This window comes from Mus caroli, unplaced genomic scaffold, assembly GCF_978045245.1.
Source record: "Mus caroli unplaced genomic scaffold, Mus_caroli_1 scaffold_2, whole genome shotgun sequence".
Taxonomy (NCBI): Eukaryota; Metazoa; Chordata; class Mammalia; order Rodentia; family Muridae; genus Mus; species Mus caroli.
Genome location: NW_028227257.1, coordinates 10,789,641 through 10,902,641, shown reverse-complemented (window position 1 = coordinate 10,902,641; position 113,001 = coordinate 10,789,641). Strand labels below are relative to the sequence as shown.

General features: G+C 50.7%; 1 protein-coding gene across 4 annotated transcripts; it reads right to left on the bottom strand.

Moving 5' to 3' along the window:
* Positions 1 to 2,169: 2,169 nt before the first annotated feature.
* Positions 2,170 to 111,492, bottom strand: Atp9a (ATPase phospholipid transporting 9A). 4 transcript variants are annotated; one of them, XM_021182849.2, is made up of 28 exons: positions 111,439 to 111,492; positions 80,960 to 81,104; positions 75,709 to 75,822; positions 74,824 to 74,932; positions 58,129 to 58,187; positions 56,335 to 56,386; positions 54,346 to 54,440; positions 50,330 to 50,410; positions 48,595 to 48,670; positions 42,947 to 43,023; positions 42,010 to 42,170; positions 41,624 to 41,766; positions 40,314 to 40,426; positions 35,246 to 35,458; positions 28,959 to 29,120; positions 21,565 to 21,657; positions 20,884 to 20,967; positions 19,967 to 20,137; positions 17,182 to 17,280; positions 16,457 to 16,546; positions 16,221 to 16,365; positions 15,376 to 15,440; positions 11,480 to 11,635; positions 8,306 to 8,370; positions 7,580 to 7,688; positions 6,776 to 6,833; positions 5,249 to 5,452; positions 2,170 to 2,633 (listed from the first exon to the last, which is right to left on the bottom strand). In XM_021182849.2, the coding sequence occupies exons 1-28, from the start codon at positions 111,450 to 111,452 to the stop codon at positions 2,497 to 2,499; spliced, it is 3,090 nt and encodes a 1,029-aa protein (XP_021038508.1). In that variant the 5' UTR covers positions 111,453 to 111,492; the 3' UTR covers positions 2,170 to 2,496. The 4 variants fall into 4 exon arrangements, with proteins under 4 accessions (XP_021038508.1, XP_021038492.1, XP_021038499.1 ...); XM_021182833.2 differs by lacking the exon at positions 111,439 to 111,492 and adding an exon at positions 111,029 to 111,300; XM_021182840.2 differs by lacking the exon at positions 111,439 to 111,492 and adding an exon at positions 103,153 to 103,310.
* Positions 111,493 to 113,001: the final 1,509 nt, after the last annotated feature.

Genomic DNA, 113,001 nt, shown 5'->3' with positions numbered 1-113,001 from the left:
AGACAAATAGCAAGGCTCTTCTCAGAGGGATAGCTAGGGCTGTCTGGTGGGGTGTCTGTATTCAAAAGGGAGTTGACTGTACCCTGAGGCCCTCCCACTTCAGGTTAAATGCTGTATTGGGGACATTGGGACCCTAGTGTTCCCAGGCAAAGGTGTCAGTGGAATGTAACAGAAGTTCACTTCAAATGGCTGGACCAAAGAAAAGGCCTAGAGAATCCTACTGTTAAAAGGTTGCAAACTGGACTGGAGAGCTGGCTCAGTGGTTAAGAGTGCTGCTGACTGCTCTTCCAGAGGTCCTGAGTTCCCAGCAACCACATGGTGGCTCACAAACATCTGTAATGGAATCTAACACCCTCTTCTGGTGTGTCTGAAGACAGCAACAGTGTACTCATATACATAAAATAAATAAATCTTTTTTTTTTTTAAAAGGGCTGCAAACCCAAGCTCCATCCCTGCTGGCCTGCCATCTGCTTTCTCGGAGTGCTCACGTGCTCTGAGTTCTTGGCTGAGGTGGCAGTTTGATGTGTGTAGGAAAGCATTGTGATCTCTTGGTCAGCACCTGGCCCCTGCCTTTCATGGAGGAGTACGTATGACACCGCGTTTACACATTACACCTCAGTCACTCAGGGACACCCAGGCGGTGGTGCTACGGTGCTGCTGACCACACAGAAGCCCCACAGGGCCTCATGGAGGATACTGTCCAGTACCTGAGATTTCAGGCATCAAGTGGGGTCTGAAGCGCTGAGCCCATCCAAACGAGCAGCAGCTTTCTCCAGCTGACAGAGACGACTCATTCTCGTGCAGGGCTGGGCTCGGGTTTGCAAACACAGCAGGATTTATCTTAAGGCTTCCAGTTTCCCCGGGGGTGACTTCTGAAAGGATGGCCTTGGGACGCTGAGGAAGACCTCCTCCACCCTGAGACATGGGGTTGGCTCCACCTCTCTCGAACACTGGGGTGATGACCTCATTCCTGACCTGTGTGTCACTCACGGGTCATGACACACCTTTCCCTGGACACCTCTGCTCTCCAGGAGAAATGGCCACAGTGGAACGGAAAACTCTGGCAAAGCACAAGAGCTAAAAGGCGGTCAAGAGGTAACGAAGAGCAAGATAAAAGGCTGTATCTCCAGGGTGACACTGGCCATGCTGGCTGAGGAAGACACCACTCCTGGCTTCCCCTCAGCCTCCTCCTGGGAACTGCTGCCCACGGAGGACAAGCCTAAGACAAGCCTCTGCCTTTCCGCTGAGTCCTCCCTCTATAATTCCCCCTCCTCTCAGGAAACGGGCTGGTGGGGAAGGTCCCTGAGCCCTGACCTCTCCACCCGGTTTCAGAATATCTGAGTCACAGCTGCCATGTTGTCTAAACAATGAACAGAGCTCTTATCTTACTGTCGACACATTAAAGGGCTGTCGGCTGCTACTTCCAGTTACAGCAACTCCGCTCAAAGTGTCCGCTCCGGCCACTGGCTGTCAGCAGTAGGGTCATGCCACTGGGGCTGTTTTATGAGGTGGTAGGAGCAGTCAACTCAAGGGCGACTGCAGGCTGTCAGAGTGGATGAGCCTAGGTGCAGCCACCAGCACCATCTCGCCCTCCTTAGCCCTTCCTCCTCATGATGGGGGTCCCTGCAGCTCCACAGTGGGGCTGTCCAAAGGGACTCAGCTTCTCCCTCCTGAGAGGAGGGCTTCAAGACAAATCTTCAAGTCACACCCTCTTCCTCCTCCTCCATCTACACGGTGCTGTGTTTTTACTTTTCCTGTGTTTTATATGCATGTGTGTGTGCGTGTGTTCGAGTATGTTTGTGTGAATGTACGTGCAAACATTACAGCAGTTTTACTACAAACCCTGACTAGCCTGATTCTAAGTAGACAAGGCAGGCCTCAAACTTGCAGCTATGCCCCTGCCTCAGCCTCCTGAGGATTCCGAGCATGTACTGCACCCAATTTCCAAACTTTGTATTTTTCTGAAACACTTTTTTTTTTTTGAGATAGGGTTTATGAGGCTCTGAATGGTGGATGGAAACTCCCTCCATTTGAACTTGTCTTAAACTCAGTTCTGCCTGCCTCTGCCTCCCGCGTGCTGGGATCAGGGAAGGCGTGTGCCTTAAGGGCAAGAACGAAGTGAAGAACGCACCTGTGGCAAGACTGATTAAAAGTAAAAAGCCTGCAACCTTCGAGACAGAGACTTTTATCACATGACAAGAGGTTCAAACCATAAGGAAGCTTGCACAGTGACCCCACAAACCTCAGACGGGCCATCCGATCCCACATCTTCCCCTCAGCACAGCTTAGCACCCAAGGTTCTGACAGGTACAGCTCTCAGGCCCCTCCCTCCGGTTCCACCAATGTTCCATCCCCGTTAGGTGCCCAGTGTCGCCTCAGTGAAGCCTCATGTGCCAGCCATGACTGCACCGTCCAGCTGAGGTGGCTCGTGTGGAACTTGACCTCCTCCTGGGAGAGTGCCGAGGCCGGAGGCCCTGCCCGAGGCAGCCCTGCAGCTTAGGAAGTGAGCTTCGAGTAGCTGGGGGGGGAGAACCGTCTCCGCAGGTACTTGAGGACATAGAGGGGGAGACAGCTGACCAAGGTGATGACGGACACCTTCCAGAGGAATGACAGGGTGGCAATGAAGTAGACATCTGTAAGTAAGAAGAGGGACATGACAGGAGCATTCTACAAGATGTACCCGAGGCCACCAAAGAAAGCCTTCTGTGTCCCCCGCCCCACATTCTCTTCTGCAGAGGGCCTGCCATGGGCTGCGGCGCACGTGGCCCTCATTCCCTCTCCCTCCCCTACCTGCCCCCCACGTTGGGTGAAACGTTAACTTTCAACAGCTAGGACAAGGCCCTTCCGGAACACATTCCCACGGGTGTTTGTGATTCTAAATGACAATTAGTTTCTTCTAAGCCCCAGAGCACAGAAAGTGACATTCAATGCATGGCTTTGCCATCAGTGGCTGTCTGGGCTCTGTGACACCACAAAAAGTCAGGAGAAGGATCCACAGGGCAAGGTGGGCAGAGACCACTTGGCGAGATCGGGCTTGCTCAGAGCAGAGCGCTCTGTCCTGTGCTGGATGTGGAGAAGTCAGGGGCTTTGGGCAGCTTGGGAGGGGAGGAAGCTGTGGACGCCACACAGGGCATGCAGGCATACGCCCTTCCTAGTCTTGAGCACAGTGTGGAAAGGGAGGATGTCACCAGTGAAGCACCTACTATGTGCTGGGCTCAGGACCCACTTCTGTACCTTTCCATCTACCTGTTCAACTTCCAAAGCCACCTGAGGCTCCCCAGGCAGTCAGGGGCCACACCTCTGCACTCCAGCAGACCCAGACCCTTGGGCACATAGTTAACTGTTTAGGAAACTCTCTGAACAGAGACCAGTGTCTACTAGTGTCACCCTTTGTGTCACCCTTTCCAAGGTGGTGCTCTTTTTATCTTCACTGGTGGCTTCACGTCACGGGAGCTAGAAGGTTGGGAGAAGAGTCTGCAGCGAAGGTGCTCCCGGGATAGTCGAAATGTCCTTGGCATACTGTTCCCTCCCATTTGCCTCCTTCAGTACTAACAGTTAGCTGTGTCTGTTGGTGACACTGTGGCACGGATATGATCACACTGCCCTGGTAGTGGCTGTCTCACGTGACCCTCTCAAAAGCCGCTGGCCTCCTGCAGGCCTCCCCATGCCCCCTGTAACCAAGTACAAAGTCTCCAAAGGGGTGGACCTGCCATCTGGACTGCAGGAGTGAGGGGCAGGGAAGCCGCCTGGGAGCCAAGCTGTGCCCTGATTATCAGACGTGCCCTAGGGGTGTCTGAGCTCATTCTGGTCCTACTCGGACAATCTGGAATACAGACTCTCTCTACTGAACTCCTGGGATTGACACAGCCCCCTGGGACTTCACAGCCCAGAAGTTTAAGTCTGGCTGAGTGGCAAGGATGCCCAGCAGAGAGAATGGTGGGCTGCTGGAACTGGGTCCATTCTAGAATTATATTGGGGGGAGCCAGAGATAGGTCGGAGCTGCAGCTGTTCCCACACTGTCCAAACTGCCCCACAATTCCCTTCCCCACTGTCCCCACTCCCATGCTGTCCCTGCTCCCCAGTACTCCCCTCGATAACCTCTCCTCCCTGTGCCCATCCCCCGCCGTCCCAATGCTGGACTCCTCTTCCCCACACCCCTCCACACCATTTAGTCTACAAACTCCCAGAGTACGGATCACTTGGGGTCTGCCTGGCTCCCTCCCACCTCACCCTGGTCCTCTCTCTGCAGCTTTGATCTCCCACAGGATGTTCCCAGACGTGTCCTGCACCCTCTGACCAGAAGGTCACTTGCCCTGCCACTGTGGCCCAGAACAGGCAGGGTGAGTGTCACACCTCTCAGCCAGCTGTGACAGTAGTAGTTCTCATGGAACCTACGGTGGCCCCTAGAGAGGACTACGGGGACAGGAGAGCTGCCTGGGGCAGCATCAGCCCAGGTTTCCGGGTACTGGAGGGCCACACTGTACTCATGCATTGAGTTTCTGATTGAGGTTTCATGGAACCCAAGGGACTCTTGACCCAAAAAAGTAAAAGAAAGGACTAAAAGCCACGAGGCTAAGGAGGCCGCATTGCTCATGTCCCGGGAAACTTCTTTGTTATTTATCCCTGAAGATGTTCCATATCCCAGGACAGTCACTGGAGAAGCACAGCACACACAGCCATCCCTTCGTACCCGGGAAGGGGGCAGTGAGCTGGCTCTCAGCAGATAGACTCCACAAAGGCTCTGGTCCTTATGAAGAAATGAACCTTGTTTTCACAAGCCTAGGTGTGCACTCTGTACCTGCTGAGCCCCTCCAGTGGTCCAGGAGACAAGAGGTAGCAAGCTCTGTGCTCTCAGTAGCTAGACTTTGCTAGATGAGCGAACCACGAGTCTCTGTGTGTCCGGCACAGACACGTTTTCATTCAAATAGTCTGGATCAGCAGTTAGTTAAGTCTGAAGGTATGGAGCTCACTGACAGAGCAGCCCACTGTGCTTGAGGGGTTCATTAGAGACCCCACCCCACCCCACCCCTTCCTAAGCCACCTGGCTCTGTGGAGTTAGAAGCAGGAGTTTGCCAGATGTGGCAGAGCAGGCATTTGCCAGATGTGGCAGAGCACACCTTCAATCCCAGCGCTAGGGAGACAGAGGCAAGAGGCTCTCTCTGAGCTGGAGGCCAGCCTGGTCTACACAGTAGACGATCTCAAATAAGAGAGGACACTTCTGTCCTGGGGCGAAGGCCCGGGGTCTTACCGATGAACTCGTGGAGGAACACCAGGGAGGCAATGTAGCAGGCCAGGCTGAGTAGCTCGGCCACTGTCATGAGCCAGTGCCATGTCTGGATGGTGAGCGCCACCATCAGTAGCTCAGTGAGGATGAGGGATGTGAAGGAGATTGCCACGATGTGTACAAACTCCGACTCGAACAGCAGCAGCGCCCCGTACATGATGGTGCTCCCTGCAAACACCACAGACAGCAATTGGAGGGGGTCTATCTGCTGCCCAGCTGCCACCCCCGGAGCTTTCGGCCTCGCTAGTCTGAGGTGAGGGTGGGAGGGACAGCACCTAGTGACAGAGCTTCACTGTCACCTGGACAAGGGACTCACAGAAAAAGGAACTGCCATGGAAATTAATCACTGCCTTTATGTTTACGATCTCTGTGTTTCAGAGATGGGTTTCACGTAGCCGTAGCTAGCCCTGACTTTCTAATCCTCCTGCCTCCGCCTCCCTTGTGCTGAGATGTCAGGTGTGTGCTGCCACACCATGCTCATGTGGTGCTGGGGATCAAATCCAGGACACTCTTTGTGCTAGCCATGCACTCTGCAAGGGAACCGCATCCCAGCCTGTGACTGCCTTTACAAACACAGTGAGGATGTAGGAGGCAGGAGAGAGGATGGCTTGTTGTCTTTCGACCGATGCGTGCCTTATGCTCTCACACAGCTTCAAATGCCAAAGAAATGTCTCACCAACCGCCTCATCCCCTTCAAAGTTCTGGGCTCTGAACATTTTGAGTATGTCACCCACAGGGGTTAAAAACACGAAGGACAGAAGCCAGCACTCATGTTCACTAGTAAGTTACATGTGTCCGCCTCAAAACATAGAGACTGGGGCACAAAAACAGGACTGTGCTATGAAACACACAGAATTCGGAGAGGAGAGGGAGAACATGAACACACCTGGGGAGCTTAGCTATTCTTAGAAAAAACAGCTTAAGCAAGCGCTTCTTGTGTGTGTGTGTGTGGGGGGGGTACACTCGCACGTGTGCGCAGCAGCATGGTAGATGTGTGGGGTCAACAATTTGGGGTGTTGGTACTCCTCAGTCATGTGGGTTCCAGGGATGGAACTCAAGTTTGTCCGATTGGCAGCAAGCACCACCACTTACTGACCATCTTGCCAGCCCATGAGCTTTGTTAGTGAGCAGTGTGTGTGTGGTGTGTGTGTGTGTGTGTGTGTGTGTGAGAGAGAGAGAGAGAGAGAGAGAAAGAGAGAGAGAGAGTGTGACTGGTGTTCCTGTGCTCTGTCCCACATGGTCAAAACTCAAACCCTTTTGTGTTTGAATATTTCTGGTGAGGGGAAGTGAGCCTGAACTCTTTAGGTTTCTCTCTGGCTTTGCTAAGCCAAAAAGCAACCATGCTGCACTGCAGACCCCTGCTGTGCTGTGCGCCCTGCCGCACTCCCTGCTCTCTTAGGTCCCAGCTCCTCTCTCCATAACCCCCCCACTTCCCTTGAAGGTCAAGGTTAAAAAGCAGAGGACTAGCTTCGTTCTCCCACTCCGACCTACCTTGATAGATGCTGATTAACACCCAAATTAAGAACGTCTTGTAGGACAGTGGCCGCCCCTACATGAGAAACAGGAAGATCAGAGGTTAGGACGGAGGCTGGAGGCTTGCTGTGGTCAGCCTTGTTGGGACTCTTTCCACTAGCCACTGCCAGCTTTTATCACAGATACCCACAAAGTTCCCCCCTCTCTACCCCCACCCAGTTGATATGGAATAAAAATGGCATCTTTCAAAGAGAACTCGTCGGTATATGCCTGTCTTGTCAGCTACGCTAAGGACACTAAAGCAGGAGGGTGGTGGGTTCGAGACTAGCCTGGGCAACTTAATGAGATCACTGGAGAAGAAAGCTGGGAGACCTTTAATCCCAGCACTCAGGAGACAGAGGCAGGTGGATCTTTGCGAGTTCCAGGCCAGCCTGGTCTACTCAGCCTGTGCCAGGCCAACTGGGAGGGCAGCACAGTGGTAGGTTGCTTACCTAGCACTCTCAAGGTGCTGGACTTGTACAGACAAAACAAAAACAGCAAAAGGAAGCCCTCCACGTGCAGACAGAAGTCCCTGCCTCTTAGGAGGTGCAGTGTCAGAGAGACCTCCAGGAGCACTGCTGGCCACTGGTGGCTGCAGAGCAGGCCTGGTGACTCCTCAGAAACACACGCTGTTGGCAGTCTGCACTGGTCATTCCTGCATAACCCTACACCTTCCACCCCAGAGCAAGCAAGCCCCCATGCCTCTGCCCCTCAGACAGGGGGAGCAAGTGTGCAGGAAGGGGAAGGGAAGGCGGTGGGAAGGGGTGAGGGAGGCTGGGGAACCTTAAGCAGGTCCTTGTAAAGCTCAGGATACAACATGGCGACTTCTGACTTCACGTCTTTGTCCAAAACCAGGGAGAACACGGGAAACATCGTGTAGATGGTAGAATACCTGGAGGAACAGCCACCGTAAGACCCTGCTCACCATTCCCGCCTCTGCAGAGGGTGCCACCTCCCTCCTGCCCGCCTGTCCACTGCTGGCCCATCATGCACCACGCCCAGGTCTTAGCACTAGAGATTCAAGATATAAGACAGAGGTGAGAATTCATCTCTGTTCTATTCTCTATGTTACTAAACAGGAGAGCTGTGTGTATTATAACGGTGCCAAGGAGAGAGGCAGAATGGGAAGAGAGAATAAGGTGTGTGTGTGGCATGTGTATAATGTGTATGTGGTGTGTATGGTGTGCTATCTGTGGTGTAAGTGCTATGTAGTGTGTATGTGGTATGTGATGTGTGGGGTGTATGTGTGTGTTGTGTGTATGTGTGTTGTGTGTATGTGTTGTGTATGTATGTGTGTGGTGTGTATGTGTGTGCCTATCTGCTGTATGCATGTGTGTGTATATAACTATGTGCCCCATCTGGTGAGAGTGCTTAAGTGTTGTTAATGCAAGGAGTCTCAAATCCAGAAGCCAAGCAAGGTGCCACAGAGACTGTGTCTGTGTCTCTCCCTGTGGGATGGTTTCGGGACGTGAGCGACAGTGGAGCGCTCCTTTGCGATGACTTACTTACCCAATGATCAGGAAGCCTTGGTAGAGAGGAACGGATGCAAAGTAGAACACGGACGAGAAGACGGCCTGCGTGAAGGAGGGAGTAGGTGTCACTGAGAGTCACGGCACAGGCCTCATCCACGGAACGTCATGTGTCTATTACAGGGATTCCTGCGGCCCTCAACACCCTAGGGAGTCTGAACTATTCCATCATCTCCATGATGGAGACCCAGAGAGGGTCAGGGGCTGGCCCAAGAGCACATAGCTCAGCTGAGCAGCCACAGCCAGACTCAGCCTCTTGTGTGAACGCAGTGCCCTGTGTGCTGGGGTTGGGAAGGCCTCACACCCAGGTCCTGAAGTCACTGTGGCCCTTTGGGAGTCAAGCCAGGTCCTGCCTAAGGAGCCTACATTCCCAACAGCTCAGAACTACAGCTTGCAAGGCGTGTGCCCTGAAACCAAGCTGGGGGCACTTCTACCGATGTTTCCACATTGGCCATCTCAGAGGTCGAGTGGAAGACCTTACTGTTAACTCCTATCTACTGGGTGAGCTGTGCCCTCGGGCCATACGTAAGAAAAGAAATGTTTTCACAGCACATGACTAACTAGTGTTTCAAATGAGAAAGGCCAGTAAGGACTTCTAAGCGGCTCTCACCTGAGTATGAACTTCTAACTCTGGCAAGCAGTGCATGCTGGGAAGACCTGCTGGAGAGGCCAAGCGCTTGCGGATGCCTCCCAGATCCTGACATCTACACCTTAAGGCAGGCACTGTGGCTTCCAAGAGCTTCCCCCTTAGATAGCAGTTCTCAGCCTGGAGGTCACGACCCCTTTAGAGGTCCCATATCAGATACTTACATTATGACCCCTAACAGTAGCAGAATTACAGTTATGAAGTAGCAACAAAATAATCTTATATTCAGGGGTCACCGCAGCACGAGGAACTCTACTGAAGGGTTGCAGCATTGGGAAAGCTGAGAACCGCTGACCTAGTGTAAGCCCAAGAATGATGGGAGTGCTGAGTTAAAGTTATTTGTAAAAATGCAGCTGGGACAGGTATGGTGGCACATACTGTGATCCCTGCGTTTCTGAAGTGGAGGCAGGGGGATGGACGGTTCAAGATCAGTCTTTGCTACATAAAGAATTTGAGGCCAGCCCAGGATACATAAGACCCAGGATCAAAAACCAAACTAAACCAAACCAAACCAAACAATCCTTAGCGTCAAGAGAAACTGGACCTTTGCGGCGGCTGGGCAGGCCAACGACTCTCCCTGTACTAAGGTGCAGAGCGAAGGCATGGGGAAAGCCCCACTTGCTGTAGCGCTCACTGCTGAACACCACAGCCACAGGAAGCCCGGCTCCTCTGACACTTTCACAACCTCAGCATGGGGAAGTCACCTTGCAGTGCAGAGCCGGGTTATTCTATAAACCAGCCTCAGAGCGCTTTCCCATCCAGCAGCCTTTACAGCAGCCCTAAAGCCTGCATGTGGACAAGGGTGCTCACAGGAAATAATACACTTGTCTTGTTCATCAGAGATCATCCTGGTGAGGTGCAATGTCACAGACAGGGGCTAAAGCACAAGGAACAGGGCCAGCCTCGCTTCAGAACCTTCCAGAACCTTTGGGTGGCTACCAATAAGAATGCCTAGGTGGCACAGATGCTAGCCCATCTGTCTGCTTTTGTGTATACGTTCAAGGACATGATCATTAATCGCCCAATGATTAAAACCACAGTGCGGCCTGGTTCGTTGGTGAATTAGCATAACTGTCTGATGACGGATTAGCATAAATTAAGAGTACAGATGCAGCCTGATGATCCCTGGCAGCTGTGCGGCTTTAGAACATCTCCCCATTTCTGCACGGGCCAGAGGGGGCTCCCATGTGAGGCGGGGCAGGCACCTCTAGCATGGTGAGCTGCCTTCCACATACAGCCACACACTTCTCCTACAAACTGCATGTGTGTGTGTGTGTGTGTGTGTATGTGTGTATGTGTGCGCGTGCTTTTGTGACCGTGAGCTTTCCACAGAACTGGAATGGAGGTCAAAGGGCATCTGTGGGAGTCAGCTTTCCCTCCTACCATCGGGGTTCTGGGACTGAGCTCACATCATCGGGCTTGGCAGTAGGCACCTTCACCCACTCAGCCATCTCGCCAGCCTGCCTTATGTCCAGGAAATGTCCTGCTTGGTTTACTGATGATGGCAAAGATGCCTTCAGCTTGAACTCTTATTTTCCAAGTGCCAAGTTCAAGGGCAAGGCAGACCCTACCAGTTCACTTCATTGGGTGGAAAGGTCAGGCTGGAGTCAGGAATGGCGTGTCCACAGCCTTTACAGGTCCTCGGTGGCAAAGGCAAAAAAGAGACAGGACTCAAATGTTCCTATCACCAAACTCAAGTGTTTCACCATAAGGCCTATAGAGGGGCTGGGGTGGGAAACCCTTTCACTGCAGGGTTAGAGTCTGAAGGACAGGCGCCCTAGTATGCACAGATTTCACACTGATTCAGCCTCAGCCTTTCCACCTGTAAAATGGGCTCGGCTAGCGTGAGGAAGACAGGAGATACTGACTACATTACAAACACTTAGTCAATAGACGGGGTATAGGATACACTCGAGAAAGGTGAGTTAAAAATCAGGGGTGGTGTCATGTGACTATAATCCAGCACTTAGGCTGAGGCAGGAGGATCACATACTTGCACACACACTAGCCTGGGTTACTAAGCAAGACCCCTGTCTCAAACACCACATTTATTCTTCCGATGTGGTTGCCACCCCTTGGCCCTGTGGAGCTGGAGCATTTGTTTGACTGTGACCCCCGCCTCTCCCTCCGAGGAAGCAACAGTGAGGTGGGGGCCTGGTAAATGCTGTCAGCTGGGGTGCAGCCAGGTGGAGGACTGGCCCAGTGGGGCCACAACTCCAAAGCACTGTCCAACTGCTGGGTTTTCCATGATAATGACTGTCATGAGCACCTGGGCACCTGGGCCAACTGCCACCCACCTGGGCAATGTGCCCACATGTACACCCAAAAAATGTACCAGGTGTCTACTCACCTGGGCAGTGTGCCTGTCTGCACCTGTGAGAGATGCCAGCTGCCTGCCTACCTGGGTGCCACGCCCATGTGAAAAGGTACCGCCAGCCGCCCACCTGGGCAGCGTGTCTGTGTGCACGTGTGAAGAGGTGACTCTGGGAGGTACCGGCCGCGGCGCACCTGCATGGTGCTGATGCAGAGGCTCCTGTGGATCACAAACTGACTGAGGGCCGCCGAGCGCTTGTAGCTGTTCCGGCCGTGCACCATGAGCAAGCGGCCGAGATGCTTGAACTGGGTGATGGAGAAGTCCGCTGCCAGCGAGGCCTGCTTCCCTTCCTGCAATCGGCACACAGAGGTCAGGGCGCCGTTCTCATTTTAATTGAAACAACAGGACATGACAAGGAGACCTTTGAAGACATCCAATAACGGAGACTCTCTGGTTTCAGGCTACACACAGTTGGTGGTCCAAGTCAAATTGGATTTAAAAAGAGGAATTTACTTAAATAGAAAACATACTGAATCACGGAGACTTGTAATTTGGGGGTCAGATGAATCTGGTATTAAGTTCGCCCCCACCCCCAGTGTGTATGAGAAGAAGAAGAAAATCGTCCAGTAGATGCTTTATAACATTTAGGGCCCTGATGAGTAAAACCAGGGAAAGCTGGACGCTGGTCACAATGGCAGAACATTCTGGAATATTTCTGAATGCTTGCTCATGTGGAGACAGCGCACAGTGCACTCGCACAGTGCATTTATGCTTTAAAGGGCAGGTGTTTGACAACAGTATGGATAGAGAGGGACAGTGGTGCCTATCCACGTGACCCAGAAAATACGTATTCCCCCCACCCTGCCCTCCGGTAACACTCTTGTCACACGGGCCACTCAGATGGAGCTGACATTCTGAATATCTCAGAAACATCAATGCAGGGCCAGCAAGGTGGCTCAGCAGGTTAAAAAGCGCTCGCTGTTGAGCCTGATGGTCAGAGATGGCGACCCAGGACCCACATGACTGAAGGAGAGAACGGAGTCTCACAAATTGTCCTCTGATTTCCACGTGAGCTCTGGGCCACACACACACACACACACACACACACGCATACACACTCATATACACGTATACTCACATCCAAATAAATTAATTAAGTAAACAAATGAATAAATGCAGTCTGTATTGATGGCATAAATATCAAACACTCCTCAAAAAAAAAGAAGAAGATGAGAGAAGTGTTTTACATTACAGAAGATTAAAGAGACGCGCGCGCACACTAATAAGGGGAACCCGGGCCTTGATTATTTCCTGGAGCTTCTTTTGTTCTTAAGCTACAAAGACATTTTGGGGACAATCGGGCAAAATGCCCATGAATCATTAGGTCAGCATTACATCTGAGGCCCGGGGCCCGGTGGGTGGGGTAGGAGGGTAGAGCACAGCTGCTGTGCTGATGCAGGGGGATGCTACTTCTTAAGGCTCCTGTGAAGTATTTAACGTGAAATGTGTGCAATCTACTTTCAAAGGGTCCAGAGGGAGAGGGGGTGGACAGGAAGGATCCAGAGGGGGAGAGAGTGGACAGGAAGGGTCCAGAGGGGAGAGAGTGGACAGGAAGGGTCCAGAGGGGGAGAGAGTGGACAGGAAGGGTCCAGAGGGGGAGAGAGTGGACAGGAAGGGTCCAGAGGGGGAGAGAGTGGACAGGAAGGGTCCAGAGGGGGAGAGAGTGGATAGGAAGGGTCCAGAGGGGGAGAGAGTGGACAGAAAGGGTCCAGAGGGGGAGAGAGTGGATAGGAAGGGTCCAGAGGGGGAGAGAGTGGACAGGAAGGGTCCAGAGGGGGAGAGAGTGGACAGGAAGGGTCCAGAGGGGGAGAGAGTGGACAGGAAGGGTCCAGAGGGGGAGAGAGTGGACATGGGGCACCAGAAAGGAAGGGAAGGTTGATGGAGTTCACTGCCAGAGTGCAAATTTCCCCAACAAATGACATTTAAAACTATATATAAGCCGGGCGTGGTGGTGCACGTCTTTAATCTCAGCACTTGGGAGGCAGAGGTAGGTGGATTTCTGAGTTCGAGGCCAGCCTGGTCTACAAAGTGAGTTCCAGGACAGCCAGGGCTACACAGAAAAACTCTGTCTCAAAAAACAAACAAACAAACAAAAAAACCTATATATAATTAGAGAGTGTGTGTGTGTGCATGTGTATATATGTACTTGAGTAGACAGCTATGCATGTCCATGCACATGAACGCGTATGTGTGCCTGTGTGCACATGTGTCTGTGTGTATCTGTGTGTACAGCTACGCATGCCCACGCGCATGCACACTCCCTCCAGTGCAGCACACTAAGCAGCCTGCTTTCTCCCTCTCCGTGGCACTGCAGTGACCCAGGGCCTCAGTGAAGCAGACGCCTGTGGCTTAGGCCACGCTGGTGCTCCAGTGAGTGCTTGGGACCCCCCAGTCTCTGCCCCCCAGTGTTCGAGATGTAAGTGCACCTGAACTTGCTCCGTGTTTTTTTTTGTTTTGTTTTGGTTTTGGTTTTGGTTTTTTCAGACAGGGTTTCTCTGATAGCCCTGGCTGTCCTGGAACTCACTTTGTAGACCAGGCTGGCCTCAAACTCAGAAATCCACCTGCCTCTGCCTCCCGAGTGCTGGGATTAAAGGCGTGTGCCACCAAGCCCGGCTTGCTCCATGTTTTATGTGGGTGCAGGGGATGGGACCCCAGGTCCCCACGCTTGCAGCACAAGCTCTCTCACCCACGAGCCACACTCCCAGGTCAAAAAAGAAAGCTACAGCACTGAGTTTTGCTGAACTGGGACTAAAGCCTTTAAGTCAGGCCCAAGCACCAATCCGCATCGCCCAAGGATGAGTGCTGATGCGGTAAGAAGGATGCTGCCACGGACGGTTCAGAGACGACAGCCTTGATAACAAGCCTGCTCCCGAGCAGAGAGCTGGTGAGGTAAAAGCACCAGGTGAGAGATTTCTGAAACAATAATAATAAATTAGACTGAGGATTAGAAGCGAGAGCTGTCCTGTCTCTGCTGGAGAGAGGAATCTTACATGTAGCAGACAGAAGCGAGCTGCAGGATGGAGGGCGTGGTGTGTCGTTAATTTAAAAGTATACATGAAGATAATATATATGCATGCGTCAAGTATGTGTAGACAGCATCTATGACAAACGCACACGCACCCACAACCAGCACTGCGCGGAAAGTCCTTCTGGGAGGAAGACCACCCAGTGTTACTAGCTGGGTGCGACTAAGAGGCAGGGTGGGCCTACACCTTCAGTTATTTACTTCCACTGAGCTGAGAACTCGCCGCTCTTACACAGTGGAACCCAAAGGAATCATGATGTAAATTTTGACAGAAGGGGAAAAGTTCTATTTGTATCTAGCAATCAATAAAAGGATTCAGAGATTTGTTTTATCTTTAATTGTGTGCCTGTGTGCGTGTGTGTGTGTGTATGTGTGTGTGTGTGTGTGTGTGTGCTTTCGTGGGAGTAGGTATGTGCACAAGACCACATTGCCCTTGAGGGCAGAAGAGGGCTCCGGGTTCCCTGGAGCTAGAATTATGGCGGCTGTGAGTATGAACTGCTAGATCTGGGAACCAAAATGCAGTCCTCTGCTACAGCGGCAGCACACGCTTTAACCATGCCTGAGCTCCTCTCAGGCCCACGCCCCACGCCCCCACGCCTTCCCTGGCCCCCACCTCCTTTTGGGCTTTCTGAGATAGAGTCTTGCTCTGTGAGCTATGGCTGGCTGGAACTGGCCACAACTTTCTCGCCTCTATATCATAAGCACTGGAATTAGAGGCGTGAACCACCGCAGCTCGCTCAATCATGCTTCTTAAACCTACACTTAAGAAATCTGTACAGATTCTAGATATGGGGTCCCCCCCCCCGCCTCCCTCCACCCTAGAACCACAAGCAGACAGCGTGGCAGGACGAGCCTCGGAGAAGCAGGAGGAACTGCAGTTCATGGTCGCCCTCAGCAGCCTGGGATACATGAGACCCCGCTTCAAATAAAAGAATGAAGGAAAACAAGAAGAAAACTGACTAGAAACTTGCGCTATGGAGGCAGAGTGGATGCCCCCACACTCACCTTGCCCTCCACGCCCACGCCGCAGTCAGATTCCTGGATCATGCTGACGTCATTGCCTCCGTCCCCTGTGCAGAACACAGAGGAGAGGTAGAAAATGTGGAGACGTGAGAGGGACAGCTCACACTTGGCATTCTCACAGTGACGATCCAAGACCTGCCTTCCACTGAGTGTGGACTATGTCCCGCACAACGCATCCAGCCACTCTCAAAAGAGATTGTGTGTCGGAGACCAGGTGGCTTGCCAGGGTGAAACGCTAAGCAGTGGCAGTGGCCAGCATCTACAACCACCGCAGGCCCTCATCCCAAGATGATGGCTACTGCCAGTGGTAACCGGCCCACAGGTATCCCCAGGAAGCACTCCCCATATTTTCGTCTTTGCACACTTGGATGAGAAGGCTGCCACTGCCGTTCCCCATCGTGCTGAGGTGCGAATGAAGGCGCAAGCAGGTAAAGGAAGCCACAGGGGATCAGTCAGTGACCATGGGGTTGAGAGGGTTGAACCGGATCTGAACTTCAGCATGGGGCCCGCACCCCCCCTGGAATGCCACGGTCATCTGCTGCATGCAAAGACCCTTCCCTTTTGGCACGTTTGGTCTCCTCTCTCTCGAAGGACGCACTAACAGGAGCAGCAGTGTCTGCAACCAAGTGTCTGCCACCTAAGCCAAGAGGCCCAGGAGTCTGTCTCACAGCAGCAGAACTCAGGCTCCTTGTGAAAAGGAAAGCTCAGAGCATCTACAGGACAGGATGTCACAGGGCAGGGCCTCAGGCAACTGAGTGCCACCACCCAGGCAAGCCTGAAATCTTCCCCGGGCGGGAGGGCTCCTCCTCCCACCCAGGCAAGCTTACCCACTGCACAGGTGAGCTTCCCGGTGCGTTCCTGGAGCAGCCGGACAATCTGGGCCTTCTGGGTCGGGGCACAGCGGCAGCACACCACAGCCGGGCACTGGCAGGCCAGCTCCATGAACTCGTACTCATAGTATTTGAGACAAACCTGGGCAAGAGGTGAGGGTGGGAGCAGGGGGCAGGGTCAGGTGATGGCGCCAACCTCCCTGCAGCCCATAGCCTAAGTGCCCAGCGCTCACCTCCAGGGAGTCTCCAGAGATGACCAGGGCACAGTCATGCTTCCTGCGGAAGGCATTCAGCTCCAGGTGGGCCTCCCCGCGGTTGGTCACCTGAAAGGGGACAGAGGTGGAGAAGGTTCGGCTCTCTGGAAATGGCCAGACAAGATGGGCACTGGCCTCTAAGAGCTGTGTAGACAACACCCTTCCTTCCTGTCACCAGCAATAACTAAAGGATGCTGTGGGCCCTGAAGCCTGTTCATATGATGCCTCTCATCCTTTGCCACTTTCCAAGGACTAAAACCTGCACATAGTCTGATGGGGACAGGAGCCATGAGGACCCCCTGAATTTACTCTCAACCTTGCACCTCGGGGAGACGGAAGCCAGGACATGTCTGTCAGTAAGGAGTTGTGCAACAGAGCCCTGGGGAGTGGCCCTGTATCACCTTTTACCAAGGCTGCTGCTATGGGCTCTGGCCAGCACGCTTGGCTACTGGCAATGCCCAAAGCAGCTCCGGGACCTAACTTTCCTCTGCTCCCCAGAGCACAAAAGGGTCGGAGTTCAAGAGTGCAAGGCTTTGCGTGGTGGAGTCCCACGGCACAAGCTGAAGAGATGCTCACCTGGGTCCCCCAGCCATTCAGTAACCTACACTGCCACCCGAGGCCACCAGTGGCTGCTCCTCATCCCAGGTTACAGGTTACAGGACAAACACAACTTCACCCCACAGGGCCCCAGCACGATGCTTTACCAGTCGGAAAACATGGATGTCTTGGTTTCTGGTCACCAGATGTGCGTTCTTGGCTGTGCACGTGGCTGTCTCCAGCTTGTCCCCTGTTAGCATCCAAACCTGAAATCACAACAGGCAGACAGTCCTGAGGGTTGGCGCTCTGAAGCCAGCCTGTCCCTTGGGGCAGTGAGGCTCACAAGAACACCAAACCTCCTGAGACTCAGTCCCTGTGATCCCCACAGACAGCCTTTGGGGCTGCTGCTAGTAAAACAAAGGCTGACTGTTTGCTGGAGAAAGAGCCAGTTGGAATGCGATGTGGTGGGGCACAACTATAATCCTAGCACTCAGGAGGCTGAGGCAGGAGGACTGCTATGAATTTGGGGCTAGCCTAGGCTACATATTAAGAACACCCACAACCTCAAAACAAACAAAAAACCAATAAAATAAAAGTGAACTATTGGCAGTAGATATATATTGGTAAATGTCTGTAGTCCCAGCAGTCAGGACAGAGGCAGGAGGGTTGTGAATTCGAGACCAACCTGGGCTGCATCTCAAGAGCAAAAAACCTGAAGCGACCGGCTGCCCAGTGGCTGGCTGCCGGAAAGAGAGTGAGCAATAAGGAATGAGCAGAGGGATTAAGTTCTGGCGGACACAGATGGAATTAGCTGTGCCCCACAGAGCCTGTCTCTCACAGGGTGACAGGAGGGATCCAGACAGAGGTAGGTTCCTAAGACCCTGAGGGTCCAGTGCCAGCTGCTTCACCTCATAGACACACTCATGCACACACAGAGACACACACAGAGATACTCACACACACAGACACACACACACAGAGAGACACACACACAGATACACACACAGACACAGACACTCACACACACACAGATACACACTGTGTGAGGCTGGCCTGCCACCCAGTGTCCACTGTTACTGTGGGACCACCGGCTCCTCACCCATCCCTGATCTTTTGAAGATTTAGCTTTATTTATGTGTATGAGTATTTTGCATGTGTGTAGGCCTATGAACTATGAGTGTTTGGTGCCCTTGGAGGCCAGAGGAGGGCACAGAGTCCCCGCGATTGAAGGTAAACTGCCCTATGGTTGCTAGGAGTGGTCAGTGAAGGCTGCAACCCCACATGACAGTGAGCCTATAAGACTACAATGGAGCTGACACTCTCCTGGTACTGAGTGGCACAGGAGCCAGTGTGACGTCAGGACCCAGCACACTCTAATGGGTAGCCAGTGCTACTGAGGTCACACTATTGCCATCAGTCACGTGTGGCACTTACTAACTGACCATGTAAGAGCACAGCGTATGTGCTGCGCTATGCCCCTGCTAGAGCACACTCCTCAACTTCACAGAGAGCTGACTGTGTGGCCAGATGTGGTAGCCTCATCCGTCTGTGCTGTGCCTGCCTGCTGACAGGCTGGGGAGGCAGCTCGGCAGAGCGGTTGCTGTGTTGGCACCACGGAGGAAGCTGAAGATAGCCCTGCATGCCTATAACCACAGTGCTGGGGTCAGGGGAGCAACAGACACAGGAGGGTTACTGGGCCTGCCAGCAGGCAGTCCACCTCCAGGGTCAGCAAGAGAGCCTGTCTCGAGAGAGTACCAAGGGAAGGGGCAGAGGAAAATGCTTCATGCCCTCCTCTGTGTGTACACACCACGGATGCATACACCCACAGCCACACCCAGTCATACACAGACACACACACCACACATACATACCACACACACACATGTGCACCCACAGCCACACCCAGTCATACACAGACACACACACCACACATACATACCATGCACACACATGTGCACCCACACCCACACAGTCATACACAGACACACCCACCACACATACATACCACACACACATGTGCACACAGGCACATATGCATACACATGTGCGAGCACATGCGCACACATACCCCACACTCACATATACACATACCACACACACATGCATATGTACACACATGCGTACACAGACACACATACCACACTCGCGTGAACACATACACACCACACTCACATGTGCATATACACCACACACACACACACACGTGCGAGTACATGCGCACACAAACACACCACACTCATGTGCATATATACACACACAGCACACATGTGCATATACACATACCATGCACACACACTAAAAAGAATGAGAAGGCTACCCTGAGGGCTGGGCTGTGGCTCACTGAGTAGAGAGCTCCCCTAGAGAGACCCCCGAGGTCCATCCCAGGACCACATAAAAAGAGACACACAAGTACAATCCTGGCACACAGGACAAAGTGGGAGGGTCAGGAGTTCGAGGACAGCCTGTGCCAATGTCCTCTGAGCAATGGCCTGGACCTGCAGAATCAAAGTGTGCCTGCTCTCAGGCACTCCCTCAAGAGCTCACTGGTCCTCAGACGCCCTCTACTGGCCCTGCAGGATAGCTGTCTGGATTGTTTCCACCCCAACAGCAGCTGAATACAGAAGTTTGCTCTTATGGGGTGGGCGCCCCTTTCACACTGGGCCAGAGCAACAGTCAGCCACTAGCCAGCCAAGAGAAGCAGTCATGTAAGATGTTCTCCCAAGCCAGGCCATCAGGGGTGGGGTGCTCTGGTCTCCCCGCCCACCTCCCATCTCTTCTTCATTTCTTCGCTTTATCCCAGGCTGGCCCTGAACTTGAGATTCTACCACTGACTTCCATGTGCTGAGAAGCAGGCGTGCAGTACCATGACTGGCCTTCAACCCTCAACGTCTTGCTGAAGATCTTCCCCCTGCTGCCAGCTCTGGCCGAGCTCTGGGTCACTGGCAGCCCTACCTTGATGCCGGCATTACGCAGCGTCTCCAGCGTGGGCCTGACATCAGCCTGCAGCTGGTCCTCCACGCCAGTCAGGCACAGCAGCTCCATCTCCATCTCCAGGCTCTCGATCACCGTGGCCACCTTCAGTGAGCGGTCATGCACACTCAGCTTGGCCTGGACGTAGCGGGCCTGGGGAGTGGAGAGGTGAGGCTGCAGCACACCATGCTGTGCCACCCTGGTCAGCAGGGCCTCTAAGAGGTGACCACTGGTCTCCTGGAGATGACTGACTTCAACCTGACCCACTTACTCCCTTTATCTGGCACTCATTCCTGTCACCTTGTGCCAGGTACCAGAGACACAGGCATTAGCCAGACAAGTTCCTTTCACTGGGGAAATAATCTATAGATGCAGAGAACAGCCAGCAGAGTAGAGGCAGAACGGAGCTCTAACCTGCTTATTTTATAGAAAAGGCTGGCTCCTGGCTCAAATCAGTTACCTCAGCTCTCAGGAAGCTGAGGTGGGAGGAGACCAGGCCAGCCTGGGCTACAAGCAAAATCCTGTCTCAAAAGAGTAATGAGACTGAGACAGACAGACAGAGGCAGGACAGGAGGTAAAGAACAGGTAGGTGATCTACTTCAAACCTTCCTAAAGTAGGTGATGATGAAGGTTATCACCGGAGAGATGAGCGGAAAGTGACAGGGAGTTTGGGAAGGCTTCTTGAAGAGGCAACGTGTGAACATAAAGTGAAGAGGCGGGCCACGAGTGAGCCCCAGGCTGCGCAAATGGCATGCGCAAAGTCCCCGCTCTAACAGGGAAGCTGGTGTGCTCAAAAAGACCAGGAGGCCACCGTGGAAGAGCAAGAAGGTGTGTCCCTGGGAGAGGTGACTAAGGAGGTGGGTCAGGGATGCAAGGCAAAGGTCTCACGAGTCACTTACTTCAAAGTCTTGGTACTGCTCCTCTGTGAGGGACTTCTTGGCTACCACCAGCACACGTAGTCCCTCCCGGGCCATGTTGCCACACTGCAAAGCAGACAGCAACCAGATCAGCGGGGAGCTGTGCTGAGACTCAGGTCTGAGACTGCCCCAGGGAAGCCGAACACTGCTTTCCCCTAGAGCTACAGTCCCCAGAGCCAAGCATCTAGCTGGAACAGCAGAGGGGCAAGCGGGAGGCTGAGCCTCGCACCCGCATGGGCTTCTGTGGCCAGCACAGCATGTTCCAATGCCCAGATCCACGCTGTAAGGTTATATACAAGGACGGACGGCTTGGCGGACAAAACCATGGCTATGCTGCCACTGCTCCTGTGTGCACCCCAAACATGGGAGCCACAGAACAAGCTAAAGCATGGCCCCATGGTTAAGACACCCAGGCCTGCCTGCCGTCCATCTGTGTGCCCCTACTAGCCTTGTGAGCACCTTGTCTGCAGTCCCCCAGAGGAAACTTCATTGCTGAATGGTGGGTGTGAGCCTGCAGCTGAGGGCTCCTCCCTCCAAGGTAGATAGTGCCGTAGCCACAGCTAATAAGCAACCACACAGACCCACCCACTGGCTCCTGCGAGGCTCTGCCTCTGCAGTACAGGGCTCCCGAGACCCTTCTTCAACTCACTGCCCCAGGCTCACCTCCTCCTCCAGCCAGTCGTTGTACTGGACGATGCCAGCCATGACGACGTCTGCTCCCTTCATGTAGAACGTGATTTCCCCCGTGGACTCATCCTGGAAAGAGGCACGGGAAGTGAGGCGCTTGCGGGCAAACACCAGTCCCCAGGCCTCACTTGCTTCCTGTGACAGGCGGTGTGCAGAGCACTTTAAAGAGCCCAGGCCTTTTAAACAGTTTTTGCTTGTTTTTTTTTAATATATATTTTTGATGTATTTATTTTGTATGCACGGTGTTCTGCCTCCATGGATGTCTGAGTACTACATCTATACCTGGTGTCCTTGGAGACCAGAAGAGTGCACCTGGGTCCCCTAGGCCTGGAATCACAGAGGTTTCTGATCTACGTGTGGGTGCTGGGAATTGAACTGGTGTCCTCTGAAAGAGAAGCCGATGTTCTTATTGCTCCAGCATATCTCCAGCCTCCCAGAGCTCTTACACTTGGCCAAAGTTAAACACCATGGGGAGGGTTGGCTCACTCGGGCAAAGGCCACGGAAGGCAGAGGCAAGCTCAGCTGGGAGTACTGGGAATACTGTTAAGTGATAAAGCCAGATCAAAGAGAGCCAAGACTTTGTTTGGGAAGTTGTTGCCATTCCCACCAGAACTACCCACACTCAGAGGCTTGTTTCAATTGTACCCATGCACTGTAAGGCAGTGGCTGACTGTGCTCCATAAACAACAGGGAGACAGTTCAGGGCCCTGCGCACCTCAGCACTGTTTGCATTTGGGGCCACCCTGGGCCTAGCAGGATGGCAGGCAGTGATGGGGCCTCCACCAGCAGCCAGGAGTGACACCCCCCCCCCCGTGATAACCCATATTCTCTCCAAATACTAGGAAGTGTCCTCTGAGGACACACCTGCTTTCCATCCTGAGACTGTCATCCCAGGATGTGTCAGGTCCCATGCCTAGTCATCCTGGGACTCATGTGCCCACAGGCCACAGGCTGGACACCCGCATCACCACAGAGCCCTGCAGGAGGAGCACACCCACAGATAATGGCCTCTCATATTTTGGTTCTCCTGACTCTGAGACCTGAGAGGCATCGAATACTTGGCCTGGTGCCAGCTCTCAAATCAGGAACACTGGGTGAACCATATCTCCTCTCTCTGCCTCAGTTCCTTCGTCTGTCAAGCAGGAAGTGCTGTATGCACAGGAAGTGCTATGTACTGACCACCATGGACGGAGCAAGATCGCATGGAACATGGCATCCACTCCACTGTGGGGGGGAAAAGGCTCAGCTCCCGATTTACAACAGGCAACATGTGACAGACACCACCTCCTGCCACAGCTCTGTGGGTAGGCTGCAGAGAGGCCACAGCTGCTGCCACATATCCCAGAATGCCCAAGGTGGCCACACAATCAAGAACTCGTCTTCGGGTGCCACACCTCAGCAACTGAAGCAGAGACACTGCCTCTGAGGGATGCTGGGGGACCGAAGGCGGGGACACTGGGCATGAAGAGCAGAGTGAGCCAATACTTTGGGCATACATCTTACTACACTGGGAAGCCACAGAGAGATACCTACAAAGCTGCCTCTGACTACAAATTACAGGAGCTCAGGAGATGGCCCCATGGGTAAAGGGCTTGTCACAACCACAAAGACCTGAGAACCGAGTTTGGATCCCCATATATCTCTATCTCTCTATGTTTAGAAAGAGGGAGAGCAGAGGGAGGGGGGAGGAGGAGGGAGAAGCTGGCCATGACATACAGCTGCAGTCCCACACTGGGAAGGCAGGCAGAGATAGCCCTGCCACCTGTCGGCCAGTCCTTCTAAGTGAGTGGATGAGGAGGAGGAGGTCCAAGGTCACTGAGAGAACCTGTCTCAAAAAGCCAGGTAGAGGGCAAGTGAGGCTGATGCTGGACATCAGTCCATGGCCTCCACACAATAGTGCGCGCGCGCGCGCACACACACACACACACACACACACACACAAAGATGTGCTGCCCGAAGTTAACTAAGGGTACAGCTCCTCCTTTAAAAAAAAAATCTTGAGGGCTGGAGAGATGGCTCAGCGGTTAAGAGCACTGACTGCTTTTCCAGAGGTCCCAAGTTCAATTCCCAGCAACCACATGGTAATGGGATTTGATGTCTTCTTCTGGTGTGTCTGAAGACAGCTACAGTGTACTTATAATAAATAAACGGAGGAGGAGGAGGAGGAGGAGGAGGAGGAGGAGGAGAAGGAGAAGGAGAAGAAGAAGAAGAAGAAGAAGAAGAAGAAGAAGAAGAAGAAGAAGAAGAAGAAGAAGAAGAAGAAGAAGAAGAAGATGATGATGATGATGATCTTGGAATGCCTTTAAGCACAGCCCAGCTATCAGGGAGACATGGATTCAATCTTCCCCCGGCCAAGCAGAGGCATCTACATTTTGAGTATGGCCAATTGCATGCTCTGCCCAGGAAGACTAGCCTGCAGGCCAAGAGAACATGAAAGGGGGGTTTTATCCCTTCCCCTTCCTGAGAGTGGTGCTAAATACCACGGCTGCAGGAAAGGTCACCCCCACCCAGCTTCCTTTACCAGAGGGGCTCCGGCCAGCTCCATCTTTCCGTCCAATATAAACATGCTAGCCATTATCTCCTCTGTGAGTCATTCCCTCCCACCCAGTTCATGCCCGGTTTACCGTGTTCCCATACTAGGGTGAGATGATACCATAAACAGACAGAGATGGGCTGGTTGAGTCCTGTTGCCCTGTCCCCTTGTAGTCTATCTGACACCTGACTACAGGGAGCTGAATAGGATGCATTGTACAATGTGGGACACACAGTTCCTTCTGAGAGATGTGCAGAGAAGTCCTGGCTTCCTTGATCTTACATGACCCCTCAGGAGGCATGCTCTCAGACAGACAAGGAGGAAAGGGGGACTGTGGGAACAGGCTGTGAGCACGCGGTGAGCTTACTCAAATGTCACTAGAGCGAGACACACTGAGCTGGGCAAGCAAGCGTGGTGTGGTCGGTACAAAGAAGCCACCCCAGAGCTGGAAATGGAGGAACAGACAGGCAGGGGCGGGAAATACCAAAGCTGATGAGTCTGACCCCTAGAACCCACACGGTGGGAAGAGCGAACCAATGCCCTCAAACTATCCTCTCACCTTCACACGTGCACCGTGCAGTTTTAAAGGGATCAGCATTCACAGTTAATAATCTAAAACACACAGGCTGAAGAGACGGCGCCAAGGCAAAGAGCACTGGCTGCTCTTACAGAGGTCCCTGGTTCAGTTCCCACACAGTGGCTCACAACCCTCTGTAACTCCAGTCCCAGGGAATCCAACGCCCTCTTATAAGCTCCAAGGGAGCCAGGCATGTTGTGTCCGTTACATCCTTACAAGCAACACACTCTTACGTATAGAATAAAATAAGTAAAATCTTTTTTAAAAATGGAAAAGACCTAGAACAGACATGCATGCATGCAATTAAAAAAAAAAAATCAAAAGAAGTAAATGAAAAAATCTTCCTCCATCAGAATTCCATGTAGACATTAAAATCAGCAAAAGGTGCCTTAATGGCATAATAAAACTTCGACTGTGTGTGTACACACACATAGACACACACACACACACACGTAAGGAGTAGGCAAGCTAGCCTGAGATAAAGTTAGAGGCTACGTTTATTAAATGCATACGAATAGTTATACTCATAGGCTTAGGAAAAAGACTGACATGAAGGCCCTTGGTATGGTGAATTGCTGGCCCCCAGCTCATGGCAATCCTCCTGCCCTCGTCTCTGAAGTGCGAGGACTGCTGGTGTGAATCATACCTGTCTTGATTTCCCTTCCTATAAGACCCTTAACTGTTGTTGAAGAAGCTCTTCTTCTTCATCATCATCACCACCACCACCACCACCATCATCATCTAGGCAGGGGGAGGGGCGTTCTATCCTGAAGTAAAAGCAGACCTGGGAAGCCAAGTGGACTCTGTACCTTGCGTGGGAAGACATAGCCACCGCTCACAAAGTATGATACATGTCTGGAAACAAGATTCCGTCACAGCTAAAGGAAGGGCGGTATGTGCGGCTCCGTTTATTCTCAGAGTGGGACACTGGGGACTATCTGATGATTCAACACTCAAATGACCTCAGCAGAGTCCGTGGCCCTTAGAACTTGAAAAATACTGTCTGGAACCAAGTGAGAGTGACTGTGGACGGCGATGACTAACTCCGGGAAACACCCACCCGGGGGACTCAGTCACTGATAGCTTTGAGCCCAGCTGTGTCCTGGGGACCCAAGGGTCAGCCCCTAGGAAGAGCTGCAGCTGTGTGGGAGGGAGCTGCCCTGCCTGACATTTACCAACGACATGTGTCCCGCAGGGTCATAAAGTCCCAACTGGCATCTGGGATCTAAGTCAGCTCAGACAGGATGTTTTGGAGCACACCACAGCCTGTCATTGGGTCTGCAGAGAAGTGGTTCACAGAACCACTGCCATCGTCCCTGGATGGAGGAGGCAGCCCTGTCCCCAGCCCCCTGGAGATGTGCTGGACCCACAACTCACTCTTGTCAAGAGAGGAAGGCTAACGGGATGGCCTGTCTCCTCTGAGGCTGGTTAATGATTGCGGCTTCCAGCTTCTTCACACTCCCACTAAGGTGAAGCCCGCTGACAGGATGCTAACCCAGGGAGAGACCCACGGAGCAGTAGCTGAGGGTGGCCTCCGTGTAACTGTCTGCCCCGTCATGCAGCCCACTGAAGCTGTGGGGTAAGTGAGCCTTGTCCCAAGAGGCCAGCCTTTGAGACACTGAACCAAGCTGTACCCAGATTCCTGGTCCACAGACGCTGTTAGACAACACAAGCCTTGTGCTTTTAATTCACCTGTGGGGCAATCTAGTAGCATGCATAGTTATACAGCGCCCCAGCACAGACCTAGGGCCATGCCTTCCCATCCACGTCTTCTAAGCCCCAGCAGCCTGGGGCTGCACTCTGACCCATGACCTCCCTGTGTGAACTCAGGGGCTCTTCTTCAGGCTTTCCATACCTCGGTTTCCTCCTCTGTTGCACAAATCACACAACTAACTTGTAAGCTTACGGTAAACAGACTCCAGCCAGTTTATGCCAATCCCAGAGGCCAGCCCCACCACCACACCGCACCAGACCTGCCTGGCTGCTACCGATGACTGTTGCTGGTGGTCCCCTCGCCATGGCCACCTCACTGTTAGAACCACCCTGATGGCCACCACTCCTGCTGGATGCTGATGGATGCACCTGCCCCTGCCTTCCTTGCACAGGGTCTGCAAGCGCACACCACCACACCCAGCCTTTTCACATGAGTTCTGGGGATCAAACGCAGGTCTTGCACAGCAAGCACTTCACCTACTGAGGCAGCCCCCAGCCCCCGAGCTTCAGAATTCTTTGTGCATCAACAAAACACCATGAGCAGAAGATTCCACACTTGACTCAGCATGTAGTTAAAATGACCCTAAAAAGCGGTGTCTAAAATCACCTGAAGGCTGCTGCGTGTAGTAAGTGTAGGTGGATTTCGTGTTAATATTTGAGGATCGTCCCTAAGCTGGCGCAATATCAAACGCAAATGTTCCATGCTGGTCATGGATATTCTGAAGAAAGGATAGTTAACCCATACAGACAAACAATGAAATGCTACACAGCCACAAAAGGAAAGAGTGGGGTACACGATAAAATAAACGCGCCATGAAACCTGTTGCGAAGGAGGAAGCGAAAGGCCACATACTACACAATTCCTTTTATGGAAGTGTCCAAAACGGGGAAACCCCCAGGGGCAGGACGCAGACCGGTGGGAGCAAGGGGGTAGGAGGAGTGAGGTGGCTTGACAGTTGCAGGGTTTAATTATTTTTTAAAGATTTATTTATTTTTATCTGTGTGGCTGTTTTGCCAACATGTTTGTCTGTACAACATATGCATGCAGTGTGCTCAGAGGCCAGAAGAGGGCGCTGGATCCCTGGAACTGAAATTACTGATGTAGAGAGCCACCAAGTGGGTGCTGGGAGCTGAACTTAGGGACTCTGGAAGAGCAGACAGTGCTCTCAAACTGAGCAAGCCCTCCAATCTTTTCTTCTCTTTCTTTCCTTCTTTCTTTCCTTCTTGCTTTCTTCCTTTCTTTCAAAAAGATTTATTTTTATTTATATGAGTACACTGTAGCTGTCTTCAGACACACCAGAAGAGAACATTGGACCCCATTATAAATGGTTTTGAACCACCATGTGGTTGCTGGGAATTAAACTCAGGACCTCTGGAAAAGCAGTCAGTGCTCTTAACCATTTCTTAAACTTTTTTCTGTTTTGTTTTGTTTTGTTTTTTCAGACAGAGTTTCTCTGTGTAGCCCTGGCTGTCCTGGAACTCAGAAATCCGCCTGCCTCTGCCTCCCAAGTGCTGGGATTAAAGACATGTGCCACCACTGCCCCAGCTATAATCATATTTTCATTGAATATTCTGTGTGTGTACAGACTCAGGAGCCTGTGGAACACTATATATTCAAACTATAGCAAATGGTTATGGTTAAATGGTTATGGTTTTAATGGTTATTTTATGTTTGTGATTTTTTTTTCTCGCACCTGTTATTTGGAGGCAGGGTCTCACCCTGAATGACACAGGCTGGCCTTGAACTTACAGTGACCTCCTGCTTCAGCCTTACAAGCACTGAGCCGCAGATGTGAGCCTGACTCTGAGTTCTATCTATGAAATACAGGAGGCAGGCTGGAGGGACAGCTCCCGCTCTTTCCAGAGAACCTGAGTTCAGAGAGGAGAGGGGGAGAGGGAGGGGGAGGGAAGAGGGGAAAGAGAGGAGAGATAGGGACTGGGAGTTTGGCTTGTTTAGTATGTGCAAGACGCTAAACTTCCCACATAGCAAAATACAGAGAGAGAGAAAGGAAAGGAAAATGGTGAGGACCAGCAAGCTGGCCCAACAGGTTAAGGGGCTTGCTGCTAAGTCTGACAGTGTGACCCTGAGTCCTGGGATCCTCACGGGAGGAAAGACAACTCCTGCAAGTTGTCCTCTGACTGTTACACACACACACACACACACACACACACAGTATGTTCTTCCCTGACTCCTGCTCATATCCGCTGAATAAGTTTACAATGCAGTTTTTTTTCTGACTGGGAATGAGAAATCTCTCACTGAGAGCCCCTGATGATAGCATGCTTAATGCTTCAAAGCCAGGCGCGCCCCGGGGTGCGGGCTGAGCTGCCGTGTCCACCGGAAGAGCTCATTTTCCTCCTGCGCAGGGACTCAAACTCCCTCACCCATCTGGGTGTTAGTAATGAAGCCCCAGAAGGACCTACGGCCCGCTGACACCCACTTGCACACTCAGTGGAAGAGGCCCCAGCAGGACCTACGGCCCGCTGACACCCACTCGCACACTCAGTGGAAGAGGCCGCTGTGGGGCGGGAGAGGGCCGGACTCACCCGCACGATGATGCCCATCCGCTTGCTCTCATAGGTGAACGGGAAGACTTGCAGGATGGTGAGATTCAGGACCTGGTCACCAGGGGTCCTCAGCTGCATGGAGGACTGGTCTCGACCCACCAGCGTCAGTCCCACACTTTCTGTCCACTGGACCAGAGCCACCTGGAAACAACAGCATGGAAGGTCAGACACCCCGCACGTGAACACGGAAGAAGGAGGGAAGATGGGGACAGAAGGGACTCATCTGGTCTGGCAGATACTGCCCTGTACCCCGTCACCACACAGTTATCTCTGGAAGGCTTTGCATCAAGCCTGCTACCCATGTGGCGAGAAAGGGCAGGGCGCAAGGGGCTCTTCACCCTGGCTGTCTTTGGCTGGGTACACTGTCCATTAGGCATGCTCTAGTCTCTAGTGGGTGATTCTGCACCACTCCCCGAGTGGAAAGGAGGGAAGATTTTTGAAAGGAGCTTACAACAGCTTTCGGAGCATTTGTGGCTGTCCCGACTTGGAAGGAGATACTACTGGCAGCCTGGAGGTACAGCCCAGGGACCCCTATGGTGATTCCATGCATAGCACAGCCCCCCAAGGACAGAGCCAGGGAGACTGGCCCACCAGCCAGGAACAGAGACTCCCAAAATTTCATGGGACTGCCCACAAGTGATGGAGAAGCTCCAAGGACCAGGCCAGGAGGCAACCTGTATCCTGTCTGGGTCAAAGATCCAGGGGGGGGGGGGGGCTGGTGAGATGGCTCAGTGGGTAAGAGCACCTGACTGCTCTTCCAAAGGTTCAAAGTTCAAATCCCAGCAACCACATGGTGGCTCACAACCACCCGTAATGAGATCTGATGCCCTCTTCTGGTACTTCTGAAGACAGCTACAGTGTATTACATTAAATAAATAAATGAATAAATAAATCTTTAAAAAAACAAATAATACTGTCCACATTTAAGTTAGAGCATTTATATTATAAAAAGAAAAAAAAAAAAAAAAAGATCCAGGGGATGTGACTCCTGGAGGATCATTTGGTCTCCCCGGCCTCAGGCAGGCCAGACCCACCTTCACAGACTCATAGGAGGCCTACGGGACAATGCCAAGCCCAAGCCCCTCCTGAATCACCCAAGTCTGCGTCACTGGGACCACTGCATGATTAGAAAGCTGATGGTCTCTGTGGCTGGGAAATGTCCCTTCCCGGGGATGTGGACGGCACAGGCGGGGTGAAGGTGAGAATGAGGACTTTCTAGGCAACCCACAAGGTAGCGGCAGCCTGGGTCTGAGCTCTGCTGACACTGGAGGCTTTAGAGTGAGGGGAGGAACCAGCTACCAAGGAAGGTATACCATATGGCTATTCTCAGCTGTCAACATCTGGAATTAGCTAAAGCCCAAGCGGCGGGGCACAACTGTGAGGAATTCATTCATTCATTCATTCATTCATTCATTCAGGTTTTTGAAACAAGGCCTATGTAGCCCTGGCTGTCCTAGAACTCACTCTGTAGACCAGGCTGGCTTCAAACTCATGGAGATCCACCTGTCTCTGTCTCCTAAATGCTGTGGTTAAAGGTGTGTGCTACCACCGCCTGGCTTTGAGATTTTTTTTTTCTTAATTAAGTCATTTGAAATGGGAAGACTCACTTCTAATCTGGGCCTTCTGAGGTGGGAAGATCCACCTTTAATCTAGGCCACACCTTCTGCTGGCAGCCAATATAAAGCACATGGAAGAAATAAGCTCTTTGCCTGCTTGCCTTTGCTCTTGATGGCAAAGTCCATTCCTTCCTGCGTTAAAGCCTACAACTTCAGGATTCCAGTATCTACTGAAGGCCAGCTGAGATCTGCAGCCTTGTGGGCGGAACGATCACTGCGTTCCTGGACCTTCAGCGGGTAGACAGCCAGTTGGGCTAAATGGACAGAAGGGAGCCTGCAAGCCGTTCTAATTAATCCCCCTCATATATAAATGTCTCCAGTTCTGCTCCTGGAGAACCCTGACTCTATGTACAGCCTGAAGGAAGCACACTGGTGACGGGATCCGACGGGAGCCCTGCGGCTGCGCTACAGTCTCATCTGATGTCTGAGACCTGTCAGACACCTGTCTGACCTGCAGAACCAGGCTGACACACTTCCACAATAAAACTTCTCACAACCACTTACCTGCTGGCAAGACACATGCAACAAGGCAAAGGGCTTTCCAGGGCTGGAGGTGGCTCGGTTGACAGAGTGTGGGCCCCCGAGTGCACAAAGCCTTGGCCCAGCATGATCGGGGGCGGGGGCCGTCAGAGATGACACAAGGCCAACCTCAGGGGGCTCCCAGTTCTGCTTCAGCCAGGCCTGCTCCACACTGCCTGGGTGTCACCCTGGCTGACCCTGTTAGCCCCGAGGTGGATCATGCTGAACACATCAAGTCTGAGGTCCACTTCTACCTCCTCAGAGCCTCTACAAACAAGGAATTTCAAGCAAGTGGGTTCTCAATTTGCAAGACCCTATCTTCAGGGATGGTGAGGAACGCCTCAGTGGTTAAGAGAACTTGGTCCAGGTTCGAATCCCGGCACTGACATTGCAGCTCAGGCCCATCTGTAACTCCAGCTCCAGGAGGATAATGAAGCCCTCTTCCAGCCTTCTTGGGCATCAGACACACGTGTGCATGATGCGGACATACACGCAGACAAACACCCACACACATTAAGCTTTTATTAAGAGAATTTAATCCTATCTTTAGACACCTTGATTTGGGTGTCTAATCCAAATCAGATGTCAGATCTTTAACTGACTTGAAATCAGCAAGAAGTCACTCTTATGAGCCGACCCTGTTTTGTTTTCAGTCAGCCAGGATTATAAAGCTTTCAACTTGGAACAGTGAAGATACAGATACACTTTCACTATTTTATTTTATTTTGTTATTTTATTTTATTTTATTTTATTTTGAGACAGGGTCTTATGTAGTTCAGGCTAGCTTCAAACAGCCGACGATAGCCTTGGACTCCTGATCCCATTGCTTCCAGCTCCCAACTGCCGGGATTATAGGCTTGCACCATTATATTTGGTTTATGTAGTACTGGGGGCAGAACCCAGGGCCTTGTGCATGCAAGGCAGACACCCTACCTATTGGACCACACTGCCAGCCCTCATTCTCAGCTTTCAAAGGTGAGTCTTTGAAAATCCCTCACTGAGCGTTATCACCTGGGTACAGAGATCCATCAGTGCTGAAACCTGAACCCCAGTGCAGTGGGCTCTGGAGGTGAGGTGGGGACTGAGAGAGGGAGAATGGCTCTCTGCTATGGGAGACAGTGAAAACAGTCTGGTAGAAACCAGAAAGGGAAGCCCTCCAGGCACCAAAGCTGCCAGCACCCTGACCTCCAATCACAGCCTCTAGAACCCTGAGAAGTGAGTTTCTGTTGTTCACAAGGTGACCGGTCTGTGATACTGTGCTACAGGCTAAGACACTGACACTCGATCATTTTCTCTAACTTTTTTTTTTAATTTAAAAGTGACAAATCAGTAAAGAGCCATACAAAATGACCCTGCCCTGTGTGTGTGTGCATGCATGCGTGTCTGTGTGCGTGTGTGCATGTGCATGTGAGTGCATGTGCATGTTACACTTGGGTGCTTATGGAGGGATGGGGTGTGGCTCCTTTGATAGTGTTGAAACACTGCACATAAAGCCCTGGGCTCCATCTCCAGCAGCGGATAAAACAGACCATGCTGACGCACACCGATCCCAGGACTTGGAGGTAGAGACAGGAGGATCAGAAATTCAAGACCTTCCTCAGCTACACAGCAAGTCTGTGTCTAGCCTGGGCTACATGAGACCCTGTCTCAGGAAAAGAAAAAAATTCTCCACAGTGGCAGTTCTCAATCCTGTGGGCCAAGACCCTCATAAGACCACTGGAAAGCTGAGTTGCTTACATTGTGATTTTATAACAGTGACAAAATTATAGTTATGGGGGGTGAAGTAACTGTTTAGGAGGCCCCACAGCCTGAGGAACTGGATTGAAGGGTCGCAGGGTGAGGCAGGCAGGCAGAGAGCCAGGGCTCTGGAGTGCCAGCTGGAAGGGCCTCTGGGGCGCACTTGCTGCCCTCCGGGCTGATGACCTGGTGGGAGGTGCATAGACCTACTTTAAGATTTATTTACTTTATGTGTGAGTACAACTGTCGCTGCCTTCAGACACACTAGGTCCCATCACAGGTGTTTGTGAGCCACCATGCCGTTGCTGGGAATTAAACTCAGGACCTCGGGAGGAACAGTCAGTGCCCTTAACCGCTGAGCCATCTCACCATCTCATCATCCCACCCCCACCCCCAAACACACTTTTAATTACATAAGTGCAAATCCCGACACCCTGGTGGGCGGGAACGAGAGATTTGAGACTTACTTCCTCCCCTGGAAGGGTGTCTCAATCAAACCCAGAGCTAGCTGATGAGGCCCCATCCATCCCTAGGATAGTAGCACAGCTCCAGCATCTCCTGACTCTGCCCTCCTAGGCCGGATTATCGGTGAGCCTGCAGGGCTGCCTTGCCCACCCTGTATTTACATGGGCTCTGGGAATCTGAACTCTGGACTTCTTGCTTGTGTGGCAAGCCCTTGACCCAGTGAGCCACCTCCCAAGGGATACCCTCATTTTCTCTCTCTCCTTCCCCTCCCTTTCCTTCTCGCCACCCCTACCCCACCCCCACCCCCCAGTGAGTTTGAGGCCACCCTGATCTATAAAATGAGTTTCCGGACAGCCAGGGCCACACAGTGCTTGCTCCTTCCCCGCACCCCCAGGGTTGCCACAGATGCCGAAATAAAGAAGAAAAAAAAAACCTGCAGAGCTGGGAGGTAAACGTGAAAGATGGACTATTTCCTTTTCCTAGTTATGGGATTTCCAGCAGAGGGCAGGGAGAGGCCCTGAACTCTGAGGCTGTGATCCACAGCTGACCATGAGTGGACAACAAATTTAGGAATCCCTGCTTCTGCAACAGGGAGAATCCCCTGTGCCGAGCAGAGATTGCTCCAGCCTGCTCCCCTGTGCCCTACAAGCTGACCTTGGGATGCTACGAGGCTTCCTTGATAGCCTTCCTCCTGTCTCGTGGCATGTTTATATAAACACTCGGATCATCTGTGTAGAAGCCTCTAGAGCCGTTTAGAAGGCAGATCTACATAACATTAACAGTGGCTACAGCCTTTGTGAACTATGGCTTATTCTCCTAGCTATATTATGCTAATGATACGAGCTGCATTTAAAAATTAAGTTATTTTTTTAAAAGAGGGTTTAAGGGGGCCGGTGAGGTAGCCCTAAGTGCTCCAGCCTGGTGATCTGAGTCCAATCTCTAGAATCCACTGAGGAGAAGAACTGTTCCCAGAAGTTGTCTTTTGAGCTCCACATGTAACACCACAGTCAATGCTCTCACATGTATACACACAAAATATTATATACATATATATGTGTGTGTGTGTGTGTACACACACACACACACACACACACACATATGAATGAAGCTGACAAGACAGTTTGGCAGATAAAGGTGCGTGCTGCCGATGCCAACAACCCGAGTCTCGGTCCCAGAACCCATGCGGTAGAAGAAAGGAATTAACCCTTGGAAGCCGTCCTCTAAAGCCACGCAGGCTCTGTGGCACACGTAATAACAAACACATATAAGTAAGTAAATGCAATAAAGATTTCTCTTAGTATTAGATTCTCCCAGACTGCGGAGGACAAGAAAAAGAAATCCCTTTTGTTGTTTTTAGTCAAAGATCAGAAACTTGGAGAAACAAGACGATGGGAATCCCGCTCAGAAGAACAGATGACGGACGAGATCGCCTCAGAACACCCTCCCATGGCCCTAAAACAGACACAGTGACCCTGCATAGAGGAAGCTGGCAGGTTGGACCCGACGCTTCCACAGCTGGCAGAGCAGGCACACCGTGCCGAGCATCAGTATCTCAAAGTCCAACGTCATCACACGCTCACACATGGTCCTGATCCCCAGTCACAAACTACCAAGAACAAACTACCATCCTGAAAGGGAGATATCCCGGTTTCCCTTGACCTATGGCTTAGAAAAGGCGTTCACGGTGCTATATCCTAGCCGTGTGGGTCACCGAGCCCTGGTACCTTGAGGCCACACCAACCTCATGCTATATGAGACACTGTCCACAAAACCAAAAACCGTTGCTGTGATCAGAAGTCAAGTCTTGTGGGCATGAGGGGAGGGAATTGAGAAGGCCAGGCCCAGAGCAAACGTGGACAGTCAGGGTCCCACAGAGCAGTGGTGGAGGAAGTGGTGTGGCTAAGACCCTTCCTTCCCAGCCAGGGTTACCTCATCTGGGCTGGATGCCTGGTACACTCGGCAGGAGTCCTCAAACTGCTTCTCAGCCTCAGCCTGGTCCGTCACACCATTGGACTCGTACACGGGTGTCACGTTGTGGCAGAGTGCAATGGCCTTCACAGCCTCGTGGACACGACTGCTCATGGTCCTCCGTACCTTGGTGGTGACCGTGGGGCCCTTCTGAGCTGGTGGATCCTGGGATTGCTATGGAGAGGAGCAGAGACACAAGGGGTCTGGACATGTTACGGTAACGGTGGTGAGTGTCTCCCTCCTGCTGTTCAGCACGTACGACTCTGGGCTTATCCCCGCTTGGGACCATGGGTTCAATCCCCAATACAAAACAACAGAGCAACCAAGGAAGGTGGGAATCAATTGAGGGAGATGCTGACATCACCACACACCCATCCCATGGCTCAGCAGTCAGTCCTCTCTCTCAGTGCTGGGCCCATCAGACCAGCCAAGGCCGATCTCCTCAGGCCGATCTTCCCTCTCTGCTCCACTCACTGCCTCGGAGCCTTTGCCCTTCCCATACCCTCTGTCTGCAATCCTGCTCCCTCCGGAATTCTGCAAGAGTGGCTTGCCCGGTCTCACCACACACATCTCCATTTTCAGGTAAACTCAGAGAATCCCTTTAAGCCCCTAACGCTCTCAGCCCCCTTCTCTCCTCACAGCAGGTAAGGCTTGCCATTCCCCTGTGCCTTGATGCCTTCGTCACCTAAACCTGGCTGTTCTCCTGGCAACCTTCCTTCTCCCCACTGGCCCCAAGGACAAAGGCTGTCAGTGTGGGTGAATCATCACGCCATCCTGTTGCCAGCAGCCAGGGCTGGCAGGAGAGGAGTTCCCGAAGGAGTGAGAAAATCAACTATCTCCCTGTGCTCGGAGCTAAGGCACAATTCACGGAGTCTGCCCAGCACGCACAGAGCCCTCAGCTCCATCCCCACCGTCCCATAAAGTACGGCAGGACACACCTGTCTTCCCATCACTGGAGGAGAGGTAGGAGGATCGGAAGTTCAAGGAGGCTAGCCTGGGCTACCCTAGACCCAATCTCAGTTAATAACAAGCATACAAGCAATCCCTGAAGTAGGGGCTGGGGCAGTTCTCAGCATGGTGTTTTTCTCCATTTCTAAGAAAACTAACTACCAAGGCCCAGCAAGATGGCTCAGTGGGTCAAGGTGCTTGATCCCCAGGACCTACGGAGAGCAGAGAACTGACTCCTGAAGGCTGTCCTCTGACCTCCACACGTGCACCCTGGCACATGTACACACACGCATGTACACCACACACAAATAGATATTAACTCAGTGGAGTCAAGCAGCTCAGAGTCGCCATTCTGGACAAAGGGTTGCCTGTAACAGCTAAACGGGAATCCCTTGATTCCTTGCTCCACTGAGAGCATGTGCACCCAGCAGGACAAAAGCCATGTGAGACTTTACCTCGCATGGTGCTTAACACACATGACACACGGTTGGCCCAAACCAAGAACAGATGGCCTGGGAAACAAGAAGGTGATATTTACTTAAATGTTAATACTATTTTTAGTAGGGGCTATTAGAGTCCTTGGATAATTAAGACAATTACTAAATTACTCTGGTCACTGTGTGCACAAGCTGGGCTCTGGCTTCCTGCTCTGTTAACCTCTAGTGTCAAGAGCACACCAGTTGCACTTCCAGGTCAAAGGGCAAAACATGGTAGCAATAATTAGAGCAAGGGATCAGGACTCCAGCTTCTACGGCTCATTAGCCGAGTGCTTTTAATTATGAAGATTTTTAACTTTAAAACTATGCAGAGGACCGAAGGCTTACAGAGACACTCCCCCTGCTGGAGATGGCACTCTACCAATCTGTAATTTACCTTCTAGTAAATGCCTGTCACTATGCCACCAAGCCATGCTTTCCTTCTTACCCACACCCCTCGGAACCTGGACTGGTGCGTGACTGCAGATCGGAGTCAACAACAAAGCCTCCCGAGAGGCAACTGCCAGGGCTGGAGAGTGTGAACGGCTGAGGCCGGCGAGAGCTCCAGGGACAACTTCTGGAGCATCAGATTTCAAGGTGCCAGGCTAACTCAGGCCAGCTCAGGCGGGGCAGCAATGGAACACTCAAGCCAGAGCTTCTGCTACTGTCTGGGACAGGGGCTGCCCACCGGCTGTGGGGGCTGCGCTCTGGGAGAAACTCTCAAGCCAGGCCAAGAGAACCAGGATAGCCAGATCCCACAAAGGTCACCATCCCAACCAGAAGCACTCCTCGGGCACTCAGAAGGTGTGGGCGGCGACGGCTCACACAGGCCACCTCCATGTCCTACTCTGCTTCCTGGTAAGATGTCTCAGAACAGAAAGGAAATGGCCGTGAGGGCAGAAGCTACCGCTTCCGATTGCTCAGCCAATGGCTCCCTGACAGGAACTGAGCAGAGCTCGGTGGGTGGAGCATCTACCTTGCTTGCTCGAATCAGTCCTGGGATCGATCCCCGGTACTCCACTGACCAGGTGTGGGAGCACACATCTGCAAGCCCAGCACTCGGGGGTTCAGGCCAGCCTACACTACATCAGACTTTATTATCATTTTTATTTCTGTCTATTTCAGGGGAAGGGAGGCATGAGTGCGCATGCCACAATAAGTGTGTGGAGGTCAGAGAACAGCTTGTGGGCGGTGATCCTCTCCTTCTACCACACAGACCCCAGGGATGCAACTCAGGTCATCAGGCTTGGTGGCAGGCACCTTCACCAGCCTTTATAGGTGTGTGTATATGTGTGTGTATATGTGTGTGCGTGTGTATATGTATGTGAATGAATATACATGTGTGTCTATATGAGTTTGTGTATTTACTTGTGTGTATGTGTGTGTATAGGTAGGTGTGTGTATTATGTGTGTGCATATGTGTGTATATGTATTATGTGTGTATATGTGTGCGTATGTGTGTGTATATATGTGTGTATGTGTGTGTATTATCTGTGTGTATATTTGTGTATATGTGTGTATATGTGTGTATTATGTGTGTGCATGTGTGTGTATATGTGTGTATTATGTGTGTGTGTATGTGTGTATGGTGTTTAAGTGTGTGTGTTTATGATTTATGTTTCGGTGGGGAATGGGGAGGAGTATCTGTGTGTGTATCTGTGTGTGTGTGTGTGTGTGTGTGTGTGCATGTCAGAGCCTCTGAGGACGAGCATCCTGCCAGCCTTTGACAGCTGCACACCTGCACATGGAAGACTTTCGCTCATCTGACCATATTCATTGGACACCTCTGCCTCACAGACCCCTTAGCTGCCACACATTTCTTCTTGCTTTAAAAATACCAAGGGAAAAACAAAAACAGACACAGCACCCACAGGGATAGGCGAAGAATCTTTTTGCCCTGGAGAAAACTCTCTGGTCCTGGGAGAAAGGCAAAAAATGCCAGTGTGCGTGCGCACGCACGTGCATGTGTGTATGTGTGTGTGTACTCGTGTATGTATGCATGTATTTAAAATCTGTGTATCTTAGAACAGTGGAGGAGCTGGTAAGATGGCTCAGCAGGTAAAGGCAGTGGCCGCCAAGGCTGCCAACCTGAGTTCCATGCCCGGACCTCAAGGGGTAGACAGAACTGAGCTGATGCCTCCAAAGCATCCGTGACTTCTATGAGCACGCCCCAACTAAAAAAAAGTAAGATATATAAATATCTTTTAAAAGTTTAGAGCACGGGACATGTAGGCTTTAGATTATATTTCAATTTTTATAATGGTAGTAATAATCAAGCCAGGGGGCTTCCTGCTGTCTCCCTAGCCTGGCAGGACCTGGCCATTTTCTTCTGTTTGTTTGGCCTTGTAGTGAGAATCTAGAGTTTCCCTTCCAGAATGTTTGAGACCACCCCTCTCTTTATGAGGTCCATTTAGTTACAATCACACTCTTGACACTGGTCACCTGGGCGCTTGTAAACCTCCGCCGGCAGTCAGACACGCAGAGGATAAATAAAGGTAGGATTCCAGCTCCTTCTGTAGGACGGATGTGACGAGGACCACACCTGACCAACTCCCACCTGATAAATTCCACGGAGGTCCTGGGGTCAAGCTCACAAGTCTTAGGAAGAGGGCGGCGCTGTGTGAATTCGCAGGTGGAAGGAACGTCATGCAAACACACAGTGGCCCCCTCTCCCTGTGCCCCATGTGTCTCGGGGCCTGCAGATCACACACCACAGGTCTCGAGATTAAGGTGAGCCGAACCTCACCCAGCTGTGCTCACAGTGGCTGCTCTGCCGGCCCTGTGTGGTCACTGGGTTCATCTGCTGAAATGGGTGTGCGGGCAACAACCAGGGCTTCCAGCTCTGACCCACACTATCTGGATTGGGGCTGCAAATGCTACCCTTAAAGACTAAGGAGGTCCAGGCAGCTCAGTGTATGTGGCCTGCTCCCCAGAAACAAAACCAAAAACAACATGAGAGGGAGGTGGTGTCAGAGGGATCACAGCAAGCTTAAGACTAGCCTGGTCTACGCGCAAAGTTCCTGGCATCCAGGGGTACAGCAAGACCCTTTCTAAACAAACACACAAACACACACACAAAACAAGCAATACAAAACCCGAGGAACAATGGACATGCCACAACTGGCCATTTCTGGTGACTCACAAGCTTACTAAAACTTACTGAATTTGTACCATTACCATGGCTCAATGTTTTGGTGTAAAAAGTGTAGCTCAGCAATTATTCCAATACACAGAGCGGCTGGGCATAGTAGCACACGCCTTTACTCGGAAGAGGCAGGCAGAGCTCTCTGAGCTCAAGGCCAGCCTGGTTTACATAGTAAGACCCTATCTCAAAAACATACATACATACATGAAGTCATCTGAGCCTGTAGTTCAGTTGATAGAGGCCTGGCCTAGCACACACAAAGTCCCGGGTTCGATTCCCCAGCACCACATGAGCCAGATGTGGAAGGGACAGACGTGTAATCCCAGCACTTGGGCAGTATGGGCAGACGAAGCAGCCAAGGGCATCCATGTTTATGTCATGAGTTTGCAGCTAGTCTGGGCTAAAAATAAGTAATTAAAATGTGTGGCCATTGGCTCCAGTGCTGAGAGCAAGGCTTTACCTGGGTGTAAATGCTGAAGATGTGACTCTGCACTTCGTCCATGGAGTCCAGGCCGTAGGCCACCGTACCCAGGTGCAGCCTCTTGAACACCATCTCATTCTGGGTCAGGGTTCCTAGGACACAAGAGACACACGGGTTCCTTCCGGTCTCTGAGAGTCAACGTCACGGGCCAGCCTTGGTGCTTCCCCCATGGAGGAGACAAGAGCGGGACCTACTCTTCTTTTGGAAAGACCATCCAACAGTCATGGGGACAGGACTGTACCGATTCCCTGAGGCTGTCACTCCGAGCGCCTGCCTTGTTCCCTGCGTTAAGAGGGTGGCATAGGGCACACACTGGGCCCATCAACCTGGATTTACACACTGACAAACAAGCAGACCCACATGACCCCCACACCGGCCCCACAGACACCACGCTGGGGGCCCGGTGCTCACAAGTCTGGAACCCGGTCCTCTCCTTGCAGTTCTGCTAACTTGGTGAGTGTTATGGGTCAGAAACAAAATGAATCCAAAGGCTCAACTGTGAAGGGGTGATGGCTCAGGAGGGCTCTGACTTCATCTTAGCCACACTGCACTGCGTTAGCACTGAATTGGAATGGGGGGAGGGGGAGGGTGCTCCTCCTCCTGGTATACTTTGTCAACCCGATAGAATCTAGAATCACATTGGAAGAGAGTCTTTTTTTGTTTGTTTGTTTTTGGTTTTTTGAGACAGGGTTTCTCTGTGTAGCCCTGGCTGTCCTGAAACTCATTCTGTAGACCAGGCTGGCCTCGAACTCAGAAATCCACCTGCCTCTGCCTCCCAAGTGCTGGGATTAAAGGTGTGCGCCACCACCGCCCGCTGGAAGAGAGTCTTGATAAGGAGTTATCTTGACCGGGCTGGCCCACGAGAATGCCTAAGGGGACTGTATTGATTACTAAGTGGTGCAGGAGGAACCAACCCACTGTGGGAGGCATCATTCCCTAGGCAAGGAGACCACCAGCTATGCAGTGAACAGTCACATGGGCCTGTGTTCTCTCCGCTCTTGACTGTGATGTGCTAGGATCAGCTGCTTAAAGCTCCTGCCTTGCTTTTCCCTGCCTGAGGCTGGGGCCTGGGACTGATCAGACCCTTTCTCCCCTAAGTCGCTTTTTATCAGTCTCTGTCGTAGAAACACAAAGTGTCTGTCGACATCACCACTGACACCAAATGCCTCCTCTTGGTCCAATAGGAAGGGAGGAAGACAGCTGTCACACCTCCCCCTCCTCTAGAGGGAGGACAGGAGCTGACTGGAATCCTACCCACGCAGCCCCTCTGCCCCTGCAAAGGTATTCACCTGTCTTGTCTGTGAGCAAGTAAGAAATCCTGCCCAGCTGCTCAGGAATTGTGCTGGAACGAACCACGGTCCCGGGGATTTTGGAATCCCTGCGGATCACCCAGCTGTACACGATCTTGCCCATGTCCAAGTTCACACGCAAGCTAGGCAAGAAACAGAGCAAAGGGTTAGCAGGGCCGCACGGACCGCTGCACTTGCGTGCTGGGCACATGCAGCCAGAACCTCACCCAGAAGCAGGAGACGCCACAGTCCGCCGCACAGCCCACTGCGCAGCCGTGCGGAAGCTTTTCCTTACTCATGACTGGTCCTTGGACAGGTGAGGTGGCTGAGGGGTGACAGTCCCCAGCCCATGCTCGGCATGCTGACGCCGGCCCGCCCCAGCTCACCTGATAGGAATGATGTTGGAGAACAGGAGCAGGAAGCGGATGATCTGCAGGTACCAGCGGCCGGCGAAGTGCTGCAGGGCCACCATGACCAGAGACACCACCACCAGCGCACCAAACAGGATCTTGGTGAGGCAGTTCACCTCCAGGTCGAACAGGCCAATCTGGGGACAAAGCACAGGGCACAGAGGATCACGGTGCAGCCCACAGGCTGCATGGAGAGAGGACGCCTGGCTTCCCTGAGCCAGCTTAGAGAACGCCATCACTGTAACTGCCTGCCTGCATGCTTGGGGCTGGGATAGAACTCGGGTACAAAGCTCACATGGGCAAAGCCCAGGGTTCTAGCCAAACAAAAGGGAACGCCTGTGTTTGTATTCAAGTGTCTCAAAACGCAACAAGTGTGCCAAATTGGTAATGTCATAAAAATATGGCTCAGAAAAGGGCTCAGACTTCACGTCAGCCACAGGCGTAAGGATGACCTTGACTGGAGTCTGGGAACACAATCCACTGTGCAGACCAACATGGCGAGCCTTTTCACAGCATGCTGGTTTATTTTATTACAAAGTCTTGCCTCTTATAACACAGGTCGGCCTTGAAAGCTCTCTAGCCAATGATAGCCCTGAACTCCCAACTGCCCATCCCCACCTTGGGAATGCCAGGGTGAAGGGCTTGCAACACTCTGAGATGGGAAGGGGACTGGAAGGGTCACGTGTGCAAGAGGAGAAGGAGATAAAATGTTGAGGGGACATCGACCTGCTGTGTGCTGACACGCGTGCACTCAGAGGTGTACATGCACGCACGCACACGGATACACACAAGTGTGCACACACACAGGATCACAGCTGACAATCAGCTAGTGAAAGGCAGATTTTGAACCCAATCCTTCCCCACCAGTGCCCACCAACAGCGTGAATCAGCCTGTGCTTGGAGCCTCACATACCTTACTTCGGGGGTCGGAAGTATTCATGACACTCCGCAGTTCTCTGCCAGTGTAGAGAACAACGCCTACAACAGTACCTGGAAAGAGAAATCGTGCCCAAGTGAGCATGGAAAGAGGGTGGGAGGGAGAGAGAGGGAAGGAGGGTGGGAGGGGGAGGGAGGGAGGGAGGGAGGAAAGGAAGGAGGGGGAAGAGGAAGGGGGGAGGGAGGGAGGGAGGGAGGGAGGGAGGGAAGGAGAGGGAGGGAGGGAGGGAGGGGAAAGAGAGAAAGAGGGGAAGGTGAGGAAGGGGGAAGAAAAAGGGAGGGAGAGAGGAAGAGAGGGAGGGAGGGAGGGAGGAAGGAAAAGGGAAGGAGGGAAGGAGAGAGGGAGGAAGGGAGATGGAGAGAGGGAGGGAAGGAGGGGGCAGGAAGAGAAGAGAGGGAGGGAGGGAGGGAAGGAGGGAGGCAAGGAGAGAGGCAAGGAGGGAACAGGGAGGGAAGGAGAGAGAGGCAGGAAGGCAGGTTAACAAGCCTATTCCACCAGCTTGAAGATACTTCACATCCACTAACAGTGAAGATGCAGTGTTTCTATGGTTACCTACAGCTCTGGACAAGGCTGGCCTATGGAAGCAGCATCCTCTAATGGCAGGTGGGTCATGGGACAGGAGCTTATCTCTTGTGCCACTAGCCTTAGAAGCATCCAGAAGTTCCTAGAACATTCCTGTCTGTGTGGAAAACCTAAAGCACCTCCCTCAGTCCCTGGCCCATTTCTTACCCAGTCCATCTGCACATCTACCTAACTTGGCCCCTTGAAGGAAACTCCTCCCCAGGACTTTCCTCCTCCTCCTCCTCTTCCTCCTCTTCCTCCTCTTCCTCCCCCCTCGCCCCCCTCCATCTTCCAGGTACACAAAGCAAAGCCCTCACTCCCTCTAAGAGGAAGCATACTATAGAAGAAACACAAGCAGCATGGTGTATACAAAAACACTCAACCCAGCAAAGCAAGCATTTTCCCCACACCGCCAACACTCTCAAAGGCCGATGTCATCTGGTGTGGGCCAGAAAGGGGAGAAATGGACGGACAGCTGCACACACTGGTGGCTAGCGTGTAGAGTGGTATCTATTTTGATGGAAATTTAGCAGTACTGTGGAAGGGTAACAAAAATGCTCAGAGTCAGATGATAAGGAAGCCAAGAACTGTGTCTGTCAAGGCAAGAGGAAGATGCTACACCACCACCCAGCGGAGGAAGGGTGTGGAGAGAGGATGGTGGTGTGCGCCTTGTCAGAGCTGAGGGCATCCAGTGAAAGCTTAAGGTAAGGAGGGGCAGGCCTGTTGAGAAAACCTAAAAATGAGCATCGAGTTCTCCACTGGCGAAGGCAAATGCCCGCCTCCCCCCTCCCCTTCCCCTCCTCCTCAGGACCACTGTGGCAAAGAGGTTTAAAGACATCTGTGAGGAGGGCCCCTCCCAACAAGGCAGGGTTGCAAGGGGACAAAGACCAGAGTCTAAAGTGCTTGGGCACGCCTGCAGTGAGCCACAATGAGGCTCCTCTCAGAGGCTGGGCAGGCAGATGGCCGAGCAGGAGGGCCCTGCGCATGGTACTCAGCAGGGGCACCCCACCCTCAGCCTGTGGCTGGAGCAGGCCATAAAACAGCAGGAGCTCAGCCTGGGCCAAGCTGAGGTAGCCGTGTGGCCACTCCTCCTCACCTACACAATGTGGCCCTGACTGGATGCCCACGCGTGTGCGAGGGAAAGGGTGGTGAAAGGAGCAGCACAGAGGGGTGCACGCCCTGCTCCAGCCCAGCCACGTGGGGTGTCACCAACATGGCTCCAGTCACCCAATAAATAGTTCCATGAGCTCAGCACCAAAGCTCTGTTCTCTGAGAGATTGGCACCCCTGCTCTGTGTGGCTGTGACCCAAGGAAGAGGGACAGTCAGGAGGCCACTGCTCTGCCCGTATCTGGTCCACAGCCTTCTTCCCAGAGTGTGAGTTATCCATCATCTTTTAATGAGTTGCTCATGTAGCTCAGGCTACCCTCAAACTCACTACATAGCCAAGGATGGCCCTGAACCCCTAGCCTTCCTTCCTCTACATCCTGAGTGCTCAGATGACAAGTGTAATCCCCACACATCTGTTTTACGTGGTGCTAGGAATCAAACCCAGATCTTCATGTTTGCTACGCAAGCGCTCTGCTGACGAGTAACACACGCACCACTTAAGACCACAGTTCTGGTGGCACAGCTGTTCAGTGCAACCCTCACACGCGACACACATTCTGGCCTCTTTCTGTGCCCTCTCTTTCTCTTCCCGCTTCTCGCTCTCCCTGCGGCCTGCAGTGAGCAGTCCTGCTGATCCCCTCAGACTACCCTTTGCTTCACCGAGCTCCCAGAAGGCAGTGATCCTGACTGGTTCCTGGGTTATTTTGTGAGCCATTTATTTCACATGACCAGACAGATACGTGTCAAGCTTCTAAAAGGGAGGTCTGGAATAGTCACAGTAGTTCAGCACTGCTGTGATACCCCAGCATTGATCTGGGGTCAGAGCACGTGAGTCAGACTGTAGACCAGATGGGCATTACCAGACACAGGGCACAGAGCTCAGGAGTGACTGTGTTCTGGTCATGTGCCAGGACAAGATCACACCATAGACTCGGGAGACAACCCACAAACTAGCCCTTTGTTAGCCAGTCTGTGAAGAAACAAGCTAGAACTCAGGGCTCTGAAACACACAAGCTGCCCAGCCCCAAGACTCGCCAGTACCTTCCACTTCCATCTCCTGGCAGCAAATACTGGGTTGCCATGGCAACTGCATCCTCTGCAGAAGGATGGCAGCTAAGGCAGCTGGACCTTTGGTGCAACCTGGCAAGCTTTCCTGTTCTTTAAACTGGCACTGGGTAACAGTGGGCTGAGCAGCATTGGGAGGGGGTTCCACAAGGAACACAGTAAGGGAGTCCCTGCAGGCTGAGTCCAGTATCCCAGGGCAACAGCTGTGTTCACGCCACAATCTGAATACAGTTAGCTGTCGAGCGGGTGACACACAGGGAAAGGAACCTGAGGTTGACAAGGAACACGGGAAATGCCCAGTTCATATTCACTCTAAACATTCACCTGCTGAAGGCGCGGCAGGCGGGGACTCTAGAGCACAGAATGCCCGCCTGCTCTCTCGTACCCATCAACAAGAAGAGCACAGAAGTCCCATGAACTGCTTGAACTCTGTCCCTTTTAAAAGATCCCAGTTTGCCCACACTCTTCCCAGGAGATGGCGCTCCAAGGCTGTGTGACCCTGAGCAAGAGGCTTGCCCACTCTGGTATTCAGTTCTATGGTCCATTAGACGTCTTTACCTCATTTTGTTAAATCCAGAACAAGGGAATGGTAGCAGAGCTCTGTAAAGTGCCTGTTGTGTAAATGCTTTGACACTGACTGTCTCCAGGCAACAGACAGGCAGCAAAGGCCTGCGGGGAGGGAGAAATGGCGAGGAAGGGTAAGACACTGGACCGTCAGCTCTGCCGACCTGCATCCGGTCCAGGAACCACACAGTCAGAGGAGAATGCGAGTCCTGAGCTGCCTATAACCTCCATACAATCACCAGTGTGGTGCAGGCTGCTCCTAATTCAATTCCCAGCACCAATATGGTGGCTCACAATCATCTGCAATTCCCAGACCCAGGGAATCAGGCGCCCTCTTCTGGCATCACCTAGTAAGTGAAGAAAGAAAGAAAGAAAGAAAGAAAGAAAGAAAGAAAGAAAGAAAGAAAGAAAGAAAGAAAGAAAGAAAGAAAGAAAGAAAGAAAGAGAGAAAGAGAGAAGGAGGAAGAAGGAGGAAGAAGAAAGAGGAGGAGGAGGAGGAAGAAGAAGAAGAAGAAGAAGAAGAAGAAGAAGAAAGAAAGAAAGAAAGAGAGAAAGAGAACGAGAGAACGAGGGAGAAAGAAAGAGAGAAAGAAAGAAAGAAAGAGAGAAAGAGAACGAGAGAAAGAGAGAGAGAAAGAGAGAGAGAAAGAGAGAAAGAGAGAGAGAAAGAGAGAGAGAAAGAGAGAGAGAAAGAGAGAGAAAGAAAACTTGAAGAGAAAGAAAAATATAAGGACTATGACAGAAAAAAATTGACCGTGGAAACAAAGATGGCTAAACCCCCAGGCAGTTGTAAAAATGGTAACCCTGTTTCAGGTTTTGTTGTTGTTGTTGTTGTTGTTTTGGTGTTTTGTTTTGTTTTCACTGGCTATCCTAGAATGTAGATCAGGCTGGCCTCCAACTGACAAGAGATCCTTGCCTCTGACTCCCGAGTGCTGGAATTGATAGTATGGCCATCAAGCCTGGCCTTGTTTTTTGTTTATTGTTAAAGACTGGGGGTGGGGGGGGATAGAGAGATGACTCAGAGGTTGAGAGCACTGACTGCTCCTCTAGAAGTCCTGAGTTCAAATCCCAGCAACCACATAGTGGCTCACAACCATCTGTAATGGCATCTGATGCCTTCTTCTGTCATGTAGGCATACATGCAGGCAGAACACTGCATACATAATAAGTGTTTGTTTGTTTTTTTTTAAAGGCAGGGGGAGGGGTCTCACAGTAGCCCAAGCTAGGCTTGAACTGGTACACTCTTGCTACAGTTGTTAAGGATGAAGAGAAACTCAGGCTGCAGAGATGCTCAGTGGTGAAGACTGCTGCTCCTGCAAAGGACCAGCGTTCTGTTCCCAACGCCCACTCAGGTGGCTCTAAACTGCTTGTCACTCAGCTCCAGGGGGCTGACACCCTCTTTGCTCACACATCCACATACACATAAATAAAAATTGCAAAGGAGCCAGGTGTGGTGGCGCACGCCTTTAATCCCAGCACTTGAGAGGCAGAGGCAGGAGGATCTCTGAGTTCAAGGCCAGCCTGGTCTACAGAGTGAGTTCCAGGACAGCCAAGGCTACACAGAGAGACCCTGTCTCGAAAAAACAAAAACCAAAAAAACCAAAAAACCAAACAAACAAAAATTGCAAAGGAAAGAGAATCTTAAACCTTTCAGTGCAATCGTCAAAGCATTAGAAAAATCTCAGGATCACAAGTATCTGCCAATGGCCAAAAAACAGAGACCTCAGGATCAAGGGAGCAAAACAAGAGTCTCAGGGCAGGGCGAGGGCGGGGCGGGGCAGGGTGGGCATGGGCTGCTGCACGTCCTGTGAACCCTAGGACACTTCAGGCCCCAACACTGAGGCCAGGCCTAGGAGGCCCCAGGAGGACAGACTCTCCAGGACCAATCTCGCACCCACTTCAGGAAAACTGGGGGCCTTGCCCACTACATTACAAATACAAACTCCCTCTGGTGTTTTCAACACACACCTAGCCTTCACGCACACTCCTGCCTCTGCCCCAGCGGGGATGGTCCTTGCAAAGAGAACCTCCGTGGACACGGCTTCCAACCAAGACGCCCACACCACTTCAATTTCTGGTACTGTGATGTCAACCTCAGTGACGATCATGGGCCTTTCCTAACTGGATGCTTTAGAAGACTCACGGGCCACGTGTGTCTGTGTCTAAGACACAATCAGATGTCACTTTAGGACCCTGGAAATGCTGCACCAAGAGGGAAACTCCATTGGACTGACAGTTCATTTTCCCAGCTGATAGGTGACGATTCTAATTCCAGGGGGACTCTTCCCTGTTCAAACAGCTCCCAAATTCCTTGGCCAGGTCTCACCTGATGCTATGACGGTGCCGGCCCACAGCGTGTTCTCAATGCTCAGACTCTCACTGATCGGAGGGTCACTGTCTTCCTGAAAAGATCAAACACACACGTTTGCTGACAGTCATCTCTCCCTTTCCATGGATATTTCCCAAGAACCCCCAAAGTCACCACCTTCGACGGCACGTAAATCCTTTCTACTAAATGACAGATTTGGTTTGGGGGCTGTCAGGAGTGACAGAGGCTTGTCCAGAATACGCAAAGCTCTGGGTTCCATCTTTAGCATCACACAAACACACATCACACACACACACTCTCACAAGTACATGGGTGCACACACATACCACACACACATATTTAGGTGTCAGTCTTGCCTTACACGATACCACACATCTTCTAATTTCCACACTTGAGAGGCTGAGGCAGGGGGATCCTAAGTTCAAAGTCACCCTAGATACCTAGAGAGGGACCTTGACTCCAAAAAGAAAGAGAGAGAGGGAGAGAGAGGGAGAGAGAGAGAGAGAGAGAGAGAGAGAGAGAGAGAGAGGAGAGAGAGAACATGAGCAAGCGCGAGCAAGTGCAGGTCTTGTGGCTGGGGTGTGGCTGCATGCTACAGTGTTTACTGACCATTCAGGAAAAACTGGGTTTGACTCCCAGGACCAGAAATGGCCATTTTATACATGGAACTAACACAAATTAGCTCATATACTTTACTTTTTTTTTAAAGATTTATTTATTTTATGTATGAGTACACTGTTGCTATCTTCAGACACACCAGAAGAGGGCATCAGACCCCATTACAGATGGTTGTGAGCCACCATGTGGGTGCTGGGAATTGAACTCAGGTCCTCTGAAAGAGCAGTCAGTGCTCTTCACTGCTGAGCCAGCTCTCCAGCCCCCTACTTTTTTTTTTTTTTAAGATTTATTTTTGCAACCAAGTGGAGGTGGTACACGCCTTTTATCCCAGCACTTAGGAGGAAGAGGCAGCCTGGTCTACAGAGTGAGATCCAAGAAATCCAGGACTACACAGAGAAACCCTGTCTCAAATCCTGCCCACCTCCCTACACACACACACACACACACACACACACACACACACACACAGACTTATTTTTGCTAAGAGTGTTGGTACAACTCTGAAGACAGAGGCAAACTCTGTGAGTTTCAGGGCAGCCTGGTCTTTAGAGCGAGTACCAGGGCTATCCAGTGAAACCCTGCCTCAAAAAAAGAGAACACAGGCCGTTTAACTTTTGTTTCAAATGTGGATTTTAATATTATATTCTAAAAGTAGCAAATTCAGATTCACTTTCTGTTGTGAAAGACTTGGAAACAGCTTAAATTCAAAGCTAGCTCACAGGGCTTGATTTCTTTGTGGTCTGTTTTGACAGGCTGGCTATGAACTCACAGCAGTCCCCCTGCCTCAGCATCCTGAGTACTGGGATTATAGGGACATGCTGATACACCCTGCCGGCACAGGGGATCTGCGAGCCAGAAGAGGACCTGCCAGTCTGGAGAAGACAGGGATTGTATTCAGACTTCAGCGCTACAGCAGATGAAGACACCACCTGCTGCTCTAGAACTCAAGCTCAGAGCCAGGAGAACATTCCAGCTGTGCTGTCCCCACAGAGAAGCCACTGTCAGCCTTCAAGGCTGGCCGGGCTTTGGTAAGGAACCTCAGATAGACACAGCAGTGTGCAGCCTCGGGCACCGTCTGGGCTGCACACCCAAGACTGGATTCAGCTCCACTCACCCTGGTGAAAGTCCCCAGGAAGTTGTGAATGTCGATGTTGGGCTCTTCAGCGTACACATAGGACCGAATCTGCAGGAGGTCCTGTTGCAGAGGAAACACGTGGTTAAAAACAGCAGGCAGGGACCGAGGTTTCAAAAGCAAACATGGTGTTTCCCAAACAGACCCTCAAACAAGAGCAACACAAGTGAGAAGATCCTCTTGGCTGTGCGTGAGGTGCCAGGGACAAACCCCACACTCCTGTGCAGACACCAGCTGAGCCCATCGACCCAGCCCCGGTTACCCTGCAGAGAGCAGCCAGAGGGCCTGGGCGACTCAGCCCTGACCTGCCACCTGCCACCTGCCACCTGCCACCTGCCACCTGCCACCTGGGACCTGGGACCTGAGCAGTGTCTCATCATAGTGGAACTGCTTCTCCCATTTAACAAGAGGACAGTAAACAGCTCCTGCGTGTGAGGCCCTGAGAAGGACTTGGGAGCCTCACATCTGTTATGATGGTGATCAAAACCAGACAGACAGGGCTGGAGAGATGGCTTAGCAGTTAAGAGCTCAAACTGCTCTTCCAAAGGTCATGAGTTCAAATCCCAGCAACCACATGGTAGCTCACAACCATTGGTAATGAGATCATTTAGAATAATAAATAATCCTTGGGCCGGAGCGAGCAGGGACTAAGTGAGCAGAGCTGACCATAGCAGAGGGGTTGACCAGAGCGAGCAGAGGTCCTAAATTCAATTCCCAGCAACCACATGAAGGCTCACAACCATCTGTACAGCTACAGTGTACTCATTTAAAAAACCAAACAAACAAACAGAAGAAAAAAAACAAAAACAAAAACAGGCAGACAGAAAATACAGCAGGACACAGAAAAACAGCATGGCCTGTGTGGGCAACAGCCTGGGCTTCCTAAGGTATTCCACAGGAAGTTACCACAGGCTCCTGGAACTCCGTTTCTGGGTGTACGACCCAAAGAACCAAAGGTGGGCGCTCAGAGAGATGGGCTTCCATCCCTGTGAGTTTACTTGTGAGAGCTGAGAGGGACAGAGCAACCCAAATGTCCATCACGGAGGAGTGGATAAACAAAGCGTTAGGCATCCTCTCTGTATGCATTACTGAGCTCCAAAGAAGAAAGCGATCCTGCAGCACACTGCACACACGGTGAACAAGCCAGTGCCACACACACAAGACAGACAGCACACGATTCCAGTCGCATGCGGTCCCTAGAGTAGTCAGGGCAGAAAGCAGTGATGGCCAAAGTCTGCGAAGGGAAGATATCACGAGTCTCGGAGACGGACGACGCTGGTGACATTTCCTCCATAAAGAAATGTGTCTAATGTCCTTATATACAGGTTAAGATGGTAAATTTTAAAGAGAGAGGGGGAGTGAGTGTGTGTGTGTGTGTGTGTGTGTGTGTGTGCCCACAGTGGCCAGAAGAGGCCTTCTGGGAACTGAACTCAAGTCCTCTGGGAAAGCAGTTGGAACGGCCGAGCCATCTCTCCAGCCCCCAAGGTAAATTTTATATTATGTGTATTTTATTTTATTTTATTTTATTTTTCAGATAAACAAGAACTCAACCTCCTGTAAGAAACAGGATGAGAAAGGTGAGTGGCGGCAGAGCTTTGTGGAGAAGACAGCTTTGTGAGACCTCAAGGACAGGGAGGGTGGCCTCGCCCTCACAAACAACAAATATGGGGATCTGGGGTGGGGGGAGGCAGACAGAGAGAGGTGATAGGGAAGCCCGGAAGCGACTCTCTCGGTGGGGAAGAGGGAATTCATTACATTTATTCTCCTTATTTTGTGTGTGCATCTCCAGATAAGAGCTATCTGTCTCTGTCTGTCTGTCTGTCTGTCTGTCTCTGCTTGAGTTGCCAGATATTTGAGCACACTGTGATTGTGTTGTGTTATTTATTTGTGTTATTTACTGAAAAAGATCTGTTTGTAGCTGTGGTGTTGGGTGTTTTGTTTTGTTGTGTTGTTTTGTGGTGCGGTGTGGCTCTCAGCCTTAGCACACACCTTTAATCCCTCTGAATGAAGGTAAAGCTAGCTTGTAGAAGGAAGCACCCATGTTTGAAAGTGATGTCAAACTGAGTGGCAGACAAAGTGAAGTATTATTTTATCTGCTTATGGATTGAGAGAGAGGACCTCACGTAGCCCAGGCTGACCCTCAACTCACTATTTAGACCAAGGATGACCTTGAACTCCTAATCTCCCCACCTCTACCGTGCTGAGATTTGAGGAATGGGCCACTCTGCCTAGTTTTTGTGGTGCTGCGGATCAAACCCGGGTGCCAGATGAGCAATCCACTCAGCAATGACAATCCCAGCCCAAGACACATTATGTTAAGCAACACTCGTGGAATACAGCCCAGGGCAGAGTGGTCACCTAGCACACACACACGTGAGGCCCTGGATTCAGCTGAGATACAGAGAACTAAGCAAACAGAGATGCCTAGTTAGTTATAAGAGCAGCTCAGGGACAGAGCACCAGGCTAAAATCTTCAGGGCCCTGAACACAATCCCTAATACTTCAAGGACCTGCCCAGTGCACACACACGTTAGCACAATCCCTAATACTGCACGGGCCTTCCCAGTGCGCACACGTGTAAAGGAAACCTCATGACAGTCTTGCAAGGTTATACAAAAGTAAAATAATAATAATAATTTTTTTAATGGTCTCTGTGACATTTTGAATGAGTTAAGACTGGGCATGCAGGTACTTAGGAAGCAGAGGCAAAGGCAGAAGGGTCAGGAGTTTGAGGCTAGCCTGAGCTACAAATTATAATCCTGACTTAAAACAGTAAAAAAATAGTAAGTAAGTAAATAATTCCAGTGGCTGCTGGCAGGATCCTGCCTGGAAGTGGGTCAGGAGGGAATGGCAGGCAAGGGCGATCAGGAAATGTGACATGTGGCTCTGTGGTAACAAAATCACCTGGCACATATATGTGCAAGGTTCTGCCTTCAATCCCTAGAGCAAACAAAGGAAAAAAAAGGGGAGGGGGGAAATACTAGGTAAAACCAAAATCAATACAGGCACCCACAGACTAGAGAGACACTTGCGCACAGGGCCTGTGTGATGGACCTGCCGCCAATCCGAGGCAACCACAAGGGGGCCAGCGGTCAGGAGGGCTGCCACTGAGGTCAGAGTAGAGACAGGGCGTGGGGCTGAGGGCAAGGGCAAGGCCTGCTGCTGTCTTGGTCAGTGTCCTGTTGCTGTGAAGAGACACCATGACCACGGCAGTGCTTCTAAAATGAAAGCATTTACAGTTTCAAAGGGCGAGTCCGTTATCATCATGCTAAGGACACGGTGGCACACGGGGTGACTGAGAGGCAGCTGAGAGTTACACCCCAGTCCACAAAGGCTGGGAGAGAGACTGGGCTTCTCCAACAAGGCCACACCTCCTCCTAATCCTTCTCAAGTAGTGACACCCCCATCCCTGTGACTAAACACGGGAGCTTATAGGGGCCGTTCTTACTCAAACCACTACCCCTGCAGGACGCACTCTGCAGGCTTAGCAGCCTCAAGATAAGCAGTTCTCAACCTGTGGCTCATGGCCTTTGGGGGGCTGGGTATCAGATATCCTGAATCTCAGATATTTAAATTATGACTCACAACAGCAGCAAAATTACAGTTATGAAATAGCAACGAAATCATCTTATGGCTGGGGGGGTGGTGTCACCACAACATGAGGAACTGTGTTAAAGGTCGAAACATTAGGAAGGCTGAGAACCGCCGATATAGACACTCAGCAAGAGGAAAGAAGACCTTTCCTTACTACCAGCACACTGGCAAGGTCACTCTCAGAAGCGTTCGGTTCGCCCCTCGTGTGGCCTGGGGCTGCTTTAGGCTCTGCCAGGTAAGTGCAATCAACACAGGCTCCAGGGTCTCCAGTTCCCCACCAGCCCCACTTCACATGCTCCCCCCGCCCCTGCTACCCCCTGCCTGACCTCCCGAGTACATCTGGGTGTGAGAACCAGTCTGTGATCTGGTGGCCAGCATACGGTTCTTTGAGAAAAGCGACTCACAGCAGCTGTGGGGAGCCTCTGTGTGCAGGCCACCGGGAGTCGAAGCTTCCAGTCTGTCTCTCCATCCAGCTGATCCGTGCGCAAGAAGCAAGAGCCTGCGGAGAGATGGGGCACTGTCTGATGTCTGCAGTTCAAGCATGAAGCTTGGCTTCCCTCAGTGGCTCTGGGCAGTGCCCGCTGTTGTCCTTGAAGAGACGGCCCACCAATGGCCAGCGACTCGCAGAGAAAATAAATCTCTACTTCCCACCCCTTCTACGAGGTCTGGGTTCAAATCCTTCCAACCACTCACTCACTGTAGGATAGGGTTAGGCCCTTGACTTTGCTGAGCTATCATCAGCCTTTCTACGTTACAAAAAGGAGACGTGCAGCCTGTTGTAACTGTCCAGCAGGGTGATGGGACAGTGGCTAACACAGGATGGTCACTCTGTGACCATTCCCAGGCAGGGGTACAGGAGCTTCCAGACCCCTTCTCAGGACCATTTGGATTTCGATGCAATGTTTGTCTGACTGGCTTTGAATCTCAGAGCCCTGGGGTTCGGGGGTGGAGGACTGGAGCCTATAAGAACCTCCAGGACTCTTACAGGGGCTAAAAAGCTGAGCTATGGGCTCAGGACATGGCTTCTAAAAAAACCATGCCAGGGCCTACTCTTGCTGCAGAGTGACCCTAATAACACAGAACCCCCAAACCCACAATGCTTCAAAATCCAACGTGATTGGCTGATGACTGATTTAGACAGCCTCTAATATCCCAGAACGGCCTTGAACTTCTGACCCTCCCGCCTCTGCTTCCTAAGTGCTGGGATGGCAGGTCTGTCACATGCCTGGTTTTATGCACAGCTGGGGATGGGATCCAGGGCCTGGGGCCTGCTGGGCAAGCACTCCGCAAACCCCGAAACTCTACAAACTTCCTAAGAAGAACTCTATACCATAAAGCTTTGCTCCAGCAATAAAATCTCAAGCCTACAGCACTTGTGGTCCCATGAGGGACACTAAAGAAGACAGGCTGGCACATTCTAGAGACATCCACCTCGGGCTCTGTCAGCAGGTCACACAAGAAGTGAGTCCAGCTCCCTGACAAGTCTGAAGAGCCTTCTGGGTCACTTCCAAGCCTGAAGTCTGGGGAGAGGGTTCAGTGGGCAAAGGGCTTGCTGTGCAGAGGTGAAGACCCAAGTTCAGATCTCCAGCGCCCACATAAAATGGGATGTGGCAGGTCGTGTATTCCCGGCCTTCTTGCTTCAAGAATGGAAGCTGAGACAGGAGAATCCCTGAGAGTTCCAAAAACTTCCAAGCGCTGAGGCAGAAAAGATAACCATGTGGGGTTTATGTGGGATTTTTGGCTTTTTTTTTTTTTTTAAATAGGGCCTTCCTATGGAGCCCAGGCTGGCCCCCAACTTCATGCAATCCTCCTGCCTCAGTCTCTGGGATTACAGGCATAAATCAGCCTGCCTGGCTTTGCTGTGCTGTTATTTCTTATGTCGACTACATCCCTTCGCTGTTTGTCCTGTGGGGGAGGGTGTCATTCACACAGTGCAGACATGTATATAGCCTGAAGGACAACCTGGAGGGATTGGGTCTCTCCTACTATGAGGGTCCCAGAGATTGCAATCAGCCACCAGACTTGGAAACACAAGTCCTACATGCTCAACTGTGTCACCAGCCAAAATTTTTGTTTTGTTATTTTATTATAAGCTTAAGGTTTTGGCTTGAGACACGGTCTCACTAGGTAGGCCCTCAATGACCTGGACTTGTTATGTAGAGTCTGGTCTCGAACTCCCAGGCCTGACTCTGCCTCCCTAAGTGTGGGATTATGACACCAAGCCTGGTCAAATTTTCTGGTTCTACTGACCAAAGCTCATGGGCCTACAAGTACCCAAACACTTTGAGATGCTCTGGTTTGCCTCGTAGGACCCATAATGACATCCACCCTGTGACATTTCCAAATATGCTGCTGTCAGATATGGTCACTGTCCCCGCCCGTTGTGCACTTACCGTTTTTCTCTGACGTCCTCAGGAAGATCATGTCAGCAGGGACCCGCTGGTTCTGGGAAACGGAAGGAAACGGGTAAGCGTGAGAGCCACAGGGCGGGGTCTCGCCCCGTCCACTGCTCTTTTAGGCCTCAGTTGTGGCTAAGCACAGGACTGCTTTGTCTGCAATCCACAGGGCCTTGCACGCTCTTAGCATTTTACTAACCACTACCACCCAGTCACCTGTTAAAAGGAATGTCCCTTCCTGGGATTCCTAAACCTTGCTTTTAGAGCCACCCCGCCCCACACCCCCAGCTACAGACACAGAAGGCAGACCTGCAAGCATTCTCTACTGCCTCTGCCCCCGCCTTCTCCTCGTGTGTGTGTGTGTGTGTGTGTGTGTGTGTGTGTGTGTGTGCGCGCGTGCACATGCAAGTATACCTATACATGTATTCATCTGTGGATGTGCACGCAAATGCTTGCATGAAGGAGAGACATTCTTGGGTTTCTATTGTTGTTTGTCTTTTGTTTTGTTTTGGGTTTTTGGAGATGTGATGTCACTGGCCTAAAACCTGTCATGGAGCCCTCCCGGGGATCTACCTGCTTCTGCCTGTCCCCTGCCCCGTGCTGGGATCACAGATGCCACCACACCCAGCTCTTCTCACACAAACTTGAGTCCCCGTTCAGTTCATTCTCGGGTGGTGAGCACTTTAGGGACTAACCCATCGCCCTGTCCTCTTGTTTGGCTTGCAGCAGGATGCCAGAAAGGAAAGTTGTGAACGGTAACTAAGGCCAGGTGTGATGTGTAGGCTTTTGATCCCTGCAGGGGCTGGTGGATCTCATTTCAGAAACAAATAGTAAAGAAATAGGAATGAATACAGCAGTAGCCTGGGAAGGGATATGACCACAGGGGCTCTGACCCCAAGTACTCCAGGTTCTCTCAAGTTAACTTCACCATCGCAGCACCATTCAATCCCCACAGAAACATGGTAAGACAGGTTCTTTTTTCTGACCAATTATAATCCCCAGACTCTCCAGACACCCCCAAACCTCTCACCTTCCAAATACAGACAGTAAACAGATGTGCCAGTATCTGTTCAAGTGACAAGCATTAACCCAGACATTTAACAACTCTCCACAGTGTCCGCCTGTGCTCCCCATAAAATGGCTGGCAGACCCCGAGAGTCAGGGCGCTAAGGTCAAAGGTTTGACAAAGGTGAGTTCAATAAATATTTTTAAGTGTCCATGTGGCAAGCTGTCTTGTAGAAAAGGCATTATCGGGGCTGGTGAGATGGCTCAGTAGGTAAGAGCACCCGACTGCTCTTCCGAAGGTCCAGAGTTCAAATCCCAGCAACCACATGGTGGCTCACAACCACCCGTAATGAGATCTGATGCCCTCTTCTGGAGTGTCTGAAGACAGCTACAGTGTACTTATAAATAATAAAGAATAAATAAATAAATCTTAAAAAAAAAAAGGCATTATCATTAAGTGGGGGAGAGGGGTGACCCTCTCCAAAGAAACACACCAAGAAGAAAATCAAATGTATACTCCGTTTATAATTATAAGCAGGGCTACTGGCTCCCCAGCTTATGGGTGCCCTAGGGAAATCTTTTTGTGTTTGTCTCATGGGGATGGAAGTTTTTCTTCCCACGGCAGAGATATCTGCTAGCATCCTGAAGAGTTCCTTCCCGGCAGTCCGGTCCACCAGATGCACAGAGCAAGGCAGGGCTCTACCCAGCATGGACCGCATCCCGTGCTCCCGCTCCCCGTGCTCCCGCGGACGCCCAGCCCCTGAGAAGTCTCCAGACTCAGCTCACCTTTTCCACAAGGATGAGGTCTCCCACCTGGATGTTTGAACTCTTCACCTTCACGGTCCCTGCAAAGCAACAGACCAACAAACGCATCACTGTCTCCGACCATTTAGATTCTACCAGGCAGCAAGGCGCACGATCGATCGCCCACATTCCGCCTCTGTCTCACTAGGAGGAAGCCTCCCTGCGGCTGCAGTGGCCTTGGGAGCCCAGTCTCCGCTTTAACAGCGCATCAGGAGAACTAAGGCTCTTCAGGAGATGTGGGCTGCCCCTGCTGTAAGTTAGCATTTCTAAATCAACCAGTAATGGAGCTCAATGATCACTCACCAATAAGTTAAATTAATCATCACAATAAAATGCACAGGACTGGGGAGACAGCTCAGTGGGTAGAGTCCTTGCCACACAGACATGAGGACCTGAACTGCATCCCCAGAACCTACAGAAAAGTCTAAGAGAAAAGCCAGAGAGACATCTGCCACCTTTGAGGGAACAGATGCTGATCCTCAAAGGTCAAGTTCACTCCCTGCACTCTTTTTGTTTTGTTTTGGTTTGGTTTGGTTTTGGTTTTTGGTTTTTTGGGTTTTTTTGGGGGAGAGGGTTTTTTGAGACAGGGTTTCTCTTTGTAGCCCTGGCTGTCCTGGAACTCACTTTGTAGACCAGGCTGGCCTCAAACTCAGAAATCTGCCTGCCTCAGCCTCCTGAGTGCTGGGATTAAAGTCGAGTGCCACCATGCCCAGCACGCCCTAGCACTCTTAAGTGCTGGTCATTCCCGCTCCAGGGGCATTGGGTATCCTCTGTTGGACTCTTCCAGCACCTGCAAACCTACCTCTCTCTCTCTCCCTCTCTCTCTCTCTCTCTCGCCCCCCCCCCCTCTCTCACACACACACACAAACACAAACTGCTTTTTCTTTTCTTAAAGGCCAAGAATGGTGGTGTACAGCTTTAATAGCAGCCCTTGGGAGGCAGAGGCAGAGGATCTCAATGAGTTCACGACCAGCCTGGGCTACACTGTGAGACCTATCTCAAAATAAACAAAAAAGCCCTTTGATCAAGGGTAGACAATTCCAGAGATGGAGAAATTACTCCTGTCATTTCCTTGGTGCCCAGTGGAACTTGAAATGGAGAAATTAGCCTGACTTGCTTTCCTTCTCCACCAGGGGGCACCAACAACACCAGGCAGGAAGGGTTAGAGCTCTGGTGGACTCCAGGCTCAGGGCCGGCTCCAGCATCAAAGCCTCGATATATCTGAAGCCCTGCCCACCCTCCGGTCCAGTGATTATTAGCCAAGGGCCTAAAGTTAATGACCACACCCGGGTTCAGCTCTTCGCCACCAATAGTTAAGCCTAACTTACTGCTGAAGCCGGCACCCCTGGACCTGTGTGTCTGTGAGCTTGACAGAGAACAGGCTTTCAGGGGCTCGACAGGGATTCATTCTATCAACACTGAGATTTCTCTCTAAATCCTTCACACTTTTTCTTTTTACAATAAGCATGAGGTAGGTTGCTTTTCCAACTAGAGACAAATATATTAAAAAATATATGTATATAGACACACATACACACATATATGTATATGTGTGTGTGTATATATATATATATATATATATATATATATAAAATAAACTAACTCAAAAACTTGAACTGCTAGGCCCACAGTCTTTTCCTTCCACGTGCAGCCCTGAGTTATGATCAGTTAGACTCCCTCAGGCCATCCACTCTACCTCAGCACACCCTTTAACCCAGCATGTCTGCAGTCACTAGGTCTCCCAGCAGGTTAATCCTCCACTGCAAGCAAGCCTGCTAGACCTGGCCCAGCCAGCAAGGTCTCCAGCGGACCAGAGGACCCCTACATGACCGGACACTTGTGTTGCTTAACCAGGGACTGTCACCGGGGGTGGTAGGGAGGATGAGCCATAGGTCAGCAGCTTCAAGAGAGACCAAGATAGGAGAGATGGCTCCTCAGTTAAGAAACCTGGCTGCTGCGGATTCCTGAGTTCAAGGCCAGCCTGGTCTACAGAGTGAGTTCCAGGACAGCCAGAGCTACAAAGAGAAACCCTGTCTCAAAAACACCAAAAAAAAAAAAAAAAAAAAAACCCAAGAAACCTGGCTTCTCTTCCAGAGGACTAAGGGTTTATTTCCAGTACTCACATGGTAGCTCACAACCACCTGTTAACTCCAGTTTGAGGGGATCTGACACTGTTCTCTGGCATCCATGGCCACTGTGTACACATGGCGCACAGACACACATGCATGCAAAAACACGTAAATAAAAACATAAAAACTAAAGAAAGAGATCAAGAGAGCCCTAACCCCACACCTGTTACAGTAGTGATGGTGCCAAGCATTAAGCGTGTATGGCTCACCCCATACATGGTGGGTGGTGGTGACGATGGGGTGGGGTGTGTGTGCGCATGTGCGAGGGTGTGCATGCACACGTCTGTGGAGGCTGATGACAACTTTCATGAGTTAGTTTCCTCCTTCCACTCTGAGTCCTGTGGAGAGAGAACTTAACCGGTCGAGTTTGCCGACAAGAGCCTGTATCCACTGAGGTGCCTCACCAGCCCTATTTCCTGAGGCACTGGAGGACAGAGAAGCAGTCTTCAGTGGCTGGGACCAACTCCCAAAGTGAAAGGCAATTTAGAACCCACAACTCCTAAGCGAGAATTAACCTCTGTCTTCCAGAAAGGAGGAAGAGAAGGGGAAAGAGCAGGAGGAGGAACAGAGAAGGGGGAGGGTGGGGACGGGGCACAGAAACAGGAGCAGAAAGCATGGGTGCAGCCAGGGCGAGAGCTGAAAATCCTTACTGGAGGGCCAGCAAGGTGGCTCAGTGAGTAAAGGGGTCTGCTGCCAAGCCTCACGATCTGAGTTTGATCCCAGGGACCCACAGGGTAGGAGAGAGGCAACTCCTGAAAGTTGTCCTCTTACCTCAATACACACACAAACACATACACAAACACACACACAAACACACACACAAACACATACACAAACACACACACACACATTAGACACACAAACATGTGCATACACACACACACAAACACACACATAACACACACACACACACATACATACAAACACACACACAGTTTTTAAATCTTAAATTTTAACATGGGATCTGTACTTGGTTGTGTACTGAGCCCTGACTACTCTACAGCCACCTCAAGAGGGGACACAGTACCAAAGCTTCCTCAGAAAGCACCCTGAGAAGTGAGACCCAGAACCCATCCTTTCCCCTTCTGGGGTGCTCTACTCAGAATCCACCACTAGGCCCTAAGACTCCTCCACACATGCTTTTTATGTATTTATTTATTGTGCATACGTGTAGTACATGTGTGCCACCGCACGCATGCAGATGTCAGAGGGCAACCTTTCCACCACGTGGACTCTTGGGGTTGACCTCGGGTCCTTAGGCTCGGCAGCAAGCACCCTTACCACTGAGCCACCCTGCCGGCCCCAAGGCTCTTTGGGTTTTGGTGGGGGGTTGTTATGTTATGTTTTGTTTTGTTTTGTTTTTCTTCAGTGCACTGCTGGAGACTCCAACAGAAGCTGGAGTGAGATTCTTACGAAAGTGACATGGAAAAATTCCAGACACTGCCCCTGATCATTAACCGGCCACTTTCCCCGCCTCACCCCAGCAGGCTCGCAGGCCTCGTATACCGAGGACAAACAGCCAATGAGCACAGCTGTTTATTTCTATAGCGCTGGCCCCCAAGCCTTTCATAAGCACACCAGCACGGCCGCAGCGGCCTTTCATGGGTGACAGCCCTAGAATAAGAGCAGCCTGTCTCTGTGGCAGGGAGACACCAGATGTCTCCTCGGACTGGAGCGCCTAAGTGACAACTCAGAAGGATCTGCACGTGCTCCTCCCCCACCCACCCCCAAGGAGAGAAACCAGCCTTAAACAAATTCCAGGGCACCGGCCGGCGGGGGCCTGGTTTTGACCCCGAACACTTGAGTTACATTTCTAGTTTTCACAGTGAACGCAGGGCAATGGCTAATGGATCACTCTCTAATCGAACTGTGCAGCGGACGGACGAGCTGTAAATTCCACTCGTGTGTACATTTCCTGGGGCTGACATCGAAATACCTCCTCCCGGCTTAAAGGTGAAGCTTTCATATTCAAATGGAGGCGGTGGCAGTACCAAACCCAGGAGAAGACTCACTAGAAATACAAGCCAAGGCTACCAAGTGCGGTCTCGAAGCACCTCTGCTTAAGTCAGTTAAGAACCAGAGGGAGGCGGGAGGGATTGCTTTTAAATATTGTAAGTTTATATTCAAGTTGTAAGTTATAGACACTTTTCAATAAATATATCAATGGCTAAAACCGGTTGGCAATGTCCCAAAAAGACAAATCATCTAACAGCCTAGGAGCAGGAAGTGGCTTCTGAGAGAAGCTACAGTGCTGGGGGGGGGGGGGGAGAGAGGGACTCCCAGGACCCACCCACATGGAAAGATGAGAACTCACCCAAGTGATCCTTTGCCTTCCACCGGTGCCAGCACACCCACAACCACACCCACAAGAAATAAGAAAAGCCAGGCACTCAGGAGGCAGAGGCAGGAGGATTTCTGATTTTGAGGTCAGTCTGGTCTACAAAGTGAGTTCCAGGATAGCCTGGGCTATACAGAGAAACCCTGTCTCGAAAAAAACAAAAAAAAAAAAAAAAAGAAAAGAAAAGAAAGAAATAATGTGTATATCTGAAATGATTAACCGTACAATTTTAATGTGAGATATTCAGGGTTTTTTGTTTTTGTTTTGTTTTATTTTCCACTAAACATTTACCAATGAATAACCATAAGTACCGAATATTAGCAAAGAAAAATTTCAAGTATTGCTTTTTATCTGTCTGACCTCACAAATCCGTAATAAATCCCTCTTAATAAGACTCAACTGAGCTCTGGCCTCGACCTTACTGGGGTGGGTGTGATGGTTTGTATATCCTTGGACCAGGGAGTGACACCATCTGAAGGTGTGGCCTTGTTGGAATAGGTGTGACCTGTTTGGAATGGGTGTGTCACTGTGGGTGTGGGTATAAGATCCTCACCCTAGTTGCCTGGAAGTCAGTCTTCCACTAGCAGCCTTTGGATGAAGACATAGAACTCTCAGCTCCTGCTGTGCCATGCCTGCCTGGATACTGCCATGCTCCCACCTTGATGATAATGGACTGAACCTCTGAACCTGTAAGCCAGCCCCAATTAAATGTTGTTTTTTTTATAAGACTTGCCTTGGTCATGGTGTCTGTTCACAGCAGTAAAACCCTAACTAATACAGAAGCTGGTACCAGGAGTGGGGTATTGCTGTGATAGGCCTGACCATGTTTTCATTTGAAAGAATGTGGATTTTGGGACTTTGTATTTGGAAAGCAATGGAATGCTTTAAATGGGGCTTAATGGGTCATCCTAGTAGGAATATGAAAGACTTAGCAGCTGGGAGTAATTTGAACTGTGTTGACCTGGCCCAAGAGATTTCAAAGGAGAAGAATTTCAGAATGTGGCATAAAGACTGTTTTTATTTTATTTTGGTGAAGAACGTGGCTACTTTTTGCCCTTGTCTGAAAAGTTTGTCTGAGGCTAAGGTGAAGAGACTTGAATTAATTGCATTGACAAAAGAAATTTCAAAAAAGCCCAGCAGAGACTTTGTTCTCTGGTTAAGTCTTATGAAGAGAAGTTTGAACAAGCATAGCAAGCATAGAAAGGAAAAATATAAAACATATGGTTCAAGTATTAAAGGAGTACCAGGAAGTGAAATGGAGCAAAATCTTGTGTTCTAGGAGATAAAGATTAAGGGAGTGGGACCTTGGGGCAAGATCCTACCCAGCTAAATTAGATCCAGGCATGGTGGTACACACCTTTAATCCCATGAGACAAGCATGCTGATGTCTACATTCAAGGTCAATCTACAGAGCAAGAACCAGGATAGCCAAACTTAGGCAGTGAAGGATTTAGAAAACATAAAGCTAGTGGTAATGTAATAATACAAGGGGATCATGTTCTAGTTCCTGTAAGCAGCAGAACTCGGCAGCTTCAGCCATTGTGCCTCTGGCTCTAGAGTTAAGAATGGAAGGAACTACTGGGAAAATTGATGCTGGTTAGCTGGAGCTAAGGAATTAGCAGTGATTAAGAAGAGACCAGCATCACTGAGGTGAAATCTTCTGGAAATTGTTTTCTGGGAGCACAAAGAAGCTGTGTTCCAGAGATACCCAAGGTTGTACCTCATGCTGCGGCTGGACTTGGTAATATGTAAGAGTCACTCAGGTGATACTGCTTGTGAAGGAATGAAGGGATAATGGAGAGAAGCTGAGGCTTAGCACTGTGAGAGGCCAAGGAAGGCCATTGGAGAAGGTGAAACCTCAGCTGTAGTTGATGGCCCAGGACTGAAGGGGTCATGCAAAGGATTTGAGGCTTGGCACCCTGAAGAGAGCCTATGAGAAGCTATTGGTGAAGCCTAGTTGGAGTGGAATATCCCAGTGTATTGGAGATGTCAGTATCATGGAGTGATCACCAAGAACTGCAGCCGTAGTGGAGTGGATCAACCTGAGCTTAGAGTGCTACAGAGGGCAGAGCTGGAAAAGTGATGCCAGCCCTTAGGAGGAGTCCAAAAGATCAAGTGGAATCCCAGACACTGAAAGAAGAAGCTGTAACATTGAAATTGCCTTGGAGACTCAAAGATGTTAAAGATGCCAGAGCCATGGGATACATGCTGAGGAAAGCTGCTAACAGGGAGTGGAACCAGCCCAGGAGGAAGCAGTTTGTTGCAGTCAACAAAGATGAAAAAGGAGTGGAGATCTGAAGACCGCTTTGATATCAGCCATGGAGATGCAGAGTTTGGAGTTTGCCCAGCTGGTTTCCTGCCTTGCTTTGGAGATTACAGTTAATTAAGTTGGATGAATCTCAGAAGAGACCTTGAACTTTGGACTTTTAACATTGTTGTGACTGCTATAGACTATGAGGACTTTGAAAGTTGGACTAAATGCATTTTGCATTATGCTATGTTTAAGTGTGGCCCCCATAGACTCATGTTTTTGAACAAGTCTATGGGGACCAGGGAGTGGAATGTGATGGTTTGTATATCCTTGGACCAGGGAGTGACACCATCTGAAGGTGTGGCCTTGTTGGAATAGGTGTGACCTGTTTGGAATGGGTGTGTCACTGTGGGTGTGGGTATAAGATCCTCACCCTAGTTGCCTGGAAGTCAGTCTTCCACTAGCAGCCTTTGGATGAAGACATAGAACTCTCAGCTCCTGCTGTGCCATGCCTGCCTGGATACTGCCATGCTCCCACCTTGATGATAATGGACTGAACCTCTGAACCTGTAAGCCAGCCCCAATTAAATGTTGTTTTTTTATAAGACTTGCCTTGGTCATGGTGTCTGTTCACAGCAGTAAAACCCTAACTAATACAGTGGGGGTGGGGCAGATTGGGGGGGGGGGGGGCGGGTTTGGCTCAGGAACCAGCCTTGAGCCCAGTCCTGAAGGGTCTTTGCAGGACTTTAACACTTTAACATCAAGAGGTCCATCACTGGGACCAGCAACATGGCTCAACTGGTTAAGCACTCACCATGAAAGCCTGATATCCTGAGTCTGTCTGTCTGTCTGTCTGTCTGTCTCTCTCTCACTCACACACACACACACACACACACACACACACCAGACATTAGTAAATAAAAGTAGGGGAAAGAACTCTGCAGTGGTTTGAGTAGTTTTGGCCCCCACAGACTCGTGTGTGTGAACGCTTTGGCCCACAGGGAGGCGACTCGTGTGTGTGTGTGAACGCTTTGGCCCACAGGGAGGCGTCCTATTAACTGATACTACTCAGACCTTGTCAGAATAGGTGTGGCCTCGTTGGAGGAAGTATGACACTTTCGCATGGGCTTGGCCAATCTTCTGTCTGCCTTCAGAAAAGATGTAGAACTCGCAGCTCCTCCTGTGCCATGCCTGCCTGGATGCTGCCATGCTCCTGCCTAAATAAAAACACTGTAACCCAGCCACAATTAAATGTTGTCCTTATAAGAGTTGCCTTGGTCATGGTGTCTGCTCACAGCAGTAACACCCTAACTAAGACAAAGTTTTAAAGTCTAGCACTACAATTCACTCCTTATAAAAATAGACACTGGGCAGAAGAGATGGCTCAGTGGTTAAGAGCACTGGCCACTCTTGGAGAGGGCCCTATTTGAGTCCCAGCACCCACATGGGGACTCATGACCACCTGTAACAGGGTCCACGCAGTTCCAGGTCATCTGTGACCTCTTCAGGCACCACAGGCTCTGCATGTACATGGTCCACACACATACATGCAAGCAAAACGGCATCCATAAACAACAATGAAAACTACATAGCTGGGCTGGTGAGATGGCTCAGTGGGTAAGAGCACCCGACTGCTCCTCCAAAGGTCCAGAGTTCAAATCCCAGCAACCACATGGTGGCTCACAACCATCCGCAACGAGACCTGGCGCCCTCTTCTGGAGTGTCTGAAGACAGCTACAGTGTACTTACATATAATAAATAAATAAATCTTTAAAAAAAGAAAAAAGAAAACTACGTAGCCCACTGAGGTAGCACTTGGGAAGCAGACATGGGTAGAGCTATGTGATGAGTTCAATTCATATCAGTCATTAAACACAGTCTATTCTATGAAGTCAGAAAAGCAGTGCCTCGGTAACAACTAACTGAACCAATTCCCATTAAGGACTGCATCCTTTTGTGCTGATTTCCTAAAGGAAATGCAGGGATGCTCAGGTCAGAAGGGAACACCACTCACCACAACCCCAGGAAAGCATCCACAAGAGACTCTCTAAAGATGAGTGCTCTGGCCCTGAGCACTCTACAGCTGAGCTAACACAGGACTCCACAGAGTAGGAGACCTGAGAGAGGTGAACGACACATTTAGTATCCAGCAAGACCCTGAGAAAAGGCTGCTGTCTGTGTAGCGGGCAGCTGTGGGCCTATGGCTCTGTGCTGATGGCTAGCTGTCTGCCCAGATGTCCCCAGCAGGAGGAGGCTCCTGCACTCATTATGTTTCTGCGTGCACTTTCTCCCAAGGCTAATTACCTCATCTTCATTCAGCCCTGCATGGCGGGAAGGCAGGCCCTATGAAGAATCAGGTATCATCTGTGTAAATGCAAGTCCCAGCCCATGTCTCTCACGCCCCTCACAGGCACACACCCTTCTCTAGCCCTTGCCGCTCACCCACTCACAGGCAACCCTCCCCTAAGCATCAAACTTATTGTTAAAAAAAAAAAAAAAAAGAGAGTCTGAGAAGTCCATTTGCGTGGTCTCCCCTGACCCAGCCTGCGTCTCCCATCGCTGTTCTGCTCTCCCACTGTCCAAGGTGAGCTAAGATCTTTCTGAGGAACAGGTTTCTGCTTGGCCATCCCCTTCACATCTCTTTCTGGCCTCATTTCCTGGAACTTCAGCCCCCTTGAACACTGTTGGCTAGAGAAGACAGCTGTTTGTCTGGTTTGGTTTTTTTTTTTTTTTTTTTTTTGAGACAGGGTTTCTCTGTGTCGCCCTGGCTGTCCTGGAACTCACTCTGTAGACCAGGCTGGCCTCAAATCCAGAGATTCCCCCTGCCTCTGCCTCAGGAACAAGCTCAGGGCTCTCCTTGAGGCCAACCCAGGCTGATGCCAGACAGATAGGTAGACAAGACAGACAGGCAAAACAGACAGACAGTGTCTGTGTGTATAAGAGAGAGAGAAATGAAAGAGACACTTGTCCCAAATGAAGATGACACCTGGTTTTATTCTCTGACCTACATTCTGTGGATACACACATGCGCACACACACACACACATGCACAGTCACACTCATACACATACATGCACGCGCACACATTTCAAAGCTGGTGGTCAAGAGCCCGCTGTAGCTCTAGCACTAGGGCTGCACACACTGGAGCAGCTGACCTCATCAGCACACGCACGAAGCGCTCCCCTGCCTCCTGCACAGTGGCTCCTGCCTCTAGAGCTCCTTGTCTTCAGGCAGGCCTGGGTTGCTCTGCCTTTACCTCATTCTTCTCTCTCAGACAAATGTTTCCCTGTTATCCTAGAGCCTCCGCTGGAGCCTGAGCAATAGGTACAAAGAGAAAACTCTCCCTCTCTCCCCATCCCAGCTGACAAGGCCTATACCTGGTGCCTGGCTGGCTGTGGCTGTGTGGGGACAGCAGTGTGCCAATTCCCAATCTGCACAACATCTTTCCCAAAACGTCACTGTCCCTCTCCCAGTGCCACGCTCAGGCGACCACAGAAGCAACCCTTCCCAGAGGCGCTGGGCCTCACTGGGTCTGCCCTGTATTCAGCCAGCCCACTGCTATTTTTGTAAACTCTTTTTGTTTCTGAGACAGAGTCTTACTCTGTAGCCCTGTCTGGCCTGGAGCTCGCTAGGTAGATCAGGCTAGCCTCAAACTCACAGAGCTGGAGACAAAGCTATGTGCCACCACATCTGGCTTTGGTAGAATTCTTTATCAGGGCTAGCTGAGCATACATGTGGCACAGGCATGAAACTCACGCCCAGAAGGCCCCATCCTGGTTCAATGCCCCACAAGAACCAGGCAGAAATTCCTTGTTTTTCCAGGGCAGTGAGGGGGTGAGACGGGGTCTCCCATGGCTCAGCCTGGCTTTAAACTGGCCTTGAACTTCTGATCCTCCTGCTTCCGACTCCTGAGTGCTGGGGTTTCAAGCACACCACCATACCCAGTTTTGTTTTGCTTTTTTTTTTTTTTTTTTCGAGACAGGGTTTCTCTGTATAGCCCTGGCTGTCCTGGAACTCACTCTGTGGACCAGGCTGGCCTCGAACTCAGAAATCCGCCTGCCTCTGCCTCCCGAGTGCTGGGATTAAAGGCATGCGCCACCACGCCCGGCCTTTGTTTTGCTTTTAAAGTCAAGGTCTCCATACGTTACTCTGACTGGTCTTGAACACGGAATCCTGTCTGCCTCGGCCTCCCAAGTAGTTTAGTGTTGTGGCTTGGATCTAACATTATTTGTGTTGACTCCCAAATCCCCTGGGAATCTGTACATCCAGACACTGAGGGTCCCTACCCCCAGTTGGCTTTAATTGGTAAATACAAGTAGCCAGTGGCTGCACAGAGAGACAGAGGTGGACTTTAGATTTCCCAGGCAAGGGACCATGAGAGGAGAAGGTTTTAGAACTGCCATGAGGGAGAAGCAGGAAGTTCGGGCTTGAGAGATGGAGTAGGGACAGCAGACAGCCAACAGCCATGTGAAGGAGCCAGGAGGGCATGGCCTGAGGGCTGCCCAACTGGGTCCAGGCCACCAAGTTAGAATACAGATTTTAGTACGTAACAATTCAGGAATATTGGAGGGGAGAGTGAATTAGCCTCGAGGAGATTTGGAAGCACCTAGCCATTATGCTGTTCAAGGTATATTAAAAACAAGGCTCTGTGTGTGTGTATGTGTGTGTGTGTCTGTCTGTCTGTCTGTCAGTCATCTGTCTGTCTTTCATTTGTGAATCCAGAGCACTCTGGTGAGTGAGCAGAAGCACATCCGCAGCTGCCAGCGGGGAGCTCAGCGCAGATTAACTAACTCACCGCCACGACAGTTCCGGCTGGAGGTGTAGCAGCAGCATCTGCCCATGGATTTGCTTCAGGTCTGGGCACCACACCTGTCTATGTGACTTGACTCTGAGCCCTCCTCCACAGGCTTCTGTTCTGGGGTGCTGAAAGCCTCACGGACATCTGACCACGGGTCTTGTTTCATTTCACCAGGCCCTCTTCTGTCCTGTGAGACTCGGGGTGGGAGCATCCTCCAGCCCTGGCCTTCGGGCTCGTGTCCCTTCCTCATTTCCTCACTAACACTTAGGACGCTCACTCACCACCACAGCACAGCCTTTGCTCCGCTCACACCAAGACTCCACACAAGAGAAACATCGCAGCAATGCACCAGGTGGCGTCAGTGTGACCCCTGGTGTACCCACAGATGGCAGGGCCTGTCTAAGAGGCAGGGGCAGGGCACAGCTCGGGCCTTGGAGTCACTACAGTTGATGGTAAGAATCCTGCTAAGAAGCAGGAATATGGTGTAAAGAGGGGAAACTGATCGGGGCACTGTGGCACTTGCCTCTAATTGTCACACTTGGAAGGATGTGGCAGGAGAACTCTGAGCTCCAGGACAACTTGGGCTACAAAGTGATACCTATTCTCAAAGGACAAAACAAGCCAAGTATGGCAGTTTGAATGAGAATGGACTCATGTTTGAGAGCTTGGTCCCAGTAAATGGAACTGTTTGGGAAGGATCAGGAGGCGTGGCCTTATTGGAGGAGGTGTGGCCTTGTTGGAGGAGGTGTGGCCTTGTTGGAGGAGGTGTGTCACTGGGGGGGTGAGCTTTGAGGTTTCAAAAGCCCACACCAGGTCCAGCCTTGCTCTCTCTGTCTCTCTGCCTACAACTTACAGATCGCCTGAATTCTAAGTGGCATGTCTGCCTACCAGCTGCCCCATCCCGACCACAGCAATCAAGGATTAACCTTCCAAAACTGTGAGCAAACCCCCATATAAACGCTTTCTCCTCTAACCTGCCTGCTCCCTGCAACAGAACAGTACCTAAGACATCAGGGAAGACACCAGGAAAACAGCATATGCTTCAGTCTCAGTACCTGTGGGGCAGAGGCAGGGGGATGTCTGTGAGCTGTAGGTCATCCTGGTACACACACAGCGAGTTCCAGGCTAACTAAAACCATGTGAGAGCTGACTCAAAAAATAAAATAGATAAGAATAAGAAAGCAAGGAATACACACACTCAAAGGGATCACAAGGGTGAGAGACGACTGAGAGAGCAATGGAGATCAGTAAGAACAAAACGCATCACACAGAGGTGCGGGCATGTAATAAACCCTGTCACGTTGAATAAATACATCCTAATAAAACGGTAATTAATACTTGTATAAAACTGACCAGGAAACGACATCCAATGCAGGTCGGCAGCATGGCCTGGAATCTACTGACCAAAGTAGTGAGCAGATGCTGCACGTGGTGACGCACGCCTTTAATCCCAGGCCTTTTGGGGCAGAGGCAGGTGGATCTCTGAGTTCGAGGCCAGCCTGGTTTATAGAGAGAGTCTCATTCAGGTCAGCCAGGGTTACACAGAGAAACCCTGTCTCCAAAAACAAAAAACAAAGTTCATCATGAGGACTCCACAATGGACCGGATGGACACAGCTTTCATGAGGTTGCCACCTACAACGGGTGGGACTTCGTGGTGATACAACTGTCTGGGGTCAGGGGTCACCCAGGCTCCTGTAAGTAACCATCACTTGTACTCGGGGAGCAAGCCCAAATAAACTCACTGGGATTTCCCGTGATAAGGGGCCACTGAGGTGACCCAGCAGATGAAGGCACCAGCTGTAGCTAAGACTGAAAACTATTGTAAATCCAATCCCTAGAAGGCACTGTGGAAGAAGACAGGCTGCCTGCCAAGCCCACCATGATAAAGATCTCAAAGTCTCTCAGAATCTCTGACACTGTCCTCTGGGCCTGACTGTGCACACGCCCACACCTATGAATAAAGCCTTAATAGAAAGGAGAAGATCTGAGGAGGGACTTGGGTACTTTTGCCCCCTCAGTGTCAGTGCTGCCTTGGAGGGAACATTCATTCAGCTCTGGGGAGGACTGGCTTCCTGGTTTTCCCCTCCAGCGTCTATCCGCTGGCTAACCCTGCCTGGCTCTCTTTCCAGGCTCACAGTTTCTTGGGGTTTTGACAAGACAAACTACAGAGCCAGGGCCTGGGCTAACATTCAAACATGCATATTTTCCCTCTACTGGTGCACTGGTGTGGCAATGGCAGCTGGGGACAACAAAAGAAGACATGTTGTCATGCTAGAACCATCTGCCAAGTCTTCTTAGCATCTTTTCAACAACTGGGCGGAATCAAAGCAGGAGCCTGAGACGGGGAGCTCGGGGGAGGGCTGAAGAATTATTCACCGGAAATGGAAGCACTGAAACACAGAAGGCAGAGCCTGGCTGGCTGGACGGACTCCCGGGGCCTCGCTCTGGAGTGAGCCACGGGCTATCTCGGATGCTTTTGTATCAGCAAGAGGGGACTAATATACATAACTCCAGAAAGCCCTGTGGAGGGCTCTTCTGACCAGCCACACGGAAAGCCTCAAGCTCCAGTCTCTGTAAAGACCTTTGTCCAAAATACAGTAGCCATGCCATTTGAAGGCGTTTCCAATCTAACTCAAACCTCTCCTTATTCCAGGGACCCAAGCTTTTCAGACCACCTACCTTGAAAACAACTTCAAACAAAACAGGACATTTCCTAAGCCTGTCACCCCCACGTGTTTCCCAGGAGGAAATTCCCCTGGGGTCTCTGACTTGGGGACAGGCTACCTGCCAAGCCCACCATCCTAAGCATCTCAAAGTCTCTCAGGCATACAGATGATCTCTTTCACAACTCCTAGTTTCCTGAAAACAAGACCCTTTGATGTAGGTAGGGTCTTTCCTAAAATAATGCTCCTTAGCCAGGCAGTTGTTCATGGCTGGACTTTACTCCCAGCACCCAGGAGGCAGAGGCAAGCAGATCTCCCAGTTTTGAGACTAGCCTGGTCCACAGAGTGAGTTCCAGGACAGCCAGGGCTACATAGAGAAAACCCTGTCAAAAAACTAAAAATTGTGCCGGGTGTGGTGGCGCACGCCTTTAACCCCAGCATTCGGGAGGCAGTTCGAGGCCAGCCTGGTCTACAAAGTGAGTTCCAGGACCGCCAGGGCTACATAGAGATACCCTGTCTCGAAAAACAAAAAAACAATAACAACAACAACAAAAAACCTAAAAATTGATTAGTTCATCAATTAATTAATTAGTGTTCCTTGCTGCTGAGTGAGATCAGTAATCATCTCAGAGCACTTAACTGTCCCTGCCGTCAGCCAGGTCCAGCCAGGTCCGCCGACCTCTCCAACATCCTCTCATTCCAAAGCATGCTTGAACCGGCTGTGGTCGGAACCACTGGCTGGGATCAAGTCTGGGCTTCTCTAAAGGTGGATATGGGTGGGGTTTTGAAGTCCTGCCATTTAAGGATGGGTGAAACAGCTCAGTGGAAACCTTGGGTACCTTGAGTACCCACTAAGTGGATACAACTTCCATCCTGGAACCAACACAGCAGGAAAAGAGCCCTGGCTCCTGTAACCCGTCTTCAGAACACCCTCCCCCACCCCCCCCCACACACAAATATATATGAAACACACTATTTACATATAATAAAGTTGAGACTGGCGAGGTGGCTCAGAGCTTAAGGTACTGGCTGCTCCTGCAGGGGTTCTGGTTCAGTCCTTGGCTCCCACACAGCAGCCCAAAGGCTTGGAGGTTAATAAGTGTCAGGTGCGGCACATGTGCAGGCAATATACATACCCAAACACAGGATATAAAAAGTTTTAATTTAAACAAAATTTTAAATATACAGTGACATTAAGGTTCCTGCATTTGAAATGTGTCCAGCAAGGTGTCAGTCACAGGGGCTATTTAGCCACTTCTCCTTGGACAGAGACTTACAACTGGCCACACTCCCAGATCACGGGTGTACAATGCCTGTAAAGATGTTGCTACAGAGGCAGCTGCTGCCTCTGTAAAACCCTTAGGCTGCAATGCTCAACTGTAAGCAGTTTCCATCGAAATGCTACCTTTGAAAGTGGTTGTATATTAATTTCTCTGTGTGTTTGTGTGAGCGCAGGCCAGAGAACCAGCATTGAGTGTTGATCCACAGAAGCTGTCCTTGTTTGTTTGTTTGTTATTAATTTATTTATTCTTGTGTGCGTGTGTATGTGAGTGTTTGCCTGCATGTATATGTGTGTACCATGTACCGTGTACAGTAGCATGTACAGTGCCCATGGAAGACAAAGCCAGGAGGGGGTTAGATTTCCCAGAACCGAAGGGACAGGTGGTTCCGAGATACCACCCAGGTGCTGGGAACGGAATCTCTGTAAAGGCAGTGTTTTCCAGTGCTGAGCCATGTCTGAACTCCTACAATGTATTTTGAGATGATTGCTCACTGGCCTATGTCTCATCTATTCCGAAAAGTCAGGAGGCCAATAAGCCCCATGGACACACCTGATACTGGGGTCACAAGCACACATATATAATATAACATAATATACTATAATATAATAATATAATATAATATAAAATCACTCCTGGAGTTTTACATAGGCTCTAGGGCTCCAACTCAGGTCCCCCTGCTTGCACAGCAAGCACTTTATCGACTTTCCTATTCCCCCTAAAAGATGCTTCCAAAAGCTGTTCTGGGGCCAGCAAGATGGCTCAGCAGGAAAAAGGTACCTGCCACCAAGCCTAACAACCTGAGATTGATCCCAGGGACCAACATTGTAGAAGGACAGAAATGGCTCTGCAAGCTGCCCTCTGACCCCCATATGCATGACATGAGACACTCATGGTCTCCCCCATACTCCAATACACACATATACAATAAATACATATAAAAATAAAATAAAATGAAGGTGTTCAGGGACTACACGACCAGGAGGCGCCTTCCCTCCCTCTCAGCCAACAGAGGGAATGGAAGTGTGAGCCAGCAAGCCAGATGTAGCCCAGGGTAACTGACAGGAGCCCGGGGTAACTGACAGGCGCACAGTAGAGGCGGCCTGAGCCTGCCCTCCTCTTGTCTGTGCAACTGTCCCAAGGCTGGACCCACAACACTGCTCCCCCAACCATCTGCAGCAAGTGACAAAGTTACAATCACGCCCCAGAAGCTCACCTCGTGACGTGAGCCGGCTGTAGACCTGGGAGTTCATCTCCTTGTCACGCACATAGCATCGGATCTCCTCCACTGCCTCACGGATGATGGTGACAGCCAGCACGAAGCCCTGCAGAGAGAAGGGGCAGGGGTGAGTCCTGCTGAGACCAACTGTGTTCTCCTCATACTTGAGACAAAGTAAGATAACTGTGGTGGTTTGTAAATGCTCGGCCCAGGGAGTGGCACTATTAGAAGGTATGGCCTTGTTGGAGTAGGTGTGGTCTTGCTAGAGTGGGTGTGGCCCTGATGGAGTGGGTGTGTCACTGTGGGTGTGGGCTTTAAGACCCTCATATCCTAGCTGCCTGGAAGTCAGTCGTCTGATGAAGACTTCAGAAGCAGCCTTCAGATGAAGACGTAGAACTCTCAGCTCCTCCAGCCCCATGCCTGCCTGGATAATGCCGTGTTCCCACCTTGATGATAGTAGACTGAACCTCTGAACCTGTAAGCCAGCCCCAATTAAATGTTGTCCTTTATAAGAGTTGCCTTGGTCATGGTGTCTGTTTACAGCAGTAAAACCCTAACTAAGACACATCTTCATCTGTGAGAACCGAGAGTCGGTCTTCACCATGTAACTCAAATCTACAACCACACCACAGAAGGCAGGTGGGAAGGCCCTGCTGAAATGGCGGGCGATACAGCTGACAGCTGAATGTACGCCCGGCAGACCTGACTGCCACAGTGTGATCCTGATGATACCTGGACTGCAGCCTGAAGATTAAGAGCAGAACGCCCAGTGTGTTGGCTTATGAGCAACATGTCCCTTAAAAGGCCACCGCTCAGGCCCAGAAGCCCAGGGAATGGGAAAAAAGAACCTTCTGTCCACAAACCTGAGACCAACCTACTCACCAGAGGAACCCAGTAGGTGTACAGGGCACCAAGCCTCATCTCGGGGACGAACTGGGAGCAGGCGAGAAGCAGGAAGTAGAAGTTGAAGAAGTATCTGAACTGGCTGAACAACACCTGGAACGGAGAACCAACGGGGACATGAGCATCTCCCGAGGCTGGTGGGGCTAGGTGGGATCAGGGGGGGGAGCGGGGAGCACTCCTGCAGAGAGTGCAGCTGACGGTGGCGCTCCTCACAGACTCTAAACGGTTCTGTGTGGTCTGGGAAGTCGACGTGGGCAACAGAAGTAACAGCTGCACGGGCTGGGAGTGTGTCCCAGTAGGCTGTGTCCATGGCTGCCATTCCAGTCCCCATCCCGTGTGTTCCCCTCGTCCCCAGTATAAACTCAGTATAAATTCAGGTGACAATAATGTCAGCACTTAGGTGGCAGAGGCAGGAGGATTATTAGTTGATTGTCATCCTTAGCTACACAGAAGTTCAAGATCACCCTGGAGTACATGAGACCCTGTCTCAAAAAGCAAACTGACAACGTAAGGACGGCTGACATGGGAGAATCACATGGGGGACACTACCTTGTCAGTCAGGTACGGCAGGAACACTTGTCCCATGGGACAGCTTACAGGAATCAGTTCTCTCCTTCCACCTCGTGGGTCTCTGGGACGGAACTAAGGTTATCAGGCTTGGCAGTCAATGTCTTGATGGCTGAGCTGTCTCCCTGGTCCGCATCTTAACCCTCTTAGAGTTTTGTTTCTGGACACAGGGTCTTTCTATGTAGCCCTGGATAGCCTGGAACTCACTATGTAGACCAGGCCGGCCTTGAACTCACAGAGCTCTGCCTGCTCCATGTTTAATTTCTTAAACTGTGTATTTTAGAAATACAACTGGTAACTCCCAACTCTGTTTGGGAATGGATTCTAATGAGAGACCATTACGTTGTAATTTGAAGCCAAAGATTATGTCCACCATGGGATTTTAAAATTACATTTATTTATCTATCTAGAGGGGGCAGCGCACACTGTGGTGCGTGTGTTGAGGTCAGGAGGCAACACGGAGGAGCCAGCTCCCCTCTATGTGAGTCAAACTTGAGTTGTCAGAACTCAGGCAGCAAGTGCCTCCACCCACTGTGCCATCCTGCCTGGCTGGTTTTTATGTTTGTTTGTGTTCCTTGAAATAAGAAAGAGTCCTGGCTGCACTCTGACTCACAGAGATCCCCTGCCTCGGCTTCCGAGTGCTGTAATTAAAGTTGGGCTCTACTACACCTGACCCACCATAGAAATTTTTCTAACTTTTCTTTTTTAGATTTATTTGTTTTTATTTTGTGTTTTGCCTGCATGCATATCTGAGTGCTACATGTGTGTTTAGTGCCCAAGAAGGCCAGAAAGAGATGGTAGATCCCCTGGAACTGGGGTTATACATGGTTGTAAGCTGCTGAGTGGGCACTGGGAATTGAACCCAGGTCCTCTGCATGAGTGACAAGTGCTCTAAGGGCTGAGCCACCTCTCCAGGCACCGCCCCTCTCCCCATAACTGCATTTGAACAGCATAATGGAAGGCAGGGGAGAGAGGAGCTGTCAGCATTCTATCATAGGTTGGGGAGGAGCTCGATGAGCCAGCCCCGCCCTGAAGAGCTCTCAGGAAACTAACAGTTGCTGGGAGTGGGAGAGCTTTCTTCAGTGGCGTGGCCACTGGTCAGGCGCCCATGCTCCTTCCTGTAAATAACCCTAACAAAGTTAGCATGTCACTAAAAGGAAAAGAGGCCCGGGAGGAGAGGGGGATTCTATCTGGGAACAGGAAGAACCGGTGAGAACAAGGGGCGGGGGAGGTGAACATGACCAAGATACATTATACAAATGCATGAGGCCCATCATTATGTGTAATATATGCTAATTTAAAAATAACGCATGGCCAGGTGTGGTGATGCACAGAGTAGGCCTTTAACGCCAGCACTTGGAACCTCTGTGAGTTTGAGGCCAGCCTGGTCTACATAGAGAGTTTCAGGTCAATCAGAGCTACGTAGCAAGTCTCTGACTCAAAAAAGAAGAAGAAAGAGGAGGAGGAGGAAGAGAAAGAGAGAGAGAGAGAAAGAGTGAGAGAGAGCGGAAGAAAGAAAGAAAGAAAGAAAGAAAGAAAGAAAGAAAGAAAGAAAGAAAGAAAGAAAGAAAGAAAGAGGGGCTGGTGAGATGGCTCAACAGGTAAGAGCACCCGACTGCTCTTCCAAAGGTCCTTAGTTCAAATCCCAGCAACCACATGGTGGCTCACAACCATCCTTAACAAGATCTGACTCCCTCTTCTGGTGTGTCTGAAGACAGCTACAGTGTACTTACATGTAATAAATAAATAAATCTTTAAAAAAAAAAAGAAAGAAAGAAAGAAAGAAAGAAAGAAAGGGAGAGAGAGAGAGAGAGAGAAAGAAAGAAAGAAAGAAAGAAAGAAAGAAAGAAAGAAAGAAAGAAAGAAAGAAAGAAAGAAAGAAAGAAGAGAAAAAGGAAAAGGAAAGCCCGGTCACACTGGCCTCGAGTTTCCAGAGCTATGGTGCACACCTCCTAAGCTCACACGCAGCACCAGTAACCGCCCCTTCTCCTCCTTCCTGACCTGAGTTGGCTTCTGCCTGCCCCAAAGCAACCACAAATGCTTGACGTGAAAACTTTAGGGTTCTTTGGAAAAGTCAGTTGTGTTGGATGGTATTGTGCTGGGGTAAACACATCATGAAAAACTGTTTTCCTAAAGTAGAAACAGATAAAAAAGTAAGGTAAGGCAGACTCATGAAGGAAGGTTTAGCTGAAGCAGACGCAGGTGAGAGGATGTTCTGCTAAAGCAAGCGTGCGAAAGGACACGCGTGTACTGGTCCGCCTTACACTGTGTAGCTGAGCTGCGTTTGCTGGGCCTCCATAGAAAGAAATCCAACAAAACAAAAAAAACAACTTCTGGCGGTGTGCTGTGGTTTCTTGCCAGACTGACACCAGGATGTCCACCGAGGACACCAGGATGTCCACTGAGTCAGATACAGGTGCTGAGTGAGCCAAGACCCGAGGACATGTGATGTTTAGAGGGTGTAAACAGGACTTGACGGACAATGATGGAGGCTGAGCTTGGCTTGCGAACAGAGCTAGCTGTGCAATGCTTGTGGCTCTGGCCGACGCTGAGGCCTGGCTGTCTCTGCTGGGTAATGCCACCACTGCTTATTCGTGTTTGCTGTCCCAACTCTACTGAACTAGACTACTGGTATATCCGTGAAGTGTTTTTTTTTTTTTGGTAGATCGACCTGCATCTACTGACCTGTGAACTAAACTAGACCTGTAAACTAAGCTACTGATTTCCAGACACCACCAGTGGGGGTTGCTCCAAAGAACCTTTCCAAACAGGTCCACTTCCCATGTATCCTTCCTTTCCCACTACCTCTGCTGGGGGGTGGGTACAAGGAAGGTTAAAGCGTTTAAAACCCATCGTTAAAAAGAGGTTTAAGGGCTGGCGAGATGGCTCAGTGGTTAAGAGCGCCGACTGCTCTTCCAAAGGTCCAGAGTTCAAATCCCAGTAACCACATGGTGGCTCACAGCACAGCCATCCTTAACGAAATCTGATGCCCTCTTCTGGAGTATCTGAGGATAGCTACAGTGTACTCACAAATAAATAAATAAATAAAAGAAACTCACAGTATTAAAAAAAAAAAAAAAGAGGTTTAAAAAAGTCAAAGTCACTGCCATATCCAGGGGTCCATCCCATAATCAGCCTCCAAATGCTGACACCATTGCATACACTAGCAAGATTTTGCTGAAAGGACCCTGATATAGCTGTCTTTGTGAGACTATGCCGGGGCCTAGCAAACACAGAAATGGATGCTCACAGTCAGCTATTGGATGGATCACAGGGCCCCCAATGGAGGAGCTATAGAAAGTACCCAAGGAGCTAAAGGGATCTGCAACCCTATAGGTGAAACAACATTATGAACTAATCAGTACCCCGGAGCTCTTGACTCTAGCTGCATATGTATCGAAAGATGACCTAGTTGGTCATCACTGGAAAGAGAGGCCCATTGAACATGCAAACTTTATATGCCCCAGTACAGGGGAACGCCAGGGCCAAAAAATGGGAGTAGGTGGGTAGGGGAGTAGGGGGAGGGTATGGGGGACTTTGGGGATAGCATTGGAAATGTAAATGAGGAAAATACTTAATAAAAAATAAAAAATAATAATAAAAAAAAAGTTAAAAGTCAGGCTAGAGAGATGGCTCAGCGATTAAGCGCACTGATTGCTCTTCCTGAGTTCAATTCCCAGCAACCACATGGTGGCTCACAACCATCTATAATGGGATCCGATGCCCTCTTCTGGTGTGTCTAAAGACAGCTACAGTATATTCATATACATACATACATAAATAAAATCTTTAAGAAAAAAAGTCAAAGTCACAAAGTCACAGATGTTTATCAATGGCAGTGAGTGTGTCCACAGCTTCAGGTTCATGCCAGATCAAGGGCTTAGGGCTCTAAAATCCCTTGTGGGCATGTATTTACATATTGCAGTGTGTGTGCACACATGTGCAGGGAGTCCAGCGGTCAACACTGGTGTCTTCTGCTGCAATCATTCTCTGCCTTTTTTTTTTTTTTTTTTTTTTTTTGAGGAGGGTTTCTCACCAACCTCATAGCTCTCTGACCAGAGAGACAAGCTGCCCAGTGAGCGAGTCCCAGGAATTCCATCTCCTCCCTGAATGCTGGCATTACAGCTGTGTGTCACCATGCCCTGGTTTACATGAGTGCTACAGATCCAAACTCAGGTCCGTATGTCTGTACCAAGTACAGTCCCAAATGAGCCATCTCCCCAGCCCTCCTGAAACACTTATCAAATATATATATATATATATATATATATATATATATATATATAACTTCTCTAGATGGTAGGATTAATCTTTCCCCTCTGCATCTTTAGTCCCCAGCCCTGCTGAGCCTCGTCCCCGACGTTTCAGCGACAGGAGAAACACCATGAGCATCACTGATGATCTGTTCTGGCATCCTGACTTTACACTGTCTCCAAAATGCCCAATTAACATGAAGTTGTTCTGTCACACAGGTGGACTGGCACAGTCCTGAAGACAGGGACATCCCCTGCTGGTGCAGTCCCTCCCAGTCAAGGAAGATGAAGGGTCACTGGTAGACAGAGCAGAGAGGACCCTCAGGAACTCTAACTGGGACTAGAGTCTGCTGAGACTGGAACCATGGCATAAAGTCACGGTGGATAAAGAAAAACATGGCTGCACATACCCCAGGAAGAAACGTGAAGAAATTGTACTTCTGGTTGTTGATGACATTTCGAGGGTACCGCTGGTCCCTCTTCTCGGGGTGTCCCAACCAGACAGTACGGGGCCTGGGCTCCCCTCCACCGCAACATCTCAGCCACTCACAGCACCTGTGAGAAAGACAAACCCACAAGATCAAGACCACGCCCATGTTATCAAAGACCACACCCCTGTTATCAAGGCCACACCCACATCTAAGTCACACCCACATCATCAAGACCATGACTGAACATCTAAGTCATGCCCACACCATCAAGGCCATGCCCACAGTGCCCATGCCAGAGATTCAGAGCAAGGCCAAACCTACACCCTCAAGGCCACACCCACACTATCAAGGCCACACCCACACCATCAAGGCCACGCCCACAACTGTCCACTCTCCTCCTCACAATGCTTTTCTCTAATGGGTCCTGGCCAGGGCAGGGCCACAACCATCTGGTCTGGGGTAACAACCAATCTTCACGGACGCAAGATGCAGTGGTTCCAGGGGCTGTGCCCCTGTGATGGCTACCTGAGAAGATTCACTGTGAAAACAGGCCCCTGGGTGTGTCCAGGAGGAAGGCTCTAGATGGTTCGGAAGAACCACCCTACCTGTGGGCAGCCCCAGGAGCGTGTGGACAGCGTTGTGGGCTCCCAGACTGAACACGGAGGAGAACTCCACCTGTGGGCCAGTGTTTCCTGGTCTCTGCTACCTGACTGTGGACACAGTGTGACTAGCTGCCTCCCTCTCCTCTGCGATGGCTTCCCCACCAAGAGGGACAGTGAGTTGAATGTAAACCCTTCCTCTCTAGGCTGCTTCTGTTAGATATTTAATCAAGAGGTAACATGCGCCGGGCGTGGTGGCGCACGCCTTTAATCCCAGCACTTGGGAGGCAGAGGCAGGCGGATTTCTGAGTTCAAGGCCAGCCTGGTCTACAAAGTGAGTTCCTGGACAGCCAGGGCTACACAGAGAAACCCTGTCTTGAAAAACAAAAACAAACAAACAAACAAAGCAAAACAAAGTAACTAATGCAATGCTGAAACCCAAAATTATTTCAAAAAAAGCATTCATTGAAAAAAAAAAAAAAGGTGGGGGGGGAGGACTTGCAGAGAAGAAACTAGGAAAGGGGTAACTGAAGAAAATATCTAAGAAAAAAAGAAAATAAAAAGAAACATTTGAGCTAAGAAACCTTATATACCTCAGAGAGAATTGTGGGTTTTGTATATTCTACAGACAAGAGCAGCGGGTGCAGAATGAAGCCCACGAGGCACGATATGAGCGACAGCCAGATCCCACCTTGACCTGTGTGGATCCCCTCCCTGCTCAACCACGACTACTCCGTAAAGGATAGTGGGGGATCTTCTCTCCACCCCGACCATTTTCTTTTTAGTAAATGTTAAAGGCGCAAAGCAGAGAAGGCCACGTCTCTGTGCCTAGAGAACCTGGAGATGGGCCAAGAGCCAGCCACAGGAGCAGGACCTTCGTGCCACTCCCAGTCCAGCCCTCCTGAAAGCATTGGTCACTGGCACCAACCCTGATCCTTGGGTCTCACACAAGCCAAGGAAACACAGCAGGCTCTACCACCAACACAGTAAAGCCCCGGTGAGAACCTGTTTCAGGAGAGCTTGCATTCGGGGACTTGTCGATCACAGCCCCCTAAGGCTACAGTGAAACCTTCACACACACATGTGCACATACACACACACAAACACACACACAAGCCTGATGCTCACCCCATGCTCCTGCACAGGCCAGGAGGAGGAAATTCCCAGATTGCCACCCCCTGCGCTATCACCAAGCAAAGTAAAACCAGCCAGATATAGCTGCTGTGACTCACATAGTGACTGGTCTGCTGCGGGCCCTCCTTCACCCCTTCCTCCTGCAGGTCGGGTCTGGGTGGGATGCTGGGGAGCAAGAGCTAAGCCCACGGGGTCCATGTGTAGCAGGACCCCGAAGTGGAGCCAGCCGGCGAGCTGCCTGCTCAGACGCTCAAAATTTCCATGATGAAACACAATGCTCTTTCTTAAAAATAGCATCCTCATTCCAGTAAACCCAGCTGGGTGGGGCATGCTGGGATACGGACAGGTGCTCCAGCCAGTAACTGCTGCCAGCCGGCCACTAAGCTGTTCTAAGGCCAGAAGCCGTACAAGAAGCTCCCAAGGACTCCACATTCACCACACCACACGCCTGTTCGCAGGCAGTCACCACACTGGCATGAGGGGACACTAGCTGAAACCTTGTCACCTGACCTGGAGGTTAGGAAGCTAAGACAAGAAGAGAGGGGAAGACGGAGGGAGGTGCAGAGGGAGGAAGGAGATTGGACTCACAGGCGGCAGACCACTCCACGTGCAGAACACCCAGGCACTTCTCAGGCTCTGACAATCCTTCACACTGTGTCTACGGGCTGACGAGACGGCTAAGCAGCAAAAGCACTGGCCACACAAGCCTGATGACTGAGTTCAATTCCCAGAAGCCTCAGCGAACTTCCCGAGAGTCCTCCTGACCGCCACGCTCATGCCACACTCCCACAAACGTGTAACAAAAGAAAAACAGCCGAGTCCCAGAAAACACTGTACACCACATAGCTAATGGGACATGAAAACAAGTAAGAGAATCTCCGCTTACTGTTCCTGCAAGTTTTTGTTTTGTTTTGATGAAAAGTTCAGAGTATCAAGTAAGCAGGTTGTTCTTTCTTTTTTTTTTTTTTTAAAGATTTATTTATTTATTATGTGTAAGTACACTGTAGCTGTCCTCAGACACTCCAGAAGAGGGCGCCAGATCTCGTTACAGATGGTTGTGAGCCACCATGTGGTTGTTGGGATTTGAACTCCAGACCTCCGGAAGAGCAGTCGGGTGCTCTTAACCACTGAGCCATCTCACCAGCCCAGGTTGTTATTTCTTAGTAACCTATAGATGTGTGTGTCTGTCTGTATATGCGTCTGTGTGCATGTCTTTGTGTATATGTCTATGTGTGTGTGTCTGTGTGCATATGTCTATGTGTGTGTGTCTGTGTGCATATGTCTATGTGTGTGTGTCTGTGTGCATGTCTATGTGTGTGTGTGTCTCTGTCTGTGTGTCTTTGTGTATATGTCTGTGTTTGTGTGTCTGTCTGTGTGTCTGTGTATGTGTCTGTGTGTCTGTGTATGTGTGTGTCTGTGTATGTGTGTGTGTCTCTGTGTGTTTGTGTGTACACAAAGAACCAAGATGTTCACCCCACCCTTCACAGAGTAAGTCAAGCACCAGGAGTAAAGCCAACCACTCCTCAGCAGGAGACTGGCTGAAAGCTTCCAGAGATCATACATAAAATGGACTTCCCATTGGCCTTGAGAGCTTCAAGCACGCATCAACGTACTCTATAAAACAAAAGACTGGGGCTGGTGAAATGACTCAGTGGGTAAGAGCACCCGACTGCTCTTCCAAAGGTCCGGAGTTCAAATCCCAGCAACCACATGGTGGCTCACAACCATCCGTAACGAGATCTGACTCCCTCTTCTGGTGTGTCTGAAGACAGCTACAGTGTACTCACATATAATAAATAAATAAATCTAAAAAAAAAAAAAAAGAAAAAGAAAGTAGTAAAAAACAAAAGACTGGAGCTGGGCAGAGAGGCAGTGCCTGCCTCATAAGCACGAGGCCCTGAGTTCAAGCCCAGGACTCATGCAAAGGGCCAGAGCCAGGCATCCTCCCTCTCTGCTTCCCGAGGATGCGATGTGATGTGATGAGCTACCTCATATTCATCAGGCCTCAGGACGTCACACCTTCCTCACCATGACAGACAGACCCTGGAACCAAAAGCAGAAAAAAAAAACACCTCCTTCCCTCCTGAGAAAAAACAGCCAAGCATGATGGAATGAATGCATCATCCTAGGATTGGGGCAACTGAGGCAGGCTCGCCAAGTTCCAGGTTCCTGAGAGACTTAGACGATTCAACGTTTGTGTTTTTAACACTGCTTAGGTAACTGGCTAGGAGACTGTTTTTGGTTTTCCAGTCAATTTCATTATGGCAAGGATGCACACACTGAGGAAGCCCATTGGATACAAAGCACCAACACAGAGGAGCACCGCATTCCTGTAACACACACACACACACACACACACACGAGACCCAGGAGAGCAAAGCGCGTTCACGACCAGTCTGGGCTTGGGCAAGACACTGTCTTTATCAAAACAAAACAAAAGCAGTCATACTCCAAGTCCTGAGAGAATCAAACATTAGGATGAGGTCCTTCCTTGGCTTTTCCGTCACAGCTCACTACTCAACTTGTCCCTAGGAGGATGCAACGTCTACCCCTCCTCCCAGAGTCCCAGCCACAAAGCAAAGCATGACTCCATTAACCAGAGTTAATGAGGGTGGTCCCAGAGCAGTCCCGTGGAACAGTCTGTGCCCAGCATGGCTGATATATCCCCCACGGGAACCAATCTTCCCCAGCCTGGAGATGCTCCAGTCCCTCCCCAAGAGGCCCTGTGCAACTGGAACAACATTCTATACAAATGGCAACACACCCCTCCTGGTCCTTCCTATGAGGTGGTCTAACTGCCAGACAGTGATGGCAGACGAGGCTGATCTGATGGAGGAACCTTGCTCTACCTCATTCAGGGCATGGTAAAAAGAGCCCTGCATTAACTGAGTGTAGGACAATGGAGGCCCAGTCCAATCCCAGTTAACCACCTTGCTTGTCCTGTCGCTAGAAACAAAGTTGCGTATTTATTCTCAAGGCAAATCAGTTTGCCTTTCAGCTGGACGGTCTTTACTAAGGGCGTGCTGATCATCAAAGTTCCCTGTCAGGGTTCGAGCACAGGCTGTCCTGAGTACCCACAAGCCCCGTCCTCTGCTGGACTATGAGTACTTGCAGTGAACGTGACCAAGTTCTGTGGCCTAGTTGGGGGAAACAGTGAACCCTCCCGCAAGCTGAGTGCTTCCAGAAGGTTCTACTCTCCTTACAGGCTGCCAATGACGGACCAACAAACCTTTGCACCAAAGCCCAACTTGGGGAACATGGGAATTCACTGGGCTTAACTACTGACATAGACGAGGGTTACTTCCAGGAGTCAGGGTGACCCTGACTTCCCCGTAGCTGCCTGGATTGAGCACCTCTCAAGATACCCATCTGTAGTCGAACACTGTAACACCTCTCTAGGTTTATGAGGCTACATATGGTGGAGACAAATGACAATCAAACTGGCCAAGGAGGTACAACCCATGAAACAATCAGAGAAGACTGGTCCACATGGAATATCATGGGGGCGGGGGGGTGGATGAGGTCAGAGGAGGAGGAGAGGATAGGAGGGGATGAAGACGGAGGATGGAGGAGGAGAGGGGAGAACAGGAGGCAATGAGGAGAGAGGAGGACATAGGGAGGAGGGGGAGGAGGAGGGATGGAAGGAGATGAGGAGTTGGAGGGAGGGAAGGAGAGGGAGCAGGAAGAGGAGATAAAAAAGATGGGGGAGAGGAACAGTGGGTGGAAATGGCAGGGTCTCATCATCAAGGCAGGAGCTGGGTCTTAAACCGCTTGCAGTAGAGCTCCGGGAAGCTACAGCAGCAGATTGGATGGGTCTTATTTATATTTTAAATTTCATTTTACATGTATGTGCATGTGTACCACGTCCATGTAGTGCCCAAGGAGGCCAGAAGAAGTCACTGGCTCTCCTGGAACTGGAGTGACAGACAAACATGAGCTGCCACGTGGGTGCTCAGAACTGAGCCCAGCAGTCTCCCAATTTACATTGTAAAAAATCACCCTGGGGCCATGGGGATGGGTGAAGAAGCTTGCCACCAAGCCTGACAACTTGACTTCAATCTCCCGGATGTCCACTGTTGTGGATTTGGTTTATTGCTTCTGTATGTTAATTGGGGTTCCCCAAAAAAATCACACAAGAATCCCAAAAGGAAGACACTACCGGTCCCTACCCCTAATTGGAAAAAAAAAAAAAAAATTGCCGGCGACCAATGGCTAAGCAGAGAGACGGAGCCCAACTTTAGATTTCCCTGGGGAAGGATTTAGTACCACTATTCTGGGGAAACAAGGATCAGGCTTGAGACCGTACAATCATGTAAGAGCCTGGGAAGAGCAGCCCCACGGGGCCCTCCATTGGGTCTAAGGTAATGTCTTAGTCAGAGTTTCTATTCCTGCACAAAATGTCAAGATCAAGAAGCAAGTTAGGGGGGGCTGGTGAGATGGCTCAGTGGGTAAGAGCACCCGACTGCTCTTTCGAAGGTCCAAAGTTCAAATCCCAGCAACCACATGGTGGCTCACAACCATCTGTAATGAGATCTGATGCCCTCTTCTGGTATGTCTGAAGACAGCTACAGTGTACTTACATATAATAAACAAATAAATAAATCTTTTAAAAAAAATTCATTTAAAAAAAAAAAAAAGAAGCAAGTTGGGGAGGAAAGGGTTTATTCAGCTTACACTTCCCACACTGCTGTTCATCGCCAAGGAAGTCAGGACTGGAACTCAAGCAGGTCAGGAAGCAGGAGCTGATGCAGAGGCCATGGAGGGATGTTCATTACTGGCTTGCTTCCCCTGGCTTGCTCAGCCTGCTCTCTTATAGAACCAAGACTACCAGCCCAGGGATGGTCCCACCCACAAGGGGCCTTTCCCCACTTGATCACTAATTGAGACAGTGCCTTACAGCTGGATCTCATGGAGGCATTTCCTCACCTGAAACTCCTTTCTCTGTGATAACTCCAGTTGTGTCAACTTGACACACAAAACCAGCCAGGACAGGTAGCAAAAATGGAATATAAATTTTAGTAAGTAATAACACAGGAGTATCAGAGGGGAGGCGTTACCAACGTGGAAATTTGGGAGTGGCCCAGCTATTGAGCTAGGCATATTAAATATAAGGCTCTGTGTGTGTGTGTGTGTGTGTGTGTGTGTCTGTCTGTCTGTCTTTCATTCGAGACTCTACAACACTGGGGTGGTAGCAAGGAACTCACCCAGCAGCTGCCAGGAGATTAGAGAGGATTAATCAACTACTACTATAGACTATCATAGAAGAAAACAGACTTCTAGGATGTCCTCTGGCCTCCACACATGCACTGTGTATGCACAAGCCCTACACACAAAATAAATAAATGTAAACCCACACGTCCTAATTTTAAACAGTCATCCTGTTGCTAGGCAGAAAAGATGCTGCAGTGGACAAGAATGGGAGGGAGGAAAGGAAAGGGAGGGAGGGAGGGAGGGAGTGTGAATCAAACCTTTGGGAAGCAGGTGACACTGTCCAACCACACAAAGACATCAGCCCAGGTGAGGGTGGTCCCAGGGGGGCCAGGAGGGAAGTACACAGGCCCTCACTCTGCTGTGGAGTAGACACACGCACTCCCCACAAAGCCCAACACGGTCATGTTTTCACTTACTGCTCACGACTGCACAAGCCAGGTGTTAGCACATCTGCTGGTCAGGGCAGACAGAGCCCATGAGAACTCAGGGACCCGCCCACTGGCCAGCATCCCCTGCCTCCTCTGTGTCTCCCATCTCTGAGCAGCAGAAGCAGGCACAGAGCCTATGTCTGGCTGACCTGGACCCAAGCCAGGCACTTCCAGGACCTGGGGCTCCATTTCTCTGTGAATTTTTTTCTTTTGCTTGTGTGAGTGTTTGATTCACCATCTATTCTGTAGGCCGGGCTTGACCTGAACTCCATCCTCCCGCCTAAGCCCACCCCTGGCTTTTGCTCGTGTGACAAGGTATCATGAGTTCAGATTCACTACTTACCTGAGTATGGCTTTGAGCTGCTGATCCTCCTGCCTCCCCTTCCAAGCACTGGGGCTGTTAAATGTGTTGCACCACCCACCCACCCACCCACCCACAGTTTATGTTGTACTACAGATCCAATCTGGGGTCTCACAGCTAGCTCACAGGGACTCCCTGGACTAAGAGAACTGTCACACACCACAACAAAGTCTATGCCACATTCTAGATTGACTGCAGGATGGGCTGTAAGACAGAGACCTTTAAGGAGGAGACAATGAGGGATGAGCACAGTCCCACAGCGCCTAGGCTTTATGGGTGGGGTTAGGTGTCAAGCCACACCCACACAGACACACACCACACACACACACACACACACACACACACACCCCAAGTGCCAACTCCAGCCCAGGTTAAGATTAACAGTGGGGCTTTGGGCACTCATCTCTGATTCCTAGCTGGCCTTTGTGAAAGATACGGCCTGTCTTGCTTAACTACTTTGGGAATATGAAATTATATCCAGGGTGAGGAGAGTATTTAGTGCATAAGAGGAATTCAATTAATTACAGGTTTTCCTTCTTGTGTGCAGTGTTTGCTGGAGACAGGATCACCATGAAACCCTGGCTGGCCTTGACTTACTATGTAGACCAGGCTGGCCTGGAACTCACAGAGATCCATCTGCTGGCTTACAGATGTGCACCACCACCTCTGACTATAAGAAGATTTACTTTATGTGCGCGAGTGTTTTGTTTGTCTGCATGTATGTAAGAACACTGTGTGTACCCGGTGCCAGCAGAAGCCAGAAGGGGGCGCTGGATACCCTAGAAGTTGAGTTACAGGTGTGATCTGCCACATGGGGGCAGGAAACCAAACCCAGGCCCTCCTTGAGAGCAGCCATGATCTTACCCTCTGAGCCTTCCCACCAGGCCTAATTTCTCACATGCTAAGTTTAAATTTTTTTTTTTAAGAATTTTTTCACAACTCTTGTCACCTGCTGATAGCAACAGCTTTTCAGCCAGATTAAGACATAAAGGGAGCAGCGAGACAGTGCAACGGGGGAGCATTGAAAGCTTAAGCTGAAGAGCTAGGAACCAACTGTGGGAGGAGGAACTGACTCCCGAAGGCGGTGTTCTGACAACCACATGCTCACCATGGCACATGCATCAAAATCACCACCACCACCATCATCACCATCCTAACTATAAAATTGAAGGGGTTAGAGAGATGGCCCAAGTGTTGAGAGCACAGGAGACCCACGTTCAGTTCCCAGTACAAATAAATATTGGGTGGCTCTTGGACTGTACCTCAAGTTCCAGGGGATCCAACACCTTTTTTCAATCCCAGCACTCTGGAGACAAGAGGCAAGAGGATCTTTGTGAGTTCAAGGCCAGCCTAGTCTACATAGCAGGTTCCAGGACAGCCAGGGCCACATAGAGACCCTGTCATAAAACAAAACTAAAAGAAAGCTGCTGTGGGGCTGGGGTGCAGCCCACGGGCAAAGCACCTGCCCAAAATATGCAAGGCCTTGGTCCAGCAAGAAAACTGTGTGTGCACCTATAGATTTCTCCTTTTTATTTATTTATATGTGTGCCCTGCAGCTGTCTTCAGACACACACTAGAAGAGGGCATGAGATCCCATTACAGATGGTAGTGCTGGGATTTGAACTCAGGACCTCTGGAAGAGCAGTCAGTGCTCTTAACCGCTGAGCCATCTCTCCAGCCCTATAGATTTCTATAGATACAAAAAATAGGTGTGGATTTTAGCAAATGATTAAAAGTGTATCCCAGAATGGTCCAGAAGCTGGTGGGGCCAATGGAAGAGGAACACAGAGTGAGGATGCAGCAGGGGCTGATGGGAACATTCCCACGATGCACATACGCCTCTGTACCTAATTCGTACGTGAATTAATTTTACAGTGAATACATTTATTTAATAACTAAATAAAAACCACTTGGGTGGTATATCAGGCAGAGTTCTTATACAGCATGTGTGGGGTTCTAGGTTTTGTCCTTAATGCTGCAAAATAAACAAGGCCCACCGCCCTGGCTCGCAGCAGGCTCACAGGTCACTGGCTTCCACGTGGCCGGCCAGCTGCCAGCTGTGTCTGACCTGTCTGAGGTGATGATTAACCCGCAGGCCTTTCACATGCCCAGGGTGCCCGCCGGGTACTCTTCCTTCCTGCCTGCCCGCACTTCCTCCTTGATCTGAGCCCATTTCGTCACAGGTTGTAAAACAGGTGTAGCGTGCAGCCCGCAGCCAGCGCTAGGCACAGTGGAAACCTAGAGAATGCCAGCAGCAGAGTGTCGTGGAGCAGGACGGTGACCCCAGCACATAGGCAACAGACGCAGGGGGAGTTCGAGGCTAGCCTAGGCTACACAAGACCATGCCTCAAAAAATAACATAAAATAAAATTTTCCATTTCCCCCTGGATACCAAAGCAGTCAATTATGTAACAGTCTGTACACTTACTAAGTGCAAGCCCCACGCATACCAGTGAGTCCTTCAATGAGAAACAATTTCTCAGACAATCCGAAGGGGGAAGGACAGGTGGCTGTGATCCAGAGTTCTTCTGCCACGCCACCCCACTGTGCAGAGCTGCCTCTGAGCTCCCAGACTGACAACCTTGGAAGGAGCCTAGGGACAGAGGCAGGACCATACCAGGTACTCCCCAGCAGCAGCTCTGTCCCACTAGCTCCCACCTTCCCACGGTAGTTAACACCTACTCGGTATATTGTGGCACCAAGTTTTAAGGTCCAGGGATGGACACTCCACACTCCACCCATTCCTTCTTGAGACAATGAGCAGCTGCTTGTAATACCAGCACTGGAAGGCGGAGGCAGGGGGATCACTTTAAGTTCAAGGTGAGGCTGACAACACAGTGAAATCATGTCTTAGCTAGGGTTCCATCGCTGTGAAGACACACCATAGCCAAGGCAACTCTTACAAGGACAACATTTTTTTTTTTTTTTTTTTTTTTTGGATTTTTCGAGACAGGGTTTCTCTGTGTAGCCCTGGCTGTCCTGGAACTCACTCTGTAGACCAGGCTGGCCTCGAACTCAGAAATCCGCCTGCCTCTGCCTCCCGAGTGCTGGGATTAAAGGCGTGCGCCACCACCTGGCCAAGGACAACATTTAACTGGGGCTGGCTTACAGGTTCAGAGGTTCAGTCCATTATCATCAAGGCAGGAGCATGGCAGCATCCAGGCAGGCATGGTGCAGGAGGAGCTGAGAGTTCTACATCTTCATCTGAAGGCCGCTAAGACTGGCTTCCAAGCAATTAGGACAAGGGTTTTAAAGCCCACACCCACAATAACACAGTTCCTCCAACTAGACCACACCTACTCCAACAAGGTCATACCTCCAAATAGTGCTACCTCCTGGCATATACAGACCATAACTTTCCACTCCCTGGCCCCCATAGACTTGTTCAAACATGAGTCAGCGGGGGCCATACCTAGCCATAGCATAATGCAAAATACATTTAATCCAACTTCCAAAGTCCCCATAGTCTATAGCAGTCTCCCCAATGTTAAAAGTCTAAAGTTCAAAGTTTCTTCTGAGATCCATCCAATCACTTAACTGTAATTCCCAAAGCAAGACAGGAAAACCAGCTGGGCAAACTCCAAACTCTGCATCTCTATGGCTGATGTCAAGGCGGTCTTCAGATCTTCACTCCTTTTTCATCTTTGTTGACTGCAACAAACAATCTCCTCGGCTGATTCCACTTCCTGTTATCAGCTTTTCTTGGCAGGTATCCCACAGCTCTGGCATCTTTAACATCTTGGCGTCTCCAAGTCAACTTCAGCTTTACAGCTTCTTGTTCCAATGTCTGGGATCCACTCATGATCTTCTGGGCTCCTCCAAAGGGCTTGGGTCACATTTCAAGCTCTGCCCTCTGCAGCACTCTAGGCTCAGGTGGATCTACTCCACTGCTGCTGCTGCTGGTGGTGATCATCCCATGGTACTGGCATCTCCAATACCCTGGGGCCTTCTGCTGCAACTAGGCTTCACCAATAGCCCCCTATAGGCTCTCTCCATGGTGCCAAATCTCAACTCCTTTCCATGACCCCTTCAGTCCTGAACCACCAACTGCAACTGAGGCTGCACCTTCTCCAATGGCCTTCCGTGGCCCCTCACAGTGCCAAGCCTCAGCTGTTCTTCATGACCCCTTCATGCCTTCAAAACCAGTACCACCTGGGTGACTCTTACACATTACCAAGTCCATTGGCAGCACGAGGTACAACCTTGGCTATCTCTGGAACACAGCTTCTTCGTGATCTCAGAATACACTTCCCAGAAGATGTCACCTCAGTGATGCTGATCTCTTCTTAATCACCGCTAATTTCTTAGCTCCAGCTAACCAGCATCAATTGTCCCAGTAGTCCCTTCTATTTTTCACTCTAAAGCCAGAGCCACGTGGCTGAAGCTGCCGAGTTCTGCTGCTTGCTGGGGTTGGAACATGCCCCCCCCCCCTCGTTCTTCACCAGCTTTTCTTTTCTTTCTTTTTTTTTTTTTTTTTTGTTTTGTTTTGTTTTTGGTTTTGGTTTTTCGAGACAGGGTTTCTCTGATAGCCCTGGCTGTCCTGGAACTCACTTTGTAGACCAGGCTGGCCTCGAACTCAGAAATCCGCCTGCCTCTGCCTCCCGAGTGCTGGGATTAAAGGCGTGAGCCACCACGCCCGGCTTCACCAGCTTTTCTATTTCCAATTCCCTCACTACCTAAACTTGGCTGTCCTGAAACCTGCTAGGTAGACTGACCTTGAACTCAAGAGATCTGCATGGCTCTGTCTCCTGAGTGCTGAGATTAAAGGCTGGACTTAAGCTTCTCGCCTTAGAACCTGCACTGTACCAGGCTGGGTTTGAACCCGGAGCTCTGCTTGCCTCTGTCTCCTGGATTTAAGGTATGTACTACCCTGCCTGGGCCTAACCATTTCGTTGCCACTATGCCTCGAGATCCAGGTTCCAAAGCCTGTGCCCTCCATTTCTAGACTGTAGTTCATTCCAGATTAAAAGTCCATTTCTAGACTGTAGTTCATTCCAGATTAAAAGTCCATTTCTAGACTGTAGTTCATTCCAGATTAAAAGTCCATTTCTAGACTGTAGTTCATTCCAGATTAAAAGTCCAAGTGAAAACCATAGCCAATAATAACACCTAATGTAACAATTCCTTGTTTAATGGCAAATGCACAGACAATAAGCTCAGCAGGGTGGGATCTTGCCACAAAGTCACCACCCCCGTAATCTTTATCTCCTCACAGGATTCAGTTCCCCTTCACTTCCTGGTGCCCTTCTATTACTTGAATCATACATTTTATATTTTTCCTTTCTCAGCTTGCTATGCTTGCTCAAAATGTTCTTCATGAGACCAAACCAGAGAATGAAGTCTCTGTTGGGCTCTTTTGAGACTTCCTTTGTCTTTCCTTTATTTTAATCAATATTCATCTCTTTACCTTAGCCTCAGGCAGACTTTTCAGACAAGGACAGAAAGCATGCACATTCTTCACCAAAATCCCACACAAACCGTCGCCAGGCCACGTACGGGACACCACAGGCCTGGTCTGCACAGTTCAAACCGCCTGCAGTACAGTCGTCCATAGGCTACAGCCCATTAAGCCCCACTTAAAGCATTCCACAGCTTTCCAAATCCGAAGTCCCCAAATCCACATTCTTCCAAACAAAAGCACGGTCAGGCCTAGCACAGCAACACCCCAGTCGCTGGCACCAACTTCTGTCTTGGTTAAGGTTTCCATTGCTGTGAACAGACACCGCGACCAAGGCAACTCTTATAAAGGACAACATTTAATTGGGGCTGGCTTACAGGTTCAGAGGTTCAGTCCATTATCATCAAGGCAGGAACATGGCAGCATCCATGGTGCAAGAGGAGCTGAGAGCTCTACATCTTCATCTGGAGGCCACTAGGAGAAGACTGGCTTCCAGGCAGCTAGGGACAAAGGTCTTAAAGCCCAGGCCCACAGTGACACACCTACTCCAACAAGGCCACACCGCCAAACAGTCCCACTCCCTGGGCCAAGCATGTTCAAACCACCATGTCACGTCTCAAACAAAATACAGAAAAGCCGGGTCTGATGACACAAGGCTTAATTCTAACACCCAGGGGGCAGATGCAGGGGGATCTCTGTGAGTTCCACACTAGCTAGAGCTACATATTGAGACCAAGTCTCAAAAACCCCAAACTGGGTCTGGAGAGATGGCTCAGCAACTCAAGAGTCCTTCCTGCTGTTGTAGGAACCAGAGCTCAATGGCTAGCGCCCCTCTCAGGCTGCTCTGTGGTTCCAGCTCCCAGGAATCCCCAATACCACAGACCCCCGATACCCGGTACATCATGGTGCTCATACATACATGAAGGCAAAACACTCAGAAGAGAAATAACCAAGATCTCCTTTTTGGGAAGGTCAAGACAGGGTTTCTTTTTATAGCTGTTCTAGAAGTCGCTCTGTAGGCCAGGGTAGCCTTGAACTCACAGATCCCACCTGCCTCTGCCTCCTGAGTGCTGAGATCAAAGGCATGCACCACAGCTGCCCGGCCGTTTTTTTGTTTTTTTTTTTTTTAAATAAAAATCCCAAACAACAAAGCACTGGTTGGTATTAACCTTGGCATTTTTCAAAAAGGAACTCAGTTGCTCCAGGTCATGGGTAAAAGCAGCTGAGCCCAACTTGAACCACACAGTCTGTTTGCATCCCAGTCTCTGAAGCCAGCCAGGCCTTGGGGAACCTCCACCTCGCTGCAACTTTCCTCTCCCTTCCCCTGTTCCCATGGAGACCAGCAGCAAGCCACTGCTACAGACAGCTCAGCTGTGATGTGGGAGGGGCCTTGTCACGGAGAAGCCTAAGCAAGGCCACAGGAAAGGCTGCCCGGACCCTGTATAGTCCAGTCCTGCAGTGAGTGACCATTACCCCAGCACTTGGGAGGATGAAGGAGAGTCAGGAGTTCAAGGTCAGCCTTGACGGCACGTTCCATTCCTCCACAGAAATGTTGTGCCTGTCCAAGGAGGGAGGCTGCAGCCAGGAGTCAGGCCAGGAGTGTGAGGCCAGCTTAGTGACCAGGCACTGTCAACAGGCAGACACAGGACCCTGGGCCCTCCCATGCTACAACCCTCCCCCCCCCCCCCCCGCTTTTAACGGAAGCCAGACATGACTGCATCCAGCCCTCTCACCCACAGCAGCTTGAGATGACAAACTGTGACCCACACCGTCATCCCAGCCCTGATGGAGACTGTGGGACCAGCCTGGGCTACATAGTAAGACCCTACCTCAGAAAGACCAGAATAACGTACTTAGTCTTGCTTTTGTAGAACCTTCCAGAAACCCACATAATAAAATGTGATCAGACCCTTTGAGCATCTACTCACTTGAGAATGTGGCCAATAAAAATTCCTCCAGAGACAAGGTTCCCCATGATGACTTAGCAAGTGAAGGAGTTTGCCACCAAGCCTTGTGGCTTGCCCAGTCCCCAGGCCCATGTGGATGGAAGGAGAGAACAGTTCTACAACTATCTGACCTCCGCATGAGGACCATGGTATACACCCACCCCCAACCCAACAAGACAATAATAAAATTTTTGTTTATTTATTTAGACAAGAGCTCACTATGTAGCCCAGGCTGGCCTCCTAAACACCAGGATTGACGGTGTGTGCCACGCCTAGCAAAAAATATATATACATATTTTATTTTTTAAACTATATAAAGTTTATCAAAACTATCTTCAATACAAAAATTATATATTTTTTAAAATTTATTTATTTTATTATATGTAAGTACACTGTAGCTGTCTTCAGACACTCCAGAAGAGGGCATCAGATTTCGTTATGGATGGTTGTGAGCCACCATGTGGTTGCTGGGATTTGAACTCAGGACCTTTGGGAGAGCAGTCGGTGCTCTTAACCGCTGAGCCATCTCACCAGCCCCCAAAAATTATACTTTACAATAGTAAAAACAAGCTGGAAAATCCTGACTGACTAGCCTCAGAGGGAAACCAACTGCAATGTTAGTGGAGGCTGAGGCACTCGAATCCTCAGTTCATGGCTGCCACAGTCCCGCTCCAGGGATGGAGCCAACGCCCCCTTCACCCTTCGTTGTCACACATACGCACGTACACACGGATTCTTAGAGGTTGGGCTTTATGTAACTCCAGTGAGCCGTGGCACTTGTGTCGTGTATGCAAAGGCCCTGCATCCCAACCCAGCACCAAGACTTGGGGACAATAATCACTAGGAGCTGCACCGTTAACTTTCTATACCGGGAGCTATCACTCTAATTTCCAGATGGAAGGGCTGTGATTTAAAAACGCCACTGGGAGCCGGGCGTGGTGGCGCACGCCTTTAATCCCAGCACTGGAGGCAGAGGCAGGCGGATTTCTGAGTTTGAGGCCAGCCTGGTCTACAAAGTGAGCTCCAGGACAGCCAGAGCTATAAAGAGAAACCCTGTCTCGAAAAACCAAAAAAAAAAAAAAAAAAAAAAAACGCCACTGGGAAGCTCATCAGATGACCTACAGCTGTTATCTAAGTCCTCTGAGGTACGGACAGGGTGAGGCCAGCCTGGGCTACATGAGGCCCTGCCTCAAAGCAATCATCCCACTGGGGACCCAGAGCCGGGGTTTCTCGCTGTAGTTCTGGGCTGGTCCCATAGGCCCTCTCATTCTCATACCCACTGACTCAGGAGGGACACTCGTGACTATGACCCCAAGGCTCAGCCCGCGGGTTAGCGACTGCTGGGATGTCTCAGTGATACCACAGCTGTGACGCACCGGCTGGGACAGGAACGAGCGACCTTCAAGCACCAGGCCAGCGTGGGTTCAGTCTGCAAGCTGAGACCCAGGGTCTGAGAAGTGTCTGGAGACCTCACTAAGGCCTAGAAACAGGGGCTATGGAAGGAGGGAGAGAAAGAAAGAGTGGGAGGGAAGGAAGGGGGAGGAGAAAGCAAGCAGAAAGGATTGGGGGCCCGGCCAGGTGGGGGGGAGGCCCGCAGGGCAGGGGCATGCAGAGTTCTTTAAGCTCTGCAGACCGCACTTTCCTGGAGCATCTAGCTGCAGGAGCACGCACAATTCCCCAGACAAGCTTTACACACGTAGGGCAGAGCGCTGGCTGACACCTAAGACTCCAAGTTCACCCAAGCCTTCCCAGGACACACGACGTGTCTTGGTGCATGCAAGCTGCCACCACCAGGAGTGTGCCTCTGGTGTCCCCAGCACTAAAGTTGCCAGCCGCAGCGCCGGTACACAGTAAATATTTACGGAGTGCATGAATCCGTGAGTCATGGGGGGAGGGCTGGGGGGGGGGCTATTTTTAGTCTGCGTGCTATGCTATAAATTTCAGTTGGCTTTTGGGTGACTGTGCGGAGCGAACAGATAGGAATGCCTTGGCTGGCCTTCTATGAGGTGGTGGACAGAACCAGGAGAGTCACTGGGCTGGGCTGGCTTACCCAGACATGAGAGGCCTCTCTCCCCAACTCTTTCCCTCTCATCTCCGGTGTCACTGTGCTCTGGACCACAGAGTTCAGAATCAAACTCGGAACCAATTTGGGAAAACGCAACATTCATCTCCCTTTTTTCTTCCCAGTCCGAGGGCTGAACTAGGCCTGGACCTGGTTGAGCACTCGCCCACTGAGGCAGGCCCACGGCCTCTACAGTGCCAATTTGATGTTATTTGTGCAAGGCACGATGTGCACACTTGTAATCCCAGCCCTCTGAGACAGAGGCAGAGGACTGCTTTAAGTCTGAGGCCAGCCAGGGCTATAATGCAAGACCTTGTCTTAGAAGGGGGAAAAAAAAAAAAAGAAAAAGAAAAAGAAGGCAATTTGCGGCAGGATGTGGTGGCTCACATCCATAACCCTAATACCTCGGAGGATGAGGCAGGAGGATTACTGTACTTCCAAGGCTCACCTAGAATAGCGAGTGAGACCTGTCTCATAAGCAAAGCTGAAATGCTGGCTTGTCATCAGCTTCCATGGGATGCCATTCTCTGCTTCTACCTTCCTGTTCGGGGCAGGCTGTGGTCCTGAGGATGGAATCCCGCATCTCCCACACCCTATGCAAGTGCGACTTCTATACTTCTGTGTGTGTGGAGAGGCATAGATGCAGCAAGTACTCACACCGAAGGCTGGGGTTTTATAGTTTTGTGTCTTCTTACTATGTGGACTTGGCTGCCCTGGAACTCACTCTATAGGACGGGGAGGGAATTCATACCCTTGGATTCATGATGGTTGCCTGCTTCTGCCTTCCGAATGCTAGGACTAAAGGAGGGGAGGGGACCACTGCAACTGATGACAAAGAAAGCTTTGTTTAGGTTTTTGTGTGTTGTGTGTGTTTTGTTTGGGTTTTTTGTTTGATTGGTTGGTTGGTTGGTTGTTTTCGTTTTGGGTTGGCTGGTCGGTTGGTTTTCGAGACAGGGTTTCTCTGTGTAGCCCTGGCTGTCCTGGAACTCACTCTGTAGACCAGGCTGTGTTCTGTCTTTTAAGTCAAAGACTGACTGTATAAAAGCTAAAATGTGACCAGGTGGCGCCCACCTTTACTCCCGGCACTCGGGAGGCAGAGTCAGGTCTATGTCTGAGTTCAAGGCCAGCCTGGTCTACAGAGTGAGCTCCAGGACAGCCAGGGATAAAGTGCGTTTCAAGTCAATGATCACATTTTAAAGTGTGAGAATAGGGGCTGGAGAGACGGCTCAGAGACTAAGAGCACTGACTGCTCTTGCCAGGGTCATGGTTCAGATCCTAGTGCCCACAGGATGGCTCGCAAGCGCCTGTAACTCCATCTCCCTCTTCTGGCTTCCGTGGGTACCGCACATATGTGGTGCACAGATATACACGCGGTCGGAACATACGGTAGCCTCGTCGATTTAAAAATGAAATAAGTAAATGAATCTGAGAGTAGACATTTAAATATGTCCTACTTTCTCTCTCAGTATCATAAACATTACTCATGGGATGCAGATCAATACTAGCTCTGAAAACAGACACCACTTCTGAGAATGTGGAGTGGCTACTGTAACCAGCTCAGCCTGGGTAGCACTGAGAGCCACCAGCTTGAGCAGGGGGTATGGCTCAGGCAGAAGAATGTTCCAGGCAGAGTGGTGGTGCACGTCTGTGAGCCCAGGACTCAGGAGTTTAATACGTTTTCACTGATTTATTTTATATGAGGGGGAGAGAGGAAGGAGAGGGGGGAGGGGAAGAGGAAGGGACAAGGCGGGGAAGGGGACAGGAAGGGGAAGGGGAGGCCGCACAAGTGCTCTCTGAGAGAACAACTGGAGGATGTCTCTCCTATAACCATAGGGGTCCTAAGGATTGAACTCAAACCTTCAGGCTTGGCAGCAAGCGCCTTCGCCCATCTCGCTAGCCTCTGCAGCATACTTATTAAATGCAGCTCTAGAGCTGGACTGAACTCATCGGCATCCATTTAAAATTAGGAACAGTGAGGTAGAACTCCTGCCAACATTGCAGGCAATGGTCACTCTAGGATGTTTCTGTGGTGTTGCAAAAGATCAAAAGTTTAGACATTAAACAATAAAGACGTATCCCGCTCAGTTATGAATCTAAGATCAAGGCAGCTGCTCTCGGAGGCTGGCGGTGACTGGGTCCCTGGATTGTACGTCCCCATGCACCGCCGGGGTCTCAAGGCTGGATCTGGGCCCCCCTGACCACCTTGTTCCGTCTTATTACATTTTTATGTCGTTATTTGGGAGAGGGGGTTGTATGGGGCCACCTGCTTTGTCACAGCATACCCGTGGAGGTCAGGAGACAGCTCTCGAGGCCCCATTCTCAGCTTGGGTCATCGGACTCCCCTTTACCCCCTGAGCCATCTCCACAGCCCATGTCTTGTCTTACTTTTATTCTATGTGTACAATCACGTTTTATCTTAATGTCGTCTTTAATTGGCCTTTCAAAAAAGAAAGAAAACAGTCACATTCAAAGCTAGGGTTTCTATATAGGAATCTGGCGGTAGGGAATACAACACAGCCCACACCACTTCCCAAGCGAGCCCAGAGAATGTGGGGAGACCCTGTGGGGGCACGGCTCAGAGGGGCAGACCCGGAATAAACAACAAAGGACCATAAGAAGCTTCCTCCCATTCGCGATTAAAACGCTGAGCTCACTACGGGGAGCAATGTCCAGATAGGAGTTCAGGGTGCACAGGGCTTGCTTTGAAGACAGAGGAGACACTTTAGAAGTACAATGGGCCACTCAAAGGGAGCGGGGGCTGCATGGGCCCAGGCTAACTCTGTCCCATTAAGAGCCATTCACCAACGCCTGGGAACAGTGCTGACTGTCACAGTGCAGGGATGGGGTAGTGCTGGCACCCAGTGGGTGGAGCTGGGGATGCTACCACACCCTCCATGATGAAAGAACAGTCCAACGAATGCTGACCATCAGTCCTCCTGAGGATGAGCAGGAGAGCAGCCCACCCTGGCCAAGCCTGGCTTCATTGATCGTCATTGATCGATCGTCGCCACAGACTGCCCAGAGGCCATCCACTGCCAGACTCTGTTACCACTCCAGCTGTTACCACTGCCTCTCCTCAGGGAGAGCAGCCAAGGGCTAATCTCTGAGAGGCACCGGAGAAGCTCTGCGTCCAGGGAGTCCACAAATTTACAAATTATAAAGTAAATAAAAGATTACCCGGTCTGGGATATAGTTCAAATGGGAGACTGCCTACCATGCATGAAGCAAGCCCTGAAATCCATCCCTAGAGCCAAATAAAGCAGCTATGGTGGTGCAGGCCTGGAATCACAACACGCAGGACCCATGTGGAAGCAGAAGGGTCAGAGGTTCAAGACTATCCCAGGCTACATACCAAACTGGAGGCCAAAGATACCTGAGACGGTGTCACACGCATGCACACTCGAGAGCACACACACACACACACATACACATACACGCATGCACACAAGCATAGATACAAGCATAAAGCTGAGATTCTCTCGTTTCCTCCAGGACCTCCTGGCTTGAACGCTGCACGTCTGGTCAGGACCAGTTATCACAGGCCACTGTCCCTTGAACATCAGCCATGGCTCCCAGCATTAGAACAGCCTCCTGGCTTTTTCTCAAATGACCCTTGTTTTCATTTACGCTGTAAAGAGACTCCCTCTCAGTGGGCAGTGGTGGCGCACGCCTTTAATCCCAGCACTTGGGTGACAGAGGCAGGCAGATTTCTGAGTTCGAGGCTAGTCTGGTCTACAGAGTGAGTTCCAGGACAGTCAGAACTACACAGAGAAACCCTGTCTCAAAAGAGAGAGAGAGAGAGAGAGAGAGAGAGAGAGAGAGAAAGATTCCATCTCACCACTACAAAGAGAAAGCGACTGTCACTAGGCACTGCAGAGCCACCAAATAACTCCATGTTTCCCATGGCCTGTCCGTGCACACATGCTTGTCAACTCACACTGATCACAGAAGAGAAACCTGAAGTTAAAACTAGCTCCCAGCCTCAATGAGAGGGGAAATGATTAATCTTATTGCAACTTGATAGGCCATGTTTGGATGCTGCCTCTGAGTGGCTTGCTTGCCCTGTTCCAAAGAAAAACAGAGGAGAATGGGAGGAGGGAAGGAGGATGGGGAGGAGGGGCAACTGAGGTCAGGATATAATATATGAGAGAATAAATTAATAAAGAGAGAGAGAGTGAGTGCAGGAGGAAGGGGGGTGGGATAGGGGGTTTCTGATGGGAAGACCTGGAAAGGGAAAACATATGAAATGTAAATTAAGAAAATATCCAAGAAAAATAAAATGAAAGAAAAGAAAGATTATGGAAGAGAGAGAGAGAGAGAGACTAGCTGTATTCTATGAAGACAATGCTACCAATCCTTGTTTAAGACCAAGTCTCATATAGCCAAGGCTAACCAGGCTAATCAAACTTACTATGTAGCCAAGGCTGGCCTAGGATTTCTGGTTCTCCTGCCTCTACCTCTCCAGTGCTGGGATTATAGGTGTGCATCACATATAATAAGATTATAATATAAAAATTTTATAATCATATAAAGAGATTAAAATTAATCTTTTTCTTTAAAAATTAAACTAAAGCTGGATGCTGAATGAAATACCTTTAGCCCTAGCACTCGGGAGGCAGAAGCAGGCAGATCTCTGAGTTTAAGGCCAGCCTGGTCTACAGTAAGAGTTCTAGGACAGCCAGGGATACACAGAGAAACCCTGCCTTGAAAAACCAAATAATAACAATGGAACCAACCCCCCAGGGGTGGGAATAGCTCACTAGAACAGCACCTGTCCTGCATGCACAAGGCCCCAAGAATGGAATCCAGAACCAAGAAACACGCTGAGGAGACCCTGTTTCAAAACAGCAAATAAACACAAGAGTCCATTTCACCTGAAGCAGAAGGCACTTCATGTCCATGAGGAAACCTGAGTGGCTACAGAGAAGCAGCAGAAGGTCCACGCACAGGCTGCTCCACAGCTGATCAACCGTGGCTCCTCTCTGCGGGGACTGGCACCAATGGCTTCCCCTCCCCCTCCCCCGGGGCCCTACCTGGGCTGACATTCACACATCCTCTGGTCTCCACAAGGACAGGCACATCCGGTCTCTCTGAGTAGCAGAGGGAGGGACTCTGTGGCTGGCAGCGGATGGCACAAACGGAGCTGGCAGAGGGCAGGGAGATCACTTCCTGATGGGCCCCGGCCAAGACTTCTTCCCACTGTTTGTATCCCAGAATGCAGAGCCCTTCTAGAGACACCTCAACCCGGAACGGGAGAAGGCAGCCAGCCAGGGAGAGCAGCTCTAGACTTCACCCAGCGCGGAGTCTCCTCCCCAAACACACCCCGGAACGCTAGGCATGATGGCCACCCCTCTCCACACTGAACAAAGGAGCTCATTGAATGCATTCTGGGTGTGATAGCTCACAGCTGGAATCCCAACGGAGCACTGCAGTCTGAGGCTAGCCTGGGCTACAAGAAGCCCTGTCTCAAAAATGGCCAAAACTGGGCTGGAGAGCTTGTCCACAGTTAGAATGGTTAAAGCGCATGTGCCACCTGGCTCTTTTAGTTGGCTTTGTTTATTTGAATACAGCAATTTTTAAAATGAATTATGTCTTTAAAAACGTGTCATGCTCAACTGGGCAGTGGTGGCATCCTCCTTTAACCCCAGCACATGGGAGGGAAGCAGAGGCAGGTGGATCTCTGAGTTCTAAGCCAGCCTGGTCTATAGAGCCAGTCCAGGACAGCCAGGGCTTAGTTATACTGAAAAACCCTGTCTTGAACCTTCCCCCCAAAAAAGGAAAAACAAACAAACAAACAAACAAACAAACCAGAAACAGAGCTGTGTGGGCTGGGCAGGCGTCCTCCCCTGGTCAGCTTGTCCAAGTCCTCACTTCTACCCTAACTATAAATGCTCAGTCCTTCAATAAACACTAAAGGCGCCGGGCGTGGTGGCACACTCCTTTAATCCCAGCACTCGGGAGACAGAGGCAGGCGGATTTCTGAGTTCAGTTAGAGGCCAGCCTGGTCTACAAAGTGAGTTCCAGGACAGCCAGAGCTACACAGAGAAACCCTGTCTTGAAAAAACAAACAAACAAACCAAAAATAATAAATAAATAAATAAATAAACCCCAAAGGCCACTGTGCTGATGAACAACCTGGGAAGGTTGAGGAATCAGACAGCTCTTGGGTCTTAAATAAACATTTGCCATTCCTACATCTACTCCCAAGCACACCCCCCACCTCCACCTGTCACATGTCACACCACACACACACACACACACAGCAGGGAACTGACAACAGGAGGTTCCAATCTCTTCTCTCAAGTAGCAGGCAGACGCCATGAGACACCCAGCCCCCTCAGAGTCTCCATCTAGACCCCAGCAGCACCCACCATAGGAGTGAGTGCCCCAGAAACATTGCCCCTCTAGGCTTCCCTACGGCGGCAATCAACTTCTGAGGTGTGAGCGGCACACAGGCGACAAACCCTTTCAGTCCTGAAGGTCAGAAGCCCAGGAAGGGTTTAAAAAAAAAAATGTTCTTTAAATGACAAAACACCATGGCCAAGCAACTTACAAAAGACAGAGTTGAAATGTGTGCCGAGGTTCACGAGAGACAGTGAACAGCTTTCAGGAGTCAGTTCTTTCCTCCTGTCACCCGGCCACAGGACCCTCAGACTCAGGTGGTCAGACTTGGCAGCAAGGTGCCTGAGCCATCTCTCAGGCCCTCTGTCTTAGGGCTGCTATGGCTGTGAAGAGACCCCATGACTAAAAGCAAGTCAGGAGGAAAGGGTTTGCTGGGCTTACACTTCCAGTCCAACACTGGAGGAAGTCGGGACAGGAACTCAGACAGGGCAGGAGAAGCCTGATGCAGGACCCACGGAGAGGCTCTACTTACTGGCTTGCTTCCCAGAGCTTGGGCAGGCTGCTTTCTTATAGAGCCCAGGGGTGCTGCACCCCACAATAACTGGGCCCTCCCCATCAATCATTAAGAAGTGACTCACAGTGGATCTTACGGAGGCAACCTCTTAACCTCTCAGGTGAGAGGTTCCCTCCTCTCAGGCAACTCTAGCTTGTGTCAAGTTAACATAAAAATTAACCAGCACAGCCTATTTTACGTTTTAGATCTTTACTTGTTTTTAACTATGAGTGACTATTGGGGGATATGTGCACATGAGTACAGGTGCCTGTAGAAGCCAGAAACTGGAATCACAGACCGCTGTGAGCCATTTGGGGAGGGGCCAGGGGACACCAAACTCTGGCCCTCTGGAAGGAGAGCAAATATTCTCAACTTTGTGTGTGTGTGTTTTGTTTTGTTTTTCGAGACAGGGTTTCTCTGTGTAGCCCTGACTGTCCTGGAACTCACTCTGTAGATCAAGCTGGCCTCGAACTCAGAAATCTGCCTGCCTCTGCCTCCCAAGTGCTAGGACTAAAGGCGTGCACCGCCACCACCCGGCTATTCGAAACTTCTGAGCCATCCTCCCAGCCATTTTTTTTTTCTCTCGGAGACCGGGTCTCCTGTAGCCCACACTACAAAGTAGATGAGATGACAATCTCCTGATCCTCCTGCCTCAGCGTGCTGGGATGACAGCCATGTCCCTCTACATCTCACGTTACACAGTGCTGGGGATGGACCCCAGGCCTTAGTGTGTGCCCTTAGTACTCTGCCAAGTGAGCTTACTTATCCACAGGGCCCCTCCACCCATCTCCTGAGATAAGAGATCTTATTCTATAGCCTGGTGTACTGGCTGGTTGTGTGTGTCAGCTGGACACAAGCTGGAGTTATCACAGAGAAAGGAGCCTTCCTTGAGGAAATGCCTCCATGAGATCCAGCTGTAAGGCATTTTCTCAATTGGTGATCGAGGTGGGAGGGCCCCTTGTGGGTGGTGCCATCCCTGGGCTGGGAGTCCTGGGTTCTATAAGAGAGCAGGCTGATCAAGCCAGTGGAAGCAAGCCAGTAAGGAACATCCCTCCATGGCTTCTGCATCAGCTCCTGCCTCCAATTCCTGCCCTGTTGTGAGTTTCTGTCCTGATTTCCTTTGGTGATGAACAACAGTATGGAAGCATAAGTTGAATAAACCCTTTCCTCCCCAACTTGCTTCTTGGTCATGTTTTGTGGAGGAATAGAAGCCCTGGCTAAGATACTTGACCTAATGTAAAACTCATTAAATGGCTGAAGCTAACCTTGAATTTATCCTCTGTCCCCCAGAGAGCTATGATTATTGGTTTTTCTCCATCACCTCTGGTTTCGTGTGGTGCTGGGGTTGAGCCCAAGGCCTCCCATATGCTAAGCAAGCACTCTACCCACTGGGCCACATCCTTAGCTCCAGTAAAGCTCTATTCCTTGTTTCAGATACAGACACACTGTGTATGGACATCTACATCATATGATACATACTTATTTCCACCGTGAGCTCTTCCTTCTCAATCCACTTCATACACAGAACATAGCGGTAAGTCTTCGGTCGGCTGGAACTCAAGCTCCTGAGCTTCCTGCAGCCTCACACATGGTCTCACTCTGATGGAATGCTTTTACACGCTAACAAACAACAAAGTCACACATCTCTAAATCTCCACCATCAAAGACCCTCTCCTCTCAAAAGAACACCCACGGAATAGGCTGGGGATAGAACTCAGTGTGTGGGTGCCTGCTTAGCACGAAGGAAGCCCTGGACTCCATGCCTAGCACAGCATAAACTGGGCGTGGTGCATGCCTTTATTCCTAGCACTCAGGGTGCAAAAGACACAGTGTGAGTTCAAGACCAGTCTGATCTACAGAGCAAGTTCCAGGGCAGCCAGGGTTCTACAGCAAAACCCTGTCTCAAAATAACAATCAATCAATAATCAATCAATAATCAGAAGAGTGGCCTGGACACCCCACACCCTCAGACCCAGGCAGTACCTGAGGTGTCTCAGTGCTGACTGCTGTAAACGTCATGTGGGTCAAGTCTCAAACCAACAAAATATATTTAACTTTAATTATTTCCACTTTAAAGATGAAAAGAACCTATGGGGCTGGGGTGATAACTCATAAGAGCCCTGGAGGCTGTGCAGAAGACAAGAGTGTATGTATAGCCAGCAGCCATGAAAGTCTCTTAACGCCAGTCCCAGGCCATCCAACACACTCCTGTGCCTCCATAGTCACTGCACACACATGAAACATACAGGCAAATACCCATACACATAAAATAAACATAAGAAAGACAGGCAAACAGACCCAGATGTGGAGAATTTAAAGCAGCTTTTCCAAGCTCTCCCGGATGGGAAACTGCAGTCGCCTTGAACCCAGCTCCTAGACTCAAGAGTCCAGGCAGCCAAAGACCTTTGACATGGAACGGAATGCCGCTCAACCACAAGTTAAGGTCATGATGCCACCAAATGGCTTCCAGCCATGTGGTGCAAATGCCTTGCTTCCTGACTGGACCGTTCCAATGTCTTCCGTTCCTCAGATTGATGGCTCTGGGGGCAGCACAAGCCTCAGCACTGGAGGGGAACCTCTACGATGTGTTACCTTGTTTCTGCTTGAAACAAGGTTTCATGTAGCCCAGGCTGGCTTCCAACTCAAAGGCACTGAGCCATCTCTCTCACCCTTCTGTGGGGATTGCCATGAGGCCTGGCAGAGACTCCAGTGCCCAGTTATGATTCAGGAAGACCTCTGTCTCTGTTCCCCAAACATCGAACTTCTCACCTTAGGCTGGAGAGGCGGCTCAGTGGGTACGAGCACTGGCTGCTCTTGCAGAGGACCAGGGTTCAAATCCCAGCACCCACATGGTGACTCACAACTGTCTGTACCAACAGTTCCAAGCCGATCTGATGCCCTCTTCTGGCCTCCACAGGCACTGCACACCCATGGTGCACATATCCACATATACACAGGCAAGAAAACATTCATAAAATAAAAATAATTTTTAAAAAAATTGTGACCTACCTGGCCTGGAACTCAGATCCTCCTGCCTCTGCCTCCCAAATGCTGGAGTTAAAGGTATTTGCTACATCATCCACCTTTGCTTTAGATTAGTTTTAAACAGACAGGTGGTACACACCTATAATCCCACCATTGGGGAGTTGGAGGCAGGAGGATCAGGAATTCTAGGCCAACAATGGCAACATAGTGAGTTTGAGGATAGCTAGCCTTGGTTAATGAGACTTGGCTAATAAGAGATGCCCTCTTCTGGCCTCTGGGGGTACTGCAGACATGGTGTATACACACACACACACACACACACACACACACACACACACACACCACATGCAGAAAACACCCACACATGTAAAATAAAAATAAGCCAATCTGTATTTTTCATTTGTGTGTGTGTGTGTGTGTGTGTGTGTGTGTATGTGTGTGGGGTGTATGTATGCACACGTGCAAGCATGTGGGGGTCGGTATATGTCTCAGTGGGAGGAGGGAGTGCATGCATGGAAACACGTGTGTGCAAATAGTTTGCCTATGCGTATGTACATGCACCATGTGTACCTATGAGCACAGGGGCCTGGTGCTCACAGACGTCAGGAGAGGACTTCAGATCCGCTAGTACTGGAGTAATGAATGGTTGGTGGTGAGCCACCATGGAGGGAGCTGACAGAAATTACACCCGGGTTCTATATAAGGGCAACAAGCTCTGAACTGCTGAGCCATCTCTCCAGCTCATAAACCAGACTTGAAATAAAACAATATAGAAATGATTTCCTTTATGTCTGTCTGGGTGCAGGGAAACACCAGGTGTGTATGCCGAGGTCACAGGACAGCTGCTGTAGCTGGTTCTCTGCGTCCACCTGTGTCACAGGGTACCAGCTCAGGCCACCACGCTCAGCAGTAAACATCTCTCTTCAGAGCCATCTCCACGGGACCTCACTGTTACTCAGGAACTCCGGATGGCCTCAAACTCACCAGAGATCCACCTGCCTCTGCCTCTGCCCTCTGCCCCTGCCAGGATTACAAACCTGGGCCACCATATCCAAGTGATTTTTGTTTGTTGTCTTTCTTTCTTTCTTTCTTTCTTTCTTTCTTTCTTTCTTTCTTTCTTCCTTTTAAGGCTATTTATTTTATATATGTAAGTACACTGTAACTGTCTTCAGAGACACCAGAAGAGGGCATCAGATCCCATTACAGATGGTTGTGAGCCACCATGTGGTTGCTGGGAATTGAACTCAGAACCTTTGGAAGAGCAGTCAGTGCTCTTAACTGCTGAGCCATCTCTCTAGCTGTTTGTTGTTTTTCGAGACAGGGTTTCTCTGTGTTGCTCTGGCTGTCTTGGAGCTTGCTCTGTACACTAGGTTGGTCTTGAAATCACAGAGATGGCCCTGCCTCTGCCTCCTGAGTGTTGGATTAAAGACATGCACCACCACTGCCACCCATGATTGCTTTTTATTTTTAATATAAAATTATCTGCTCTCCTCCCTCCAGGCCTCTGAAAGTCAAAGTACATTCTATCCTGTAAACTTTAACTCATGCTCACACTCTTCTGATATGCACTGACCCAGGCCCTCAACCCAGAAGGCCATTTAAAATCAGCAGGGGGCCTTCCGAAAGACACCAAAGCTAGGCCAGGTGGCAAGGGATGTCATCCCATCTAATCTACCAGGGTGGCTGAAGCAGGAGTGTCCCAAGTAAGTCTCTCCTGTGCTCAGAGAACATTCGGAGCCAGGAGAAGAATTTCAGTGAGACCCCCAACTTAAATAAAAGGCAGAAGAAGCTGGGGATACAGCTAAGCGTTTTACAGCTCTTGTCTGAGCCCAACCCCCAACACTGGAAAGAAACAAAGACACACACAGCCTCCATCCCTTGCACAGGACCTCAGAACCTGAGAGCCCTCAGAGAAGTCCCGCAAGCATCCCGCAGAGCCTCCCCCATTGTTTGTGTACCGCGCCCAATCCCACGGAACTACTACATAAAGGATCGCAGGGGCCCAAGGAGGGCAAGCTGGCACCATCAGGACACAGGTCATTTCCATTCTTCACATTCCAAAAATCAGCAGGTGGCTGATCTGTGAGCACAGAGGCCACCATCGAGACCCCAGATTCTCATTTCATAGTCTAGAGGTCAGGGATGGGCTTCAAGTTCCCCAGGTAAACTCCTGCACCTGCACACCTATTAGGCAGACCTTGTTTAAGTCAGATTTTTCCTAACAATCACCTGGCACAGTCCCTGCATTTAACAAGGAGACACGAATCAACCGCGGCACATTACAGTCTGCTTATCTTACTAATTAAAGTGTTTATTGCAGGGGTTGGGGTGGGGTTCCACGCAGAGCTCTGACGAAGTGTCTTCCTAAAAACTTATATTCTGGGGGATGGGGGGAGGCGTGTAGCTCAGTGGTAGAATGGTTAACAGGCCGGAGGACCGGGGTTTGGTCCCTAGCACCATCAAACCCCAAAACAATTTAAAAAGCCAACAAACACAAACACCACCCGCAGGAAGTGTGGGGCAGGAAATGTGGGAACCGTGTTCCAGTACCTTCCCGCCCCCGCCCCCGCCCCCACCCCCAGGCTTTCCGTTTCCGTTTCCCACTCGGTAGAATTGAGTAGAGCCTCCGAACTGAGGCCTCGGGGAAGCCAGGCACAAAGAGCCCACAAGATGGCAGCTGGCATCTCTCCTTCCTACACAGATACCTGCTCAGCAGCCCCACCCAGCTCCGGCGTCCCGCGGCCGAGCTACAGGGAACCCGGGAGACGGCGCCGCAGGCCCCGCCCAGCCACAGCGCCTTACCTGCGCGGCCCTAGAAACGCACCTCCCAGGTCCCACCCCCAGGGGCTCCGATTGGCGGCTGGAGGCGCGGCCTGGGACTCTGCATTCTCCCCAGCTCGACCTCTGTCCCCAGGGGATCGAGCCCGCCCCCGCCGCCAGCCCCTGGCGGGGTCCCCCGCCTGCCAGGACGGGCTCCCGGGGGCCGCGGCAGGTGTCCCCTCCTCCCTGCCCGCGGCCCGGCCACTCACCCCGCGCGCGGCCTACTGTCCACCCGCTTCTTGTGGCGCACGGGCTGCAGCGGGATGCTGTCCGTCATGTCGCCGCCCGCCGCGCCCCCTGCGCTCCCCGCGGCCTCCGCGCCGCCCCGGGGCAGGGGGAGGAGGCGCTGGCAGCGGGCGGGCCGGGCCCGCAGCGCAGGGGCGAGGTCGCGAGCGCCGGGCCACGCGCGGAGCCGCCCGCGCGGCCCGACCGACGGACACGGCCGCACCATGGGCCCCGCTCCGCGCTGCGCCCACGCGCGCGCCCGCCCGCCGCCCGGGGCCGCCGCAGTGTCCCCGCCCCGGCCCGCGCCGCGCGCCCCCCACGCGCGCCCCCCCGGCCACGCGCCCCCCGCCGTGTCCGTGCGCGCGATCGCGAGCGCGCGCCCCTCCGCACTCACCCCACCCCGGGCATTCTCTCCTGCTCGCTCGGAGCGGCGCGCACTCACCCCGCCCTGCTCACCCCACCTCCACGCCGCGGCCACCCGCGCGCACAGCCTGCCTCCTCTGCTGCAACGTGCGCCTCGCGCTGGGGTCCCCGGAGTTTCGGGCCGGGGTTGGGGGAAGCAGGTGGGCAGGTTTTCGGACCCCCACACACCCTGTGGCGTCAATCCCACCCCTCGCTCCAGCTGCATTCCTAAATCACAATAACAGAGTCACAGCAGCCTTCACCCAGACACAGTGATCGCATGCACAGGCTGTGTCCGTCAGTCTGTCTCTCTCTATCTCGAAAAGGTTATTGTGAAAATGAAAACACTCAGGGCGACAGAGAACAGCTCAGCATTTTATGAGCGTCCACCATTGCTTGACACACCTCAGCTTCAGCCCCAGGGGTTCGGAGACCTCTGCTGGCCTCCAGGGCACCTGCGCGGATGTGGCATTCACCCACGCAGGCATATGCTATTTAAAAGAATAATGAAAACAAACCTTAAAACCAGCACATAGGAGCTGAGTTTGGTGGTGTATGCCTTTGATCTCAGCACTTGGGAGGTAGAGGCAGGCTGAGTCAAGGCCAACCTGGTCTACAGAGCCTTGGTGAGCCAGGGATATACAGAGAAACGATGTCTCTAAATAAATAATCGACCAGCATATAGAGGGCTAGAGAGATGGTTCATTGGTTATGTTCACCAGCTGCACTTGTAGAGGACCTGGGTTCGATTTCCAGCACCCTTGTGCTAGCTGATTAATGTCCGTAGTCCAGCTCCAGGGGAAATGATGCCCTCTTGTGGCCACTGTCGGGATTGCATGCATATGATTCAAACATACATGCAAAAAAAAAAAAAAAGTAAAATACACAAATCTTTTTAGAAATGAGTATATATGTCAAGTCCCTCAAGATGTAACACCGTGTAACTACCATAAACGATGCTGAACTATGAGGGGCAGTTTCTGCTGATGTTTTCTGCCAGGGTCCCTATCTTTTATAGTATTTTCTCTATCGAGAAAGGATACCAGGGCTGGAGAGATGGCTTAGCGGTTAGGTGGAGCGACTGCTCTTCCAAAGGTCCTGAGTTCAAATCCCAGCAACCACATGGTGGCTCACAACCATCCTAACAAGATCTGACACCCTCTTCTGGAGTGTCTGAAGACAGCTACAGTGTACTTACATATAATAAATAAATAAATCTTTAAAAAAAAAAAAAAGAAAGAAAGGATACCAAGCAAACAAATAACAAAAGTGACTGAGATTCCAAAGACATTCCCCAAGGAAGGAGGCATCGGAAGTACTTTTGAGGGGGAAAACACTATTCTTCTACCAGCTGAGCTGGCTTATTTCTTCCTTTTCACTTCTAGAATAGTGCAACAGGGCCAGGTCATAAGTTTTGTCCCCAGCATCAAGACACACGTGTGCACACACACACCACCACCCCATATGTGGCATGGCACACGGAGCTCAATATGTGCATATAGGTAGACCCGTTACAGTAAGAGAGCAAATCCTACCTCCGGACCCACATCTGTCC

Bases quoted from the DNA above. Each gene is read 5' to 3' on its own strand.
- Atp9a (XM_021182833.2), bottom strand. From the start codon at position 111,270: ATGGTGCGGCCGTGTCCGTCGGTCGGGCCGCGCGGGCGGCTCCGCGCG. The intron at 74,933-75,708 runs GTGAGTAGGTTG...TTCTCTCTGCAG, and splicing joins ACACCTACTGGGTTCCTCTG to GGCTTCGTGCTGGCTGTCAC. The intron at 7,689-8,305 runs GTAAGTAAGTCA...CTGTTCCTCCAG, and splicing joins CAAGGCTTCCTGATCATTGG to GTATTCTACCATCTACACGA.